This window comes from Lampetra planeri, chromosome 8, assembly GCF_965212315.1.
Source record: "Lampetra planeri chromosome 8, kcLamPlan1.2.h2, whole genome shotgun sequence".
NCBI classification, from domain to species: Eukaryota; Metazoa; Chordata; class Hyperoartia; order Petromyzontiformes; family Petromyzontidae; genus Lampetra; species Lampetra planeri.
The window spans coordinates 12209419-12353597 of record NC_136114.1 but is presented as its reverse complement, the minus strand read 5'-3'; the positions used below and the strand labels follow the sequence as shown (position 1 = coordinate 12353597).

The window sequence follows — 144179 nt, the reverse complement described above, 5'->3', positions numbered from 1 at the left end:
CTCCCCAGTGCCGATGTTAACACACCGCGCGCCAGGTACTCATTTGAGGCTGAGTCCACCTAGGGGAGGCCCGGGGACCGGTTCAGAAAATCGTCACCGGTGTTGGTGGCCGTGAACGTTGGGCCACCGCTCCAGTCAATTGACAGTCGGCAATGGGGAGATTATAACGCCACCCACCATCATCACCAAAGACAAAGATCCCCCCTATAGCCTGTAACAGACTGTAGGGGCAAGTGCATTTAGCGAGCACCTATGAAGGCCGGCACAGCACACGAGGGGGTGGGTGGCCAACACCACGCCCGGCCGCCTTTGTCTCCCCAGTGGCGATGTTTACACATCGCACCAGGTACTCATTTGAGGCTGAGTCGACCTAGGGGAGGCCCAGGACCGGTTCAGACAATCGTCACTGGTGCGCTGTGTAAACATCGCCTCTAGGGCACAAAAGTGCTCGCTAACTGCACTTGTACCAACAGTCTATCAAGGCTCCCCGGGTATCTGTGTCTTTGTATGCGAGTCTATGGGTTTCCGCGTCAGTAATTAGCAGAGGTGTGGACTCGAGTCATGTGACTTGGACTCGAGTCAGACTCGAGTCATGAATTTGATGACTTGCGACTCGACTTGGACTTGCATAACAATGACTTTGTCCCACCTCTGGTAATTAGTGACCTGGCTGAGGCCATCACTTCGCTACATTCGAGGGACACGGATTAATCACGGGCCGCTCAAAACCACGATTCCCAACTCTCATTGTGGCAGCAAATTGTCTCCGACGTGGCCACGATGATCATCCAGAGTGATCCAACAAACAGCGTAAAAGGTTATCCGAACGCATCGAATGTCGGTGGCCGTTAAGTCGAGAATTTGACTTAACCTCCAGGGGGCAGCATCGGACCGGCTGAGAAAGAACATGCATATTGTTGGGTCTTGGCGCGGTGAATAAACCAGACAAGCAAAATTGGACGATGACTTTGAAGACCACAAATAGGAACGGCGAGACGGGGCAAGCGGTTTGGAGGTCGAAGATCACCATCACCACCACCACCACCACCGCGTCCCATGGGGCAGATGGCCGCGCAGGTGTCCGCTGCACACTCAGTCACGTGTTTCCACGCTCCTCCGTCTTGTTTCCAAAATTCTCCAGCGGCACAAAATCTCTTATATCGGCAAGCCGCACGCGGCCGGTCGAATACTCGAACGGTTGAAGTCGCGGTTCCCGCAAACTCCAATCCCTCTCGACCCAACACCAACACTTGGCGCGTCCCCTCGGCGATGACCAATCGACTGCCCCCCGTTTCAGTTTTCATCACACGTCGGGGCCTTTCGCGCACCAAATATTATCCACAATTCTTCTTGGTTCTATCGGTAAAATCACGTAGAAGGGAAATAATAAAATAATAAAAATAAAACATAATAAAATAATTCTCACGACGTTTCGGCCACAACGTCGTGAGAATTATTTTATTATGTTTTATTTTTATTATTTTATTATTTCCCTTCTACGTGACTTTACCGAAAGAACCAAGAAGATGAATCCCTGCAGTCACGAAAGCTTTAAATCAAATATTATCCACAATATTGTCAATGTTGTGGGTTTGCTCTCCAACGCACCGGTGTGCTGAAGAAGTAACTAATTGGTTTTGTTCTTTTACGTGACAATCGTCCGCGTTGGGTGGTGGCGGCTATGACGACACATTCATATTTCGTTCCCATTCAAATACGATTTTTTTTGTCCACCTTTAATTAACCGGGTGAAAACAAACCTTGAGGTTTAAAACCTCTTTTGCGAGGGGGGGGGGGGGGGGAGGCTGGCAAGAAGTCAGCAAAAAAGAAATCACCACGCACACACACAGACACAATACGACATCGTACCACACGACACATTTAAAGACAAACAATAAAAATGGGCAATGACATTTTCTTCTATCGGAGCTTTGAAATCAGACGGCGATACACTCTTCTCCAGCTTTAAAAAAATATATTTTAATTCTAAATCTCGTGATTCATTCCAGGACCGAGCAGCATGGCGCCACCACGATTGCTAAACGCGGCACAGCAACATCTGTGGCAGAGGTCGCAACCGGGTACTCGATACCCGTACCCTACCCGATACCCGGCTACCCGTACCCGGCCGGGTACGGGTAGCCGTTTGCGACCCTGGTGCGGCCGGGTACGGGTAAGGAATCAAAACCCGTTTGCGACCTCTGATCTGTGGGGAGGAGAACAACACAGAGAGAGAGAGAGGGGGGCGTTGAGCTGCACATGTTATCGGATTCCTCCAGTCTCAATAAAGATCCCGATTCTGTATTCGGGAAAGACTTTTGACTTTTAAACAACTTTTATTGCCGCCAGCAGCAACAGCACTGGAGGTGATTCCGCTATGAAATACACAAAGTCACCAGCAACGCAAATGAAACAAACGCGATAAATCCACGCGCTGTGGCGCTAAATGCACCGCTCACAACACGAAAGGGGGAGGTAGGGGGAGGGGGGCGGAAAAACTGTAGGTAATCGGAGTGATACGTATTGGACGGGACATCCGTAGCAAGGGGTTAATGCCACCCGCTCGATGGGTGGGGGGCCGGGCCGCCTGAAAATCCCCGTGAAAGACAAAGCGAGTCAGGGGGCTGCTGAACGCCGCTTCATCTGGGTACACCTCTAATATGCCACATCCACGCTCTCTCGCTCTTCTCTGTATCCAACTACTGACAGCCCCCCCCCCCCCCTTGATATTACCACTAACTCGCCCTGCCCCTCCCCCTTTATCCCCCCACCGGCCCCCTAATTTAATTTATTTAATTTTTCACACATTTACCTAATCCCCCCCGCACCCCACCACGCTGCACGTGTTTCTGTAAAGATGATTATGAAGTCAGGTGGCTCACGCAGTAGCGAGGTTGGGGGGTGGAGGGCAAGAGGGGGGTGTGGGTGGAGGGGGGAAGAGGAGGAGGAGGGGCGGGGCTGTCTATTTTACACATTAAAAAAAGAAAGGACGAAGAGGTTAATTAAACGCATCGCGTAAATTAATTTCAATGCGCACGCGGCTAATTTTCATACCGTGACATTCACGAAATTATGTAACGCTCCTTGTTGGGATTTTTTCTTTTTCATATAAAAGTCCGAGTCATTTTTTTTGTGTGGATGTGTGTGTGTTCCCCACGTTCCAACAACATGAATTCTTATTAATAGTAATTATTCAAAAAATCGTTTGTACTGTTTGTTGTTGTTGTTGTTGTTTGTGCGGTGGGTATTAAATCTGACATTCCTCTCTGGCCAATTCGTGGCTGTTTTAATTTCCCTAATTAAGCCATTCAGACCGTGGGCCCTGAAGAGAAACGTTAGACGGGCGCGCGTTTGGCTTGAATCTTATCAACCGAGCGACAGATGGAAGTGTTTTGGAATTATCTCTTTATGTTGTGGAGTTTTTTTTTTACATAAGCTACTTGATAATATGTTAGACGCGGTGTTTTTTTTGTAACACAGAACAAAAATATATAAATGTTCAATGAGACGCGTTGTTCTGTACAAAAGTGTTGCTGGATGTTTTTTTCTTTTCTTATTATGATTATTATTGGATCGTTCTGTAAGTAAAAATGTTCCCACAAATCACGCTTTTGCATAAAGCACTCGGGCAGTTTGCGAATACCTGCTGTTATAACGCGTCGGGGTTCCTCTCCACGTAAAAATGTTACAGCAATTACCCCGGTTTACGTCAGGGGATGCGTTCCCAAAAGGCGCGATGACAGGATATCGAAACGACGTTAAATCGAAGCGATTTGCCAGGTTAGGCGGCGATGGCGGCGGCGGTGGTGACGGCGGTGGTGACGGTGGTGGTGGCGGTGGTGGTGGTGAAGGCGACGGTGGTGGTTGCGGTGGTGGTGGTGGTGGCGGCGGTGGTGGTGGTGGCGGTGGTGGTGGCAGCGGTGGTGGTGGTGAAGGCGACGGTGGTGGTGAAGGCGACGGTGGTGGTGGCGGTGGTGGTGGCGGTGGTGGTGGCAGTGGTGGTGGCGGTGGTGGTTGCGGTGGCAGTGGTGGTGGTGGCGGCGGTGGTGGCGGCGGTGGTGGTGGTGGCGGTGGTGGTGGCGGTGACGGTGGCGGTGGTGGTGGTGGAGGCGAATGCCGAGACGCGACGGATAACGACAAGGGACGGGCGGCGCTGTCAGCGACGTCCGTGTGGGGTCGGGGCGACGCAAATCGGGTCGCGGCATAAATAACGAGCTCTGATTGCTCTGGGAGTGGCATTGCCCTTGTGCTGTTCGCCTTTTGGGCGTTCTATGCTCTGACACTGGTGGCGAGACGAGGCCCTAAAAGAAGGCTGTATCTGGTGTAGGCCAATCAGTTTCAAAGACAATGCCGTGGATAATGATCAGAGCCACGTGTTGCGTTTGCATGTTCACGACAAGCACCGTGAGTGGTTAATGCAGTCACTCGATTCCATTGCAAAAGGTTTCTATTCGGTGTTGGAACATCTGACCACAACTCCTGCTTCATTGCCAGGAAGGGTTAAAACCGATTCTTAATTTTTCATGGTTTTAATAAAGTGACGACGGATTGGCGAAACGACTCAAAGGGGAGACACGTCAATCGGGGTATCACCGTATGCGTCTATACGCATGTGCGTTGAACTTCTTTCGCACCGTCCGTGGGCAACCGCGCCAAATCGGAGGTGCTGGATCGCGTGCGCAGGTGCATCGTGGAACCCTGGAGGGGTCCATGCGACAGCCTGGAGGGGGAGGCCTTCATCGAGCAGTGGACTGAGCATGGCTGCTGATGATGGTGGTGTTGGTTGTGGAACAACGAGCGGAGCGCCGGGCGTCTAGAATGCAGCGAGGTGGCACAGGTGGGGGGGGGTGCAGCTGGTGGTGCATCTACCGGTCATCTCAGTCAGCCAACTCACGGCACCTGCTGGGTCTATCCCGAGACCTCCTCCTGCACCTAGCCTGGCACAGTAAGGGGTACAGCTGGTGATGCATCTACCGGTCATCTCAGTCAGCCAACCCATGGCACCTGCTGAGTCTGTTCGGAGACCTCCTATTGGCGGGATTGACGGTACTGGTGGTGGTGGTGAGCGTCGTGGATACAATTCAGGGTTGACGTTTTGCCGCAGCAATGGTGATTGCAACACAGCAGGGAGGAAACTTCAAGCGGGGCCATCACGGGACGACTCCGTCCTTCGGGGGTGTTTCGTGAGCGATGAAACAGAGTCACGTCCCAAACCGCGCTCGCTCGCGCGTGACGCGACGCGTAATTTCACAAAATAACAAAAAACGTCTCGGCGCTGGCCGGCAAGGCCGAATGTCAACACTTTTAGCTCTTGTTTTGTATCGCCAAGTCTATTGGGCGGACCCCCCCCCCCCACCACCCCCTTGATATAAATCGAGCCGATCATTTGTATGTGTATCGATATCTGTCGAGGGTAAAGTCCCGAAATGACAAAGCAGCGGTTTACTAAAATATGACAATCTTTTTGGTTCTTTCGGTAAAGTCACGTAGGTATAAAATAAAATTAATCACCTGATGACGGACGCTTGTGTTGCGCCCGAAACGTCGTGATTTATTTTATTTTCTACCTACGTGACTTTACCGAAAGAACCAAAGAGTGTGGATTCCTGCAGTCACGAAAACTTCAAATCAAGATTGAATACGACAATCGTCTTTCATGGATAATGGATCATATTAACGAAAGTTGACGTGCTACCCCCCCCCCCCCCACTATCCCCCCACTACCCCCCCCCCCCCAATACCCCCCCCCACCACTATCCTTCTCCCCCACTACAGACAGCTCTAACGCAACGGCGCTTTCAACCCCGTTTAGAAAGCGGTAATTGGCCGTGTAACGGATCAACCGAGAACAAAGACAATATTTTAACACGGAACGAGGCTGTCATTTTACCGCAAAAAAAAAATAAAGTTCCAAGGCTTCTCCTCGTCTCTTTCTTTCTTACTCATTAATCCACGCGGGGCTTGTTGGTTTCAAATGCCTCTTGGCACAGCAACAACAACAACAAACAAACAACAACATCATCATCATAATCGCAGACAAAACTAAAAAAAAATTAGACACGCAAGCAGGCAGGCGGGCACATAAAAATTACCCTAATTGCCTATTGAAGCGTCTCTTTTCTTTTAAATCCCTATTCTTATATGTTTTTTTTTTTAAAGCGAGACAAATCACAAAAAACGGGAGGTCCCATATTAGCGGTGCAAACCGTTGATAGCTACGCGCTATGCAAATGCCCCTTAATCCGATTGCCAGTGGCTTTGTGTGGTGCCGAGCGGCTCCTCCGCTGTTGAGGACAGTCGCAGTTAGCGAGGGAATCGTGGCGTGTACCCAGGAGACTTGTGTCCTCAATGCTTGCTTTCCCAGAGGGCCCTGCTACAATCGGCGTGCACGTGCGGTATGTTGAACCTCTTCTGCACCGTACGTAGCCTAACCGTCGCCAATCGGAGTTGCCGGAGGGAAGGATAGCAAACCCAACACAAAAGTCAGTTCTAAAAGAAAAGTGTGTTCTTCAATAAGGATTATTTTAAAGTGAGCAGCTCCCAGTAGCTTCCCTAATATCGGCAGGAAGAGCGTTCCAGACGGCCGCAGGAGCGCATTTGGAAGCGCCGCGCGATGCGGTGAGCGTCGTTGTTCGACGGCAAGATCAGGAAAAGTTTGTAAGAAGTAAAAGTTATAAACACAACTTTTAACTTTAATCTTTATTAAGCAAACACGCGTTGTTGTTGTTTAGTCTATATATAAGGGAAATTTGTGATTATGTGTGTCTGTTCAAAATATTTAGCGTACTTCCCGACATGCAACAAACTTGAAATTTGCCATGTGAGTACTTTCCAGACTGTACACCATGCAAAAATTATAAAAAAAAATACACTTTTGCATTTGTGTGGGGGGGGGGGGGGCTCAATAATGCGTATTTTTTTGCACGGCAAGTGAGCTGTGACGTCACATCTGTCATGTGACCCGCGCATGTGGAAGCCTAACGCATTGTAGTGTAGCGGTTAGCGCGCTGCGCTACGAATCCGGCGACCCGAGTTCGATTCCCGCTCACGGCCACCACCGGTGACGATTATTTTAACCGCTCCTGGGCCTTCCCCTAGGTCGACTCAGCCTCAAACGAGTAACTGGTGTGGTGTGTGAACATCGCCACTGGGGGGATAAAGGCGGCCGGGCGTGGTGAATCCAAGTCCCGGGTAGTAAAGCTAGTGTGTAATATTAGATTCCAATTGTAGCAATGATGATGACGCCAATGTTTGCCAAAGAAAGCTTCGCGAAATCTCGCTTTCAGAAGGGGTGACGCGTCGGGGATGTTTGACACAATTCCCCCTCACTGTTCTCGAATGAGTGTTTTGCATTCTGTGCGATAGAGGAACCAGGAGAACCCGGAAGTAAACCCACTTTCATCTGCACTCTCATTGATGCACCACCGTGCAGGCCCAGCGGCAGTGCCGCCCTTCGAACAAATTGTTCACACATCTCGACATGTATCCACCAACCCTCACTTCCAAAGCGCTCGACACACGCGACGCGACGCGACACGCACCACCCGTTCCCTGCGCGCGTTTCGCCGTCAACTCCATCGGGTTGTGAACGTCACATTCACGTGCAGGGTTCGGCTGACTCCTATGAACAAGCCGCTTTGTCGGCGCAAAAACGAACCGCGATATTCCTCGCCGATGATCTCGTCAAGGAGCGTAAAACCATCAATCACGACATCTCCGGTCATGCTCCCAGCAGCGGCAGGTTCTGGCTCGGCCGTCGAAACAAAGACGGCGGTCACCGCATCGCGAGGCGCTTTCAGATGCGCTTCTGCGGCCGTCTGGAACGTTCTTTCATACGAAATTTGGAAGCCACTGGAGCTATGCACTTTTAAATGAACTGTAGTTGAAAGCTAATTTCTTTCGAACTGCTTTTTGTGTTTAGTTTGTTGTTTTTCTCCGGCACCTCCGATTAGCACGGTGGGCTACGTACGGTGTGAAAAAAGTTCAACATACATAATACTTTTGATTTAAAGCTTTCGTGACTGCAGGGATTCATATTCTTGGTTCTTTCGGTAAAGTCACGTAGAAGAGAAATAATAAAATAATATAAAAAATATATATTTATATTATAGTAGAAGGAAAATAATACAATAATATAAATATAAAACAATATTTATATAATTTTATTATTTCATATTATTTCATATAAATATAATAATATAAATATTGTTTTATATTTATATTATTTTATTATTTCCCTTCTACGTGACTTTACCGAAAGAACCAACAATATACATAATACTGCAAACAACTTGTTCGTCCGCTTGCAACGATTCTCATCGAAAAGTCCCCCCTAACTCTCTCGTTCATCAGTCCAAGAAGGAAGAGCTATCGCCCAAAACGTCGGACACTTATATATTTACGTACCTAATAGGGCAGTGTCATTGATGAACGTGTTACATTTCTGCCGCAAGTTTCGTAACTTCACACTCAGCGCCCTCCCACCCCAATGCCTCCCCCCCCCCCCCCCGGCATACCCGCCCACCGGGACCCACCCCCCCCAACTCTCCTCCCACGCGGCCTCTTGTCGGGAGGAGAGACAAAGAGGGACGCGAGCCGCGCATTGACATGCGCGGCTTAAGTCCGAGCAGAGAGCGCTGTTGGCACAGCTTCCCCAAACAGAGCCCGCGCCATGTTCGCTGAGGCACAATGTCCTTTATTTAACCAGGTGAGGGCCCATTGTCATGCACTGGCATCTCCAGCAAAAGGAGACCTGGGATATGTGGTCTTTTTTTCCCCCCGTGGTTATATTAAAGGCACGATTGCACTCTGTGGGGTTTGGTTGTTATTGGTTTTTTTTAGCTGTTTGGGTTTTTTTTTCTCGTTAACAAAATAGAGTCTCGGTGTTTTATGGGGTTTGCATTTTTGAACGGTTTTGGAACTTCATGGCTGCGTCGGACGAAACATTCGAGGCCGTCGTTTTCATCGCAATCGTCATTACCCACTGTCATCAACCGCTCAATGAAGACGTCATCGTAATATGCCGCTGACCAAGCGACCGAGTTCGCGCCTCCATCGCCGTCAGATCTCGGAAGCTAAGCAGGCGTTGAGCCTGGATAAGTGGTGCTTGGATGGGCGAGCACAGCCACGTACTAGCGGGTGGCTACGGGGGCAAGCCCTGCGGTACGCGGCGGTGGGCAGCGCTGGGCAGCAGTGGGCAGCAGAGGGCAGCACGGCAGACATGCGTTGTTGGCGTCGATGACGTAGATCTCTGCGTTTGCAGTTCACGCTCTTCCTCTTTCACCAACCCGCACGGACCAAGCGTGGTGAAGTATGGTTCAAATAACAACCCCCCCCCCCACAAACCTACACGGTATTATGTGGAGGCCCTCATGCAACAGTGGATCGGTGCACACGGTGACTGTACGTGCAAGGCATTGTGTATAGCCACCGCTATCAGTGACGACGCAATTTCAGCAAGCTATTTGGTTTCTCGACACAGTAAAAACAAACACACTCTGTGCCGCTATTCTCACTTGCAGCGTCTCATGCGCAACATGTCAGAGTCGCCTGCAACTACTCTGCTGGTGGACGATGAAGACGACACAAACTCAGCTGGATCGTCGCTTGCGGAGGAACTATATTTAAAACGAATTCCTTTAGAACTGCCTGTTGCTGTTGTGTGTTAAGTTTGTTGCGTACGCGCAACGCAGACGTAGAGGCGGCGTCTATATCCGCTGCGGAAACAATCGTCGAACTCGTCGTCATCCTCATCATCCAACGACAATTCGACGTTTCAGTCCACGAGCCCAGGGGAGACGCGGCCCCGCGTCTGCACCGCCAGAGGTTGGCGTCACGACGTCGGCGCCTCCAATGTCTGCACGTGGCCAATAAGCGGCGACTTTCGAAAACGAGTTGGGGCTGTGTCATCGATTCACTCTCAATAGCCGTGGGAATGCATCGGTACGATCGAGGAGGTTTTTGCTCTAAAGGAACCAACAACGTCAGTGGTCTTCTTGGTTCTTTCGGTAAAGTCACGTAGAATGGAAATAATAAAATAATAAAAATAAAACATAATAAAATAATTCTCACGACGTTTAGGCCACAACGCAAGCAGCCGTCCTCAGGTGAAGAACAGGACTGTCGAGAAGACTTTGTCGTTGTGGCCGAAACGTCGTGAGAATGATTTTATTATGTTTTATTTTTATTATTTTATTATTTCCATTCGACGTGACTTTACCGAAAGAACCAAGAAGATGAATCCCTGCAGTCACGAAAGCTTTAAATCGAAACGTCAGTGGTGTTGGCCAACAACATCCAACATTGTAGCAGGACCCTCCTGAAAATGAGCCTTGGGACTCGTCAGTGTGTCTTTCCTGGTTGAAATTAGGCAATCATCACGACAGGGAGAGAATCGAGAGAGAGAGAGAGAGAGCGAGCGACTGAACGAGACACCAATAAATGTATGGCTGGGTTTGGAAAAAGTTCGCCTTTTCACAGCCGCTCGGGCTCCCCACCGCCCCTACCCCGCCCCTTCGCGGGACGTGGGGGGAGGGGGGGGTGATGGGGGTGGTCGGATCGCGGGAGGATGGGGGGGGGGGGGAGCGGTGGTGTAGCGGTTAGCGCGCTGCGCTACGAACCCCGGCGACCCTGGTTCGATTGCCGCTCACCGCCAATACCAGCGAGGATTATTTGAACCGGTCCTGGGCCTCCCATAGGTCGACTCAGCCTCAAATTTGTACCTGGTGCGCTGTGTAAAACATCGCCACTAGGGAGACAAAGGCGGCCGGGCGTGGTGTTGGCCACCCACCTCCTCGTGTGCCGTGCCGGCCCTTCATAGCTGCTCGCTAACAGCACTTGCCCCTACAGTGTGCTACAGGCTATACGGGGGATCTTTGTCTTTGGTGGTGGAGGGAGGTGGAAGGGGGGCGTGGAGAGATGATGGGGAGGGTGCAAGGATAGGGGGGGGAGGAAGGAGGAAGAAGAGGGGGGGAGGGAAGGAGGAGGGGGGGGTTCGGGAGGAGTTGGATGAGGAGTTAATTCGTGAATTCCTCCACGTGGTCCCACGAACGCCTTGCGGTGTACAAGTGGGGGGGTGGGGGGGGCTCCACAGCACTGTACGGAGTTGCCAGAGGTAGACTTTTATCGCGGCGAGCATTGGTGACGGCGCTCTAACTGACGAGTCCCAACGAAGACGAAACAGCCCGACGGTTGTCCATCTCCGTGTCTCGCCGCTTGCTGCTGCTGCCAGTCGGTCACGGGGTGCGCCAAGCGCACTGTGATGGTGACCTCGGACGAGGGGAAGCGCAGCTGTAGTTCCACGGCGACCGGGCGAAGTTTCGCAGAATGCACGAAGGCAGAGAGAGAGCGAGAGCTTGTTTTTAAAATTGGTCCGCGTTTTGTGTTGCGTCGTTGTAGGCTCATTGTGACGACAACGATGACGACGAAGATGATGATGACGACGATGACGATGACGAATATGATGACGACGACGAAGATGATGACGACGACGAAGATGATGACGAAGATGACGACGACGACGATGACGAAGATGATGACGACGATGACGACGAAGATGATGACGACGACGATGACGAAGATGACGACGACAATGACGAAGATGATGACGAAGCTGTTGCGCATGATAATGGTGGTGGTGACGATGACGACGACGCTTGGTGGAATGGTTGATGCTGCCGATGCGATGACGATGTTGCGCCCTAACGATCGTGACGATGACAGCGGTCATGGCGATAGTCACCCGACTAGAACAACAACAACAACAATCAGGGGTTTTTGTTCCGACTTTGCTTTTTGTCACTCACGTGACCGAGGTCACTCTTGTACGTGACGCTCCGGGGTCCCGTGAGGTGAATGTGTTAACGAACGTTGGACTTCTTTCGCGCCGTACGTAGCCCACCGTGCTCATCGGAGGTGCGGCGGCAGGACAACAAGCTGAACACACGACGACAACAACAACAGGCAGTTGTAAAGGAAAGAGTTTAACACGTAGGCTTTCGCGACCAATATTATTCATAATCAACGTATTTGGGTTTAGATCGCGTTATTTATAAATGTGTCGTAACCCTCCACCACCCGCCACGGCCAATCAGTAAAAAAGTGTCACGTTGACAAAAGACAAATAGTTCACTGCTTTAGCCCACCGGTGTGTTGAAGCGTGAAACCACAACATTTACAATTTGAGTACGACGTTTCGCTGGTTATTGCATCCAGCATCATCGGGCAATTCGCCGGTGGGCTAAAGCAGTGAACTATTTGTCTTTTGTCAACGTGACACTTTTTTACTGATTTGCCGTGTCGGGTGTTGGAGGGTTACGACACATTTATAAATAACGCGATCTAAACCCAAAAACGTTGATTATGAAAGGAATGAGTGTTACATCTCGTTCCTCGGCAGCGACGAGACGGCTGAGTTGGTGTTGTCACGACGGCCCGTGATCCACACACACCGGGCACTCCGCCAGCAGTAGTGCTCGGTGCCGGATTAAGCGAGTGCGGGGCCTGTAGAAAATCTTATAAAGGGGCCCTAAAATATATTTAAAAAACACCTAAATATTAAAACACCATTTTTTTTACTTGCAGAGTAAAGTAATTGTATTTTTTCGTTTGCTATACAGGCAGATAATACGACAAATCGCTAACCTTAAACACTCAGGACTTCGTAAAAGCTGAAGGCGGTATAGTACTATAGTAATAGAGCAAGTGCAGAATCACTGAACCGGAATTGGTAACTTGAAAGCATTTAGCGCGGGGCCTTGAAAGTACACATGTAGTAGCTACTACATATGTAGTAGCTACTACATATGTAGTAGCTACTACATATGTAGTAGCTACAACACGTGTAGTATCTACTACAGATGTAGTAGCTACAACACGTGTAGTATCTACTACATGTGTAGTAGCTACTACATTATCCTAGTAGCTACACATGTAGCTACTAGGACAATCCGGCACTGGTCGTGCTGGCTATTGCGGATGAGACACCGCATGTCGAAGTAGCGGCCCAGAGTGGGGTTTTTTGTGCTTGTGTCGAGAAACCAAATCGCTGCTGAAAATTGTGCACTCCCAGAAAGGCCGTTGTGACGACGTTGTTACAAATGTATGCCCGGACTTGCTGAGAGAACAGGACAAGTCATTCATAGGTGGGGGGCCGTGTTGCCCCCCCCCCTACCCGACACCTCCAAACTAAACCAGAAGTATCACATCTGACACCGTCAAGTCGAAGGCCGCCCCCCCCCCAAGCGCGGGGTCCGGGGCGGTCTCCCCGGATTCGCCGTGCACCCCAGGGACGGCTCTGCTGACGGAAGTGGAGGGAAAGCAGGCGGCAATGGTCCGCTCGCTTGCGTTGTTACTCGGATTTCACGAGACGCGTCTGGGAAGAGCTGTACTGACGATAAGCGCACGGCGGGAAAGGCGTCTCCTCCCAAACTCGCGGGGCTACGCAGGCGTTAAACGTGCGCAGGGGAATCGGGACGTCGACAACATCGGCCGATACCTACGTAGTCAAACAAATCAGCAGCAGCAGCAAGCAGGAACACGTTGATCTGATCGAGGGGAGATCAGAGAGCCGCTTTCATTAATTCAGCTCCTGCGCGGGGAAGCTTCCCAGCACGTGGAACGAAACGTCGAACGTACAATTTGCTCACGAAGCGCGCTGCAACCCGGACAGAGGCCGACAACCCTGCAGCACCTGCCACCAACACCGACGTAGCACCGAAGATCGAGCTACGTCGCGCCGTGCACAGCCAATCGCGCGAATCGGAGGTGCATCCATCGCACCGCGTGAGTGTCTTGACCGGTGCTGCTGGAATGAACTCGGGCGGGTAGCTTGAGAGACTTTTGACTTTTAAAACAACTTGTATTGCCGCCAGCAGCAAAAGCACTGGAGGCGATTTCAATATGAAATACACAAAGTCACCAGCAAACAAAAGAAAACAAACGTTACAAATCCACGCGCTGTGGCGCTGAAAGCACCGCGCACAATACAAAAGAAAAGTCACGTGGTTGTGGTGTCATCGCGCACGCCACGGTGACGAGCGAGCGCTTCAGAAGGTGAACACGAGGGTGCCGTCCACACGCTGGTACAGAGAGGGCCTTTCCGGCTCCCCAGCGTTCGAAGAAGACGTGCACATCACCAACATGTGTGTGGTATGCGTGCTCCAGCCGGAGCCGCGCCTTAAGCAGGCCTCTGAACACTGGAAGCACAGCGCAGTAGCTTGAGAGAGAGAGAGAGGAGAGAACCTCCCCACGCACACGAGGGGACAGATCAAACTCACTGCCACGCTAGGCGCCTCCACGAAGCCCCCCCCCCCCCCCACTTTCCTGTGCTGACTGCTACCGAACGGGGGCCCCAACCGCCTCGTAGCGGCGAATCGGGGGGGGTGGGGGTTGGGGAAGATGGACAAATCTCCAGGGACACTTTGCCTCTTATAATCCATCAATCCATGCTACCGCTTACTCAGCTGCGGGTTCCTCGAATGAACGGCGTGCGTTCGCCTTCAACTCATATGCAGACATGGCCATCACAAGGGAGTGTACGCGGTGCCGGATGATCTTAGTAGCACAAGTAGCTTCATATGTAGTAGCTACATATGTAGTAACTACTAATGTAGTAGCTTCATATGTAGTAGCTACATATGTAGTAGCTACTAATGTAGTAGCTTCATATATAGTAGCTACGGGCCCCGCACTTTCAAGGGCACCCGCGCTAAATGCTTTCGAGCTGTCAATTCCGATTCGGCGATTCTGCACTTGCTCTATTACTAGAGTACTAGACTGCCTTTAACTTTTACGAACGACCGGGTGTTTAAGGTTAGCGATTTGTCGTTTTATCTGGCTGCATAGCGAATGAAAAATTCAATAACTTTACTATGCAAGTTACAAATGTATGTGTTTTAATATTTACGGGGTTTTATTTTATTAAAGGCCCTTTATAACATATACTACAGGCCCCGCACTAGCTTAATCCGGCACTGAGTGTACACGTGTCGCTTGTTCCTCACCGCCACCGACTCAAGTCTCGATCTCCCTCCTGGGATCGCGCCCGCTGATGCTGCCGCCGCCGCCGCTGCTGCTGTCACCGTCCTAGAATCTCACCCAGATCCCGACCGAGCGCTACTTGGTGGAACGGAGCGGAACAAAAAACGCGGACGTCCAGAATGGACGCCTCAATTCCAGGACGGCGAACATCATCGCACAACTCCTTCCCGGATTTGAAGTCCTTCCTCCTCGACAACACGGGGCGCAAACCACGGACCGCGTGAGAAAATCAACAGGCGGATGCGCAGATCCATCCCCGGCGTCGATGTCAAAAAATTTAAATTAAAGGACAGAGCCACAGAGTCGCACGATAGTGGCCACACAACCCCACAACTCTGGGCCACACGGTAACCGCTGCGGCCTTCGCCTCTTCGACAAAGCAACACAACAACTACGCGGACTCTCTCTCCCTCTCATGGCCAGCAGACATCCTCGACATTGCCATTTAGCGCCTGAACCGCATCACCATCGAACGCAAGACGAGATCAGAATTCCAGTGAAGAGGCAAACGAACCCCGAAAAAATGCCACGCAAATTTGCGCACTTTGCGCACCTTACCTGGCGCGTCGTCCGCAGCTCCGGTGCCAGGTGTGAATGCGACATCACCTGTCCGCTCACCTGCGAGACTTCGTGGAGTGCGGTGACGTCGGCGCAATGAGACCCCTCCCCCCTCCCTCGCTCGTTCACACCCCCCCACCCAACCCCAACTCCCCCCCGTGGAGCCACCACCACAACTTTCACACCGCGCTCACTCTCAACGGGACTCTCAAACTTTCTACTCCGCGTGATCCCCAGACGCGGGCACAACGAAGGCGAGTGGGTGTTTTTGTTTGTTAGAAATAGACGCGGTCATTGATTTTGGGGGGTTGTTTTTTGTTGTGGACGGCAGTGTCGCACAGTGCTAACACTCGCATCGAGACGCGTCCGCAGGGTTCGATTCCCAACTCGGGTTTGTATGTTCACCCACTATTCTGTACGGGTTTCCTTTGATATCTGTGTATTCTACTATAGATCTGTGGACCAGAGATGTATATTTTGATTTAAAGCTTTCGTGACTGCAGGGATTCATCTTCTTGGTTCTTTCTTTTACGTGACTTTACCGAAAGAACCAAGAAGACAGAGATGCATAGTTAATCGGATTCCTCCATTGTTAATAAAGACTATGATCCTGATCCCGATTCCTCCTGTAGTTAAAACAAACACACACACAAATGTCACCTGTAATCAATCGAAATCCCGATGTTGAAAAAAAATACCTGCAATTATTCAACTGGAATTACACGAATAAACCTACTACTGCACGAACTTAGCAGGACCCTCCTGAAAACGAGTCTTGATACTCGGTGAGGATATTCCTGGGTATAATTAAAGAAGGGAAAATAACGTGTAGTCGTTTTAACAATTTAAATTACGAGTGCCTGTTGCGTCTACACATGCTGATGATATTTGGTTACACCCGGCACTGATTTAAGACTGCGTCGATCTAGAGGATACCAGGACGGGTTCGGGTATCACTCGTTACGTATGTGAGCCGTGGTCGGAAATCGAATTTTCATCTAGCAGTGCGCTAACCACTTTGCCACCACTCACTACATATAAACACAAACAGACCAGACAAACACACGGTACGTATCAAAGACAAAGATTCCCCGTATAGCTTTAAACAGACTGTTGGGGCAAGTGCTGTTAGTGAGCCCCTACGAAGGGCGGCACGGCATACGAGGGGGGTGGGTGGCCAGCACCACGCCCGGCCGCCTTTGTCTCCCCAGTGGCGACGTTTGCACACCACCCCCAGTAACTTATTTAAGGCTGAGTCGACCACGTTGGAGGCCCTGGTCCGGTTTAGAACTTCGCCACCACTGTAGGTGATGGTTGGGAATCGAACTCGGGTCGCAGGATTAGTGGAGTCGTGAAGAGTACGAACGACTGCACTCGTCGACAAGAGTTATAAGACGTTTCTTGAGTTGAACCAGGTTATGAGAACCTGGGAAGAAAGATGGTTGGGAGGACATTCCAAAGTGGAGCGGAGCGAAAGAAGAAGTCGAATGGGAAGCGCTGTGGCCTGCAAAGTGGTGAGTGGGTGGGTGAGTCTGTGAGTGAATGAGTGAGTGGGTGAGTGGGTAGGTGAGTGAGTGGGTGAGTGAGTGGGTGGGTGAATGAGTGAGTGGGTGAGTGGGTTGGTGAGTGTTGCTGTGGCCTGCAGTGTGGTGAGTGGGTGAGTCAGTCGGTGAGTGAGTGGGTGGGTGAGTGGGTGGGTGGGTGAGTGAATGGGTGAGTGAGTGGGTGGGATGGTGGCTAGGGTGAGTGAGTGGGTGAGTGAGTGAATGAGTGAGTGGGTGGGTGGGTGAGTGAGTGAGTGGGTGAGTGAGTGGGTGAGTGAATGAGTGAGTGGGTGAGTGGGTGGGTGAGTGAGTGAGTGAGTAAGTGAGTGAGTAAATGGGTGGGTGGGTGGGTGAGTGAGTGAGTGGGTGGGTGAGTGAATGGGTGGGTGAGCGGGTTGGTGAATGTTGCTGTGACCAGCAGTGTGGTGGCGTTAGTTGAACACCGTGTGGGTGAGACGAAAGAGTCACTCTGGTCGACCGAGTCCTCAACGCGGGGTGGAGGAATCAAGTGAATCAATCAATCAATCAATGGTCAGTCAGTGACACCTTCGTCGTCAGGGAAAGCATTTTGGGGAACCACCTTCGATGAGCGGCGTGCATCTCTCGGAATCTCGCTCCGTCTCCTGGCGGTGGCGAAACCTCTGCTCCATCCTCGCGACCCAATCGCCCATCGGGAGAGAAAGCGCATCGGAGGCTATTAGAGCCATTTAGGAGGGGAGCACGCATTCAGTCCCTTGAGCCAATTTCATTAAGGTCTCATAATGAGCCGTCCGCGGAGGGTTTAAATAAGAAAGCGTTTATAATGTGCGCGCGGAGGGGGTTGGCGGTGGAGAGAGGGGGCGGTGGTGGTGGCGGTGGTTGTGGTGTTTGGTGGTGGTGGTGGTGGTGGGGAGAGGAGGAGGAGGAGGCGTTGGGCTTCGTGTTCATATCAAAGCTTCTCTCGCCTTTTCTTATTCAAAGTAGGCGGCTCAATAAGACGACGTGCTGAGCTAGCCACATCAACATATGAGTTGGGGTCATTCATCACGGGGCGAAAGAAGTGGGGGGGGGGGGGGTGTAGAAGGATGGGGATGGGGTAGGGGTGGTTTGGGGGGTTGGTGGGTGGTGGTGTTGAGGGATGGGGGGGTGAGTGGTTGGGGGTTGGTGGGTGGTAGTGTAGAGGGGTGGGGGGTGAGTGGTTGGGGGGTGGTGGTGGTGGTGGTTGTTGAGGGGTGGGGGGCATCATTGGGAGAAGGGAAGAGAAATGGTGGGGGGGGGGGGGGGAAGAGAGGGAAAACGAGAGGGAGGGAGAGAGAGAGAGTGGTTCACACACAAGCCCCCACGCACACCCCGACGAATCCCGGACTCAATCTTAAAAACTCCTCTGTTTAACCGCAGGGAACTTCTTATAAGAGCCCGATGAACAGTCACTTGGGCGCCGCATCTTTTCTAGGTTTTGCTTCTCGAGCCGTCTAATTCATGACGACTATTATTGTTTCCGCTATTATTACCACGACGACGACGACGACGACTGCTGCTACTACTGCTGCAGCTGCAGCTATCGCACAATTGCCGTGAATGCAACCGCTGCAGCCATTGCGAGCGTTGACACGGCCCATCGAGAGTGGCGACGCTGCGTTGCCGGAGCTGTCGCCGTCTGTTGCGTCGGCGAAAAATGAGTGAACGCCTCCTCCGCTTGTTGTGAGCACGATCTCGTCCAGCTCCCGCTGCTGCTGCTGCTCCTGCTGCTGCTGTTTCACCCAGAAGAGGAGATTTCAACCGGGGGAAAATTTAATTTTTTTGCAACCGCGAATAAATTAGCGAGAGAAGGAGGCAGAAATCGACGCAGCTTTTCAGTAGTTTTGGGGATATAGGGGGCGCGGGCGAGGGGGGGGGCGGTGGAAATAAAAAAAAATTGGGGGGGGGGGTGGTCACTCAAGCAAAATTAGTTGGTTCAGAACCCTTACGGCGCGTCTCTCCGTGCAAGTCCTGCAAACGACAACAGAAACAGAGCCATTGGCCATCTCGGGAAATGCAACGGGATGGACGGTTAAACAAAAAATAAAGCAAGTTCAGCCGTCCAAAGGCAAATCCGGTCCAGCCACAAACTTTTCGACAAATCCAGCAAATTCTCTACCAATCCAGCTTTTTTGTCTCTCTCTCGCCAGAAATTTCAGCAATCGCTTATTTACAAATCCAGCCACGTCGGCGGCAATCCGTCCAGCGTCGTTTTACCGACGAACCAAGATCGCCGAAAGAAGCAGGCAAACGTCTCCGTCGATCCAGCCATCGTTACTCCCCCAACCAACCCCGGCCATCTCTCCTGTAAACTCGTCAAACAAATCTCTCGCGACCTTATCCAGCCACCGTCCTACCGACCCACCCAGCCCATCCAGCAATCGTTCTACCAAACCCATCCAGCCATCTCTCAAGCGAGCAAGCGAGCCGTCCCATACGTCCAGCGTTTCAAGCAATTCTCTCCACCACCAACCCCATCGATTGAGAAATCTTTCGACGCGATCTACCAAAAAGGCGTGCGGCCACCTCTCCAAACGGCGCATCTACCCACCCTCATAAAGCCAGCTCATTGTTCCCGGCCATCCTCAGCCAGTCTTCTGCTGCCATCCAGGATTTTTGTCCCCTTCTGCTTCTGGCGACGGAGGAGGCGGCCGGGATTGAGGGGCCGTGGCGGGAGGGCCGGCAGCCGCGGCTACGAGCATGCACTGCAGTCTTCTGGACGCGGACATGGACTCAACAGGTGGTTATCGAAGCCGCGGGCAACTTTCGCGTTGTCCCTCACACCGCGGTCGCTTTGAGTCGCCTCCTCGAGTCGTCGTGGAGTTTGAGCTCGAATTCATATTTTTGTTGTTGTTGTTGTTGTTGTTGCTGCGTCGAGGTTTGAGTGAGTCGGGGGAGTTTAGTTGCGTTGCGTCGAGTTTAAGGAGTTGACTTCGAGTTGAGTTGCTTCCAGCTGAGTTGTCTCGAGCCGCCTCGGATCGAGCTTTAGAGTGGGGCGCGCGCTGGTTGCATCGTTCAGTGAAAAGTTGATGATGCCGCTGACGATGATGTGCTTACATCTTCGGCATCATCAGAATTCGCGTTGGCATAATAACAGTAACAATAATAACTCGTTTCAACTTTGCTATCATCAATAGTCGGTGTCATCTTCATCGTCGTCATCGTCAGCGTCATTTGTTTTACTCTGTAGATCAGTGTCGGGACGCGGTTGGAGATGAGTTGGAAGTATTCGTCATCGTAACTTTATTAGATGTGTGTGTGCGCGCGTGTGCGTCTTATTGTGGGTAGCGGTAGTGTAGCGGTTAGCGCGCTGCGCTATGAACCTGGCGACCCGGGTTCGATTCCTGCTCACGGTCAACACCCAGTGACGATTATCTGAGCCGGTCCTGGGCCTCCCCTAGGTCGACTCAGCCTCCAATGAGTACCTAGCGCTGTGCGTAAAAAACATCGCCACTGGGGAGACAAAGGCGGCCGGGCGTGGTGCTGGCCACCCACCCCCTCGTGTGCCGTTCTGGGCTTCATAGGTGCTCGCTAACAGCACTTGCCCCAACAGTCTGTTAAGGCTATACAGGCGGATCTTTGTATATATACAGTATTATTATACATATATGGTTTTACTTTATGCATCAGTACCATAAGACGTTTTGTAAATTAGTTGGAAGTAAGTGATCAAATGTGCGTATGTGTTTGTATCTGCGTGTACAGTATGCGTATTTGTGTGTGTGTATATATAAGCAGGGAACGGTAGTTTAGCGGTTAGCGCACTGCGCTACGAACCCGGCGTCCCGAGTTCAATTCCACTGATGAGTAATACCTGAACCGGTAATGGCACTTACAATGATGTCTACTCAGTATTGCATGTGTATACCTACCTGGTGCGGTGTGCGAACATCAACGCTGGAGAGACAAAGGCGCCCGGTCGTGGGGCACCTTAATAGGTGCTCGATTACAGCACTTACCCCTACAGCCTGTTGACGTTACCATGCATACACATGTATCTGTGCATGCATTCGTATATGATCGTTTGAATAGCTCAAACTAGTAGATGATACATAGCGTTGGATCTCAAGTTTAAACAAGATGCATCCGTTCACTCACACTGTGTGCCCCCCCCCTTCTATCTATCTTCCGACAGCAGTAAAACAATCTTCTCCACACTCTAAAACGAATATCTACACTGCCCTTCGTTTAAAGATAGAACGTTGGCTTAACAAATCACTTTGTCGCAAAGTGCACGTACATCTTTGACTTTTGAGAGGCGTCGCATGTTCGTTCGATGGAGCCCTTGGCAATCGCGGCACCGTCTGCTGAACACGTGGAGAGTCAATTCAGTCCTATCGATCCTTATTTTATGCCCTGGAGAAGGGTCGTTGCCCGAAACGTCAATTTTGAAGCCAAACGCTGCGCGCTCTTATATAATGTACGTACATATGTAATTTCGTAAGGCATTGCTCAGTTCAGTATATTAAAACACACGTGATTAATTAATACCCTGTTTACATTTAGAGGTAAGGTTTTTATTTTATTTTACAAAATGTACCCAAGACGGGGGATCAGCGAGACGGAGAGACAGACATTACTTAAACGTTATTTAAACGCTATTTATTCGTGATCTGCTTGGGGTGATAGGGGAATAATTCCCCCTTGCAGTTTTTCATATCGAGATGATGCGGACCGATGTGAAATTATAATGATGTCAGAGATGGGCTGGACACATCTGATACATAGCAACGATAGTTCCCTATGTGAATTAGAACGATGTTCTAGATGGGCTAGACACGTCTGATGCATAGCGATGATGGTAACTGACGTGAATTATAACGATGTTATAGAATGATTGGAAATTTGACACGTAGTTGGGTAAATGCGTACAGCAGAAACGATCTATAACCTCAATTATCAGGCTCGGGCGCGGCAAACATGAGGATCTGCGTTGCGTTAAGTCTGCCACTAAACACGTACAACCATACGACATCCACCACCAGCAGTGAACCGAGCAATTCACCTCCTGTAGATGATTGCAGCCACCGAAACCGGGTTACATTAGCATGGTTGGCTACGTAGGGTACGAAATAAGTTCAACGTACACACAGACGTCGATGGGTAATCAGTGTATTGGTGGATGAAACAGATCTAAACACAAACAGTGAGTCACGAGCGAGTGAACCGAGTGGTGTGAATTATCGGGGAGTCTTCGAGCAGGAATAAGAAACTTACACCCGGCACCGTTTATATGCGTGAACTTCTTTCACACCGTACGTAGCCAACCGTACTAATCGGGGGTGCCGGGAAAGACGACACTAAACACACACACAACAGAGTCTGTGCCTACAACGAGAAACATCCAGAAATTTAAAGTTTATCATTTAAGCTTCCAAAAACTATTGGCCTCTACAATTTTGGAACAAATATAATGTGTTTTTTTTACATGTATATATATGCGCCTAAGCCAAAGCAAGTCTGTACCTGGAAGTTTTTAATCGTGCCGAATCCAAAGAACAACACAATGACAACAATCTATTTGTATTATTCGAGTAACCTTATCGCCTGTGGGTAGTGAAGCGGGTGGAGACGGCTGTCGGTATACGTGCCATGAAGATGGTTCGTTGCCCCAATCGTCAGCTGATAATTATAAGGCCACGGTGTTATTGACGAATATGTTGAGATGTGCTTGGTATTGGTGCACGAACACATATGAATAATATAACGTTCCGAATTGATAGTACTGTGCAACAATTGACTTATTTTCGAAGTCCTGTCGAGTAAATCATTACATTTGTAATAAATGTATCTCTCACGATCAAACTCTTGATCGTTTTCCATCGCAGCTTTGATAGTTTTATTTTATTTTAATTAATCAATTAATGTATTCAGATTTGATTGCGAGACTCAAGATTCGTTTGCAAGTGGGTCCAGCGCACGAAAGGCTTGGCAATATTGTTATATATATGTGTGTGTGTGTTTGTATAACCGGAGTAGCTGCAGGAAACCCATCCGAATGAAGGGAGCACACGGGTTTCGATATTTTGAACGATTGGCTTGAGCAACATACTTGTGTACCATTGTCTCGAGGTCCACTAAGAAGTTCATACACTTTGTGCTCTGTGACTTTTAAAGTTTTAGGATCGGCCTCGCTGTGCGTGTGGTCGTACGCTTGCGTTCACTGTCCTGTAAATGTCTCGATGTTTAAGTGAATCTTAATTAACGGCGATTTAATATCGTACACATTCTAAGTTGTTCCGTTCACCGGCCAACAACCTGCACTGGCCCCGTGCCCCTACTGGACATGTGTGGACAAAAAACGCTTTATAGCTCATCGGATTCCCCCTCCAGTAATACATAGACACTCGGATTTTCAAGTATGGTAGACGCAAGCGTGATATGCAGGCCCTCAGAAGGGGATGTACATTGTGTTTTAAAACGTTCTGCTGCTGTAGAGACCTTACAGACTGTTGGGGCAAGTGCTGTTAGCGAGCACCTATGAAGGCCGACACGGCAACACGATGGGGTGGGTAGCCAACACCACGCCCGGCCGTCTTTGTCTCCCCCAGTGGCGATGTTTACTACACACCGCACCAGGTACTCATTTAGGGCTGAGTCTACCTAGGGGAGGCCCAGGACCGGTTCAGACAATCGTCACCGGTGTTGGCCGTGAGCCGGCAATCGAACTCGGGTCGCCGCGTTCGTAGCGCAGCGCTCACCACCTCGGTTTGTCGACCTTACCCCGCACCTCCGATTAGCGCGGTTGGCCACGTACGGTGTGAAAGAAGTTCAACATACTTACACTATACACTACCGCTCCCCATACACACATATACACATGCACGCTATTATCGTCGTCACCATCCTTAATTGCCGAGTACACCAGTTGCCGCAGAGACACAGAGGGAGGTGGGAGTGACGTCGCGTCTTGGATTTGTGTGCGTTCGTTTGCTGTCCTTCGCCCGCACCTACGATTAGCGCGCTTGGCTGCGTACGGTGCGAAAGAAGTCCAACGTAATAATAAGTCCAACATACATACGTAGATACATATTGTGTTGGGTTAGATCGCGTAAATATGTAAATGTGTCGTTAAACCCGCCACCACCCGACGCAGCCAATTTAGTAAGGGTTGTCACGTAAACAGAACGTGGCCAATTCGTCACTAGTACAGCACTAGTGTATAGTAGTGTAGTGTATAGTGTAGTGTATAGTTGTGTAGTGTATTGCATTGTGTATAGTAGTATAGTGTAGTATACTAGTACAGCACTACACCGGTGTGTTGGAGAGCCAAGCCACAACATTTACAATCTGAGTACGACGTTTCGCCAGTGATTACAACTAGCTTCATCGGGCGACAGCCAGATTCATTATGGATGATATTGGTGGCGAACGCGCACGTGTTAAACATCCACACGTAGAGTGATGATTACAATCACCCCACGTGTTCAACATCCACACGTAGAGTGATGATTTCAATCACCCCACGTGTTCAACATCCACACGTAGAGTGATGATTACAATCACCCCACGTGTTCAACATCCACACGTAGAGTGATGATTTCAATCACCCCACGTGTTCAACATCCACACGTAGAGTGATGATTACAATCACCCCACGTGTTCAACATCCACACGTAGAGTGATGATTACAATCACCCCACGTGTTCAACATCCACACGTAGAGTGATGATTACAATCACCCCACGTGTTCAACATCCACACGTAGAGTGATGATTACAATCATCCCACGTGTTCAAACATACATACGTAGAGTGATGATTACAATCATCCCACTTGTTCAACATCCACACGTAGAGTGATGATTACAATCATCCCACGTGTTCAAACATACATACGTAGAGTGATGATTACAATCATCCCACTTGTTCAACATCCACACGTAGAGTGATGATTACAATCACCCCACGTGTTCAACATCCACACGTAGAGTGATGATTACAATCACCCCACGTGTTCAACATCCACACGTAGAGTGATGATTACAATCACCCCACGTGATCAAACATCCATACGTCGAGTGATGATTACAATCATCCCACGTGATCAACATCCACACGTAGTGTGATGATGATAATCATCAACTCCCGCGGCCACGTCCGTCACTTCGGGCAGCTACGTGGTGACGCTGGCACCGCGCTAAACTTGTCCCGTGCAGACATGGCAGTTTCCATGGACAAGTAGCCGAGTTAACCAGTCAACAACGTCTCGCATCCTGTGTACAACATTTACGCGATTACACCGTGTCAATTCTGCCGAACAGTAAATGCCTGCCCACGCTGCTCCAACATTTTAGGCGATTGCTTGTCCATTCTTCAGAGCGCTGGTGTCAATACCAGGTTAGTGAAGGTGGTGGTGGTGTCCAGGACACTTCACGTGGCCTTAACGTGCACACAGCCTGGCCACAAGCGTCGTGGTAACGTCACCGCCACTTAGTGACGAACAGCGGTTGCTGTTGTTGTTGTTGGTGTAAACTGCGCTAGCTGCCCTCCACATATAACGTATTCTATTAAGATACATAGCGATGATGTATATGCAATGAACATACATAATGTATTACACACTTTCTGCAGTCGTCATTGTTTGTGTTACTCACAAAAGTCACCTTGCTTGTGTGAGCACCTTATTGAAGAACGATTATTACATAAGATTGCTGTTGTTATTGTTGATGCGGAGCATCTTGATCGATACAGCGAAGTGGGAGAGGCACTAATCTCCAGATTCGCGTGGCGTCTCTCTCACCTCGCAGGGCACGGGGCGGGGTGGTGGTCAGACAGGCCTCGTACGAGCACCCCCCACCCCCACACATCCCCACCATCAGTGAACCGAGTAATTCGCCTCCCGCGGAGTGTGACGCTAAAGCCGATGGAAAGCCAGCGAAGCAGCCCTCCCCACCTTCCCCCCACCCATAACTCGTACTAATACGTAAAAAGAGAACAGATGAAGTCCCGACAAAGATTAAAGTCTCACGTCACGTTTTAGTTCGACTCGTTTGCATTGTGTACGGGAGGAGCGGTGGCGCGGTGGTTAGCGCACCTGCGTTATTATGAATCTGGAGAGTTGGTGCAGTATGGTCAAACTACCCCCGATGATCGATACGGCGTGCGGAGGCTTTCATCTACAGACGTAATATTCGTTATGAATTGTATTATCTTCAATTGTACATGCGTTAAGTTTTCTCGCTCATTGTTTAATTTTAATTGAAGTGTCCCTCGCAACATAATCGCTCAACGCTGATGTAAGCCGTGGCTTGGAGTCGAACTCAGGTGCGCTGGGATCATAGCAGCAGTGTGCTGCTATGATCGACCAGTTAGTTGTAAGACTTGTTGCAAGTTCGAAGTGAAAGTTGTTGTTGTTGTTGTTTAACGAGGTGACGTTTCGGCTAAACTAACGCTTGCGAAAGTCACCTGGGTCAGCCGAGATAACGAGAGCTCGACACATCAAGCAAAGCACCGTAGGTCTATTTGACTGTCAGAATTCCGAATATTTCTGCTGGAGGAATCCGACGAGCTATAAAGCTCTTTAACGCGGATGTCCAGCAGGGGCACGGGGTCAGAATGTTACAGCAACAATTCATAATACACACACGCGAAAGGAGTGCAACGTATAGGAGAGGCTAAGAAATCACTTAAAATATACAAATAAAATTAAACTAGTTTTTATCTTTTGATTTAAAGCTTTCGTGACTGCAGGGATTCATATTCTTAGGTTCTTTCGGTAAAGTCACGTAGGTAAAAAAAGAAAATTAATAAAAGTAAAAAAAAGCAATCGTGCTGTGACGGTTCCACCTGAAGACGGAAGCTTGTGTTGCCTCCAAAACGTCGTGATTTTTTTTACTTTTATTAATTTTAGTTTTTATCTTTTGATTTAAAGTTTTTGTGACTGCAGGGATTCATATTCTTGGTTCTTTCGGTAAAGTCACGTAGAAGGGAATTAATAAAATAATAAAAATATAAAACAATAAAAATTCTCACGACGTTTCGACTGCAACACAAGCAATCGTCATCAGGTGTGAAATCCACAACAAGAAAATTTGAAAAAAAAATGAGAAAATGTATTGCTGTGGATTTCACACCTGATGACGATTGCTTGTGTTGCAATCGAAACGTCGTGAGAATTTTTATTGTTTTATATTTTTATTATTTCCCTTCTACGTGACTTTACCGAAAAAACAATAATACAGTTTTTATCTTACCAGGTAAAGCCCACTGAGCTAATACCTGATTCTTTGGAAGCGACCTGGCCACAAATGATAGCTCAACAAAGTGGCTTATCACGTGACAATGTTTAGCAGCAACCTAAACGCATGTTTATATCGCCCGCTTACAACATTCCTTTCATGTTACTTATTCATTTTAAGAACATTTTCACCTGGATTATCGCCTGTGAGGACGTGTCCAGGGGGTCGGGTGACACGTATGGAGCAATAAAACACAATGACACGTTTTTTTTATATTCACAACACTTTAGCGACTAAAAGTTTATACATTTTATTTAATAGCGACACGAACAAAGACAAACTAAGCTAAGACAGCTCGCACGAACATCACACACTGCAATCAAACACAGTCAACACAGGAGAAGGGATCACCGCAAACATCACTGCCATCGTCATCTTCACGTCACCAACATTACCACCATCGTCATCTTCATGTCACCAACATTACCACCACCACCACCATCTTCATGTCACCAACATTACCACCACCGCCATCTTCACGTCACCAACATTACCACCACCGTCATCTTCATGTCACCAACATTACCAACGTAGAGAGACACACACACACACACGTAGAGACACACACACACGTAGAGACACACTCACACGTAGACACACACACACACGTAGAGACACACACACGTAGAGACACACTCACACGTAGAGACACACACACTCACGTAGAGTGACACACACACACGTAGAGCGACATACACACGTAGAGACACACACTCACACGTAAAGACTCACACGTAGAGACACACTCACACGTAGACACTCACACGTAGAGACACACACACGTGCACATCATCCCAGAGCTCAATTCGTGGGGTCATTTACAAAGCGTGAGATGGGAGGGGCGGAAGGGGGGGGGGAGTCGGGTGGGCGGGGCGGGTCTCAGTGGGGGGTGGGGGGTGGGGGCCGCAGGTGTCCTCAGCACAACCTGTGACTGGCTGAGTTGGCTGTGTGTGTCTCAATGAAGTCTGGGTGTGAGTCTGCGTTTGGGGGTCATCCATTGAGTGGGTACCCCAAAATCTGTCAAAACGTGAGCCCTCCCATCCCTCCCTGTACACACGCGGACTTTCTACCCAATCCCTCACCTGCGTACGTTCGCCTGACGCACCCACCCCCCTCCCGAATCGTATAGAACGGCCGATATTTAATCCACGCAGAAACGATCAAGGATTCATAATGTTCACGTATTTAAGCAAACAGATAGTTCACACCGCCGGACTATCTAACTCACTTGAAGGCTAAAGTAGACAAATTATTATCGAGGCTCCCCACCCCCCCCCGTTTCCTATGCGTAGTACATTGTCAGTAGACCCCCCCCCCATACGCACGCGTACGCATTTGGGTTAACCCCCCCTCTCCTCCCTCCATGCGTACGAACTAATTTGATGGCCCCTCGGGTCTGCGTGAGTTTGCGCGGAGGGAGCGGTGGTGCAAGCGGATAGCGCTCAGGAACCCGCCGGGCCGAGTTCCATTCCCGCTGACGATTGTCTGAACCGGTCCTGGGCCACACCTAGGTCGACTCAGCCTCAAAGTAGTACCTGGTGCCGGGTGTGAACATCGTCACTGGGAAGACAAAGGCGGCAGGGTGTGGTGCTGGCCCATCCACCACCCTTTACGCGCAGTATCGGCTTTCATAGTTGCTGGCGGACAGCACTTGCACCCACAGTCTGTTAAGGCTATACGGGGGACCTTTGTCTTTTGTCAGTGTCAGAATGTCGTCAGTGTGTGAGTGAGTGAATGAGCGTGTCGATGTGTGAATGGGTCAGTGTGAGAGTGAGTGGGCGTCAGACTTTGAGTCCGTGCGGGTGTTGCTTCTGTCTTCGAGTCGGTCCGTGCACATGCCATTGTGCGCGCCCGCGTGAGCGTCTTCTGTGCGCTGGCCTTCTTTCGCACCGTACTTTGGCCGACCGTGCTCATCGGAGGCGCCTCGTGTCCGCGCGGACGCGTGCGTATGTTTGTCTGCGTGAATGAGTCTGGGGGTGTCCGTGTGCCTCTGCGTGTTGTGTTCCGTGCGGTGGTGCGGCGGTTAGCGCTACGCTGCGCTACGAACCCGATGACCCGGGTTCGATTCCCGCTCACGGTCAGCACCGGTGAAGATTATCTGAACCGGTGCTGGGCCTCCCCTAGGTCGACTCAGCCTCAAATAAGTACCTGGTGCGGTGTGTAAACATCGCCACTGGGGGAGACAAAGGCGTTCGTGCGTGGTCCTGGCCACCCGCCCCCTCGTGTGTCGTGCCGGCCTTCGTAGGTGCTGGCTAACAGCACTTGCTCCTACAGTCTGTTAAGGCTATACGGGGGATCTTTGTCTTTTGTGCTACAGCGTGGGGAGATTAGCAGCTGCCTAAGTCAGAGCTCGTACAGAGTGAGCCTCAACCCAGACGCAAATTGATCAAAGCAATCGGCATGCGACCCACCGGACATATGTGGGGGGGGGGGGGAAATAACTTTTATAGCGAGTCGGATTTCCTCCAGTAATAATGAAACATTCCGATTGATTCTGATTCGTCAGAGCTGGAAAGTTAAGCAGGTGTTGAGCCTGGTAAGTGCTGCGTATCGACGGAGCAACTTCATCGGCGGCAAAGGAGTGCAGTGTAACAAACCCTGCTGATGAACCGCCCCAACGCCTCACTGTCGACGGCTTTCCCGTCTTCGCCAACCCGCGCTAACGAGAGTGGAGCGGACAGGTCAAATATCGCCCACGACCCGCACGCCACGGGGGCTTTCACTCATCCAGCAGTGGATTGACCTCTTTTGTTATTTTCTTTCTTTTTGGCCGTGGAACTGAGTTGCCCTGAGAAAAACGCCCGCACTTATACCCGGGTGACATATCCCGTGCAATTTTGTCAGTGTATCCTACAACGGATGTGCTCATCTCAGTCCTTCACACACGTGTGTCTCGTGCGCTTCTTGTTGCCTCCACGATCAATGCGTGCTCCACCAACCCCCCCCCCACTCCCCGGGGCCGAGGAGAGAGACAGAACGAGAAAGTGGTGGTCGGAGGGAGAGAGAGAGAGGGAGGGAGAGAGAGAGAGGGAGGGAGAGAGAGGGAGGGGGAGACGCGCCTGGATGCGGCGAGGTTTAGTTGAGTTCAATCCTTCAGCCCCCCCCCGCCCCCCATCGCTGCCAGTTGCCCCGCTGAGAGAGGAGGGGGGGATACAAAGGCGGTGGGGGTGGAGGCGATGACGGCGGCGGTAGCTGTGGTGGTGAAATGGGGCGTGGAGACGAATGATCGAGACGATGGTGATGGGGACGTTGGGATGAGAGCTGGGGATTTGGCGAACATCGTCGTGACCATGATGACGACGTAGGAAGTCATGGAACGGCCGGTGTGCTCGCTAACAGCACTTGCTGCTGCAGTCCGTCGGGGTTATATGGGGGATCTTTGTCTTTGTGGTGGACGCGGGTGGCGGTTGAACGCGTGGCTGTGTTGGTTGCGGTGGCAGAGACGGTGGTGGTGTCTTTTGATGTTGTTGGTGTTTAATCGTGAGATGCGCCATCACTGTCTTCACTTCTCATTAGTTTATATTCTTTGGGTCTTTCGGTAAAGTGACGTAGATAGGTTCAAAGAAAATAACCAAAAACTACGACGTTTCGATCGCAACACAGGCGGTCGTCATCAGGAAGGGTGACGAACGCTTGTTAGTTACCGGGTTTGGTCAAAACTAAACTTTACACACACGGACGCAACAACTTTTATGGGGTTTTTTTTCAATGAAAGCGTTGGTGCATTATAAGCCGGACACGTGACCTCATCATGACCACCACCCGCCCCCCCCCTCATCCAACCCCTCCCACAAGGGTCACCGAAGCTCAGTTTCACTCATTGGCGACCGAATCGCTTTGAAAACTTGTCCCGAGCAGTGGGTCGTGACGAACGTGAGGCTCACAACCACCGGGGTGCCATACTCTTAGGTTTTTTCGGTAAAGCCACGTAGGTAAAAATAAATAATAAAAATATAAATAATAGAAACAAATTATAAACCACGACGTTTCGGAGGCAACACACAAGTCTCCGTCATCAGGTGGGACCGTCACAGCTAGATTTACTAGTTTCACCTTCCTGACTTTACCGAAATAACCTAAGAGTATATGAATCCTTGCAGTCACGAAAGCTTCAAACCGGGGTGCGAGTTCGTCAGAGGTCGACTGAGATCTACGCGGTCATCTTTTCGTCGATGATGATCGTCATCATCAATTGAACAATCGTCATTTTTAAATCGGTCATTATCCACCCGTAATAATCATCGTCAGCAGCAGCAGCAATCAATCATTGTCACCATCACTCCACGACTACATTTGTTTTTGTGGAAACTCAAGAGCTTTTGTCTTGAGGATGAACTTACTCCCGTCAAAGAACTGCGGAGTTTTCACCAGTAATAGTATTTCTAATTAGTGAAAAGCAGCAAACACAAACAGAACCAGGCAAGCGACCAAACTCAAGAGGGAAGGCCACTTTAAAGAGATGGGGTTTCAAATCAGACTTTCATATATCTACAGCCTGAGTTACATTTACAGCGGTGTCAAGGCCTGTGCACTGCTAGATGAAGACTTTTCCCCTGTCCTGTCGATCATGGGGGGGGAGGGGTCGTTTGACCATACTTCACCACGCCGGTCATTGTGGGTTGGTGATTCTGATATCGCTCAGCCACTGATGGTAGCCGTGCTCGGGAGTAACACTGAGTGCAGTGCGCTAACCACTGCGCCACCGCTCAACCCCGTTGCATTCATTGAGACCCACAAAAGACAAAGATCCCTCGTATAGCCTCAACGGACTGCAGGGGCAAGTGCTGTTTGCGAGCACCTATGAAGGTGCCGAACGGTACACGAGGGGGTGGGTGGCCAGCACAACGCCCGACCGCCTTTGTCTCCTCAGTGGCGATGTTTACACACCACACCGGGTACTCATTTGAGGCTGAGTCGACCTAGGGGAGGCCCACGACCGGTTCAGATAATCATCACCGGTGTTGGCCGTGAGCGGGAATCGACCCCGGCTCGCCGGGGTTCACAGCGCATCGTAGCGCTAACCGCTCCACCACCGCTCCCCACACACACAACACGCGCACGGACAAACCAAACATCGCCTCCGGCAGGAGAACTTAGCAGTGTGCGAATGATTGGGGGTGAATGAGTCGAAGGAGTAGGAAGAGGGGGGTTAAGTACACGTGTTTATTGAACACGTTAGTCTCGGGGGTCTAATAAGGCTGAGTTACAACTCGCCCCGAGGCAGTGGCGTGGCGTGGTTGGCATGGACCCCGATGCAAGGAATGAAATGGCCCCATCAACCCCCTCGATGCAACGTGCCCACACCCCCCCCCCCCCTGTTTGTCCTCCGGGCCCGTGGTCCCCGGCGCGCACGTGCACCGCATGCACACCCGATAGCTACCGCCACTGCCCTGCGAAGTTTTTGCTCGTCTGTGTGTGTGTCTGTGTGTGTGTCTGTGTGTGTGTCTGTGTGTGTGTCTGTGTGTGTGTGTGTCTGTGTGTCTGTGTGTGTGTCTGTGTCGGCCTTATTGGGGGAGCGGGTCAGCGCTACGCTGCGCTACGAACCCGGCGACCCGAGTTCGATTGCCCGCTCACGGCCAACACCGGTGACGATTATTTGAACCGGTCATAGTACCTCCCCTAGGTCGACCTGGTGCGGTGTGTAAACATCGCCACTGGGGGAGACAAAAGCGGCCGCGCGTGGTGCTGGCCACCCACCCCCCTCGTGTGCCGTGCCGGCCTTCGTAGGTGCTCGCTAACAGCACTTGCCCCAACAGTCTGTTAAATGCTATACTGTATAGGGGGAGATTTTTGTCTGAATTCGTGTGTGGGCATTGGTGAGTGCTAATGTTCTAATTCATTATTGCTCATTTCAAATGAAGATCTTTGCGAGTAACTTTTGAAATGTTGGCCAATTTGCACCGTGACGCCGGCACGCAATTGTCCTGACGCTTGCGGATTACGTCAGGGGGGTCTTTAACGTCCTCTGTGACGCAGCAAACGACGCATAATGTTTACGATTGATACACTCGCGACAATAAAAGTTATTTTACCAGGTAAGGTCCACTGAGCTACGTAGAGCTCTTTGTCGCAAGCGACCAGGCCACAAATGGCAGCTCAACGAAGTGGCTCATCGCGTGGACATTAACAGCAACCAATCACTCTAAACGCGTGATGTCGGTTCTAAACGTGGAGGGGGGAAATACCGGAGGACCCGGAGAAAAATCCACGCGACCACGGGGAGAGAGAGAGAGAGAGACACGCAAACCCCAAATATACAGGCGTCGGGATCGAACCCACGACCTCCTGTGTACCAGGCGAGGTAGTCAACATCTCCTAGCCACCGTGGCGCCGTCGCTAGCAACGAGGGCTGACGCTGGAATTCGAACCGCGAACTTCTGCACCATCGACGAACGCGCCACCGCTAGACGACAGATCACCCCCCTCCTTCCAGGTCGTATGACAGTATGCACGCTTGGCTACGTACGGTGCGAAAGAAGTTCTACATACAACGCATGGGCCTGGCGTCGTGGCGTCGTGGCGCCGTGGTCGTCACTTCGTGGCGAACTCCGGTTGTGTCGGTATCGGTGCGAGCGCATTGATTTGTGTGGGGAGCGGTGGTGCAGCGGTTAGCGCGCAGCGCCACAAACCCGGCTACCCGAGTTCGATTCCCGCTCACGGCCACCAACACCGGTGACGATTTTCTGATTCGGGTCCTGGGCCTCCTCCTAGATCGACTCAGCCTCAAATGAGTAGCTGTGTGCGTGGTGTAGGTTGCTACTCGCTGACGGCACTTGCGCCAACAGTCTGGTTAGGCTATACCGGGGGATTGTTGTCGTGTGTGTGGTGTGTATGTGTTGTGTGTGTGTTGTGTGTGTGTGTGTTGTGTGTGTTGTGTTGGTGTGTTGGTGTGTGTGGTGTGTGTGTGTGTGTGTTGTCTTGGTGTTGGTGTGTAGGTGTGTCTGTGTTGTGTGTGTGTGTGGTTGGTGTGTTGTTTGTGTGTTGTTTGTGTTGTGTGTGTGTTGTGGGCGTGTGTTGTGTGCGTGTGTTGTGTGCGTTCATTTGTGTGCACTGATGTGTCGGAGTTTGTTTGTACGTGTGCAAGACAAGTTTGTGTATGGGGAGAGCAGTTTGCACACTGCAACTACGCGTTTTATTCCCGCTCGTGGGCCTCCCCTAGGTAAACTCCGCCTTAAATGAGTACGTACCTGGTACGGTATGTAAGCGACGACACGAGGGAGACAAAGGTGGCCGGGCATGGTTCTTGCCACCAAATTCGTCGTTGCTCACAGCACTTTCCCCGCCAGTCTGTGAAGGCTATACGGGGGATCTTTGTATTGTTTTGTCCTTGAGTTTACGTGACTTGCGTGAGCTGTTGTACGCACACGAGTTCTGAAAGAGCTTCTTGTCGCTTTGAGTTTCCGTGAGTGCATGACCCTGTGCGAGGTTTGTGTGTGTACGAGTCTGTGTGTGCGCGTCAGTGTGTGGCGACCAGAGTTCGATTACCGCTCACGGCCAACACCAGTGGCGAATATTTAAACTGATCCTCCCCTAGGTCGACTCAGCCTCAAACGAGTACCTGGTGCGGTGTGTAAACATCGCCGCCGGGGAGACAAAGGCGGCCGGGCGTGGTTCCGGCCACCCACACCCCTCGCGTGCCGTGCCGGCCTTCATAGGGTGCTCGCTAACAGCACTTGCCCCACCAGTCGGTTAAGGCTATACGGGGGATCTTTGTCTTTGGTGTCTGCGTGTGTTGTTGGGAGAGGTTTGGCCGCGAACGCGGCTGCTCACAAAAGGGGCGACCTTTTCTCAACAATGAACACTCCCCTCCGTCTTACGCCCGAGAGGGCTGTTGACGGTGGAGGGGGTGGCAGTGAGGGGCATGGGGAGGTGGTGGGGGGGTTGAGAGGAGGGGGCGGGCGAGGAGAGGCGAAGGAAAAAGGGAGAGGGTGCTGGAAGATTGAGGCACTTTACGCACGTTGGAACCACTTTGGAACCACGTTAGAACCACGTTGGAACCACGTTGGAACCACGTGTCACGGGCCCCCACCACCACTTTGTATCAGCTATGGCGTAACACTGGCGGGGCTCGTATGCGTGCAAGCGTTGAGCGCGAGACTTAGTACGACTTTCGGCTGAGTCTGCCTGATAAGTTGGATCAAGCAACGCACGCGCCCTGCAGGTTTTTTTAGTTCGATGTTCGTTTTCTGAGTTTTGTATTTATAAGCTGTCCGTGCCAAATTTCAGCTTTCTAGCCCTTCTAGAATATCATTAGAATTCACATCACTAAGTTGTGATTATCGAGGTTCGATGTGGCTAGTCCTCCTAAAACGTGAGTAGAATTTATATCAGCCTTCCAGTCATAATCGTCTATATGTAAGATAGTCGTCGACTTACGAATATTTTGACTTACGAATGGGGTTAGGGAACCGAACCCATTCGTAAGTCGAGGACTGTTCGTACAACAATAGGAACACTCCATAAACGATCCGGGCAATTGACCTGAAAACCCTGAAACGCTTCAGTCAACGAAGAGACATCTCAAATTCGAGAGTAAAAACCTGAAATGTTCATGCTTGAAAAATTGAGACGATTGCCAGATGCGTTGTATTCAGGGTTTTTTTTACCGAAAAAGTTCGAGCAATTAACAGAAATGTCAGACCAACAGCGTCGTTAAACCAGTATGGTTATCAGTCCTCAACATCCCAATGATTTCTTCGTGGTAATTCCACTGCCCCAAGGAGGTTGCACGTGTATTCTAAGTTTTTAAATCGATTAGAAAAAAAGGTAAACATATGTTAATATTTATTCATTTTAATTGTAGTTTCTCCATGTCTTTCCTCAAAGCAATAACCTCGAGTTTACTTTCAATATTATGCTGCTTAACTGTTTTCTTACAATTAGAAGTGACAAAATATATGGCAATCAGAAATCATATCTGCGGTACTGTTTTCAATAATTAGCACTATGCTTCATGGCATGTAACTTGAGGTTGAGTCATACATACACACAAGTAAAACATTTGCAGCCGACATAAAAAAAAACATCCAATGCATTCTTACGAGGAGTTTCCACGTGGCAGTTATCCTCAATAGGTTGCTGGATTTTTATAACTTTCTAGATCTTGCATATGAGACCTCTAAATGTGGCTCTTAATCTGCAATCTCACATATACTGTACAGAGGTGCGTGCGGTACCTACGATGAATCTGAATTTTCATCTCAGACTCCATGTAGGAAGAGCGCTATTCGCTCACCTGCCTTTGCTAAGCACGGATATGTTTTCTTGGGGTTAATGGACATGCTTCTTGGGTTGAACCGTGGCCTGATTAAGTATATGATACACTGGCATCATTAAATGGCAAATGAATTGCCTCGTTCATAATATGCCAACATGTGAAATCGAATTGCCTAATGTATGTGTCGTATTATGATCTGATGCGTTATCTACATCTGTTATATTTCAACTGATTTCACCTACCAATTACAACATTAAAAAAAGAACATTCCCCGAGATGTAAAATGCTTCACTCAAATAGCTTCTTAAATAACTTCACATTCCACCACATGGACCTTTAATACGTGCAATACCTAGGCAAATTGTCAACTTAGCAATTATTGTCTCTTACTATTTATTAATGTATTTGCCTAACGTGCAAAATGTTATCATGCCTTTTACCTGCCTTGGGTCTCATAATTGTGATACAGCCAATTTTATTATTTATATTTTTCAACATCGATCCTATTTTCAAAGAATTATTTTAAAATCTTTCTTGATTTGAAGCTTTTGTGACTGCAGGAATCCACGCTCTTTGGTTCTTTCGGTAAAGTCACGAATAAAATAACATTTTATTTTAAAATCTTTCTCAAGAGTTGCTTCTCCGTCTACCTCTTGGGCAGTGCAGTGAACCCACCGTTCCACAATTCAATATGCTCTATTCATAGTTTTAATTAAGCAGTTTATTTTATTTTTTTAAGTAAACATACCTTTAAAAAATATAGTGCAAACCTCTAAACTCACACCATTTCAAACCCAAATCACCCGTCTCAGTAACTGGTAGACACACAAACAAAAAAAATACCAACAACGTTAAAGGTCAGATGAAACACTGACACAAGGCTAGAACAAAACCGGCTTAAACATTTTTCGTTACACTTAAATGTGTTTATTTCGGCAAAAGTTCGAGCTTTTTAATACTTCTGGAAGTGCCTCAGAATTAGCCTCGGTCTGCTCGATGATACGGTAACTAAATCTAAAATATTTAAATATAACACACAATAAACACAAAGTAACTATAGGTATCTACTTAACCGACTCATAGTTTGAATACGTCATGAGTAAAAACAAAAGAATGCGATTAAATGTTACCACGACAAACGCTCGCCTCGTAATGGCCGCCGTACACACCGGCCGCGGCCGTTTAAGCGGGCGGAAGTGACGTCACAATCGTTGGGGATATCCTTGCCAAAAAGTGACGTCATCACATTCACCTGATGAATCAAAAACTATGAATCTATTTTTTTTTTACCAGCTAAGGCCCACTACTGAGCTAAATAGCTCTTTTTCAGTAGCGACCTGGTCGCAAATGATAGCTCAACGGAGTAGCTTACCACGTGGAAATGTATCCCCGCCAAATACTCTAAACGCATGTTGAGTCTAAATGTGGTGGGGATATAACACTGTGGCCTTACAATTAAAATAAAATACACAAAAGACGACCTTTCAGTCAAATACCGTGCTTCATAACACGTAAAAAAAATCGACGAAGAGCCATTGGCTGAAACGTTTCCTATTGGATAAAAGCGATGATGAAGGACCATCACCAAAATGTCACCTAGGTATTTTTTTCCATTCTGAAGCCACACACAGTGAGCATTATTGACGAACGCGTTACAGTTTTTGTTGTTGTTAAATTGTACTTGTCCACCGCTGCCAACGCAAAATCATCACCAAATGCATTCCTTCAAATTGTTAATCGTCGTGTTTATTCATCGTCTGGATCGTTTTCTTTCTCCCGTCTCACGTGTGCACTCGTTGTTTACAATAGCCACCGTGTGACGTCAGCCAGATCATTGCTATAATTATCATGTAATTATCATTACGAGATTATTGTTCGAGGTGTCCGTTGTGTACAAGTAAGCGTATTCATAATGCAATGTTGTAGTGCAATATTAATGATCAGTTTAAATACCAAAATATGTATTAATTAATGCTATTTTTTTCTACAAAAAAAACCTGTAAAATGGTGTACGTGAGCTCGTTACAGACAGCATACGTGAATTTTACAAAGTCTACTGTTTTACATATCTCAAAATAATCATTAGCGTCCTTGCCGAGTATATAAATAACGTTACCATTTTACTATTGTATTACATTATGTAGTGTATAATTTTGCGTCGAAATGGGATCTCTATCGTAGAAAAAAACATTCATCAGTTCACCAGAATTGATTCCAACAATCCTGACACTGCTGATGAGACACTTAATGTCGAAACCAGTCCAGAGTTTTGCTTTGCACTGAGCCAATGCTGCTGATATTACGCACTCCCAGAAGACAGTACATTTAGATTATTTCGCTGCTATAAATGTCCACGTGATACGCCACTTCATTGAGCTATCATTTGTGGCCAGGTCGCTTCTGAAAAAGAAACGTTTAGCTCAGTGGGCTCTACCTGATGAGATAAACATTGTTTAGTTTTATTTGTATATTTAAAAGTGATCTGTTTACCTTTTCTATACTTTCCACTGCTCTCGTGTTTTTGGATTGTTTGCTGTTGCAACTTTCTGACCCGTTCCAATGGACATCTGTGAAAAAGAGTTTGAAAGCTTATCGGATTCCTCCAGTATAATTATTCTGCTTTTGAATTAATACCAGTATATGTTTTATGTGGAGAGATAGATACGTGAGACATAATGTCTGCTTATTATTTTCGACTTTTTTTGACTCGCTCGTTTCGACCCTTAAGTATTCGAATATTAATCATCGAGCGGTGAAAAGTCACGGGGTGCGATACGCGTCACCATCGCCAGCGTTAAACACGACGAGTGCTTTGACTGATGCTACACGACCCATGGTGCTACAGAAAGTCTAGAACGCTGACTATATCGTCTCAGATCTAGTCACTGGCGTGTACACTCATGACGAGACGCATTCTGAAAGGGGCCTTTTCGAATTCTGGGCCGTCAATATGACGGCGCTGACGTCCATTGGTGGCAGTCACGTGGGCAGGAGCCCAGCCTCAAGTGTCACGTGGTTTTGAGCCTGTGGACCGAGTAATTCGCCTCGCGCGGAGTGTGACGCAAAAGTCGATAGAAAGCGACCCAAGCCCCGTACTTTATATGAAGTTTATATTTGATATTAAATGTTATTGTTCTCACTTGTTTTTAATTCGTTGCTATTTGTTTCGGAGAGGCGCGAGTTCAAATTTCGATGAGGTGGTCAATTCGCTTATCATCTACCCGGGGTAGTTAAAATCAGTACTATTTTGGAAGGAGGTCCATTCTGGTTATCCTACGAAATGTACCGGCCCCCTGCCATAGGAATTAATACAATTGTTCTCCCATCGCTTGAGTGTTTCCCACCGAGATGTGTTCCATCCCACGCTTACCACCGCATAGAGGCACTCTGTCTGCGACATTCGCAGTAAGCAGTGTACCACCTGGAGGCAGAGAACGGCTCCGGGTTGACGACGTTACGAAACTAAATCTTAAGTTCCCTTTTCGGGGGATTTAAAAAAGAAAATTGACTCCAGGGGGCTTCATTTCTCACTGAATATTTTACGAGTCGTTGGTAGACTTAAATGTGTGGCACACGAAGAGAAAGAGTCACAGTGGCGTGTAGGCTGGATGTGGTGCGTCGGTGGCGGAAATGTAGGCACGCTTCCGCGGCCATTTATATATATAATAAGTATAACCCGTAAAAACTAAGTTTTTCACTATAAATCCTTTATATGCGTGGCGGCTAGAGTCCTCTCGTCCTCTGGCTTGAGATGGCTGCCACCTAATGGGTCAGATGATTGCATTGCACCATTAAGCAATTTGTAATTAAAAATAATATTTTTGTCCTAAAAAGTGTAAAATTTTTGAAAAAAAATTTCACGAACATTAATTGTCACGCACAACGAGTCTGTGTGGAAAATGTCAGCTCGATTGGATCACGGGAAGTGGGTTAAAAAACGACCGAAAGATTTGCACGGTCCTAAGCAAGCAAGCGAACTTAATATAAAGGATTTAAAAAGGGAAATTTGTCAATATGTGTGTGTCTGTTCGAAGTGTTTAGCATACTTCCCAATATGCAACAAACTTACTTCAAATAGTCAAAAAGTCTCCACTTGTTCGCCATCATTGTCAACGCGTGCCTGGAATCTTCTCCAGGTGGTCAACAGAGCCCGGAGGCACGACACTTCTTGTGTTTATTGTTGCAAATTCTCCGAAGTGTTAACATGTTTTTGAAGCACCCTGTATTATTGCAGCATTGTTCATATGGAGGGACATTTATAGGAAGGAGGCACAATCGCCTGCTTATTTATTGTATTTTAAGTCCTTTGGACGTAACTGACCTGTCCGTCCCTCCCTCCAGCCAGACAGCCAGCCAGTAAAACTTGTTCTGATCACGTGCGACATTTCCTACCTTGCAAAGAGTGTTCCACTTGAGTTGATTGTGCCCTGTCCAGTCTCTCTCTCTCTCTGTCGGTGTCTCTCTCTGTCTGTCTCTCTGTCTGTCTCTCTGTCTGTCTGTCTCTCTGTCTCTCTGTCTGTCTCTCTGTCTGTTTCTCTGTCTGTCTGTCTCTCTGTCTGTCTGTCTCTCTGTCTGTGTCTGTCTCTCTCTGTCTGTCTCTCTGTCTGCCTGTCTCTCTGTCTGTCTCTCTGTCTGTCTGTCTGTCTCTCTCTCTGTCTGTGTCTCTGTCTGTCTCTCTGTCTGTCTCTCTGTCTGTGTCTGTCTCTCTCTGTCTGTTTCTCTGTCTCTCTGTCTGTCTGTCTCTCTGTCTGTCTCTCTGTCTCTCTCTCTCTTTGTCTGTCTGTCTCTCTCTGTCTGTCTCTATGTCTCTCTGTCTGTCTCCCTGTCTCTCTGTCTCTCTCTCTCTGTCTCTCTCTCTCTGTCTCTGTCTGTCTCTCTGTCTGTCTCCCTGTCTCTCTGTCTGTCTCCCTGTCTCTCTGTCTCTCTCTGTCTGTCTCTCTCCGTCTGTCTCCCTGTCTCTCTGTCTCTCTCTGTCTGTCTCTCTCTGTCTGTCTCCCTGTCTCTCTGTCTCTCTCTGTCTCTCTCTCTGTCTCTCTCTGTCTGTCTCCTTGTCTCTCTGTTTCTCTGTCTGTCTCTCTGCCCCTCTCTCTGCCCCTCTCCCTCTGTCTGTCTCTCTGTCTGTCTCTCTGTCTCTCTCCCTGTCTCTCTGTCTGTCTCTCTGTCTCTCTGACTCTCTGTGTCTCTGTCTCTGCACGCGCCAGAGAGCTGGATCGAGCGGTGTCTGAGCGAGAGCGAGGGCAAGGGGAGGTACCCCCCCGAGCACAGCCCCCTCGGGTCCCTCTCCAACGAGGAGGAGCGTGAGTGCGCGCACAAACAACAACAACAACAAACAAACAAACAACCGCCACTAAGTGGCGTTGACGTCACCGCGTCGTTTGTGCCAGGCTATGTGCACTTTAAGACCACGTGAAGTGTCGAACGCCCGCTGGCAGAAGGTGTCACCGGACAGACTCAGGTGCCATGGGTTGACTGACTGAGATGGCTGTCAGATGCACCACACGTACATACGCACACACGCACACGACCATTGTTTGACCATACTTCATGACGCTGGTCAGTGCGGGTTTATACGCAAGCAAAGTTCAACACAACAACAACAACAACCGCCATTCGCCACGAAGTGGCGGTGACGACGCCACCACGGCGCTTGTGCCAGGCTAGGTGCACGTTGAGGACACGTGAAGTGTCGAACGCCCGCCGGCAGGAGGAGGTCACGGGGCAGACCCAGCAGGTGCCACGGGTCGACTGACTGAGATGACTGGCCCCATGCACCACCTGTGCCCCCCTACTGCGCCAACTTCACCACAGGTCAACTACGTACAGACACACGAACGACACGCAGTGTAAAACACGTGACCGGGTTGGAACTCGGGCGACTGGGTTTGTAGAAACATCGCGCAAAACCACAGCGCCACCGCTCCCCTTGAAGTGCAAACAAAGATAAAGACGTATCTGAATGTGTCTACGTCTGAGTGGACATTCGGTAGGAGGCCCTGGACTGGTTTCAGATATTCGCCTCCTTCACATAAAGACAAAGATCCCCCGTATAGCCTGGACAGACTGCTGAGGCAAGTGCTGTAAGCGAGCACCTCCGAAGGTCGGGACGGTGTGAGTGTCCAGGAGCACGCCCGGCCGCCTTTATCTCCCCAGGTACTAATTTTAGGCTGAGTCAACCTAGGGAAGGCCCCGTTCAGATAATCGTCACTGGTGTTGACCGTGAGCGGGAATCGAACCCGGGTCGCCGGGTTCGTCACGCAGCGCGCTAACCACTACACCACCGCTCCCCATATACACACGCACGTACACACGCACTCAGTAACACACACACGAACTCAGTAACACACGCACATGAACTCACTAACACACACACTAATCACTAACACACACACACTAACTCACTAACACACACACTCACTAACATACACTAATCACTAAAACACACACACACACTCACTAAAAACACACACACGCACTCAGTAACACACACACACGCGAACTCAGTAACAGACACTCACTAACACACAGTAACACACACACACTAACTCACTAACACACACACACGAACTCGCTAACACACACACACACGAACTCAATAACACACACACAGTAACACACACACATGAACTCACTAACACACACACACACACTCACTAACACACACACAGTAACACACACACAGTAACACACACACACGAACTCACTAACACACACACTAACTCACTAACACACACACACACACACAGTAACACACACACACATGAACTCACTAACACACACACACGAACTCACTAACACACACTCACTAACTCACTAACACACACATGAACTCACTAACACACACACACAGTAACACACACACACATGAACTCACTAACACACACAAACACACGAGAACTCACTAACACACACGCACACGCCACCCACAAAGTCGCTCACACGAACGCCACCCAGGCCACTACACACACAATGATTAGCGCCTGAGCACCCTCACTCAGTGTGACTGTAGACCTCTACGCTGATTCGTGTGTGTGTCTTTGTGTTTGTCTATGTATACTTATGTATATGTCCCTGTGTGTCTATGCACATGCGCAACTTTGTGTCTGGCTGTCTCTCTCTGTATGTGTGTGTCTGTGTGTCTCGCAGTCTGTCTCTGTGTCGGTGTGTCTTTGTGGGTCTGCATGCCTCCATCTCTCCATGTCTATCCGCATCTCTGTCGGTGAGTGTGTGTCCCTCCCCGTTGTTGTGTGTGTGTCTGTGTCTTTGTGTGTGACCCTGTCTCTCCGTGTTTTGCCTCGTCCTCTACGTGTGTTCGCCTCTCTCTCTCGACGTCCCGTTTTTTTTAAATGTTGATGTCCATCTCCGTGATGACTGCGCGTGTGTCACAATCTCCCCCCCCCCCCGTCTTTGTCTCGCCACCGTCTCTCAGATGACGAGAAGGACAACAGCCGCGCCTCCAAGCCGCACTCCACTCCCGCTACCCTGCAGTGGTGAGTACCTCCGAATTTAAATAAAAACCCCCACAAATACTAAACGGGACGGGGAAAGAACAGGGACAATGGAGATCACAAATAGTGACAGCCACCCCCCCTCCCACCGCGAATTCGGATCGATTCATCGCACCGAGAAGGCGCGATCCTGACAGCGTTGGTGGCCACAAGTCCACTCAGTTTCGATTTAAAGCTTCTTTCGTGACTGCAGGGATTCATCTTCTTGGTTCTTTCGGTAAAGTCACGTAGAAGGGAAATAATAAAATAATAAAAATAAAACATAATAAGATAAAATTCTCACGACGTTTCGGCCACAACGCAAGCAGCCGTCCTCAGGTGAAGAAACAGTGCTGCCATTGGGACGCTGTCTTTCCGACAGCTCTGTTTCTTCACCTGAGGACGGCTGCTTGTGTTGTGGCCGAAACGTTGTGAGAATTTTATTTTATTATGTTTTATTTTTATTATTTTATTATTTCCCTTCGACGTGACTTTACCGAAAGAACCAAGAATGTGAAGTCCACCCAGCTTCACATGCGCCCGAACCGCATCAGCTCCATCTCTTCCCACAGCCCGTGCCGCGCCCGTTCATCCCCCTCGTGTCAGGCCATGCGGTGGCTGGACCAGCCAACGCAGCCCACACTACGAAGACAAATACAAAGACTCCCCCACCCCCAACCCCGTATCGCCTTAACGGACTGTCGGGGCAAGTGCTGTTAGCGAGCGCTCTGCAGGAAGAAAAAAACACAAAGTAACCGGCGAACCCAGGTGGGTAGAAATAGGCAAAGCGATTGGCCCTGTTCAGAAGAAGTCAATTGATGGGATGGGTATCGGCAGCGGGCAGGAGGGGTCACGGTGGGCGACTTGGGAATGAACGCGGGCGTTCGGATGAGCAGTAGGGGGGGGGGGGAGCTAGGTGACGAGTCAGTAGGAAGAGGTGAGAAAGTCGGACTGTAGAAGAGAGAGAGAGAGGGGGGGAGGGGTGAGGAATCATTGAACCGGTCCGGGTTTCCCTCTGTCTCGTCTCGCCTCCCTCCCGCAGCAACAGCAGACGAGATTGCACCTCGCCATCAAATTAGCGCCTCTCGCCAGCCGACCCGACTTCCGAAGGGGAGATCGATGCATGGTGGCTGGCAGGTGGCTTGCCTCAAGGAGTTAAGAGGGCCCAGACGGGAGTAAGGGGACTAGGAGTAGGAGGATGATGGAGGGAGGACGGAGGGAGATGGAGCCACTTGGCCTATTGCGAAGGGGCGATTGTTTTGCCGCGGTCTCTCATTTGTCGCGGCGGGGTGAATGTTGAGGACTCTCAGAGCCACAGCGGCGTTTTAGTGTCAGGAATGAAGCCCCCCCACCCCTACCACCACCACCAGGCACCCCACCCCAACTCCGACGGCGGCGTCGTGGTGTTGTCCCCTGGAAGCACGCGCCGCTCGTGGCCGCTTCGCCAAAACCCAAAACCGCTCCCTCCGCTCCCTCCCCACCCCCCACCCCGCACAGGTCTCATATCTCTCATTCTAGATTTGAAGCTTTCGTGACTGCAAGGATTCATACTCTTAGTTCTTTCGGTAAAGTCACGTAGGTAAAAAATGAAATTAAAATTCATAAAAATAAAAGGTAAAAAAATTAAAAATCACGACGTTTCGGAGGCAACACAAGTTTCCGTCTTCAGGTGAAACTGTCACTTGATACAGATATTTTGCTGTGACAGTTTCACCTGAAGACGGAAGCTTGTGTTGCCTCCGAAACGTCGTGATTTGATTATTTTTTATTTTTTTAATTAATTTAAATTTCATTTTTTACCTACGTGACTTTACCGAAAGAACTAAGAGTACTCATATCTCTCGTCTGTGTGTGCGCTTTGTCGCTCGCTCGGTTTCAAAAACAAAAAAGATCCCTGCGTGCCTGGTGATGAGGTTTGTCCTAGTTTTTTTTATTTTGGTAGGGCAGGTCATTGTTGTCGTTATTGTTTGTTTGTTGTTGTTGTTTAGGGTAGGGGTAATGATGGTCGATTAATGTATCGGGTGTTGGCGATCGTGGAGAGCGGTAGTGTAGCGGTCAGCGAATCCGGCGACCCGAGTTCGATTCCCGCTCCCGGCCAACACCAACGACGATTATCTGAACCGGTCATGGGGTCTCTCCGAGGTCGGCAGCCCCACTGGGGAGACAAAGGCGGCCGGGCGTGGTGCTGGCCACCCACCCTCTCGTGTGCCGTTCCGGCCTTCATAGGTGCTACTCGCTGACAGCACTTGCCCCAGCAGTCTGCGCACGAGGGGATGGGTTTGGCGGTGGTGGACCGTGGTCGTGGTGGTGGCGGTGGCGGTGGTGTTGTGAAAGTGAATCGCAAAGTGCACCTAGCCTGGAACAAGAGTGCCCATACGGGACACGAGGGGGTGGGGGGGTAGTCAACATTACACCTGGCCGGCTTTCACTCCTCAGTCCCGATGTTTACTACACACCGCACCAGGCACTCATTTGAGGCCGAGTCGACCTCGGGGAGGGCCCAGGACAGGGTTCAGATCATCGTCAGCGGTGTTGGCCGTGAGCGGGGTGGCCGAGTTCGTACGGGGTGTCCTTCTATGTGCTCCCCACATAGAAGGACACCCCGTATGGCCTCAACAGACTGCTGTTGGGCAAGTGCTGTTAGCGAGCAGCACCTATGAAGGCCGGTACGGCACACAACGGGATGGGTGGCCAATACACATTTGAGGCTGAGTCGACCTAGGGGATGCCCAGGAATCGAACTTGGGACGCCGCAATAACGCTACCGCTCCCCACACCACGCACAAAGACAAATATCCCCCGTATAGCCTCAACAGACCGTTGGGGCAAGTGCTGTTTGCGAGCAGCACCTGTGAAGGCCGGAACAGCACACGAGAGGGAGCACGGCTTGTCAACACCACGCACACACAGAGACACACAGAAACACACAGAGATAACAAAGATAACAAAGATAACAAAGATAACAAAGATAACAAAGATCTCCCGTATAGTCTTAACAGACTGTAGAGGCAAGTGCTGTTAGCGAGCACCTATGAAGGCCGGAACGGTACACGAGGGGTGGGTGGCCAGCACCACGATCGACCGCCTTTGTCTCCCTAGTGGCGATATTTACACACCGCACCAGGTAATCATTTGAGGCTCAGTCGACCTACGGGAGGCCCGGGACCGGTTCAGATAATCGTCACTGGTGTTGGCCGTGAGCGGGAACCGAACCCGTGTCGCCGAGTTCGGAGCGCAGCGCGCTAACCGCTACACTACCGCTCCCCACCCACACACACACGCACACAGACAGACAGACACACACACGTCGAGACGGAGACACGCGCACACACACAATGACGTGGCGTGAATGAATGGGTGGCTGTTGATGAGGACCGGTGGCCGCCTGCATCGTTCGCATAGCTTTCTGCGCTCCTCTTCCACCGCGCAGATGACGAACGCGCCCCCCCCAACCCCCCTGCGCCTCGTCCCCTTCCTTCGTGGCCCTTTTGTCGTGAGCACGTAACGAGCTTAATTGGAGGATGCCAATTAAATGAGGGTGGCGGGCTCTTTATTTCTTAACCCCCCTCCAACCCAGGGGGGTCACGTGACTCACCGAGGGTGCACCCCCCCCGACTCGGGCGAAACTCGCATCGCACGGCGGCTGCGTTCATAGGTGCGCGCCGAGAGCACCTGCCCTAACAGTCTGTCAAGAGGCTATACGGGGCATCTTTGTCTTTATATATGTGCGTGTGTGTGTATCTGTGTGGGAGTTGGCACAGTAGCGGGCACATCTGGTGGTGCATCTACTGGTCATCTCAGTCAGCCGACCCATGGCACCTGCTGGGTCTGTCCCGAGACCTCCTCCTGCACCTAGCCTGGCACAGTAGCGGGCACAGCTGGTGGTGCATCTACCGGTCATCTCAGTCAGCAGACCCGTGGCACCTGCTGGGTCTGTCCCGAGACCTCCTCCTGCACCTAGCCTGGCACAGTAGGGGGGTACAAGCTGGTGGTGCATCTACCGGTCATCTCAGTCAGCCAACCCACGGCACCTGCTGGATCTGTCCCGTGACATCCTCCTGCACCTAGCCTGGCACAGTAGGGGGTACAGCTGGTGGTGCAACTACCGGTCATCTCAGATGGCCAACCCGTGGCACCTGCTGGGTCTGTCCCGAGACCTCCTCCTGCACCTAGCCTGGCACAGTAGGGGGTACAGCTGGTGGTGCATCTACCGGTCATCTCAGTCAGCAGACCCGTGGCACCTGCTGGGTCTGTCCCGAGACCTCCTCCTGCACCTAGCCTGGCACAATATGGGGGTACAGCTGGTGGTGCATCTACCGGTCATCTCAGTCAGCCAACCCGTGGCACCTGCTGGGTCTGTCCCGAGACCTCCTATCAGCAGCGGAGCCTTGGACACTTCAAGCGGCCTCAAAGTGCACCTAGCCTGGCACAGGCGCCGCGGTGACGTCACCGTCACTTAGTCGCGAACGGCGGCTATTGGATTTGTATTGGGAAGTGATCGTGGTGTGGTGCTTAGCGCAATGCGCAACGCAACCTGCGCGTCCACCTGTGGATTCGATCGCCGGTCACGGCTAACATCAGTAGCGAGAGCGCTGTGCGTATCTGTAGCTTTGCGCGGTAGGTGAGTGCCACGTTACCGGGGAGACAACGGCGGTGGTGCGTGCCACACTGCCTCCTCGCACGCCATTCGGAGTTGCTCGATATTTGCGAATACTGACCAGGGTGGTGAAGTATAGTCAAACACCCCCCCCCCCACCCCACCCGCCATGACCGACACGGCATCGTGAGGTTTTCATCCAGCAGTGGATTGGCAAAGGGCTGCAAGTTAGACAGGCGCAGCCCTGCAATTTTGTTGCTCACGACCCCGCTGGCGGATGGGCCTCCACGACAGAGGGAGCTCGAGAGAGCGACCGTCTAAGGAGGGTGTTTTGGCCTATTCTTCCACTGCCGGTCAGACGTCTCGGAAGAAATGAGGGTAGCCACATGCTACCCCGGCCCCAGGCAAGCCTGCCGATTGACTAACTGGCTCACGAAAAGGGGCTGGCAATTATTTTCCTTTTTGCGTAATTGTTATGAATATTCATCATGAAGGTTTTTTTGGGTTAAGTATAAATGTGCCGTAACCCTCCACCACCCGACACGGCCGGCAAGGGTTGTCACGTAAACAACGCGCGCCAATTAGTGACAGCTTCAGCCCACCGGTGTGTTGCAGAGTGGATTCACTCTGGGAGTTGGAACAGCAGGGAGTAGATTTACTCTCAAACACACCGGTGGTCAGATATCCCTTTTAAAAATGACGTTGGGGTGTTGTTATCGCCACACGTATCGACCGCTGAACTCTCTCCCCACGAACCCTCCTGCAGGGAAATGTTCGTCTCTTTAATTCTCAAAATTGCAATTTTGCCTAAAACATAATATTATTTAGACCGTAAAACTCACAGCAAATGAGAATCAGGTTTAATCTCCAATGAGTCTATGCAAGACGTCTATCTATTTGTAACAATAGGGGTTTCTACGATGGCATTGTTGGCGACCGGGCTGATACCATCAACTCTCTGCACTTGAGAACCCCGACTCATCACCGCGGTTGAGCCGCCGCAGCGAAGATTCGAACCCAGGCTCCCAGCGGCGCCGACTCTGCGTTTATCTGACCCTGGGGACCCACCTGGCCACTTCAGAGCAAAGGGGGTGTTGTGTGTGTGCACTTGAGCCCACCCATCGTTTACACCCCCCCCCCACGTCGCTCCCTTCGCATCCCCCCACGAATTAATTCTCGTAAGAAGGCTACGCTGTCTGGCCACTCACCATCACGCCACGTGTTTATCCCTTTACAATTCGCTGTTTGCAATTAGCCAACGGGCATGGCGCGATTCATTGATGTATCAATTTGTGCATCTCGTGAACATAAGCAAGCATATAGGGGTGGTTTTGATTTAGATGGTTTTTTTTCCCTAAACAAAGTTGCTGAGCAAAGGCCCCTGAATGGAAAGCGACCAGCAACAAGCGGCCCTACCAATGTGAACACGTGTTTTTTTATTTTATATTAATGAACATGGTTATTATACGAGCTTGGGAAAAGAGAGGAAACCAGGGAATTACAACGTGGATGTGTTTCTGTGTGGTGTGGTTATGCGTCTGTGTGGTTGTTTCTGTTTGACGGTGTGGATATGCGTCTGTGTGGTTGTTTCTGTTTGACGGTGTGGATATGCGTCTGTGTGGTTGCATATCTGTGCGCTGCGCTACAAACCTGACGACCCGAGTTCGATTCCCGCTCACGGCCAACACCGGTGACAATTATCCGAACTGGTCCTGGGACTCCCCTAGGGCGACTCAGCCTTTAAAACGTACTTGGTGCGATGTGTAAACATCATCCAATGGGCAAAGCCGGGCAGGGGTGGTGCTGGCCACCCACCCCCCTCTTCGTGTGCCGTTCCCACCCTCATAGGTACTACTCGCAAAAACAGCTCTTGCCCCAACAGTCTATTGAGGCTATACGGTGCGGGGGGGGTCTTTGTCTTTGTGCTGTGCCAGGCTGGAGGACAACTATGAGATCGCCGAGGGAGTGTGCATCCCACGCAGCGCGCTCTACATGCACTACCTCGACTTCTGCGAGAAGAACGACACGCAGCCCGTCAACGCCGCCAGTTTCGGCAAGGTGGACACATCAGCGTCGTCGACATTGTCGTTGTAATTGTGGCCGTCGTCGTCGTCATCGTCACCGTCACCGTTGTAATTGTGGCCGTCATTATCATCATCGTCATCATCGTCGTCATCGTCATCGTCGTCATCATCGTCATCATCACTGTCATCATGGTAATTGTGGCCGTCAACACCATCGTCATCGTCATCATCACGGTCATCGTTGTAATTGTCGCCGTCATCACCATCATCATCGTCATCATCGTCGTCATCATCACGGTCATCGTTGTAATTGTGGCCGTCATCATCGTCATCGTCATCGTCACCGTCATCGTTGTAATTGTGGCCACCATCATCATCATCATCGTCGTCGTCATCGTCACCGTCATCGTTGTAATTGTGGCCGTCATCACCATCGTCATCATCGTCGTCATCATCACGGTCATCGTTGTAATTGTGGCCGTCATCACCATCATCATCATCGTCATCGTCGTCGTCATCGTCACCGTCATCGTTGTAATTGTGGCCGTCATCATCATCGTCATCATCGTCATCGTCACCGTCATCGTTGTAATTGTGGCCATCGTCGTCGTCGTCGTCATCAACGTCATCATCGTTGTCATCAACAATATAGTCATCATCCTAATTAACCACGATCTTTTCATTATCCACCAACTCTGATGTTTACATGATCCGCCAAACCTCGACCACTTCCTAATCCACCCATTCTGATGTTTCCCATGATGCACCAAATCTCATCTCTCCATGATCTGCCCACCCCAATTTCTTCACCATCCACCAGCTCTCATCTTTCCATGATCTAATTCTACATGTGAAGTTTTCGTGACTGCAAGGATTCATACTCTTTGTTTTTTTCGGTAAAGCCACGTAGGTAAAAAAATTAAAATAAATTAAATCACGACGTTTCGAGCGAAACACAAGCGCCCTTCTTCAGGTGGGGACAACTTAGCGAAAGCACAACCGCTTAAGAGTGTCCATGATCTGCCCACCTCAATCTCTTCACCATCCATCAACTCTCATCTCTCCATGGTCGGCCAACCCTCAATCCCCTGCTGATTCACAAACTCCGATCCCTGTACGTTCCACGAAAAGAAAAAACAAACAAACAAAAAACACCCCCACGATCTCTTCGTGCGTTCCACCAACCCCGGTCTCAGAGCGCCCGGCTGATCGTGAGCACGTTGCGTGTTCCCTTCACTCCGCAGATCATTCGCCAGCAGTTCCCACAGCTCACCACTCGACGGCTGGGCACGCGGGGACAGTCAAAGTGAGTCGTCGCCTCGACTATAACCCCTCGCGTTCTCCTCCTCCTTCGTCCTCCTCTTCTCTTACGGCGTCGTCGTCAAAGGGAACGTCCATAAATGACGTCACGCACCTGGGGGGGGGGGGGGTCAGACATTTGTGACGATGTGTGACGAGGGGGGGGGGGGGTTTGAGAAATGTGACGTCGCATCAAAATGCGCAACTTTAAATAAATATAGACAACGCGTTCTACTTAATTAAATAGACGTTTAATAAATGTTACCTCCTACAACATCAGAGTGCAGCGCCACATTAAATACGCACTTCAATGACAATAGTTTAAAGCGATTTGAAGCATGTTTTATTTTTTCTTGGGGGGGGGGGGGGGCAGAGCTTTGTGACGTCATATTTGAGGGGGGGGGTCTGATGTTGTCACGTAAAACAAAACGTGTCAATTTAGCGACCGCTTCGGCACACCGGTGTGCCGGAGAGAGTAAATCCGCAACATTTACAATTTGAGAACGTCAAGATAACCAGCGAAACATCTGGCGACGACTTATAAGCGTGCAGTGTTGTTTTCCTCCTCCATTTCTCACGTTGACACGGGAAGTTGTTTTTGTATTTTTTTTTGCACCGACTTCTGCTCGCTTCATCGCTGTGCTTGATGTTTATTTGTTTCTGGCGACCCGTGTGTCACTCACTCTCGCACGTGAGACTCTGCCATCTCGAGTTCTCACCTTGATTACACAGAATCGACTTGGAACTCAGAAAGCCCCCCCCCCCCCCAACTAAAATATTTGAATCGGAAAGCTCACACCAGGTAATGATTTTAGGCTGAGTCGACCCAGGGGAGGCCCAGCACCGGGTCAGATAATCGTCACTGGGTTGGCAGGTTCGTAGCGCAGTGTACTAACCGCTACACTACCGCTCCCCACTCACGCACACATTCACACACGGACTCACTCGCTCACGCACACTCACTCACGCGCACACTCACTCACACTTACGTGCACGCACACACTCGTGCATTCACGTACACACACACGCACACACACTCACGCACACACACGCAATCACTCACGCGCGCACTCACGCACTCACGCCGCAGGTACCACTACTACGGGATCGCCGTGAAGGAGTCTTCGGCCTACTACGACGTCATGTACTCGAAGAAGGGCGCCGCGGGGCTGGGCGACACGGCCAAGAAGGAGGCGCCCAAGCAGGCGGTCGCCTACTCGCCGCGCTCCAAGCTCGGCACCCTCCTGCCCGACTTCCCCAGCGTCAAAGAGCTCACGCTGCCGACTGGCATCCCCGCAGAGAAGGTGCGCGCGCGTGTTGCACCTGGGCGTGTGCACGTGGTGCACGTGTACGTACGTGTGTGCGCACGCGTGTTGCACGCGTGATGCACGTGTGTGTGTGCGCGTGGTGCGCGCGTGTGTGTGCGCGCGCGCGTGTGTGTGGGTACGCGCGTGTGCACGTGTGGTGCACGTGTGTGTGCGCGTGTTGCACGCGTGATGCACGTGGGTGTGTGCACGTGGTGCACGTGTGTGTGCGCGCGTGTGTGTGTTGCACGTGTGTGTGTGCGCGCGCGTGTGTGTGGGTAGGCGCGTGTGCACGTGTGTGCGCGCGCGTGTGTATGCGCTTCCACGTGTGTGTGTGCGCGCGCGTGTGTGTGGGTACGCGCGCGCACACGCGTGGTGCACGTGTGTGTGTGTGCACGTGTTGCACGTGTGTGTGCGCGCGCGTGTGTGTGGATACGCGCACGTGTACACGCGCGTGTGCACATGTGTGGGTAACGCGCGTGTGCACGTGTGTATGGGTACGCGCGTGTGCACGTGTGTGTGCGCGCGTGTGTGTGTGTAGCGGTTAGCGCGCAGCACTACGAAGCCGGCGTCCCGAGTTCGATTCCCGCTCACGACCAACACCAGTTGACGATTATCTGAACCGGTCCCGGGCTTCCCATATGTCGGCTGAACCTGAAATGAGTACCTGGTTCGGTGTGTGAACATCACCGCCCCCTCGTGTACCGTGCCGGCCTTCATGGGTGTTCCTTAACAGAAATCGCCACAACAGTCTGTCCAGAACATGCGGGGGAGCTTTGTCTTTGTGCGTGTGGGAGTGTTTGGATCAATGTTACATCGCGGGAAGGATTGGGGAGTTGAATGAGCGAGCGGGCGAGCGGGTGAGTGGATTGGATGAGCAGCAGTTTCAGTAACGGCATCAGCAGTAGCAGCATCAGCAGCTGTAGCAGCATCAGTAGCAGCATCAGTAGCAGCAGCTATAGCAGCATCAGTAGCTACATCATTAGCAGCTGTTGCAGCATCAGAAGCAGCATCAGGAGCAGCTGTAGCAGCATCAGTAGCAGCTGTTGCAGCATCAGAAGCAGCATCAGGAGTAGCAGCTGTAGCAGCATCAGGAGCAGCTGTTGCAGCATCAGAAGCAGCATTAGCTGTTCCAGCATCAGGAGCAGCTGTTCCAGCATCAGTAGCAGCTGTTGCAGCATCAGAAGCAGCTGTAGCAGCATCAGTAGCAGCTGTAGCAGGATGCGTGCGTAAGCACCGAGCCGGGCCTCCAATGATCCGTGTGGGGCATCCCGTCCCCGCGTCGGGCAGGTGTCCACCTTCATCATGATGTACCGCACGCACTGCCAGAGGATACTCGACACCGTGATCCGGGCCAACTTCGACGAGGTGAGAGCACGGACTCTTCCTCCTCCTCTTCATTTCCGTCGTCTCCTCCACGGTCCGCCTTCCGACGTCTGCCCCGGCCTTCTTGCGCGCCGCGGTGTGCGCGCGATTCCTCCGGCCGTGGCGCTGCGGCTGCTGCCGAGCGAGGCCTTCGCTCCTCGTGACTCTGCTTGTTCGGATCACAACCGACCGGCCTCGTGGACCTCTCACAGTCCCATCGCGCGCGGATGATGATTCGTGGCTGATGATGATGACGACGACGAGAACGCTGGTGGATTGCTGCTGGTGGATTGATGGTGGTGGATTGATGGTGGTGGATTGATGGTGGTGGATTGATGATGATGTTGACGATGATGGTGGATTAATGATGATGATGATGATGGCAGGTTGATGAAGATAATAGCGGTTGTATTGTAACAGTTGACGGCGGATTGATGACAGACTGATGTTGGCAGATTGATGACGGTGGTTTGATGATCGTGGATTGATGACGACGACGATGGCAGTACGATGATGGAGTGAAGACGGCCTTCGCGCAGCAGTGGCCAAGATCGCGCCAACGACGACGACGAGAATGACGTCGACGAAGAGCCACGACCTTCCCCCTGACGGCGATGACCTCGCGTGACCCCACTGCCCCCCCCCCCAGGTGCAGAGCTTCCTGCTGCACTTCTGGCAGGGCATGCCCCCCCACATGCTGCCCGTGCTCGGCTCCCCGGCCGTGGCAAACATCGTGGGGGTGTGTGACTCGATCCTCTACAAGGCCATCTCGGGCGTGCTCATGCCCACGGTGCTACAAGCTCTTCCAGACAGGTAGGGGGGGGGGCGGTGGGGGAGCAGTGGAGGTGAAAGAGAGGGAGTTTATTGGTTGATTGGCGGGGGGGGGCGGTGGGGGGAGCAGTGGAGGTGAAAGGGAGGGAGTTGATTGGTTGATTGGCGGGGGGGGGGGGTGTACCACAAAAGAAAGGATCATGGGGAATGATTGAAGTGGAAAGTCGCGTGTCTCCTCGTGCGCCGTGCCGGCCTTCGTCGGTGCTGCTCGCTAACGGCACTTGCCCCCAACGATCTTGTTTAAGGCTAACACGGGGGACCTTTGTTTTCGTGTGTACGTGTGCGCGTGTGTGTTTGTATGCGTGTGTGTGTGCGCGTGTGTGTACGTGTGTGTACGTGTGTGCGTACGGTGCTCGCTAACAGCACTTGCCCCTACAGTCTGTTAAGGCTATACGGGGGATCTTTGTCTTTATCTTTGTGTATGTGTGTACGCGTGTGTGTGTATACGTGTGTGTGTGTACGCGTGTGTGTACGCGTGTGTGTGTGTGTACGCGTGTGTGTGTGTACGCGTGTGTGTGTGTATGTGTGTGTGTACGTGTGTGTGTGTGTGTACGCGTGTGTGTGTATACGTGCGTGTGTGTACGCGTGTGTGTACGCGTGTGTGTGTGTGTACGCGTGTGTGTGTGTACGCGTGTGTGTGTACGCGTGTGTGTACGCGTGTGTGTGTGTGTACGCGTGTGTGTGTGTACGCGTGTGTGTGTATGTGTGTGTGTACGTGTGTGTGTACGTGTGTGTGTGTGTGAATGCACGAGCGTGCGTGTGCCCAGTCTCACCCAGGTGATCCGCAAGTTCGCGAAGCAGCTGGACGAGTGGCTCCGCGTGGCGCTGGACGACCTGCCGGAGAACCTGTGCGTCGTCAAGTTCGAACGTGCGTCCGACTCGGGGGCGGCGGCCACGATGACGATGATGACGACGACGATTATGACGACGATGACAATGATGACGACGACGATGATAACAACGATGACGATTATGACGACAATGATAGTGATGATGACAATAACGACGACGATGATAAAGACGATGATGACGACGACGATGATAATGACGACGATAATGACGACGATGACAATGATGACGACGATAACAACGATGACGATTATGACGACAATGATAGTGACGATGACAATAACGACGACGACGATAAAGACGATGATGACGACGACGATGATAATGACGACGATAATGACAACGATGACAATGATGACGACGATAACAACGATGACGATTATGACGACAATGATAGTGACGATGACAATAACGACGACGACGATAAAGACGATGATGACGACGACGATGATGACGACGATAATGACGACGATGACAATGATGATGAAGGTGCCGATGTTCGGGTGATCGAGGCGGGCGGTGCGCGCCGCTGCTGGACCATGAGGGACCTTGAGGGATCTTGAGGGACCTTGAGGGACCTTGAGGGACCTTGAGGCCTTCCCGTCCGATGCCATCGGCGGTGTCGGCTGCGATGGCCTCTGCACTGCGGTGACACAATAACTAATGGGCGGACGATACGTCTCCTCCGCGTGCCTGTCTGGCCCCGTTAATCAACGATACAAGTTTATACATCTATATTTTTTTTATACATCCCGTCAGCCACACGGACTTTCTGGATATGACAAATTAAACATTTCAGCAGAGTTAGTTTGACACAAGCACACTCTGGATCCGGTGTGCCAAAAAGGCGGCCGGGCGTGGTGCTGTCCACCCATCCCCTCGTATGCAGTGCCGGCCTTCGTAGGTGCTCGCTAACAGCACTTCAGAATCTGAATATTTATTTACGCTCGAGGAATCCGATGAGCCACAAAGCTCGTTTTCACTTGCCCCAAAAATCTATTGAAGGCTATACTGGGGGGGGGGGTGGGGGGGGGGGTCTTTGTCCGTGTCTAACGTGTGGCCCCACAGCTAGCCGAGGGTCCAATTCAGGCACCTCAATCAGGGGGATGTACTCCGCGCTTCGGGCTCAAAGCGTCACTCCGTTCCACCGCCGTCACGCGCCGCGCCAGTTGTCTCCCCGCGTGGCGCCGTGAAGCCGAGAGGAGCCTCACCTTGGATGTGAATCCTTTCCCTTGCAGTGGCCCGGAGGTTTTCTCAGATCCTGCGGAGGCAGACTTCTCTCAACCACCTGTGCCAGGTGGGTCAGGTGACAGGTGTGTGTTTACCTGGCTTCTGAGTTCACATGTACTAACGAAACCAAACTAAGTATGTTTTTTTTATTTTAACTAGGTAAGACCCCACTGAGCTGTATAGGTCTTTTTTCAGAAGCGATCTGGCCACAAGTAATAGCTTAACGAAGTGCCTTGGCATGAGGAAATCCAGAGCAGCCAAGCACTCTAAACGCGTGTTGAGTTCTAAATGCGAAGGGAAAAACCGGCGGACCCGGAGAAACATCCACACGACCACGTGGAGAGAGACTCGAAACACTACACATGTACAGCAGCAGGCGTCAGGGTCAGGATCGAACCCACGTCCTCCTGCATACCAGGCGAGGTAGTTAACATCTCCTAGCCACCGTGATGATGAGATAGAGAGAGACGCAAACTACAAATGTATACAGCAGGGATCAGGATCAGGATCGGGATCGAACCCGCGAACCTCCTGTATACCAGGCGAGGCAGTGAACATCTCCTAGCCACCTCTTATATTCATAAAAACGGTTGACCTTTACCGAGGAAAGCTTCATCGAGTCTCATGACACTTTCACCGAGGGTCCTGAATGGGGTTATTCCGCCCATTCCGTGAACGTGCGTTTGATTGGCATCCTTGTGGGAGGAAGCCGGAGAAAACCCCCCAAGCATCAACCTGGGCACACTCAGCACCGCCATCTCCTTGACCGCACCCCCGCAGCGCCACGCCTACAACACCTGGCAAGCCCTGGTAGTAGTAGTGGTGGTGGTGGTCACCCATCCTCGCACTAAACAGGCTCAGCCCCCCCCGCTTAGCTTGAGAGAACCAATGAGATTAAATGTTGATTTGAAACTTTCGTGACTGCAGGAATCAATACTCTTTGGTTGTTTCGGTAAAGTCGCGTAGGTATAAAATAAAATAAATCACGACGTTTTCGGGCGCAACACACAAGCGTCCGTCATCAGGTTCCTGTCCGTTATAACGTGGAACGTGCACCCCGTTTCAACGCGGAACGCGCACCCCGATATATCACGGAACGCGCACCCCGTTCGACGACGGATTACTTGCTTGAGCTGCACGGCTGAGCGATACGGTACACGGAATGATACGGTAACGCGACTGCGTACCCCCAGTTACTGGTCCCGCCGTCTCACCGCACGCGGTGTGCGTAGTCCATCGTCTCTCACCAAACTCGATCGTCATGACATTATTAGCGAGGAAACTGTTTTCACTTTCCAGGTTTATCGCTTGACGCGTCACTTTTCAGGAACGCATCTACTTAACGAGGACTTAGCGTGTAAGCGTATAAATGTGTATGCCATCAACAGTGACGATTACCTAAGCCGGTTCTGGGCCTCCCCTAGGTCGACTCGACCTCAATTGAGCACCTATTGCGATGTGTAAAAACATCGCAACGAGGGAGACAAAGGCGGAGGGGCTTGACGACGGCCATCCCAAACCCCTCTTGCGCCGTTCCGGCCTTCATAGGTGTTCGCTAACAGCACTTGGCCCAACAGTCTGTTAAGGCTACACGGGCGGTCTTTGTGTGTGTGTGTGGCAGCTAGACCAAGCGCCAACAATTGCCCAAGCTCTGTGGCCCTATAATTATCGGGAACGTTATAGATACAGGGTGCTTCCAAACAAATGTTCACGCTTCTGAGAATTTGCAACAATAAACACAAGAGATGTCGTGCCTCCAAGCTCTGGAGACCACCTGGAGAAGATTCCAGGCACGCGTTGACAATGATGGCGAACAAGTGGTGACTCTTTGACTTTGTGAAGCTATTAACATTACATTTGGTATGGCGTTACAGTTATTTTCCATTAAAAAACGATAGTCGCGCGTAAGTGTTAAACATTGTTTTGAAGCTCCCTGTATGTACACGTGCGTTTGCAAAGTGTTTTTAATGGTAATTTGGCCAAGATTGTTGCGTGCCCCTAAACCAGGCAAATGAAACTGCGAATCATATCATTGTGGATCCCTAGCATTATATATTTTAATGATTACTGTGTAACAAAAAAACTTGTTCCTGGGTAGTAAGTGTTATTTGCCAATTGCTTATGCCTCAAAAGTACAGAAATGGGTATTATTCCCCACAAACTTAGCTTTTGTGATATTTCGAAATTTACCTATTGTCAATGAAAAAAACGTGGTGTGCATTTGTGTCATTCCTTCACGTTAAGTCCTGGTCACAAAAGCAAAGTTTGTGGGGAACAATACCCATTTCTGTACTTTTGGAGGCATAAGCAATTATAAAATAACACTTACTACCCAGGAACAAAAATCGTGTTACATAGTGGATCATTATTAGAATTTCGGCCGTGCATGCCCCCCTCCCCCGGGGAAGCTGCTTGACGCAAGCTCTTAATCGGGGGGGCAGGGGGGGCAGGGGGGGCAGGGGGGCATAGCACGCGTCCCACTGCAGCTAAAATAGTTCCCGAAGGCTAAAGCCGTCCTTCGATGAGCGTCGTGCGGCACAGAGGCGCCACCTTCAAACGAAAATTTACCCTAGATTTGAAGCTTTCGTGACTGCAAGGATTTATATTCTTAGGTTTTTTTCGGTAAAGTCACATAGGTAAAAAATAAAAATTAATAAAAGTAAAATAAAAAATAAAAATCACGACGTTTCGGAGGCAACACAATCTTCCGTCTTCAGGTGGAACCGTCACAGCACGATAGCCGCATCACTTGATATTTTATTTTTATTTTTTATTTTACTTTTATTTACTTAAATATTTTACCTACGTGACTTTACCGAAAAAACCTAAGAAAATGAAAATACACCCCCCCCCAACCCAACGAACTGATTACGAATCGCTACCCCCTCCTCTCCACCACCCCCACGTGTTCGACTCCCGTCCCTTCCAGGCGTCGCGCACGGTCATCCACAGCGCCGACATCGCCTCGCAGATGCTGGAGGACTGGCGCAGCGTGGACCTGGGCAGCATCAGCAAGCAGACGCTCTACACCGTCGACGAGTGGCGGGAGGAGCACCGTGCACTCACCGAGACGCGTCAGTGGCACCCCCCCCACCCCACACCCCCCGCCCGCCCGTACGTCTGGTCTCATCTCTCGCTTGTATTTGATTGTGTGTGTGTCTAGAAGATTCTGTGTGTATCTACAAAGTTGTGTGTATCTCGAAGATTCTGTGTGTATCTCGAAGATTCTGTGTGCATCTACAAAGTTGTGTGTGTGTCTATAATGTTGTGTGTCTAGAAGATTCTGTGTGTATCTACAAAATTGTGTGTGTGTCTAGCACGTTGTGTGTGTATCTACAAAGTTGTGTGTATCTCAAAGATTCTGTGTGTATCTCGAAGATGCTGTGTGTATCTAGCACGTTGTGTGTGTATTTAGAAGGTTGTGTGTATCTAGGACTTTGTGTGTGTATCTAGGACGTTGTGTGTGTATCTACGAGTTGTGTGTGTATCTAGACGATTATGTGTGTATCTAGAAGATTATGTGTGTATCTACAAAGTTGTGTGTGTATCTACAACGTGCTGTGTGTATCTAGGACTTTGTGTGTGTATCTAGGGCATTGTGTGTGTATCTACAACGTGTTGTGTGTGTATCTAGTAGATTCTGTGTGTATCTCGAAGGTTGTGTGTATATCTACAACGTGCTGTGTGTATCTAGGACTTTGTGTGTATATCTAACACGTTGTGTGTATCTAGAAGATTCTGTGTGTATCTAGCATGTTGTGTGTGTATCTAGGACGTTGTGTGTATATCTAACACGTTGTGTGTATCTAGAAGATTATGTGTGTATCTCGAAGGTTGTGTGTGTATCTAGAACGTTTGTTAAATCACAAGATACACTCGACAAAAAAAGCCTCTCTCGCTGTGCGCACGCGCGCCCCCCCCGCCCTCTACCTCCCCCCTTCCACCCTCCCCGCCACCCCACCCACCGCCTGTCGCCTGATGAAGCTGGTTGTAATTACTGGCGAAACGTCGTACTCCAATTGTCTAACGTTGTGGGTTTCACTCTCCAACATATCCGGCGTGCTGTACTCGTAACGAATTGCCACGTTTTGTTGACGTGACAAACATTACTAATGGACTGTGTCGGGTGGTGGCGGGTTTCACGACGCATTTATATATTTACGCGATCTAACCCAACAAAAAATTTAACCCGTAAAAACAAAGTTTTTCACTATAAATCCTTTATATGCGTGGCGGCTAGAGTCCTCTCGTCCTCTGGCTTGAGATGGCTGCCACCTATGGGTCAGATGATTGTCTGGCAGCATTAAGCAATTGGTAAATAAATATTTATTTATTTTCCCCTAAACAGTGGAAAATTTTGGAAAAAATGTCACGAAAATTAATTGTCACGCACAACGAGTCTGTGTGCAAAATGTCAGCTCGATTGGATCACGGGAAGTGGGTTAAAAAACGACCGAAATATTTGCACGGTCGTAAGCAAGCAAGCACGCAAGCACGCAAGCCAGCAAGCAAGCGAACTTAATATAAAGGATTTAATAAAAACTCTATTATGGACGGAGGAGAGACATCGCGGCGATTCGCACCGCATGCTCCTGACGTGGTTGTCTGCCGGCTTGCCCATCTGAATGTGATGTCGCGGTTATCGCTCTCCACCTACAATCGTCAGCAGCCGTACGGCAGAAGAAAGGTGCTCGCTCGCAGTACTCGCCCCAAACAACTTGAGAGGCCTTCACGTGCTGTTTGTGTTTAGTTTGTTGTCCTTCCCCCGCATCTACGATTAGCACGGTTGGCTACGTACGGTGCGAAAGAAGTTCAACATACGTGCATCTGTGTGCGTTTGACAGATGTCACATTGCACTCACGCCTGCTCCCTCCCTGCCTCATCCACCAACTCCCCTCTCCCACCCGCACCTTCTTTTCCACTCCGTTTGCTCCGCTTCCCAAGGAGAGCGAGCTTGAGAGAGAGAGAGAGCGAGACTCTGCTGATGAACCTCGGGAGGTCACTGAGAGGCACGGGGTTCCGGCTACGATAATTATTCCGGCACATCAAGGGGTCAAGGGTCGCCCGCAGTGGTCTATATGCAAATCCGGAGTAACCTTCCCGATGGTGTGGGTGCCCAGAAACCCCCCCTGCGATTAACACCACAACCACCACCACCACAACCACCACCACTTACCCCTCCCTCCCACTCCACCTGTCTGCACCGTACCCCTGAATTCCTGAGTCGAAACAGAATCAACAGGCATCCACCGAACCACTCACTGACCTACCAACTCACCCACCCACTCACTAACCTACCCACTCACCTACATATCCATCCACCAACTCCTTCACCTATTCACCCACCCACTCGCTAACCTACCCACTGACTCACCTACCCACATACTGTATCCCCCATTCACTTGGCCACTCGTACACTCATTCACACACCTATCCAATCACTCATACACTTATCCACCCACTAACTTACACACTCACCCATCCACCTACCCACCCACTCTGTCTCTTATACGCTCACTCACCCCAACCACTCACTCACCCCACCCATTCCTTTACCCACCCACCCCAGTCAACACCCACTCACCCATTTAGCTCTCCACCCTCCCAGCCCAAGCGGCTACCCCCTCCCAGACACCATCAATAACCTCCGGACCTCCTGCCCGCCTCTAATTTCATTTAATGCTTGACATTTCGCGGTGATGGGCCCCGGTCAGGTTTCTGCTTTTGTTATAAATCATTAACTTACATTCATCTTCTTATGCACATTAGGGTTATGGGGGGAGGGGAGGATTGATTTTTTATTATTAATCAGCCGTGGTCTATCCACTGCTGAATGAGGGCCTCCTCACACTGTCGCCATCTCCTTCTCGATACGGTGCATGAGCAGATGTTGTCACTATTTCTGGCCGTCATTTTACTTGGGGAATTTCCTTCAGCTGCCGTATCATCATCCCAGTGTCGTCCAACTGCCGTCATTATCACGGGTTCTGGGCCTCCCCGAGGTCGACTCAGCCTTAAATGAGTACTTGTTGTGGTGTGTAAACATAACCGATGCGGAGACAAAGGCGGCCAGACGTTGTGTTGGCCAATCACCCCCTCGTGTGCCGTTTCCGGCCTTCATAGGTGCTCGCTAACAGCGCTTGCCCTAACAGTCTTACAAGCCATATCGGGGTGCGGCTAGGTCGACTCAGCCATGAATATGCATCAGTTGTGGTGTAAAACGCTCAGCGCTGGGGAGACAAACGTCACCCGCATCTACTCGCCAACAAGCGCTTTCTCCGACGGTCTCTTGAGGCTATCCGGGGGGGGGGGGATCTTTGTCGGGGCGTCTCTGTGCGTGTGCAGTCTACCAGGAGTTTGAGCAGCTGCTGGAGGAGCAGTCGCCCATGGAGTCGTACATCGAGTGGCTCGATTCGATGGTGGAGAGATGCGTCGTGAAGGTAGATGCAGCCCGATCCCCTAAACCATAACCCCTGCACCCATCATCATCATCATCATCAACCGTAATCGATCTATCGCTGGATGGAGGCTCTCCCCCCAAGCCGTTGCCATCATCTTCACGGTCTCGTGACGCGACGTTCCGCACCAAGCACCCTGCGCAAGACCTCGTTTCACCGTCGCGGCAAACGCGCTTCCCTGTCCGGGGCCACGTTCTCTCCTTTTGTCTGCCACTCCTCGCGGTTGCTCTCAGTTGTCGTTCATCGTGGCCGTCGCTGCCCGCGGTTGTTGTTGCTCATTCTCTCTCTCTCCCCCCCCCCAGCCTGCGACCAGGAGGCCCGGCACCCTGAAGCAAGTGGCCCGCCAGTTCCTGCTGATGTGGTCGTGTTTCGGCACCCGCATCATTCGCGACATGACGCTCCACAGCGCGCCCAGCTTCGGTGAGAACCTGCCAGCGTAGCCGCACATCAGAAGAGTCGTGGGGGAGGAGGGGGGGGGCTGCTCAAGCCGTTTTATCTTTTTAAATCCTTTATATTAAGTTCACTTGCTTGCTTGCTTGCGTGCTTACAACCGTGCAAATTTTTCGGTCGTTTTTTAACCCACTTCCCGTGATCCAATCGAGCTAACATTTTGCACACAGACAATTTATTTTCGTGAAATTTTTTTTCTCCAAAATTTTACACTTTTTAGGAAAAAATAAATTATAATTAATTACCAATTGCTTAATGGTGGCAGGCAATCACCTGACCCATAGGTGGCAGCCATCTCAAGCCAGAGGACGAGAGGACTCTAGCCGCCACGCATATAAAGGATTTATAGTGAAAAACTTTGTTTTTACGGGTTAATTTTTTACGTCCCGCTTCGAGGGCGCGAGCACAAAGTGAGAAACGTAGCGAACCGGGTGACGCCGTGAAGATGGTCGATGGGTTGCGCCAAACCACGGCGGTGCTTTGCGAGCGCGCGGAATGGCGGGGGCCGAAGGCGACCTGACGCCTCCAGTTCCAGGTGGCGCCGCTCCGTGTCGCGAGGTCGACGTTGGGCGAGTAGCGATTGGGGCGCACGCCAGCGGTTGTAGGGGTTCGGCGTAGGAGCAGTGAATTCACTCGTCCATGGCGAGTTGAATTTTGCAAATGGTTTTGGCGCCCGTTGGGTGATCGTTGTGCGTTTAGTTTGTTGTCCTTTACCTTGTATCCCCGGTGAGTACGGTGCGAAATAAAATTCAGCGTACAAACAAACAAATGATGTTGACGGAATGAACGCAGAGACAAACAGGATTCAGGGACTTTGCGTTTGTCACAAGCGAGGAGGAAATGCCGGGTACGCAGGGACCAGACGTCTATCCCCCTCCCGCCCTGTCCAGGGGTAGGGTCATGTGATGGTTCTTCACAGGGGTCCAGAGGGGGCGGTGAGGGAGCCTGCGGTTGGGGGCTACGATCGGGGTTGCCAGGGGTGGGGGGGGGGGGTCCCGGCGGGAGGGGAGAAAGTTGATGGGGGGAGAAGGTGGTGGGTGGGGGGGTGTCGTCTTTAGTACTTCGAGTGATTTTAGTGCTCAAGAGCTGCGCCACGGTGAGGGATGAGCAATTCGCCCAACAAACGCCGGCGATGGTAAAACGTTGACAGCGGCGTTAAACGTTAACTTTAAACGTTAAACGTCACCACCATCACCACCACCGCGTGTTTCCTCTGCGAGCCGCACGCCGTGCCGCGCTTGATAACGGCCGGAGCCGGGAGGCGGACGGAGCGATCGCGCGGGACAGCGCCGCCGCCCGGCGCCGCGGCCGCACCGAGAGCCAAATCTCATGGCGTGCAAACTGCGTGCGTGCGAGTGCGTGGTGGTGGTGGGACGCGCGCGTTTGTGCGAGTGGGGAGCGTTGGTGCAGCGGCGGGCGCGCGCGGCGACCCGAGTTCGATTCCCGCTCACGACCAATAACAAGTGGTGAATATTTGGACCGGTCCTGGGCCTCCCCTAGGTCGACTCAGCCTCAAATGAGTAGCCTGGTGCGGTGTGTAAATATCGCAACTTGGCTTGGTGACGGCCACTCACCCCCTAAGCTTTCGCGACCAGTATTATAGATCGTTATTATAATAATTAGTTATTATTATTAATAATTAGTTATTATTATAATAACGTTATTATAATAATTAGTATTATAATAATTAGTATTATAATAACGCGATCTAACCCAAACGCCTTTATTATGGACTCACCCCCTTGTGTGCCGTGCCAGCCTTCATAGGTGCTCGCTAAGGGCACTTGCCCCAACAGTCTGTGAAAGGCTACACGTGGGATCTTGATCATTGTGTACATTAATGCGTGCGTGTGAGTGTGCATGTGTGGGTGTCTCACTGTCACGCCAAGATTCCTGTACACGCGTGTGCTCTCCGTGAATCATCCAGTGTCTCTCTCTCTCTGTGCGTCTGTTGACTCGCCTTTGTTACTATTTATTTATCTCGCCTCTCTGTGGATCTGGTCCTGTCCGTCTCCCCGTCTGTTCACCTATTTGTCCATCTGCCTGTCTCCGTGCTCTGTCTCTTTAAATGAACTGTCTACATTTTGCTGTATCTCTCTGTCCCCCTGAGTCTATGTTTAATCATGCCTCTCTGTAACTTTCTCTCTACTCTTTGTTTTTTTCGGTAAAGTCACGTAGGTAAAACATTAAAATAAATTAAATCACGACGTTTCGGAGGCAACACAAGCTTCCGTCTTCAGGTGGAGCCGTCACAGTCGTGATTTAATGTATTTTAAAAAATTTCACCGACGTGACTTTACCGAAAAAAAAAAGAGTTTGAATTCTTGCAGTCACAAAAACTTCAAATCTAGAACTTTCTCTCTCTCTCTCTCTTCATCTCCTAGTCTCTCTTTAAATTAATGTTCTGTCCATGTCTCTCTGCATCTTTGTCTCTCCGTCTCCGCGTCTCGCCCCCCTTGGTCTCACCCCCACCAACACCCAGCGGCCCCCCTCCCTCCCGTCCCTACCCCCCCCCCATCCCCCGCGAGCTCACAAACTCTCAGATTCCCAATTCTCCGCGCCTCCCTGAGCCCCATTCATGTGCTAATGCGGCGGAGTCACTCGCTTCCTCTCGAAATCATTCGCGGTCGCAGCGAAGCCCTCCCCCCCCCCAAAAAAAAAAAACCACCGCATGCCGACTACCGATGATAATTCATCATCGTCATCGGGCACGGTCAATCCACTGCTGGATGAAGGCATTCCCAGGGCTGCCGCCGCCGCCTCTCGCGGTCGTGCGATCTAAGAAAACAAACCGAGGTGCTATCCACCGTCGCTTCTTACACCCCCACCCCACCACCACCCCCACCCCTCTCGCACGTGACCCCCTCCTTGGCTCCCGCTACTTTATTATTATTATTGCTGACCAGCGCGCCACCGTCGTCCCTGCTGGCCGTGACGCCGCGTCCTGCCCTAGCCCCGCTCGACTTTGCTCCGCGGTGTGGAGCGATGACATTCTTCACCTGGATGACGTCATTCTTCACCTGGATGACGTCATTCACCTGGATGATGTCATTCGCCTGGATGATGTCATTCACCTGGATGATGTCATTCTTCACCTGGATTTCATTCTTCACCTGGATGATTTCATTCTTCACCTGGATGACGTCATTCACCTGGATGCCGTCATTCACCTGGATGACGTCATTCATCTGGGTGACGTCATTCACCTGGATGACGTCACTTACCTGGATTACATCATTCACCTAAATTATGTAATTCACCTGGATGACGGCATTCACCCGCGTAAAGTCCCTCTCTCGTCCACGTGCCCCTCTTTCTGCCTGGCGGTGTCGTTCCAAGCACGCTGCTTTGCCCACTCCTCAGTTGTTGTTCTATGTACTCTACGCTCGTGGCCACAGTGTTTGCGACCCGTGTGTCACAGATGGGCAAGTTTGTGTGTATGTTGAACTTCTTTCGCCCCGTACGTAGCCAACCGTGCTAAACGGAGTGCGTGCCGAACACGAACTTCCATCTTTGGCCACGTGTTTTGGGTTAGATCGCGTAATTACAAATGTGTCGTTGAACTCTCGACCACCCTACACAGCCACTTGGTGAGATTTGTCACGTCAACAAAACGTGCCAGTTATTTACTACTTCAGCACGCCGCTTGTGTGTTGGAGAGTAAACGCACAAAATTGTCAATTCGAGTACCACGTTTCAGTGGTGATTACAACCAGCTTGACCGGGCGATTAGCCAGACATTTCACGAACGCACACACGTTCACGTGATCTAACCCAAAATAGCCCCTTTATTATGGATAATATCGGTCGAGAAAGCCTCCGTGTTAAAACTGATGCTGTGTACTACTCGACATAAAATAATGTGTTGACTCAGCAAAAAGCCTCACCGAGTCTCGAGATTCGCAGGCAGGAGGGTCCCTGCTGCCCTGCGATGTTTGGCCAAATTACGCTGAGGTTTTTTGTTAGAAGTTTTAGCTTTCACTCCGTGTGGAAGGAACACCCAACGTGTACGGGGGCAGACACCATGCGAAACGTCACCGAAGAGAGGTGAATTTTGGCCGCATATCACCCACGCCCGGCACACAACGTCCATTGTACCTCTCGGCTTAGGGCTGTGGATACGACTCTCGGCACGGGGCCTACGCCGGCCTGCCAGTGCCCGGGAAAATATGCACGATGACATAAATTATTCGGAAGTGATACGTACGTATCTGTCTTTGTACGTGAGCAATCAACTTTTTTTTAACATCTCCCCATTATATTTCAATCGCACAATCGGTATCGCGAGACGAACACTTTCACATTGGGGGGTGGGGTGGGGGCCTCTTGTACCACCTCGTGTCTGCGTTGTCCTTTCCCCGCATCTTCCGATAAAGCACAGCTGGCCACGTACGGTGGTGCGAAAGAAGTTCAACGCACACACATACACACACACACACATACACACATACATACACACATACACACACACATACACAAAGATCCCACGTATAGCCTTAACAGACTGTAGGGGCAAGTGCTGTTAGCGAGCACCTATGAAGGCCGGCACAGCACACGAGGGGGTGGGTGGCCAACACCACGCCCGACCGCCTTTGTCTCCCCAGTGGCGATGTTTACACACCGCACCAGGTACTCATTTGAGGCTGAGTCGACCTAGGGGAGGCCCAGGACAGGTTCAGATAATCGTCACTGTTGTTGGCCGTGAGCGGGAATCGAACCCGGGTCGCCAGGTTCGTAGCGCAGCGCGCTGACCGCTACACCACCACTCCTGTGACATCGGTCTCATCCGTCTTTGTCTTCCCGCGCAGGTTCCTTCCACCTCATCCACCTGATGTTCGACGACTACGTCCTCTACCTGCTCGAGTCGCTGCACTGCCAGGAGCGAGCGGCCGAGCTGCTCCGAGCCATGCGGGGCGAGGGGCCCGTCGGTACGACGACGGCGGCGGCGGTGGGGCGCGAGGGTTGCAGGGAAAGGGCGACCCGGGTTCCATTCCCGCTCGCGGCCAACGCCGGTGACGATTTTATGAACCGGTCCTGGGCCTCCCCTAGGTCTACTCGGCCTCACATGGTGCGGCGTGTAGTAAACATCGCTACCGGGGAGACAAAGGCGGCCGGGCGTGGCGCTGGCCACCCACTCGTGTGCCGTTCCGGCCCTAATCGGTGCTGCTCGCTAACAGCACTTGCCCCTGCAGCCTGTCAAGGCTACACGGGAGGAGGGGATCGTTGTCTTCTGAGCGTGCCACCATCCTTCCCTCTTGCCATCAGGCGCCGCCGATGAAGCCGCCTTGCCCAACCCTCGTCTGCCCTCGCCCACAACCACAACCACCTCCACCGCCGCCTTCCACCCGCAAGAGTCGACCATCGGCATGGAGACGCAGTCCGTGGTCTCCTCCCTCAGCGCACACTCGCCCGGGCCCAGCGGCGTCACCTCCCCCACCGGTGGGTCCCCTCTCCTCTTGTCAGCGGGTCCTCCCAGGGGGCCATGCTAGCGGGATGTTAACTACCTCGCCGGGTGTGCGTGAGGTCGTGGGTCCGATCCCGACCCTGACGCCTGCTGCTGTATATTTGGAGTTTGAGTCTCTCTCTCTCTTCACGGTGGCTCGGAGATGTTAACTACCTCGCCTGGCATACAGGAGGTCGTGGGTTCGATCCCGACCCTGACGCCTGCTGCTGTATATTTGGAGTTTGAGTGTCTCTCATCATCATCATCTCGGTGGCTAGGAGATTGTAACTACCTCGCCTGGCATACAGGAGGTCGTGGGTTCGATCCCGACGCCTGTATATTTGAAGTTTGCGTGTCTCTCTCTCCCCGTGGGCGCGTAGATTTTTCTCCGAGTTTTTGGCTGCAATACATATCCACATTGACAAGCCACTTCGTGGAGCTCTGATTTGTGTCTAGGTCGCTTCTGAAAAAATATCTATACAGCTCACCTGGTAAAATAAAAAAATAGTTAATAGTTTAGTTTTTTAATGTCAGTGTTGGTGGGTCCCCTACTTCAGTTGCTGCTGCTGCTACCGGTATTACTCTTGATGCTGCCGATGACGACGTTGCTGCTGCTGCTGCTGCTGCTACCGGTATTACTCTTGATGCTGCCGATGACGACGTTGCTGCTGCTGCTGCTACCGGTATTACTCTTGATGCTTCCAATGACGACGTTGCTGCTGCTGCTGCTACCGGTATTACTCTTGATGCTGCCAATGACGACGTTGCTGCTGCTGCTGCTGGCTGCAGGCAGCAATCGCTCCTTCCCCAGGTCGCCGGTCGCTCCATTCCAGTCCGTGGCGGCGGTGGCGGCGCCCGGCTCGGTGCCCCAGGGAGATCTGAGCCCCCAGGCCACGCTGCCGTACGCCCGCGCCTTCCCGTCACCGCACTCGCCGCTGGGGCACACGCCACACCGCTCCGCGCCGGCCTTCCCTCAGCACGAGCAGCATGGGTGAGCGAGCGGCGGCCGGCGCTGGCTGGCTGGGAAATAACAACAATAGGAATCGAGATAAATGACCGGCCACTGGCCAAGCGCTTTGCTCCCACGTCGCTCCGAGCGGAGTGGGGCCTCGGAAGGGAATCATCGATACGGCTCTCAGTTTTAAAGGATGTCATCTCAGCGCGTCGTTCTCTTGATTGAGTTTTTTGTGCCACGTTTGAGGTTATGAAAATCGTTGTTTGAGCGATAAGTCGCAACCTCCAATAAGCACGGTTGGCTATGTACGGTGCGAAAGAAGTTCAACGTGTACTTACATGGAGTGTCTAAGTCTGTGCTCTCCACTCGCATGGATGCAATTGCAGGTTGCGTCCACCCGTGGTTAAACAGGCTTCTCAAAGGGAGCGAGTTGGTGATCTCAGCCCTGGTCAGATTATAATAAAAATAACGATACAAATTGACATTTCATCACCTCGGAATTCCCCACTGATTTTAAATACTTTTTTTTTCAGGAGCATTCCCCATTTGGGATGTTTGGCCAAGTCCAGTAATGATTGTTCGTTTTTGCGGAAGCAAACTGGAGAACCCGCATTTGCGAGGTGATAATGCTGAAAACGAGACCTCAACAATGAACCTCGCCACCACCGACCCAAATCCCGATCCCCCTTTCTGGGATCGTGTCCCGCAGCCGCCGCTGCAGCTGCAGCTGCTGCTGCTGCTGTCACCATCCTAGAATCCCACCCAGATCCCGAAGAGCGCTGCTGGTGAACGGAGTGGAAAAACGCGGACGTCCAGAATGGACGCCTCAATTCCAGACCCAAACGCCATCGCGCACTACCTGGCTTGGACATTCCTCAACCAAGGCCGTATTTATAATATATTTTCCAGCTCGGAGGGCTACGAATTGTACGCACGTTGAACTTCTTTCGCGCCGTACGTAGCCAAGCGTGCTCATCGGAGGCGCGCGGGCGGAGGGGGAAGCACAATCTACTGAACGCAACGACAGGCAGTTTTAAAGACGCGAGTTTTCGGTCTACATTTCAGAGTGCACAGCTCCCAGCGGCTTTCCGATATCGGAAGGGAAGGCCGCGCCAACCGGCCGTAGAAGCGCATCCACCAGCACGCGATGCGGTGATGCGCCGTCTTGTTTTGTTTGTTTCGACGGCGAGCCAAAAGCCGCCGTGTGAAGAGCGCTCTCCTCCTCGGTGTAGCGGGGGGTTCCGCCTTGTCGCCGGCATTTGCCGGAGAAGTTTTGTACGCGTGTGTGTGTCTCTCTGTGTGTGCGTGTTGAGTGGGGAGCGGTAGTGTAGCGGTCAGCGCGCTGCGCTACGGACCCGGCGACCCGGGTTCGTATTCCCGCTCACGGCCAACACCGGTGACGATTATCTGAACCGGTCCTGGGCCTCCATCCCAATGTGAACGTGTTTGTCTCGTGATACCGATCGCGCAGTGTGTTAACCGTGTTATCGCTCTCTGTCTCTCTGTGTGTATCTTTCTCTGTCTCTGTTTGCCTCTCGCTCTCTCTCTCGCTGTCTTTCCATGTTTCTTTCTCCCCACGTCTCTCTAAATCTCCCCTCATTCTCTGTTTTCTTCCTCATCTCTCTCCCCGTGTCTCTCTCCCCGTGTCTCTCTCCGTGTCTTTCTTCATGTCTCTCCCCGTGTCTCTCTCTCCCCGTGTCTCTCTCCCCGTGTCTCTCTCCACGTCTCTCTCCCCGTGTCTCTCTCCCCGTGTCTCTCTCCATGTCTCTCTCCGTGTCTCTCCCCGTGCCTCTCTCTCCGTGTCTCTCCTCGTGTCTCTCCCCGTGTCTCTCTCCCCGTGTCTCTCTCCCCGTGCATCTCTCTCCGTGTCTCTCCCCCCGTGCCTCTCTCTCCGTGTTTCTCTCCCCGTGCCTCTCTCTCCGTGTCTCTCTCCCCGTGCCTCTCTCCCCGTGTCTCTCCCCGTGTCTCTCCCCGTGTCTCTCCCCGTGTCTCTCTCCATGTGTCTCTCTCCCCGTGTCTCTCTCCATGTCTCTCCCCGTGTCTCTCTCCCCGTGTCTCTCCCCGTGTCTCTCCCCGTGTCTCTCTCCATGTCTCTCCCCGTGTCTCTCTCCCCGTGTCTCTCCCCGTGTCTCTCTCCGTGTCTCTCCCCGTGCCTCTCTCTCCGTGTCTCTCCTCGTGTCTCTCCCCGTGTCTCTCTCCCCGTGTCTCTCTCCCCGTGCATCTCTCTCCGTGTCTCTCCCTCCGTGCCTCTCTCTCCGTGTTTCTCTCCCCGTGCCTCTCTCCGTGTCTCTCTCCCCGTGCCTCTCTCCCCGTGTCTCTCCCCGTGTCTCTCTCCGCATCTCCCCATCCCTCCACGTGTCTCTCTCCACCCTCCCCGCCGCTCATCACCCGAACAGCAGCTACACTGGCAGCTACAACTACACGAGCTACGCGCCGGCGGTCCCCGCTCAGCACCCTCACGCTCACCACCCCCACGCTCACCCTCACCCGGCAGCCCCCCACCACGGCTCCGCCGGGCCCGCCGTGACCTCCTACCACGCTGTGTCGCACGAGCAGCCCGTGCTGGCGCAGCTGCACTACCCGACGGCCGCCTACCACCACCACCACCGCCGCTCAGCGCCGCAGGTGATGCACACCAACAACCGCCATTCGCCACTAAGTGGCGGTGACTTCACCACGACGCTTGTGCCAGGCCATGTGCACCTTGAGGCCACGTGAAGTGTCGAACGCCTGCTGGCAGGAGGTCACGGGGCAGACCCAGCAGGTGCCACGGGTCGACTGACTGAGATGACACACACGCGCGCACTCACACAGGGGCCGTCCATTAATGACGTCACGCACCTGGGGAAGGGGGGGGGTCAGACATTTGTGATGATGTGTGACGAGGGGGGGGGTGGTATTTGAGAAATGTGACGTCACATCAAAATGCGCAACTTTAAATAACTATAGACAACACGTTTTACGTCGAAGCGCGGGGACCCCCAAAGCGCGGGGCCCGGGGCAGTCGCCCCCGATTGGCACATTACCCCCAGGGGCCGGCTCCGACTTCGGCGTGGCGAGTGTCTCCGCGTGGAGGTGGCCGGGCGGCCCAGCGGTCACTTTGCCGAGAGCCCGCTGGGATTATTCGTGAGTTCGAACCCGGCCGGCAGCCCGTGACTCAACCGGGCTCTCGAGGTGTCCGCCCGGTTGGTGAACCCGGCGAACTGGTCGTGAGATTACGGCGGGAAGCCCAGTGACGTGAAATTTGGCTCCGTGCTCAAATTTGTTCCGAATTAATTATCGTAAAATGTGAATACAAATTCGCCGCCGACTCTCACGAGGCGGGCGTTACTCTCCGTGGCGTCTTCCGTGATGGACAAGAGGTGGTTTTCCACAGCCAAAAAAAAAAGTTCTTGCTGTGATTTTCCCCACCTGATGACGATTGCTTGTGTTGCAATCGAAACGTCGTGATTTAATTTATTTTATTTTCTACTTACGCGACTTTACCGAAAGAACCAAAGAGTATGGATCCCTGCAGTCACGAAAACTTCAAATCCAGATTGGACAAGAGTCACTTTAAATTTCGATTTAAAGCTTTCGTGACTGCAGGGATTCATCTTCTTGGCTATTTCGGTAAAGTCACGTAGAATGGAAATAAAAAAAATAATAAAAATAAAACAATAACGTCGTGAGAATTATTTTATTATGTTTTATTTTTTTTATTTTATTATTTCCATTCTACGTAACTTTACCGAAAGAACCGAGAAGAAGAGGTCACTTTAAGAAAGGGCCTCGCGCGGTAGCTCTGTGATGTCCGCTTCCGCGGGCCGTTCTCCGACACGCGTAGGTTTGCACTGCAGTACGTGGCTACGCCATCTCGCGCCACGACGCAGTGAGCACAACCCGGATGGCGTTGGGAAACGGCGTTTTGAAAGGAGCTGTCTTTATAGTGAGGCTGTGTATGGTGAGTGTCTGGATAGTGAGTGTCAATATAGTGTATAGTGTCTGTATGGTTTCTGCAGAGTGAGGATCTAGAAAGTGTATAGCATCTGCAGAGTGCGTATCTGTATAGAGAGAATCTGTATCGTCAGTGTATCGTAGCTGGATCGAGTATAAGGTTTATCCCGTCTGTCTGTATAGTGTGTATCTGTGAAGTGTATCTGTATGACTAGTGGTGCATCTGTATAACTAGTGGTGTATCTGTATAACTAGTGCATCAGTGTGACTAGTGTATTTGTATGACTAGTGGTGTATCTGTATGGCACGCACACAGTCTGCGCTTTCTCTCCGACTTCCCGTGCGAGGCAAAATGTTTTCCCAGCTGAAACAGGGGGCGCGTTTTTATCGCACTTTTTTTTGTGCCCCCCCCCCCCCGCTGCGAGCAGCCAAGATCGCTGAATGGCGACATTGTAAGTGAGAATTACAGCAGTAAATAAGGGACCCCCCCCCCTCTCCTCCTCCTTCCTCCTCCCATGCCATCCTCCTTCCCTCCTCCTCATTCCTTCCCCTGCTTCTATCCCCTCCCTCTCTCCCACCTCATTGACACAGGCCCCACGAGTGACTGACAGCGGCTGAAAGCTTCGCTTGCGAAGTGACGCAGAATAGGCAGCAGCAGCAGCAAGCACCACGTGCTTACGCTGAACTTCTTTGCCACCGTACTTAGCCAACCCGTGCTCATCGGAGATGCGGGTGGGGGGACAACAAACTTAACACAAAACGCAGTTCCAAAGAAACGAGATTTCATTCCAGATTTAAAAGTGCAGAGCTCCCCATTGGCTTCCTAACATCGGGAGAGCGTTCCAGACGGTCGCAGAAGCGCTTCTGAAAGCGCGCGACGCGGTGACCGCCTTCATTCGATGGCCCAGACAAACGCCGCTGCTGTTGAGGGATGATCCGAGATCGCCCCTTGGTGAAATCGTCAAGGTGGATATCTGTGGTTCGTCATCGACATCCTCCTTCTTCTCCGCCTGGCAAGCGTTTTTCTTCCCCATCTCTCATCCTCCCCTTCCTCTCCTCTCCTCTCTCCCCTCTCCTCCTGTTCCTCTCCTCTTTCAACCCGCCGGTCCTCTTCCACGTTTCTCATCCGCTCCTCGAAACCGAACACCACCACCATCATCATCCTCCTCCTGCTCCTCCTCCTCCTCGTCGTCGTCGTTGTTGTTGTTTGTAGTTCCACTCCTGCCCACGGCGATCTGCCCCACAACTCATCTCCCCATTGCGCTGTCCACTGCCCGAGGGTGTCAAGGGTGGTGGAGGAAGGAGGTGGGGGGTGGTGTGGTGGGGTGAGAGTGGTGTGGTGAGAGTGGTGTGGTGGGTGGGATATGGTGGGGTGAGAGTGGTGTGGTGGGGTGGGTAGGGTGTGGTGGGGTGGGGTGTGGTGGGGTGAGAGTGGTGTGGTGAGAGTGGTGTGGTGGGGTGGGGTGAGAGTGGTGTGGTGGGGTGAGAGTGGTGTGGTGGGGTGTGGTGGGGTGAGAGTGGTGGGGGGAGAGTGGTGTGGTGGGGTGGGTGGGGTGAGAGTGGTGGGGTGAGAGTGGTGTGGTGAGAGTGGTGTGGTGGGGTGTGGTGGGGTGAGAGTGGTGGGGGGAGAGTGGTGTGGTGGGGTGGGTGGGGTGAGAGTGGTGGGGTGAGAGTGGTGGGGTGAGAGTGGTGTGGTGAGAGTGGTGTGGTGGGGTGTGGTGGGGTGAGAGTGGTGGGGTGAGAGTGGTGTGGTGGGATGTGGTGGGAGTGGTGGGGTGAGAGTGGTGGGGTGGGTGGGGTGTGGTGTGATGAGAGTGGTGTGGTGGGGTGAGAGTGGTGTGGTGAGAGTGGTGTGGTGGGATGTGGTGGGAGTGGTGGGGTGAGAGTGGTGTGGTGGGGTGGGTGGGGTGTGGTGGGGTGAGAGTGGTGTGGTGGGGTGGGTGGGGTGTGGTGGGGTGAGAGTGGTGTGGTGGGGTGGGTGGGGTGTGGTGGGGTGAGAGTGGTGTGGTGGGATGTGGTGGGAGTGGTGGGGTGAGAGTGGTGTGGTGGGGTGGGTGGGGTGTGGTGGGGTGAGAGTGGTGTGGTGGGGTGGGTGGGGTGTGGTGGGGTGAGAGTGGTGTGGTGGGATGTGGTGGGAGTGGTGGGGTGAGAGTGGTGTAGTGGGGTGTGTGGGTGGGGTGTGGTGGGGTGTGTGGGGTGTGGTGGGGTGAGATTGGTGGGGTGAGAATGGTGGGGTGAGAGTGGTTGGGTGAGAATGGTGTGGTGGGGTGGGTGGGGTGAGAGTGGTGGTGGGGGGGTTCCTTGGCTGTGGCTGAAAGGGCAGAATTCACCGTGCGTGGCGATGCCCCCCCCCCATCCTCCCCCTCCCCCCGTGGGGGGCACGGAGGGTCGCGGCCCTCGCGACGTGAAGACGGCGGCGCTCTTTGTGAGGCCGCGCGGCCGCGTCGCGCCGGGCCGCCCGCCTCTGCAACGCTGTCTCTTGTCTCACGGCCGCTCGGGGCTTTTCCACCTTGAGGTTAATTTCATTTGTGCTGGAGCGTCGGCTTGTGTTGGTTTTTGTGGTGGTGGTGGTGGTGATGATGGCTCTGGTGGTAGTCATGGTGGTGGTGGTAGGAGTAGTAGGGGTGGTGGTGGTGGTAGGAGTAGTAGGGGTGGTGGTGGTGGTAGGAGTAGTAGGGGTGGTGGTGGTGGTAGTTAGAGTAGTAGGAGTGGTTGGTGGTGGTGGTGGTGGTGGTAGGAGTAGTAGGGGTGGTGGTGGTGGTAGGAGTAGTAGGAGTGGTGGTGGTGGTGGTAGGAGTAGTAGGGGTAGTGGTGGTGATGGTAGGAGTAGTAGGAGTGGTGGTAGGAGTAGTAGGGGTGGTGGTGGTGGTAGGAGTAGTAGGAGTGGTGGTGGTGGTAGGAGTAGTAGGGGTGGTGGTGGTGGTAGGAGTAGTAGGAGTGGTGGTGGTGGTGGTAGGAGTAGTAGGGGTAGTGGTGGTGATGGTAGGAGTAGTAGGAGTGGTGGTAGGAGTAGTAGGGGTGGTGGTGGTGGTAGGAGTAGTAGGAGTGGTGGTGGTGGTAGGAGTAGTAGGGGTGGTGGTGGTGGTAGGAGTAGTAGGGGTGGTGGTGGTGGTAGTTAGAGTAGTAGGAGTGGTTGGTGGTGGTGGTGGTGGTGGTGGTAGGAGTAGTAGGGGTGGTGGTGGTGGTAGGAGTAGTAGGAGTGGTGGTGGTGGTGGTAGGAGTAGTAGGGGTGGTGGTGGTGATGGTAGGAGTAGTAGGAGTGGTGGTAGGAGTAGTAGGGGTGGTGGTGGTGGTAGGAGTAGTAGGAGTGGTGGTGGTGGTAGGAGTAGTAGGGGTGGTGGTGGTGATGGTAGGAGTAGTAGGAGTGGTCGTAGGAGTAGTAGGGGTGGTGGTGGTGGTGGTAGGAGTGGTGGTGGTGGTAGGAGTAGTAGGGGTGGTGGTGGTGGTAGGAGTAGTAGGAGTGGTGGTGGTGGTAGGAGTAGTAGGGGTGGTGGTGGTGGTAGGAGTAGTAGGGGTGGTGGTGGTGGTGGTAGGAGTAGTAGGGGTGGTGCTGATTGTGGTTTATGCGGTGGAACCTGCCATTGCTGGTTCTAAAAATTATGAAACTTACGCTGATGATGATGATGTTGGTATCTGGTGACTGTCGTGATGGTTTATGGAGCGCAACCTGCTCCTGCTAATGATGCTGATGCTGGTGATGACATTGCTGGCTTCCTGTTGCTACTTCTGATGTCGATGATGATGATGATGCAAATGATAATGGTGCTGCTGATGATGATGCAGTTGCCGCTGCTGCTGCTGTTGATGCAACTGAAAATTCTGATGATGACGATGGTGAGGGCTTCATCATTTATCAAGCCACGTTGTGGACCACTTTGAATCGCCGCGTATCTTTCGGCTCGATGCCTCGATACGGAATCGACCAAAACGACGAGCGACATTTCCCACGATGTTTGGGCCCCATTCTTTGACAACACGGGTGGGTGGAAGTGACACTCGACTATTGCCCTCTAACATTTAATTCCCACCAAACAAAAAATTGTACTCATCCCACCCCCGTATCAACAAGGACATGAAAAAAATTGTATCTTGCATTATTTCCCACCATCGTTCTCTCGGAACAAATAAGAAAGACCACGGCATTATTTGACAATTTAAAACACGACCACCCCCCCCCCTCTTCTAAATGAAGCCATCGCATTATCTAGCGCCAAAAAAAGAATATCGAAAAAAAAAATTCGCTGCGGCCAGCGTCAAGTGGTGGAACATCGGCAGCGGTGAGCATCGGTGGCGAGCGCCGTCTCCGGAAACTGGACCCCTCTCTCTCTTCTCTCCGCTCCGCACAAGGGCGGCTCTGAGGCGCGCACAGCTGCGCTCGGGGTCACGGTGGACGCAGGGACGGACGGACGGACGGAGGCGGCGCCGGCGGTGCCGATGACACTGGCGGCCTGTGCCTCGGGCAGCATGGGGGCCCACGCTATCCGGGTGGAGGGAAAAAAAAGAAATACAGCCGTCCCCTTCTACTTAGTGCAGAAAATAGCGCAGGGGAAGCGGCGTGCCCTCTGACTCTCCGTGACATGGGACGCATCTTATTTTGTTTCGCCGTTATAGATATTTTTTTGCTTAGGGAGTTTTGTCGAATTTGTATTCTTCCTCCTCCTCTCTCTCTCTCTCTCGCTCGCTCGCTTTCTCCCCGCCGAGTCGGTGGGATGACTCGGGGCGAGCGAGCGCAGTAGACGCCGCGCACTGCGGCTCCTTCCTTTGTGAGAAGCCGCGGGGCGCCGCTCTTTGCGATTTAACTCCGCATCTCTCAAAAGCGAAACTTGGCTCCCGCGGTTCGCGGGTATACTGCTATCATTATTATTGTTCTTACCATTTTTGTTTTAAACCCGAGCTGCGTGTGCGCGACTATCAAGTAGGTTCTTCGTGGTTGTGCCGCACGGCTCTCTGGTGTGTATCCGGATCGCGCCGCGCGTCGTTGGGCGCGACGTCCGACGTTTCAGGGCGCCGGGGCGGCGAGATGTTCAGTACCTCGCCTGGTATACAGAAGGTCGTGGGTTCGATCCAGACCCTGATCCCTGTATATTTGGAGTTTGCGTGTCTCTCTCCCCGTGGTCGCGTGGATTTTTCGCAGGGTCCTCCGGGTTTCCCCTCCATATTTAGAAACGTGCGTTTGTGAGTATTCGGCTGCTGTAAATCTCCACGTGATAAGCCACTTTTTGTTGGGCGATCATCTGTGGCCAGCTCACTTCTGAAAAAGAACTACACAGCTCAGCGGGCCTTACCTGGGAAAATAAAAAGTTAGTTTTAGTTTAGTTTTGCTGGCCATCCCCCACCACCACCAAGGCCATCTTCACGATACCGCCAACATTTCAACACGACACCCCGCCCTCCACCTCCCCCCTACAGCATTATCGAGGCTCCAATGCCATAGCGGTGACGTCACTAAAGGTGCAATCACGACAACGCGTCACCGCGTCTCTCTTCCCATCGACGAAGCTGCTTTGCCCTCGTGCCGAACGGCCCAGGACGCAGCCCGGGCGCGTGGCTACAAGGCAAGGAGCTGCTTTCACGGCTCGCCAAACGCATGCAGCCCGAGTGGAACACGGCGGGCGGGCGAGCGGGCGAGCAGTGAGCGATAGTGGACGAGCAGCGGTAGCCACAGGCTCTCTCTGCTGTATCCCCTCGGTGCCCCCCCCCCCACCACCCCCGTGCCCCCCCCCCCATGTCCCCCGTGTGTATAAATAGCGCCGCTCGCTCAGTAAAAGCCGCTTTGTCTCTGGGACACCACCACGGGGACAAACGCTTGGGGGGGGGGGGGGTCCCCCGCGATACATCGAGTCCACAGCTGGGCTCGCCGAGTGGCGGGCCACACCAAAGACAAAGATCCCCCGTATAGCCTCAAGGGGCTCTTGGGGCACGTGTGCTGTTAGCGAGTAGCACCGATGAAAGCTGAAGTGGTACACGGGGGGGTGTGGGTGGTCAGGACCACGCCTGACCATCTTCGTCTCCCCAGTGGGGTTCTTTACACACGGCACCGGGTGCTCATTTGAGGCCGAGTCGACTTAGGTGAGGCCCAGGACCGGTTAAGATGATCGTCACCGGTGTCGGTGACCCGTGAACGGGATTGAACTCTGGTGTGGCCAGGCTCGAAGGTGCATCACGCAAACCGCTGTACCACCGCTACCCACGAACACTCGCCGTCAAAAAACAATCATTCACTCACTCACTCATCCACTCACTCACTCATCCACTCACTCATCCACTCACTCATCCACTCACTCACTCGTCCACTCACTCACTCATCCACTCACTCACTCATCCACTCACTCACTCATCCACTCGCTCATCCACTCACTCACTCACTCGTCCACTCACTCACTCATCCACTGACTCACTCATCCAGTCACTCATCTACTCACTCACTCATCCACTCACTCATCCACTCACTCACTCATCCACTCACTCACTCACTCATCCACTGAATCACTCATCCACTCACTCATCCACTCACTCATCCACTCACTCATCTACTCACTCACTCATCCACTCACTCACTCATCCACTCACTCACTCATCCACTCACTCACTCATCCACTCACTCACTCACTCATCCACTGAATCACTCATCCACTCACTCACTCATCCACTCACTCACTCATCCACTCACTCACTCACTCATCCACTGAATCACTCATCTACTCACTCACTCATCCACTCACTCACTCATCCACTCACTCACTCATCCACTCACTCACTCATCCACTCACTCACTCACTCATCCACTCACTCACTCATCCACTCACTCACTCATCCACTCACTCACTCACTCATCCACTGAATCACTCATCCACTCACTCATCCACTAACTCATCCACTCACTCATCCACTCACTCATCCACTCACTCACTCATCCACACTCATTCACTGCCAGCTCATCCTCCGCTCGCCACTCTCGCACGACACGGCGTGACCTGTGTGTACAGAGCTGGGGTAACCATCGTGCGCTGAAATATAATTCGATTTTTTTTAGTTGCTTCTGAGATCACTGCAGGAATTTGTGGGAACCGTACGATATTTTTTTAAAGGCAGAAGCCAAGTATTGTTCTCCGCTTATTAAAATTGTCACTGGTGTGCGTGCGCGCGGGGGTGTGTGTGGGGGTGTGTGTGTGCGTGTGTGTGGGGTTGTGTGTGTGTGTGGGGGTGTGTGTGTGCGTGTGTGTAAGTGTGTGTGTGTGCGTGTGTGTGTGTGGGGTTGTGTGTGCGTGTGGGGGTGTGTGTGTGCGTGTGTGTGGGGTTGTGTGTGTGTGCGTGCGCGCGGGTGTGTGGGTGTGTGTGTGTGGGGGTGTGTGAGTGTGTGCGGGTGTGTGGGGGTGTGTGTGTGTGTGCGAGTATGGTGAGTGGTGGCACAGCGGTTAACACGCTCGGCTACGAACCCAGCGACCCGAGTTCGATTTGCGCTCACGGCCAATGCAAATGATGATTATCTGAACCGGCCCTGGGGCTCCCCTATGTCGACTCAGCCTCAAATGATTACCTGATGCGGTGTGTAAACATCGCCACTGGTGAGACAAAGGCGGCCGGGCGTGGCGCTGACCACCCACCCCCTCTTGTGCCGTGCCGGCCTTCATAGGTGCTCGCTAACAGCACTTGCCCGGATAGCCTGGTAAAGGCTACACGGGGGATCTTTCTCTGCGTGTATCATCCGTATGATGATGCCCTTGCCATTGTTTGACTGTGGGCGTGGGGGTGGGGTGCTCGGCATCCTCCACCGAGGACCACATTGAAACCCCCGCATATCCAGCCAGGCCTGAGCTAGCTGAAGGATGTTGCAAGCAAGAATGTGATCGTCGCTTGCAGCCGGACATGGCATCCATCTCCCCTGGTTCTGACAGCGAGGGGGGCAACGCTGCGGTTCAGGCCTGCGTTTCGTGCAGCTGCAAACGGCTGCACTGGGCGCCAAGTTGAGACCAACGCAGGCACCTTGACGAGGTGCTCCATCTGGTTGAGATCAGAGGTCGCAAACGGGTTTTGATTCCTTACCCGTACCTGTACCCGGCCGCACCAGGGTCGCAAACGGGTACCCGTACCCGGCCGGGTACGGGTACCCGTTCCCTACCCATACCCTACCCGAAATGAGTGACAAACGGTGACTCACCAGTCACTCACGGCCTACCCGTACCCGTACCCGGCCGCACCAGGGTCGCAAACGGCTACCCGTACCCGTACCCGGCCGGGTACGGGTATCTGTAGAAGGATGGAGCAATGCAGAGCAGCAATACAGAGCCTGAGGCCAGGTAAAGTGCCAGGAAGGGATTTTCCTTCCTAGCGAAACGCTGACGCGAGCGTAGCAAAACCTGGGCCGGGCCCCCGCACTGCGTGACCATCATATCAACTGCCGCGAGACGAAGCATGGCTTCTGCTGGATTGGAAAGGTGTCCTATTGATCATCCCCCCTTCTAAAGCTCTTTAAGAAGGGGCCGGGGGTGGAGGGCGCACTGATTGTAACAAATATGTACGTTGAACTTCTTTCGCACCGTACGTAGCCAACCGTGTACGCTGACGAGGGGAAATCTCCCTCATCAGCGTGCCAGGAATAGTCCTGGCAAGGATTATTCAACATCATCATCATCATGCCAGGCACACTGAGAAACTCGCAGACGCCCATTGTAGTTTCAGGCCGGGGCTCTGCACAGATGCGATATTCTCCGTCCGTCTGCTACAGCAGAGCCGTATGGAATATCAACAGGACCTACATCTCAGCTTTATTGCCCTGATCAAGGCCTAAAACACCATTAAGAGGCCAGGGCTGTGGGGGGGGGGGGGTTGTGGTTTTCTCCTCTGGCCCATGGAATGCGTTCGTGTCTCTACTATTCGGAGGATCTTTGTGTCTCTGTGCATGTGCGCGTGACCCCACGCGCATCCGTTTCTGAAAGTCTCAACGTGAATCAGCCTCATCTCTGTCGATGCGTAAACCAAGTTGGTTTGTATTTACGTCCGTTGAATGTCTTTCGCACCGTACGTAACCCAACCGTACTAATCCGAGGTGGACCGTCGCTCTTCCCCTCTCTCCTACCGCAGTACCCATTCAGCCGGCAGTCCGGCCGTCTCGAGCCGTGCCTCCTGGGCCCCTCCGCCGGCACCGGCTCCGTGGCCCCGCGCTGGGGCGACGGCACGGGGGGCGGCGGGGGCAGCGGCGGCCACGCTCTGGTCGGCGGCGCCTGCTACGGGAGTCCCGCCTCGTCCGTGTCTCCCTCCTCCGTCTCCCCTTCGTCGTCCTCCGCAGCCGCGCACCACCACCACCACCACAATCACCACAACCACGGACACCACCACCACCACGCGCACGTCCAGCGTTACAGCGCCAGCGGTGCGGTGGCCCCGCTGCCCGCGCCGCCGACCTCGGACATGTTCGCGCCGCTCGGCATGGCTCGACGCGCCTCCGACTACGACCCCGGGCAGCACTTCCCGGGATTCGCCTACATCAGCGGCGAGGCGGCCGCCGCCGCGAGTGCCTGGTCCAAGTGACGATCGCGGGCGAAGACGACGACGACGAACGAAGATGGGGCACGGCGAGGGATGCGTTCGGTCTGGAGCCACCGATGGAACGACCGCACGCATGCACGGCTTTGCCAGGAATGGCGCGCGGTTCGACGGCCACAATGATTTTGGCGAGTCCGAGCGGCGGGGACGGGTCAGCGTCCCCCCGTCGCTCTCTGCGCACTTACAGACGAGCGCTTCGTGCCTCCGAAGCAAAGTTGAGATGCGAGGCAACTTACGAGAGACGCTGCACTCGCAAGACATCTTGTGGGGGGGGGGGGGGGAGGTGGTGTTGGTGGTGGTGTGATGGCGGAGGAGGGTCTCTCAACGCCACGATTGGCGGGGCGCGACACGCGCGCCACCGAGGGACATCACTCGCAAGTGGCTGCAGGCCCCGGCCGCTGCGCTGCCCCCCCACCCCGATCCCACAGCACAAACCTCGGAGCGACGCGCTTACGCCGCTAGGTAAAGTGCATCGCTGTCGAGTAGCTCCACTAGCCAAGTACGGAGGAAGCTGTTACTTTTGTGGTGAAGAAAAAATAACGAAAGTTTTTCAAGTGGAAGAGACGGTTTTCTTTCACACCTCCCCCCACTCACCCATGAAGACTCTTGCACCTTTTGCCCTAATCTGTAGCAATGCTTGACTACACGAAGCCCGCATTCGCAAGATCAACTTAACTGTGACCGAAAGATCTTCGCAACAGACACCACTTTAAAAAAAGAAAACGTCCAGTACTGCAATTAGAAAGAAAAAAAAGATATATATAACAAAACCAAGCACGTGTTTTGTGCAAAAGCAGATTATCGTAGCCAAGATGTATATTTAAACTGCAATATTAATGTATTGTGTACATACGTTACGAATTTTGAAATAAAAAAAATTCTCAAAGCATCTCTCAAAGGGCCCCGCGTCGCGCCTTCCTTATTGCCCTCGGGAATAAATTAAAGTCGTCTGGAATGCGGGGCCCTGGCCACGCACTGAGACTCATAATCTCCATTTCGTCCGCCTTTATTTCCTTGTCCCACCAGCTCACGTCTTATTTATACCCCTTTGATGTAAGCAAGCCTAACCTTTGACCGACGGCTCTTTATACGAGGCGGTGGCTTTGTTTGGTGGAGGGGTGTGCAAAAAAAAAAAACCCACTACCACCACCACCACCATCATCACGTTTAAACCGAGAAGAGAGAGGCCAGCTCAACTGTTACCTTCCACGCACATTAATCCGCGCATGTCCAGTCCCACGCGCGGTACCCGACGTCGTAGCCCTTTCACATTTCATCCGCTCCATGCCGCATTGTTCAGTGCCGGGTTCGTAATCCCCCAAACTCTTTAACCGCGGCTTGCTGCCCCGCGGGCCACGTGCGAACGGTCCGGTGCCGGCGACGGACACACACCGGCGCCGAAACGGAGAAAATACTTGCGCACTTGAGAAAAGTTCCACGTTGGAAGTGGTCCCAACAATTAAATTACCGTATGCGCTGTCACCGTCACCGCCACCACCGATGCCGACAGGGGTGGAGAAGTGGCGCTGTGCTTGTCCGACTGCGCTATGAAACCAACAACTTCAGTTTGATTCCGAGCGACGGCTCGCATCGGTGGATGGGGTGTTACCTTAACTGGTATTGTAACACGGCCGATCGGAAAAGCCGCACTGACCAGCGTGGTGAAGAATGGTCAAATCACCTCCAATACTGACACTGCATGGGGAGGGGGCTTCATACAGCCGTGGATTCACAAAGGGTGGTAATGTGCAGTCAAAACGTACGAAACTGAATGAAAGAGATGGAATCGTAACCCCAATTTGTGACGAATCATTGAATTCCTGGGGCAGGGAGCCGGGGTGGGGTCGAGGTGAATCATTACACACATCGACCATTCACATGTTTGTGGAGGGCCATTTAAGCCTGGAAGACTTTTGTATGGGCTGGGTTAATGGAAACATTTCTTTGTCACCTAAATGCAATATTTGACGACAAGGCAATCTATAAACAATAGCTGCAATACAAATGAATTTATTTCACTTTCAGTCATAAGGAAATGACAAAAAAAAACCCCACCAGCAACAGTATAGAACACACCACCATAATTTTTCAAACACCTAAAATCCATTCGATGTGCAACAGATTGACTTCATATGAACTCGTCACACTAACAATGAAGCTCGAGGCAACCAGCCTCTTTTGTTTAATCGGCAAGACATTTCGAGCAAAGAAAAAAAACCAAGTTCGCCCATCACGTTGTTGTAGTATTAGAACCACGATGACGCAGTACACTACGAAATCCTTACTGCAGTCAAAAGTCTTGCGCGCGATTTTTTTTTGGTCTCTTCCCAGTTTTATTTCAAGTGTGACAACGGCGTCACGTCGGCAGAGGTGGAGTCCATTGGCAACTCTTGGAAAAGCTGCGCATCGCCCAATGTTAAATGTCAAAGTTGACGTCGTAGGACCACTTCTGAAATAATTTAGTCATTTTTTTTATCTGCACACCAGGGGGAGCACTTTACCACAAGCCCCGCTGCACAGAAATGTCTGGCGCGCGGAAAATTAAGCCGATACATTTTTGTTAATTCTCAACAGCTACAAATTTGATGAATTAAATGAAAACCAAAACATTTCATGTGATGGGGGGTTTATTTTTGAGTGCAGTCATTCGTGATCGAGCCGAGACCATCAACTCATTGCGCTTAAGTATCCGGTTTAATCACGGGCGGCTGACACCGTGATTTGAATCGAGGATCGCACGGCGGGGGGTCGGCTTAGTGCTTTGACCTCCGAGCCACCCGGCCACCTAAAGCATCTCACTTGTTAAATTAAAAGGTTGGTGCGTGTAGCGTGGCTGGGGATACGAGCGCGCAGATTCCCATCCACCCCTACACACACACTCGCCCAATGACCGTGCGTCACAAACTCCGCCTGGGTAAAGATGTGCGACAGCTAAAATCATTTTGGTCAAAACTCCCGATACTTGAACTAATCCACCCAGGGACTGCAAGTGCAAAAGGAAAAAAATATACCCTATTGTTTTGATAGACATACAATGCGATGAAAACCACGCCCCAAGACTGTAAAGTGCATGTGATTAGATTTGGACACAAGAAAGTCACAAAGTGTAACAACCATCCAACCCCCCAAATATACATTTACCCACAAAAATCATTCACGCAAAAAAACTTGACATTTTACTCGATAACCCAGCAGGTCAAACATTCGGTAAGACTTGTGAGAGGTGTCACAGCAAGGGGTGGAGAAGCCATGGCCCACGAGTGGAATGTGGCCCACAACTTCATTTCATGCGGCCCGCGTCCAAAGGGGAGGCCGCCTCTCCACTTTTAAACGGCCCACAAAGAACGTCAGTCACTTACAGGCAACTTAGCCACCGCACTAATCGGACACTGGCGGTGAATATTTTCGACTGGATATGACTGTGTTTCTAAGTTCAGCGTGGTCAATCATTCCTGCCAAAGGAAGCATCGCAGCCACGTTAACTGGGAACTGGAGGGGAATATTTGGGACCTGGCGATACTGTGTTTCGAAATTTGAGTGTGCCCGTTCACGTATCACCGCAAGTACCTTAGCTGCTGGGACGTATTTGACCATAAAACACTTTTTTTTTTATTTCAGCACACTTAATCAATTTTGAAAAAAAAAAAACTTCCTGCAGTTACAAAAGTGGCCGAGGGGCGTTATCGTAAATACGCGTGAGACGCGTCAACGGTTACCGAGAGTGCAACTCAGTCCTCGTGTCAGGGAAAGGTTCCCCCTCCAACCCGTGCATTCGATTTTTCGAGTAAAATTTGGAAATTCTTTTGCGTCAGTGGGCAGCTGTGCGTCCAAAGGGAGGAGGTCGCTCCACGGGCGGCGGCGGCGGCGATGAACGAGATCACGTGCGGACGCGCCAGACCAGGTAGTAGAGGACGAGGAAGGAGAGCACGAGCCCCGCGACGAGGTAGCACATAAGGCGGCGGTTGTCGCGGCCGGAGCGCACCATGGACGAGAAGCGCTTCACGCTGCCCGACAGCAGCCCCGTGACGCTCATGAACTCGCTGTCCTGGGGCAGGCACGAGGCACGTCGCGGTGCGTCAATCGAGCAAAGTCAGGCTAGTCCGAATCACGCTTTTATTCCACAAGGTGGCATTTCAGAATCAGAATATTTATCCGGGAGAAATCCGATGAGCTATGAAGCTCTTTTTACACAGATGTCCAGATTTTTAACTGATTAAAGCACGGACGCTGCCGCGGTGCAACGGTTCGCACACTGGACTTGCAACTGAGAGGTTGCCCGTTGGAACTAATAAAACGAATACGTGCCGGTTGGCCACATGACGCCATGTGTCACGGGATGTCTAAAGTGATTTTAAGACATTCCAATTAAGATACGCGCGAGTTATTTTAAAACATATATGTGGGTTATCACATTTTCCAGTATGAGAAAATGAAGCAAACAATAAGAGCTTAATAAAAAGTCCTTGTATTGAGAGTCAGGAATGACGGGCACACGCCAGTGACCTTGCGCTATGGACGAAAGGACTGATGGATCACAAACAGGTCCATAAAACGCTCAAACGTGCTAAACTTGAAAAAAAAAACACAAGCAGAGCTTTCAGGAGACCGACCTTGGCACGTTTGTCACACGACAGACCCCGTCCCAATCGCAGCGATCCCCCCCCCCGCGACCTCCGTGTCGTGGATGAAATGTGACCCCGTACTCACGGGGTCACGACCCCGCATCAACCCTCGCACTCACTCGCCCTGCCGCCCGACCCTGAGCCTCACACGCCTACTCACCACATACCTCTCCAGCAGGGGGCTTCTCATAAAGCCAGTTAAATTATTACGAAAGGCAACAAGCCAGCACGCTTAGGTTTGCTCCGAGTTGAGGTTTTTTTTCTTTCACCCTCCATTGAAAACATTCATCATCGACATCATCAGCCATGATTAATCAACTGCTAGATGAAGGCCTTCTCAAAGCCATCGCCATCTTGTTAATAAATCGAACTGTGAAGCCACAGCTATCGTGCTGTGACGGTTCCACCTGAAGAGGGAAGCTTGTGTTGCCTCCGAAACGTCGTGATTTTTATATTTTTTTATTTTACTTTTATTAATTTTAATTTTTTACCTACGTGACTTTACCGAAAAAACCTAAGAATATGAATGTGAAGCCACAATTCACGTGGCACCTGCACGTAAGATGATCGCTTCACTCCATCTCCTATTTTTACAACCCTGGATTACATTAATGGTGAGAAAGCAATGATGGCAATTACTATTCCATGGACAATAGTGAACTCATTTAAACTCACCATTCCATCCAGGTACTGATTGTGCTCCTCTGTTTCTTTGTCAATTTCCAAAGCAAACTGCACAACACAAGACCAGTTCAAAGACAAACACACACACAAAAGCAGTTCCACGAATTAAGATAACATCAGTCAAAATGTTCAAAGCATCCAAATAATGCATACGGGGGTGTCACCTTGAAGATAATCGTTTTATAAATTGTGGGTTATTTATGGGATAAATTATTTGACACACAGAATAACTGAATGATCCATACCATCCATCCAAGTGGGGATAAAAAAAAGTCAATTCATCCATGTATGTCCATACACCACAGTATTATGAAAGGTGAACACAGCGCATTCATTCTGAAATTGACAGTCCTTATTGGTCGGCACATGATGAAGCTTATCCACACATTTAAAGTGTGTGCAATGCACCTCCAAATTATAGAACCATCCAGCGGTCATTTGTTGCAGTCAAGTGAAAGCAGCATTTTTATGTGAACCCAAACGTTAATACTTTTCACAATACCAACCTTATATTGCATGTACACACTCAACATAATTAGCCATGACCAGGCCACATTTGGGCGAATTCCTCCCCACGTCGTCACAATCCCTGCAGTCTTGCGATGCCCTAATCCATGTTGTCGAGCTAGGATATGTGATTATATAAATAATCGATTGCTCAAGTAATCCAACTGCACAAAACAGTTGCAAAACGGTAAGTTTTTTTCCCACGTGGTGCTGGCCGTAAGATGATCAACAAAGCTCGTTGACGTCTTCGGCATAATCTGCCACGTCACGCCGAGATCGGCTTGTAGGAGGGTTCACTGCCTTCGGAAGGCAGTAAAGCCGGAGCAGATACCATTTTTTCAAGGGGGCTGTGAAATCGACCACAAAAATTCAGCCGATTATATTTTCTTGTTTATCAATCGACTTCATGGGCCAATCGTCCCAGTTTTAATCCTAAAAAAACCTAATAGCTCAGTGTGCTTTACCTGATAAGATAAAAAAAAGTTGTATTTGTATATATTTTTTAGTAATTTGTTTACCTTCCATATGCTTTGCAACCATATTGTTTTTTCCATTGTTTGTCGTGATAAAGTTCTGACCCCATGCCCCTACCCTGACATCTGTGAAAAAGAGCTTTTATGGCTCATCGGATTCCTCCAGTATCACTAAATATTCTGAATCTGAACTCAATCAGCTGTGATGGGGCACCGCGTACCGACTTGAGGCGAGACACTTTGCTGGAGAGGACTTCTGTTGCACGCTGGTTCTCCGTGTCCAGCATCTGCTCCACGCCTCCCGTGACGCCTTGAAAGGAGTGCCACACACGCAATGGGAACGTTACTCCTCCGGTCGAAGCTCAAAGCCACGTGGAGCGAAACGTCGGGCATCACGGTGAACGGTGCGAGTGTTTGGTCACACCTGAGCTTACCCATATTATCGGAGTACACCGTGTTTTTTTTTCTGGCTGTCGCCTGATGAAGCTGGTTGCGATTACTGACGAGACGTCGTACTCAGATTGTAAATGCTGTGGCTTGGCTCTCCAACACACCGGTGGTAGTGCCGTACTAGTGACGAATTGGTACGTTCTGTTTACGTGACAACCCTTACTAAATTGGCCGTGTCGGGTGGTGGCGGGTTTAACGACACATTTATTTATTTACGCGATCTAACCCAACAACAGAAACCTGTATTATGTACACTGCGTGTGTGTGATCATTCACAGGCAGTGGTCGATGAAGGCCGGCCTCCCGCACGCTTGTGTGATCACGTGTGGACAGTGAAGTGTGGACGGTAACGTGTGGATGGTCACGTGTGGGTGGTCACGTGTGGATGGTGAAGTGTGGATGGTGAAGTGTGGATGTTGAAGTGTGGCTGAAGTGTGGATGGTCACGTGTGGGTGGTCACGTGTGGATGCAGTGTGGATGGTAACGTGTGGGTGGTCACGTGTTCGTGTGGACGGTGAAGTGTGGATGGTCACGTGTTGATGATGGTCACGTGTGTGGTCACGTGTGGATGGTGCACGAGGGGTAAATTCGCAGTGTGCGCTACGAAACTCGTCGACGTTTCACGCCACACAGCAAATTGTCAAGTAAACTCCCATAGCCGTCTGTCTGTGAACTCGCACAACTCGTACACACAAACTCAACGCACTGCCTGAAAATAAATAGATTTTACTAGGCGACGTTTCAAGGCAATGGCCCCTCTTCAACTATTAAAATAATGAACGTGGCTTAGGTGCTGTGACCGAAGAGAGTTATTTAAGTGTTGGCCGCCTGCCCTCATTCACGAAATAACTTGTTCACAATGATAGGAGGGACTGTCATTAAACAGAACCACTTAAAACTGCTTAATGTCACTTTTGACACCACGCTTTAATCTAAACGTTATCAAAACATTAACGCGAGCCCGTTTCATCTCAACTCGTCACAGCTACACCACATCAAAAGATAACCAAAAGTCGTCAAGATATTTCAAGTAGCCCTTTAACTCCAACCAAAGGCGGCTAAATTTCGATTTAAAGCTTCTTTCGTGACTGCAGGGATTCATCTTCTTGGTTCTTTCGGTAAAGTCACGTAGAAGGGAAATAATAAAATAATGAAAATAAAACATATTAAAATAAAATTCTCACGACGTTTCGGCCACAACGCAAGCAGCCCTCCTCAGGTGAAGAAACAGAGCTGTCATTGGGACGCTGTCTTTCCGACAGCTCTCTTTGTGTTGTGGCCGAAACGTCGTGAGAATTATTTTATTATGTTTTATTTATTATTTTATCATTTCCATTCTACGTGACTTTACCGAAAGAACCAAGAAGACAAAGGCGGCGAGTTTGTGGATGAGGAGACACCCAAAGCGGTGGAGTCGGGGTGGGGGAGGCTTCGCTGCCACCGACGCGCAACCGGGACGAGGCGCAGCTTGCCCGGTCTAAATCCAGGCCGAGGGCTAGGCGCCGACTGCGGCCTACTTAAACCCCGGCCTCGATATTTAAAAAAAAAACACATTTTAACGCAGAGACAACGGCCGTGAAACGCACCCAGGACGACTCCGTCGACACACGCGGACAACCGCGAGCGAGGAACAAATGTAATGTTTGTCGGTGCTGTTCGCGAGATAACCGATCCATCACCAAACATCACGAACCTTTGCCCCGCTCCGTCATGTCTCGCTGTGTGCTGGAAGGGGCGTGGTCAGTAGAGAGGGGGCGTGGTTAGCGAAGAGGGGGAGGGCCCCCGGAACGTGGATAGCGGGCGATGAGATTTTCACACGCGGTGATGGCCAACACTGCTCACTTGCAACAATTCACAAACTTTTAATTTTATTTTTCGATTTAAAGCTTTCGTGACTGCAGGGATTCATCTTCTTGGTTCGTTCGGTAAAGTCACGTAGAAGGGAAATAAAATAAGTGAGAATTGTATTTTATTATGTTTTATTTGTATTATTTTATTATTATCTTTGAAATAAGAAATTGGCTTCTTTTTACCCTTTCTGGCAATATAACAGCTGTGTTAAGATGTTAAAACACCAAACAGAACCCCTTTTGCAAGGAATCATGTCTGCATTAAGCACATATACTTGTGGTGAACATGCGAACAAAAATCACATGGGGCCGTCCATAAATGACGTCACGCACCTAGGGGGGGGGAGGGGGGGTTAGACATTTGTGACGATGTGTGACGAGGGGAGGGGGGTGAGAAATGTGACGTCACATCAAAATGCGCAACTTTAAATAAATATAGACAACATCAGAGTGCAGCGCCACATTAAATACGCACTACAATGACAATAGTTTAAAGCGATTTGAAGCATGTTTTTATTGGGGGGGGGGGGGGTCGGCAGAGCTTTGTGACGTCATATTTTAGGGGGGTCTGACTTTTTGTGACGCCGTGTGACGATGGGGGGGGGTCAAAAATCGTCCAAAATCGCGTGACGTCATTTATGGACGGCCCCCATGCTTTGACAGTATATGATGATGCATTGTATTTGAAACTGATTGGTCCACACCAGAGACAGCTTTCTTTCGAGGCTAGTCTCAAACAGTGTTAGATCAGAGGACGCCGAAAGGCGAACAGCACAATGACAATGCCACGATCAGGACCTTGAGAGCTCGGGATGAGAAGCTACGTCACGTGACCTCCCTTGCCAGTATACCAAAATGTCAGAATAGGTTTAACCCTTTCTGGCAATAAAACAGTTGTGTTAAGATGTTAAAACATCAAACAGAAACCTTGTGTACGGAATAGTGTCTGCATTAACCGCATATATTTGTCCTGATAGTGCATCGTCTGCGTGGTCTAACACTGTTTGAGACTCGCCTCGAAAGAAAGCCGTCTCTGCTGTGGACTAATCAGTTAAAAAAAAAATGCATCAAATACTATCAGAGCATGTTATTTCTATTCGCATGTTCACAAGTATATGTGCTTAATGCAGTAACACGATTCCTTGCAAAAGGTTTCTGTTTGGTGTTAACAGCTTAACACAGCTGTTTTATTATTTTATTTTCTACCTACGTGACTTTACCGAAAGAACCAAAGAGTATGGATTCCTGCAGTCACGAAAGCTTCAAATCAAGATAGAAAGGGTAAAACCATATTCTTAATTTGTTATACTTTTATAATGGCAAAACAGGTCCCATTGAGTTCATAGCTGTCAACCCATACGGTTTACCCCGTATTCTTGTAAAGGAACATTAGTTTATTCGGTCCACACGGCGTACAGCCCTTTAAATTCGGGTAAAAAATGTGTTTAATTGTTTGTGGAAATCTCTTGTGATGGGACATTGTACTACGAACGTTGAGATAAGGACACGGGTGACCAATAATGTCTGAATTGGTCTGTAATGAGGTAGGCACTGATAATGGGTTGACAGGTATGCGAGCTCGTTACGATCCTGTAAATCGAGCAGGGGTAGTGAAGGTTTTAGCGACGTTTCCTGTCCACATGGCCTTGGGTTCCAATCCCCTGCTTTTAGTGAAGAGCGCGTGACCATAACTCATGAACAAACAGCTTCCGATCACGATCGAATCGTACCGTCATAATCGATAACCTGTTGCGAGTTCATGGGTGTATTTGTTTGCCAAGGATAATAGCAGCAAAACAAGAATAACAATCCTGCAGTGGATGGAGTATTGTGCAGCGACCACCTTGGTTCCTGCATGCAGACCTTCATCCAGCAGTGAATCGATCAAGGCCGGTCCCGACGAAGACGACGGAGTGCGTCTTGTTCGACACGTAGCCGCCCTGACCGCTGTGAATCAGCTGTCGGGGCAGCCGCGCACACGTGGACAAGTGCCACGTGGCTTCGTTGCTGCTTGTTGTTGTGGCGGCTCCCAACGCAAATCAAAACAGACCAGGATCGGGGCTGTTTCTGCCTCATCACCCCCCCCCCTACACACACACAGCTTATCCACAAAGCAAACCCGGACACGTTTCTAAAGTCGGCCAAGGGGACAGCATTCGTTCTAGATTTGAAGCTTTCGTGACTGCATGGATTCACACTCTTCGGTTTATTATTTATTTTTTATTTTTACCTACGCGACTTTACCGAAAAACCCTTAGAGTATGACCGCATTCGTCTTCATTGCAAGCCCCGCGGGAGTCACTGGAGGCCCCTGACAAAACGCAAATGTGACCCCCCCCCCACCCTATCGTGCTGTCAAACTCCCAATGGTTTTACATGTGTGGCTGTCCTCGCACGCTTATCTAATCGGCGAAAGTGCCGAAAATTAGTGGCGGAAAATCCACGATTCCAGAGTTTTAGCTCACATGGCAATTCGAATTAAAAACTTCAAAACTGCTCAATAGCCGGGGGATATGTTTTTTTTCCCCAAAGCATCCATAAAGTGGTAACCCGTGTTATCAACCTTTAAAAAAAACACGGATGTTGACAACGGCTATTCCAGCCCTAAAAAGTTAGGTTAGATTAACTTTTCGTGGGACGTGTTCGAGATGTAAATGTAGAACTTATCGCACGTAGCCACCCGTGCCAATTGAAGTTGCGGGTGACTGACAAGACAGAGTGTGGATAAAAGAGAACTCAAACTCTCAAAGCATCCAATTACTGTTCCGCTGTCCGTCACACTGGGAATCCCCGAAACTGAAAAGCGACGATTCGATTAATTTCAATTCTGAGATCTCATTCCACGGGGCTGTTTTCGTCAATGGTTGGATGCACGTCTCTTGGGAGAATTCTGCATAGGACTTGAATCATGACATCCCCCCCCCCCCCCAGCGTTGGAATAAAATTAGGCAAAAGGACAAAAATTATTAAGTTAAAAGATTTCCTGTCGGAGGTTCATTTTCCTCTCGGATGTTTTCCGGAACGCCGTTCGACTGGCTTGGCAGTAGAGATTCAAATCTGCACAGAAACTCTGAGTGCAAAAGTACACCACACATTCCGACAATCGCAGGACAAAATAATGCAAGAGGACGCATGTGTCGCCGCCAATGTAGAGGTCAGAACAGCCTTCCCAGCTCCAGTTCAAGCAACAGGGACACACGGGACTACGAGGGCAGTGTGCGTTTTATTGAATTTGAGTCGCGTGTGTGTGTGTGGTGGGGATGAGGCACACACGCCGGTGGTCTGGGTTTCCAAAACCTCCCTAGAGGGTGAAATGATCAAGTGCCGAGCCATCCGATGATCTCCGTCCCGGCCACTCCGCGCGGTGGAGTCGCTGGCGACACGCGGAGATCGAGAAGGCGATGCCGCAGAAGAGCGCCGTGCCGAGCGCCAGCGCCGAGAGGGCTGTCGGCACGACGGGAGGGAGCGAGTCGCTCCACAGCGAAGCCGCTGCGCCTCTCGCACGAACGCACAAAAACCACGCGCACCACACACCCAGCCGAAATTCGCTACCAAGAGACAATGTTGTCACCGCAGTATTTGCCGTGCCAGGCGAGGTGTGTGAACATTGAGGTCACGTTAAGTGTCAAAAGTGAGAGACTTTTGACTGGAAGATGCACCCATCCCATGGGCAGCCTACTGCACCAGCTTGCTGCGTTTTAGTCGCTAGGCACTGTCTTTGATGGAGGGAGATTGCCTCTAATTACACACATCACCACCACCCTATATAGTCCGCAGACTTTTAGGGCAAGTGTTGTTAGAGAGCACCTATTAAAAAACACACCAGTAGGTTGGCAGTGGTAAAACCTGTGCCCACATCAAGCTTGATGGTCGTGTAGGCCCCTGGATTAGATTTCCACTCGGGCATCATGTGGAGTTCTGAAGGTCTCTCCCCCCCTCCCCTTTGGATTCCTCGGTTCCCTTCCATAGCATAAAACAAAACCACACACACGAGTGCAGCCGGTATTGGGGCCAAAACATCCCAATGACGACAGATTCTGCACATTACTTAGAGATCACACATGGCAATATCACTCCCCGCCCCCCAACTGCAACAAACTCAGTAAGGGGCCCCCCCCTCTTAAAAACACAAAATTGTCTTTTAGACGACTATGGTGGGTGAAAGACGCGACGATGCCGAAGCAGCAGCACAGTCCTCACCGCGGGCCTCTCTCAACTGCATCGGCAGCTCGCGCGGCACCTCCAGGAGCCGCAAGGGGCCCACAGACGCAAAGCCCCGGGGTAGATCTGCGTCCCAGTCATGGGGACTCGGGTCCGACACTCTCCCTGCGAAGGATGGAGGGGTGACAGACGGGAATGGTGGGATGGTATATATATATACAAAAACAAAGATTCCCCCCCCCCCCCCCCTGTATAACCTTAACAGAATATCGGGGCAAGTGCTGTTAGAGAGGACCCATCTATACCCATTTACGATGCAAGCTGGGTATCTGCTCTTATTAGGATCACTCCTTGATTTGAATTAAGTTGTCTTAAATATAATGCAATTGTTTATTGCTTTCAGATTAGATATTGCTCGGGGTTCTCATTGCTTTTCACTTTGAAAAAACTAAAGTCTTGTACATCAATTACACATCCTAAAAAGTGTACGTTCATGTGAACTGCATACACTGCAAAGCGGACTGGAGACGCCTATGAGAATTGCGCCATCCACCAATAACACAACCATTTAATTAGAAGTCTACATTTAAATTAATTTCTTTAAAACTGCTTCTTGTGTACTCTTAGGTTTTTTCGGTAAAGTCACGTAGGTAAAAATAAATAATAAAAATAAATTTCATAATAGAAATAAAATAATAAATCACGACGTTTCGGGCGCAACACAAGCGTCCATCATCAGGTGGGAAAACCACAGCAAGAAACAAATGCTGTGTGTTATAGTTTGTTGTCCTTCCCCCGTACCTCCGATTAGCACGGTTAGCTACGTACGGTGCGAAAGAAGTTCAACATAAAAGGTCACGGAGCGAGTCGCTAGCAGCACAAGGCAGACACGCGGGGGGCAAACTCTCCCAGTCTCACGCTAAATCTCTGCCACACAGGAGGCCTTCACAGCCATCTATTGGGGACTACCCTCACAGTCGACCCGCTTGGGCAGGAGGCCACAGGTGTGGCGAGTGGACACCACACCCGCACACGTACTCTGGCGGCGCGCCACGCACGCAGGAGGGACGCAGTTGGCGTCTCCGTCGCGACAAACGACGGCGCTGCAGTGGAAGAACACCTAGCGGGGGCAGGGGGAGATGTTAGGAGCAAAGATCAGCGACAAATACCGTCACAGCCATTGAGGCTTCAACCGTGGAGATCGTCAAATCGTTACCACCACACGTACCATCACTAAGGGTTGCAACATTTTTATATAAAGCTTTCGTGACTGCAGGGATTCATATTCTTGGTTCTTTCGGTAAAGTCACTTAGAATGGAAATAATAAAATAATATAAATATATTTATATTATTTTACAACTTCACTTGTCATTGGCATGGCAGTTTAAAAAATCGCACCGAACGATTGCTCGGCAGAAGCGGTGGTCACTTTTGAAATCCTTTATATTAAGTTTACTTGCGCGCTTGCTTGCGACCGTGCAAATCTTTCGGTCGTTTTTTAACCCACTTCCCGTGATCCAATCGAGCTGACATTTTGCACACAGACTCGTTGTGCGTGACAATTTATTTTCGTGAAAAATTTTTTCCAAAATTTTCCACTTTTTAGGAAAAAAAAAATCCATATATAATTTAAAATACCAATGTGATAAAAATGAAACTCTTACTCAAGAAAAACAGAAATGAATAATAAAATTAAACCGATGCCACGCATATAAAGGATTTATAGTGAAAAACTTTGTTTTTACGGGTTAATTTTTTACAGTATCGAATCTCCATTGCTGATGGTCTCTTCTCAGTATAGAATCGGCCTTGCTGCTGATCACTTATCACAGTATCGAATTGTCCCATGCTGGTGGTCGGTACCCAGTGCGCCGATCGGCGAGTGTAAGTAACGGAGACGTGCAGGGGGAGAGGTGGGGGGGAGCTCACCCGGTCATAGATGGCGTTCGGGCTTGCGCCCACGACAAACACAAACGTCTTCACTTCGAACCGCTTGTAAAGTCCGGGCAGGGGAACCTCCGGCGTCTCCTCGACGCCAAGGACCACAGTCTTGTAGTTGTCTCCGTCGAAAGGGCAGCTGGGCAAGGACACGGAGGGCATTGTTAGGACTCGACTCGATTCGCAAAACGGCCGTAATATCGGCAGCCACCAACGGGAAGGTTTCGGACACCAGAAGCTGCCGGTCACAAAAAACGTGCAACACTTCAGAGTTCCCAAAGTGTCCGATTTTCACCGAAGAAATCGGACCCACAAAAACACAATTGACATGTTTGCCGGTGATGAACACATACCTGCAAAGCTGTTGGCCAAAATTTGACAAAATAACTTTATCCAACATGTAAAAATGGGAATTTCATGTGCAAGTTGGGTAAAGTGCGTCTGTATTTCCCCATCATTATGTACATTAGTCCGCAATTTACTTATCGATCCATCCATCTGCTGCTTTCTAGTCGGTCCCACTATGGCCAAACCTGCCATTGCACCCTGCTGCTGAAATCAAACATTGTTAGGAAGTTCTCGAACCGAGAGATGGAAATCCCACATTCCTATGGCGGGGACTAAAATAAACACCAATAGAAAATGAATGGTTACGATTGATCAAAATCACTGCCGTTGAGATTCTAGGGGGTGCACGGGACCGCGAGGATAAAAAAAAAACACTTATACATCCGTTATCTTTCGACATGTACAGACAAATCCTCAGTTTACACGCTTGTGGTAAACCATTTTGGAAAGCGCGCTTGTTTATCGAGACCTTTTATTGACATACGCGGTTATTTTCGGAACAACGTCACCCGCAACGCAAGGCAAGCCACCCCCCTAGCCTGGCACAAACGGCGTTGCCAGCAGCCAGTGCGGTACGATAACTCGCGTGAAGAGATAACCAAGAACACGGGTGGCCGGATGCCTAACATCCGGAGGGGAAGGGGCACAAGGTGGTGAAGGGATAATTAATGAGAAGGTAGTGAAGCAAGAGAACACAGGTTGGTTAAGAATTAAAAGGACAGAGTATTATTTTGCGTACATGTATTGTGTTGATATAGGCTAGGATTTAATTTTCGATTTAAAGCTTTCGTGACTGCAGGGATTCATCTTCTTGGTTCTTTCGGTAAAGTCACGTAGAAGGAAAATAATGAAATAATAAAAAGGAAAACATAATAAAATAATTCTCACGACGTTTCGGCCACAACGCAAGCAGCCGTCTTCAGGTGGAGAACAGGTCTGTCGAGAAGGCAGAGGCTAGGATAATAAGCGATTATGTGTGCGAGTGAAATCCCCGAACCTCCTTTACCATTATTTGTCTCATGGGAAACTTTGCATTTTGACGCAAGCGATTTTGAGATACGCGCGCTTTACCCCCCGGAACGCATCTTTCGCGTATGGCCAAGGAGTGGCTGCACGAGTAATTCTCAACCCCTACGCTCGCTGACCCGTCCTGCAGGATTGGCCACAGGATGGGGCCGACACGGTCGGGGCCCGGAGTGGCCCAGCACGTGGGGAGGAGGAGGAGGAGGCGCGGGTCGGCGTGGTCGAGGAGCCGAACCTCCAGGAAGATGGGGTCACGGAGGAACTTGATGACGGGGAAGACCGAATAGTAGGCGGAGTACGACTCGTCTGGGGAGCGGAGCGGAGCAGCGAGATCGCGCAGTCGACAACGTGCACAAACAGAATGGAGACAAAGATCAAACATCACCCCCCCCCCATAATTCCCGATAGCATGTAGTTGGAGATGTGCTTAGATTTTTTTTGATTGTTGTGAAAAAACTTAACTTTGAAAACAGTCACTTAATTTTTTCCGTCAATAAATCATCATTCATACGGTTTATTCATTCACGACTGAATTGCTCAATTCTATCAGTTGTTCCCCCCCCAACCCCTCAGTTAATTCAGCTTCTTTCCATCATTCATCTCACTTTTTAAAAAAATCACCTCGTTTCATCAACAAAATAATTACTTCACTCATTCATCAATTCGCTCATTCGACCCCCTCCCCCGCCACCTGTAGCGAGGCGCATCTCCACGCCGAGGTCCCCCCTCTCGTGGGCGGGGAGCGGAGGGGTCGGCGTGGGCACGGCCAACTGCATCGTCCCCTCCACCACCCCCACGTAGCGGCACCGCAGGGTGAAGCTGCAGCATTCAGCATTCAGAGAACACGAATCGCAATGATCAATCCACTGCTAACGCCGCCCCCCCCCCCCATCTCTGAACAGGCTGGTCACACAATTTTAAAAAATCGATGGATAAAATCGGTTTTCATGCTCGCGATACGGACACAATTGCATGCAATGACTTTCAATAATCTGTACGTTCTGCGCAACCGTTGTTTCATTTATCAAATGTATTCTTCAAAACAAAATACACTCGCATCCTCTTCCCATTCATCCATTTAATTAGGTCGATCCTCGAGTACCTGCAAAGCATTGCTGCTCCGAGGCATTGTGCTCCATCGCATCTTTCCAGCTTTGTCCGTCAATACAAATTGGTCGTGCCACCGATTTACCAATGTGCCCAAAGGGGAACGTTTTCAATCCGTTCGATATCAGCTGAGCCTCCCCCCCCCAAACTTCCAGTTAAGAAGCCCCATCACCACCGTTCACCACCACCACGTATGCAGAACTTTTCACACCACCACCCCTTGTGGTGTCGAGCAGCGATTGCGATGCCGTGACGGTGGTGGCAGCGCGCCCGCCGTGGACTCGAACCTGTAGGTGCCGGACCTGGTGACCTTGACGTCGTCCTGCGTGCACACGTCCCGCTCGGCCGCCACCGTCGCCTCGTACATCACGCCGCCACCGCCCTCCTCCACCTGGGCACGGAGTTGGGGGACAAATTAAAAAAGGTTCGCGTTCACTCCGGACAGCCACAGCAGAGTCCCCACACCCCCCCCCCCCCCCCCCATCGACTCGTCTTCAGGAGGAGGATTCCAGTCCTGTTGCTACAAATTGGGGGGGGGGGGGGGGGGGGGGGGGGGGGGGAGAAGTATTACGTAGAAGGAAATCGGAGCAGAGAAAACATGAACAGATTATTTATACTAGGAACCTGATGAGATGTAATGCTCGTTTAAACAGATGCCCGGCAGCACGCATACGGGCAAGGGAGCACCGCTCTATCCCCTGTACAGCTGGCGATTAAGCCCACTTGCTGTACTGCTTTCCCCCGACGCTTCAGGCCATAGCACCTCTACACCCAGTTAATGTTGCATGAAGAGCGGAGGGGGAATTGTTTCTACAATGCACGGGGGGGGGGGGGGGGGGCTGCAGGAACTGGAGATGCCTGCGAAGATAAAGACCTCCTGTATAGCCTGAACAGACTGTTTGGGCAAAAGCTGTTACAAAGCAGCACCTATGAAGGCCAGCCCTGTGGCACAACGATGGGGTGCGTGGCCAGCACCACGCCCGGCCGCCTTTGCCTTCCGAGTGGCGATGTTTACACAACGCACCCAGTAACTCGTCGAGGCCAAGTAGACCCAGACGCGCCGGCACTAACACGCTCGTCGCCAGGAGGCCACGGTGCCGAGATGTTAACTACCTCGCCTGGAAGAAGAGGAGATTGTGGGTTCGATACAGACGCGTGTATATTTGGATATTCTTTGGGTCTTTTGGTAAAGTCACGTAGATAGGGTCAAAGAAAATAAGAAAAATTAACTACGTCGTTTCGATCGCAACACAAGCGATTGTCATCAGGAAGAAAAATAACGATCTCTTTTGTTGGTGGAAACGTCGTAGTTTTGTTATTTTCTTTGAACACATCTACGTGACTTTACCAAAAGACCCAAAGAATATGAATTCCTGCAGTCACGAAAGCTTTAAGTCAAGATGTATATTTGGAGTTCGCATGAATTTTTCTCCGGGTCCTCTAGTTTTCCCCTCCACGATTCGGAAACAGGCGTTTTAGAGAATGTGGTCGCGATACATTTCCAAGTGAAAAAAGCACACTTCATTCGGCGATCATTTGTGGCCAGGTCTCTTCTGAAAAAGAGCGACATAGCTCAGTGGGGCCTCGCCTGTTAAAAGAGAAAACAGTTTTTAGTTTATCAAACAATAGAGTTTGAGACTGCATGCCCAGAATACATCAACTGTGGCCCCCGTACTCTTGTTAAGCCGCCACCCCCGGATCAGAGGTTGCAATCGGGTACCCGATATCCGTACCCTACCTGATACCCGGCTACCCGTACCCGGCCGGGTACAGGTACGGGTAGCCGTTTGCGACCCTGGTGCGGCCGGGTACGGGTAAGGAATCAAAACCCGTTTGCGACCTCTGCCCCACATACACCCCCCACACCCCCACCCTCCCCCCGCCCCCCACCCCCCACGTCCCGTACCTTCCACACGGCCCCGCACTCCGCGACACCGAAGCGGAACACCGCAAAGTCGTCGTCCACGTGGACGAGGCCGCAGGCGCGCGACTCGGAGCCCTGCACCCTCACGGAGCTCAGGTTGAGGCCGCTGGCCGGACCGCTGGGCACCACGATGACGAAGTGGCCGTCCCGCGTGCACACTGCGGGCAGCAGAGGGAGGGGGGGGGGGGGGGAGGGAGATGAGCGAGCGAGCGACGCCGGCAAAGAGATTTCCTCGTGGTGGCACGAGGCTGGGTGTTGGTGGTAGCAGGGTGGGCAGTAAAGATCCCGTAAGTCAGTGTTCGTCGCTACAAGGCCCGCGGGCTACTGGCGGTCCCTGGTGCCCTCCCCCCCCACTGCCTACCCCCGTGATTTCAAACCCCAATGGTTTCACATGTGTGGCGACACATCACACCGATGTCTTACCAGCGAAAGTGTCCCCCCACCCCCCCTCCCCCTCTGAAAATGCGTGAACCACTGCCGTGGGTTATAGCTTGGATCGGTGGATCCAAGCGTTCGTATCGCAGGGCGCGAGTTTTGGCTTTTGGTGGTGGCGCGAGGTTAATGTTGCGAGCCAAGATTGGAGACTGTGGCGATATTCATAGACCGTTGGTGCGAGGCATGGGATTGTCCAGTGGTGGAGCGAGGGTGACGGGGACAAGGTATCATTGGTGGCAGTCCTCATGAGCCCTGCAATCCACCATCTGGCTCATCGTTCAAGGTGAGATGGTTGGCAGAGGGCACGAGATCTTCATGGTGGCGGGAGGCTGGTGGTGGCAGATAAGGCAAGCAGGGCGGGCATCCCTCCAAGTCTGAAGGTTCTCTTTGTTCAACCAGGAGAGAACGCAAAAGACCAGGATAGAATCTCATTGGCAATCGTGACCTGGGACATTATGTCCACTAGTCGGGGGGGGGGGCAATGTTTGCTTCCCGTGTGGACAATCCAAATAAGGTCATTTGTGGTGTAACTTTCGAAATTGGCAAATGTATACCCCGGCAAAGGGACAAAGGCCTAAACTCCCACGAATCAGGAGATTTATTCATGCAGAGCTCTGCATCTTGATGTTCCGGCTAACTAAATTATACAATTAGCGTGTGCAGGCCGGCCAGTCACGTGACCATGCTGGTCAGTCTCAGCGGGAGCTTTTGTGGGTCACCGGGTTCATAGCGCATCAACGCCGTCTACCCACGACGAGAGAGAGGCCCCCCCGCTCCACGCGTCCCTGTCAAATCGCGATCCGCGCTCGTGCAGTTACCAGAATTCCCATAGACGCACGTCGACCGGTCACCGCCGCCACCGGCATCTTCATAGCAGCAGCCCTTGGCGAGACACGAGTCCAGGCCGGCAGACGGAGAGTCGCAAAGCGGCCGAGAGGACAGGGACACGGGGCAGTCCGAGTCACCTGGATCACATGGGTGGTGCAGTTGGGAGGGGGGGGGGATGGCAGCAAGGTGGACATCACTGGTCAAACATCATCAGTCAAGCCTGCCACAACTCAAATTATCAGAGGTTGTTTGTGTGCACTGCACATAGCCAACTGCGCCAATGGGTTGGCTACTTACGGGGGTGTAGGGCCAGTTATAGTCCTGCACACGGCTACTCGTGGCCAGTAGGATGATCAGAAGTTGACATCCTGACATCATGCAACAAGCTGGCACAGGGAGATGTTCACCAGTTGCCAGATGGTTGAGAAGAATGGTGTAGCCTTTAGCGATAATCCATCGTTACGTCCCGTGAGGCTCATTGTCATCTTAGATTCATCACAACCATCTCGATCCCTCCTCCACTGTCAGCCACAATCTCCATAGTCAACCCGTCGATCACTACCATCACCACCACGTGACATTGACGAAGGTGGAGATCACCGTTGAGTGGAGAGGCCCACGAGACTCAATTACACTATTAGGGGGCAGACAAATGTTTTACTACGGTAGAGGTCACAATGAAGCCCGAGGTCAAACGGATGACGGGGGCAGAGGTCACAATGATAAGTCAATCATTGAGGTAAGGGCAAGGTGCAGCTCCAGAGCCGCATGCAGCTCATCTAACAACTGCGTCATGATCTTATTAAGGATCGTCTCGTATTCACGTGCACTGCGGCTCTTGAAAGTTTTTTTTTTATTTGCCGAATTGGAAGGGGAAAAAAAAATGGCTATTGTTATATTGGTTGACGACCCCTGGATTGGGGGGGTGGGGGTCACGATGTGCATCGTCTCCGCTTACCGACCACGAGCGAGCGAGGCCCCAGGACACAGGAGACGGAGAAGGTTGAGCGAGAGGTGATTCGGTACGCCGTGGTCTCCATCACAAACACCATGCGCCTGCTCGAGCCCTGCGGAGGAAATCGTCAGGAGGGCCAGAGCGCTGCAGCTTGGTAGAGTCGGCGGCGGGGGAAGAGCCGCCGCCCCCCCCCCCCCCCGCCATTAACAGATTGTAACCGTGACCAGGGATCAACCCTCGGTGGTCAATGGGTTTGTAGCGCATCACTCAAATCACTGCGCCACTGCCTCCCCAAACAGTTGGTCCCGGAAGTTGCAAATAATTAAAAGGATTTTTTTCATATGCAGGGTGCTTAAAAAATGTTAACACTTATATGGAACTACCGTTTTTAAAGGGAAAAATAACGGATAATAACATGGAAACAAGATAACAAATGTGATGTTAATAGCTTCAAAAAGTCAAAGAGTTTCCACTTGTTGACCATCATCGCCAACGCGTGCCCGGAATCTTCTCCAGGTGATCTCCAGAGCCCCCCACGGGGGAGGCGAAACATTTCTTGCGGCATTGTTGCAAATTCTCAGGAGCGTTAACATTTCTTTGAAGCACCCGGCATATACACAAGCGGAAGAGTTGCTGGGAGACGATTGTGGGTGAAGTGCTTGCCCAGTAGCTGCGGCGGGGGTGGCAATGGGCGCGTTGATCGATTTAAAGCTTTCGTGACTGCAGGGATTCATCTTCTTGGTTCTTTCGGTAAAGTCACGTAGAAGGGAAATAATAAAATAATAAAAAGAAAACATAATAAAATAATTCTCACGACGTTTCGGTTACAACGCAAGCAGCCGTCCTCAGGTGAAGACCAGGTCTGTCGTGGTGGTGTTTCATTCAGACGCTGTCTCCCCGACAGACCTGGTCTTCACCGGAGGACGGCTGCTTGCGTTGTGGCCGAAACGTCGTGAGAATGATTTTATTATGTTTTATTTTTTATTATTTTATTACTTCCCTTCTACGTGACTTTACCGAAAGAACCAAGAAGACGCCAGCAATGGGCAAGGGGTTGATCCCTCTCACCGCGGTCAACTTACCAACGCGGTCGCGTAACAGCCGTCGTTGGGAGCCGAAAACTCGAGGCTGCCGTCCGCCGGCCTCTCCAGCCGGAACTTGCAGCCACTGGGAGCGGAGTTCACGTTCACCAGAATCCCCGCGGCATCTGGGGGCACCATCAACAACTCTTAACTACAGCGGAGCCGGTCCCCCCCACCCCAGCAAAGCCATTTGAAAGTTGTATTAACTGCAAATTAAGCCAACGAGGTTCTGGCCTGACAAAAATTCATCTTCGTCCTTGGTTCCAGATTTGTGAAGATTACCGATGAATGCGTTTAAAGCAAAGAGGAGGTGCGGCGCATCGTTTTGACGGGTGGGTCACGTGGCCTTCAGGTAGGCGGCCGAGAACGTTACGAAATGTTTAGTTCGTTCACTGCATTTCCACTTCAAATGGGCCACCCCCCTCAGGTGACGCGACTACATTGTCAGCTCAGGAGGTGCGGCAACGAGCGAGGTTTGTCTCGCGCAGAAGCACCTCGCGGCTGTTAGAAAGCGCGTGTCTCCTTTTGCCCAATCACATCATTAAGCTCACGGCCTCGAACATTTAACGCTATAGGGGTGTTCCGTCTAAGCAAAATGCAGCCACGACAGCGCCGCAGTACCGCTTGCAATATAATCATTGACGTGCATCTAATCAAATAAAGATCCCAGAAACAGAGTTTTATTTTCATAATAAAGGTTTTTGGGTTAAATTGTGCAAGTATAAATGTGTCGTAACCCTCCACCACCCGACAAAGCCTACGTGTTAAAGAGTTCTACGTGAAAGCATTTTCATATCAATTAACTTAAACCGCGTTATAAACAAGTTATTTACTACTTTTATAAGACATCATGCTGCTTGTCAAGGCCCCCCCCTTCCTCGTGGCTTTGGCCACCAGGAAGGAGGGGCCAATGCACCCCCAGCCTGCCCCACACGCTAGTTCATGTCACCGGCCACAGTGGGCAGCAATGATCTTTTACGTACCAGCCCTTCGCAAAAACCACTGCCGGACGAAAGCCCCCCCCCGGCCTCTCTACCCCCCCCTCTCCTCTCTTACCCCCCCCCTCTCCTCTCTTACCCCCCCCCCCCCTCTCCTCACGAATGCCGTCTCAGTCGTGCGTGTTGTTTAAACCGATCTGCACCACGCCGGTCACTGCGGGTTGGTGAAGGCGTGGCCGAGGAATGGTTTAAGCAAAATCTCTCACAACTAATGTTAGCCATGGCCAGGAATCGAACTCGCGTCAGTGGGTTCGTGGCGCAGGGCGCTAATCGCCGTCTAAGTAACAATTAGGTGTTACGCACAACGTAAACATCGTTACTCAGGACAGGCTCACCCGACTCTGAGCACTTTCAGGCGGGTCAAGCATTGGGTTTGTGACGTCTGACCGAGCAGATATCCGGAGTTACTCCCTTCAGTTCCACAACGAAGAGAGTGGCCCCGTTATTCGACTGGATGTCGTCATCATCATCCCAGGTTACAATAACATTGATCTACAGCTGTATTATTTATGTATTTAGATCAGAAGTGCCGAAGCGACAGCCAATGCCAATTTGCAGCAACGACTGCTGCAGTAAAAAACTTTACCCTCGCGAACAGTTCGAGTTGATCGGAGGGGATGACGGGGGGGGGGGGGGGGACAACGGGGGGGGGGGGGCATCGCCAAGGCACCGCCGCTCACCTCTCGCGCTCAGCAACACAAGGCCCCAGCCCAGCGCTTCCCTGGGCATCACGAAGCCGATTGTGTCGACCCCACAGCGCACCAGGGACTCTGGGGGGGGGGGGGGGACATCCAAAAAGCGCGATACAACAATAACGAAACACTTAAAATCGTGAATCACATTGCACGTCGCAGTGCAAAATGCTAAATGCTGCACCTTTTCGTGTGGCTCCTGGTGTCGTTGCAGAGCAACAGCTCACAATTTCACATGCAGGTGGGCCAAGCGCACATAACAGCGTTATCAGCAGCAGCGGAGTGCATCGTCGCTGCGATGTCGCCTTCGTATTTGAGGATCGGGGCATTGCGTTGTTACACGGTCCCGTTCTGGATGATCACAGTCGCACCACTACTACTGGAGAGGTTTTTTTTTTTAGTGTCCATTTGTGCATCAGGTATCCGCATCTGCCGTGGTTTGTGCGGTGGATGAGATTTAGGGTGGAGCACGAGTTTTGTGGAAGATCAAACCCAGGGTTCTTCTGCATTGGGTCTTTCACAAGGTGTTGGTTTGCGAGTTCTGTACCAATGGGTTGTGACGAGAAGAGCTTCGAAAGATGGATTAATTTTTTTGGAGAACGGTAAGAAAATCACGGCTGGAATATTACGGGCAAAGAGGCAACATGGGATGAAGAGTACGGTAGAAGCAGTGGCAGAGCTATCGAGTGTACAGGCTGTGCAACTACAGAGCCCACGTGCAGTAGGGGCCTAGACACTTGGGTGACATGGGGGGGGGGGGGGGTTGCACAGACGTCTCCAACGAGTACACTGGAGTAGGAACCGCGACTACGAGCCACTGGCTTGAGACTGTAGAGCAGGGAGTGGGGAACGTCCGGCCCGCAAGGCCGTATGAGGCCCGCGAAATCATTTAGGTCTGGCCCTGCCAAGGCAACCGCAGGCGGGACTCGAAATTCGATAAATCTTGGAGCAAACCTGGAAAAGCAGTTGCGAGTAGCAACATCATCAATAGCCAGCTAACATCACACGCCTCGCCAAAGAGAAGCAGTTCCAGCCATCACATTAGGGGTGAGTTCATTAAATGGTTGACCAAATATAAGACAAATTTTTAAGTTGATGATTTTGTATGGCCCACGAATGATGTTATAAATATCTAAATGCCCCTTGGCATAAAAAAGGTTCCCCACCCCAGCTGTAGAGACTTGATGTGGTGTGCCGGGTGCAGAACCATTTCAAGGGTTGTGGGGACCCAGATAGCCCTGCCTGAAATGAGGCCCCGTGGTGTTTGTATCGTTACCTGCTAGAGGCGGTGGGTCCACTTGGCCACGTGCGCTGCTGACGATTAGTGCCACCACGAGAACACTGAGAAAAGGGGGTCAAAATGTACAAAAGTCAGACACGACTTAACCAGGTCCCCCCCTACCCCATGTAGCCTTATCAGACTGTCGCATCAAATTGTTGTTAGCGAGCGCCTATTAAAGGGCAGAACGGGGCACACCGAAGTCGTGGGGGGGGGGGGGTCAGAAAACACGCACGGCCGTCGTTTGACTGTCGTGCGGATGTTCACGCAATGAAAGCGGTTATTCATTTAAAGGGCGAGACAATTCGTTCATATTGCACACACACACACACCACACCCTGCACACAGCCCACACGGTTTCTTCATGTTAGCGAGCACCTATGAAGGCCGGCACGGCGCGAGACGGGGTGGGGCGGCCAGCACCACGTTGGAGCGCCTCCATGCTGATGTTTGCACACACCGCACCAGAGATAATCATTTTAAAAGACGACCGAGTCGACCTAGGTGAGCGACTCGAATTTGATCATAGGGAGGTAGGCAAGACGTGTCGCTGCAATGGAGCATGCCAACGCAGCGCGCCTACCAAAAACAACAAGCCACCTCCATCGGCCAAATCAGAATCGCAATCAAATCACCACATTTGGGAGACCAGTTCATCACCACAAACTCTCACATTAAATCAGCACCACTACTACAGCATCAGCACAGATCAGCGACCAGTGCAAGCGTCAACGTAACACAGACGACGCTCCACAGCCAATAGACTCTCCACTGCCATCACCACCCCGATACGATACCGTGGAACGCCACGACCACCACCATCACACCCCGCTCAAACATCTCCCAACGCCACTTAACACGCAACTCAACTCGCACTCGTCACCAACACGGCCTTAAAAAGAACAAAACAAAAGTGGAGAGAGAGATCACAATACCAGCCAATGTTCCGGGGGGGGGGGGGGGGGGGGCATGTACGTATCGTGCAGGTGCGCCTTATACCTGCAAGGTGCACCTTTATACCTGCATACGCACGGCAGCATCTTTCCCCTCGCGTTTCACTCCCAGGGAACAGAGCGAGGAGGTAGCCGGCGACTTCGGAACGAGGCAGCGAGTCGCCCCGTACACGCAGCCGAGGACTGCTTTGCCGTGCCGCTTAGAGGACTTGTACACGGTGGGACTTGCTTGGCCTGTATCGTAAGTGGCGTTGTGTGTTGGTGGGTGGGGTGGGAGGGGGAGCGCACATGCGAGTGATTTTTTTTATATAATGCAATGCACCATGCTCACCTGTTGTGAAGCCAATCACATCACTAATTATCGGTTATTGATTCATTGGTGGGCGCGCACAAAGACAAAGATCCCCCCCCCCCCCCCCCCGTGTAGCATGAACAGAGTTGTTGATGCTCATCTGCGCAGAAGCACGAACACTACCGGCTCGGTCCGTGAATTGAGTCTCCGTCTTGTTGGGGAAATTCCGTAAATGTGCAATTGTTCACCCTGTGCTGTATAGTACAGCGTGGTCCAGATGTATTGTGACCCCCTCCCCCCCCACCCCAATTTAACGCACGTTAACCACCACTTTAAATTCAATCCGCTGGCTGGGCTGTCAATTAATATCCGATGGGCGCGCGTGTGTGCGGCCAGATTTGTTTACCAAACGCGCCAGGAGTCCCGGCGATCCGTGTTCGAGTCTCGCTCGTGACCAATAACAGTGACGAATATCTGAACCGGTCCTGGGTCTCCCCCCCCCCCCCCTTAGGGTCAACTCGGCCTTAAATGAGTAACCTGGCACGGCGGTGACGCTTGCCACAGTCACCCCCCCCCCCCTCTCGTGTGCTTTTAAGCAGTGCTCGCTACAAGCACTTGCCCCTACTACCCGTGTGGCCTATAACGGGAGGGGGGGATCTTTGTCTTTCACCAGAATGGTATCACATTGACACCGGGGGCGCCAGTCTGGAGTGCGTTTTCTTATTATCTGCAGCGTCTTGTAATCCGGAGGCTGTCACAAAGTCAATGGCACGCGGGTGGTTGGGAGGAGTTTGCTTGTGTCGTATGGCAAGGGGACATTTGCAACGTTATTTGTGTGCGTGTGTGTGTATACATCGGGGTTGTTCAGCGGTTTTCAGTTGCCTCGGTGGAGGCTTCGTGGTGGGATGTCGGTGATATTGAATGGGGCTGGGCAGGCATACGGTGTTGTATGATGTGTCCACAATAGAGGTTTTTGGGTGAGATCGCGTAAATATAAATGTGGCGTTAAACCCGCCACCACCCGGTAATATTGGTAGCCAACGCCTACGTGTTAAATTGTATTATATAGTTCGGAGTTTACGGCGCACAGAAGACATGGTTAGTACCCGAGGCTCGGAGAACCCAGACCATGGCACCTTCAGGATTCCTAAAAGTCGGTCTTAAATTCCCGATACCCATTTAACCAGAGAGACTGAGGTCACATTAAATCTTTGGATTCAATCTTTAATATCCGGCGGGTGGTGAATGCGGTTTGACGGCAAACATCAACATAAGTAGAAGTCAACAAAAGTGTCTGAACGTGCACATTTTTTTAATGCGCTGTGCTTGCCAGCTCGTTAATAGTATTACTCGTGCACTCGAGGACCTGATTAGTGTTGCGAGAATGCTCGCAGCGACGGAGAGTTCTCGTTTGCGGACCGCTTGGGAACGGACGACAGACAATGACGGCCTCGTGTGGACGCGGCTCGTAAGAAATGAAATCGCGGAATTCGTGCGGCCCGCTGAAAGTAGAATCCCCACCCCTTGCTTTAAAGCCCCCCGTGCCCCCCCCCCACTCCCTCACCTCCCCCCCTCTTCTCGGTTTAAGTGCGACCCCTAATCCGTTAAGATAATTATTGCAATGAGGCTGGGTGAGAGAGGCCTCGCCTGTGATCGCTCAACCGAGTCGCGTCTCCTCCCCCCACCCACCTCCCTCCCTCCCGTGGCCTCGCGTGATGCCTGGCGTGCAGGCAAACTGCATTTATCCTCATCGATATCACCACCCCACCAACCTCCTCCAATAACACTTTAAAGAGGTGCCCTCCTTGATATTTCTCTGCCTGATGTAGAGCATAGTTAGACAAACGCCCACTTTGTCCACGGCGTGGGAGGGACCTTCATCCAGCAGTGGAGTGACACAGGTCTCTGAAAGTATTATTGTATACATATCAAGGCAGAGACACCTCTCCATTCACGCAAGAGGCTATCATTATGCGGGCATCGTGAGGATGAAGACTCCCAATCAACGAATCGATGCGTTGCTGCACCCCGTACACCCGAATGTAAAGGTGCAGCCCTGCAATGTCATGCTCACGCCTATGCTGATTGCAAAGGGCCTCGAGCGAGCAATTTATTTGGGCCGACTCTCCCACGCTGCCCAGACCCCACCCCACAAGACGAGCTGCCGATCAATGAACTGTGTGGTGTGCCCAGTTATACTTCTGAAAGGACAGCGGTGGAGGAGGTTGGCGGGTGTGGGGGCATTGAAGAAACTTGCAACATTGTTTCAGCTGCCGCGCCGGGAAATCAAACGGGGCGACATTTGGATTGCAAGTCCAGCGCGCTAACCGTTACCCACACGGCAGCGTCCATCGCAGGCGTCTGCTTCATTTAGCCCAACGTCAAGGCCCATTGACACGAACATCTCGACATGTAACCACCATTCAACCTCCTCCTTCAGACGATTCGAGTAATCGTCATGATTCGGGGTTTGTCGATTGAACTCGGGCAATCAAGAGTCGGTAGATGTATTTAAGTCTGCTTTGAAAACCCCGTCTCTTTGAAGTTGCCTTCCCTCTCGAGTTTAGTCGCTTGGCCCCCTGGTTCTGTTTTTGTTTCCTGCTTTTCATGCATCGGACATTGGGATCCGAGGATAGAATGCGCATTGTACATTTTAATTGTTATATTGTCTGTATCGCCACGCCAGCATTGCCCCGTGTGGTCTGACCATCTCACTTTGTAACGCTCTGTTCGGTCAAAAAAGAACACGAGCGCTAACATTAGCAGACACAGTGTGGCAATTTCATACGTTAGCTTACATTGATTAAAATCAATTCTTACACGCAGGGTCGTATGCATGTACGGCGAGCAGAAAGGATTAGATTTTAAACGGTTATTACGCGGACATCTCCTCCTTGGCAGTAATGACTGGGGGCAGCCGTGTTAAGAGTAATTACACGAATTTGTATAATTTAGTTTGCGAGAAATGTTAACCAGACCAGCGTAACGCCACCTGATCCTGTGCCACTAAATGTAACAGTAGCACATTAACCACAATCACCATCAGCGTCCACTACCACCAGCACCACCACCAACTCACCTTAGCCCACCACCATCACAACCACTTCTTCTTTCGTATGGCTGATGCAGATGAAGAGCAAAAAACAACACTGTCACATTCTGGTGGTCACGCCAGACAATCGCGTCGGCAGTAGCGGAGTGTATCGCTGTGATGTCTCCTTCGTATTTGTGGATCGGGCATTGCGTCGTTATACGTTGTACGGTCTGTTCTGGATGACCACAGTCGCACCACTACTGGAGACATTTCAATTGTCCATTTGTGCATCAGGTATCCGCATCTGCCAAGGTTTGTGCGGATGCGATTGAGGGTGGACCATGAGCTTCGTGGCAGATCAAACCAAAGGATCTTCTGCGTTGGGTCTTTCACGATATGCTGATAATGTATGCACTTTCCTTGAAGTTGATTGGTCCACACCAGAGACAGCTTTCCTTAGAGCCTAGTCTCACATGGTGTTGGACCAGATGACGCCAAAAGGCGCATACATTATCAGAGTTATGTTTTTTGTTTGCATTATGACTGCAGGTATTGTGGTCTATGCAAACATGACTCCTTGTAAAAAAAAGGTGTCAGTTTTGTTGCCAGATAAAAGGGTAAAAAAACAATTATCATATTTTTTACTGGCTCATGAGGTTCCAATGGTGTGATATGCTTGGATGTGAGTTCTTTTGAACTCCTTTCGGCTCTCCAAGCTTCGTCGGGGTTGAACCCACCACTGGTAACCAAGAGAATCAACCACCTCACCCTGGAGGTAACTGATACAGCAGCCTCGTTTGTATTGGTCTGTCAGGAAGGGGCGACGATTGCTGTTAAGTGTAATCCAAACGGAGTAATTTGCGGGTAATTTTCGAATTTGGTCAAATTGGACCCTCACACAGTGTCCTCTTAAATATGAGATCACAGGATAGTTGGGGTCCACTGTGAATCACACGTAGTGTATGATTGTGGGCATTTACACAGCGCAGTAATAATAACACTGGTCAACACACTTTTTCTGGCATAAGGTATTCCAACGGTTTTAAGGTAATTTTGGGGTGCTGATTCTAAATCTGGCATCAGTTTTTTGTCTATCACATCAGGTTTTTGAGATATCAAATATTGCATTTTCAATAAAAACTGCAGAAGAAAAATATTAAATAAATGTGGATATCTACATAAAATGATATTATAAACACACTATCCTAAAAATACAGCACCATATTTTAACACTAAAGCAGTCACTGACTCGCAACAACTTGCAATCATAAGTGACAGAGTTAATTTCGGGTAAAATCAATGAAAATGGGGTATGCCTATAGCATAAATATGAGATGTGATAGAGCAAATCTGAGATCAGATTTGGAATCAGTACCATAAAATTAGTCTAAAACAGCTGCAAAAGTCCAGGCCAGAAAATAATGTTTGTTTTTTGTTGACCAGTGTAATAGAATCAGCAGCACCTACAACATCATCACGACCACCACCGCTCACCACTGCCACCACCACCGACAACCACCACCAACAACACAATAATCACCACCAGAGATAATCTCATCATTACAAGCACTATCAGCACCATCACCACTGCCATCAACCACCAACAAGGCGCCTCTGTTTTTTGTTTCCCCCGATAGACAGCTGTTTATCGAACACCTATCGTGGCAAACACGGCGCACGCGGCGGTGGTATGGTCTGCACCACGTTCATGCCCGCTTTTGTCTCCCCAGCACCGAAGTTTGCATGCGCTCCACCCACCAGGTACTCATTTGAGGCCGAGTTGACATAGGAGCGGCCCAGAACAAGTCCTGATACCACTTCCCAATGGTGTTATCCGAGGCTGGGAATTCAGTGCAGTTCACTGGGTACAGCGTAGTCCACGGACAAATGCGCAGCGTCGCCTCCACGAACACTATCACCACCAGTAAACACCACCGTCAAATACACCACCACCAGCTGCACCACAACCACCACCACCGCAGGCACTATCATTAGCAGGGAGAGATGTAACAGCATCACTCCCCACCAAACATCACCATCAAGTACAACACGACCATCACCATCAACTGCACCAAAGACAAAGACCCTCCGTATAGCCTTAACAGACTGTAGGGGCAAGTGCTGTTAGCGAGCACGTAATGAAGGACGGAACGGTACACGAGGGGGTGGGTGGCCAGCATCACGCCCGACCGCCTTTTTCTCCCCAGTGGCGATGTTTACTACACACCGCACCAGGTACTTATTTGAGCCTGAGTTGACCTATAGGAGGCCCAGGACCGGTTCAAATAATCGTCACCGGTGTTGGCCGTGAGCGGGGATCGAACCTGGGTCGCCGGGTTCGTAGCGCAGCGTGGCGCTAACCGCTGCGCCACCGCTCCCCGCCATCACAGGCATCACCAAAGACGGAGTTTGACTTCTATATTTGGGGGGCGGAGGGGGGGTTCGCTTTGTCCCTCACATTGGGCATCGCGGGTGCATATAATTAATCTATTTATAATCTTTATTGCAAACTACTGATAATAAATTAATAAAGGTGTCCAGTTCGGGAGGGGAATTGCCCTCCCCCCGCTCACGGCCATCACCAACAGCACCACTCCCACCACAGGCAGCACCAACAGCACCACTCCCACCACAGGCATCACCAACAGCACCAACAGCACCACTCCCACCACAGGCATCACCAACAGCACCAACAGCACCACTCCCACCACAGGCATCACCAACAGCACCAACAGCACCACTCCCACCACAGGAATCACCAACAGCACCAACAGCACCACTCCCACCACTCCCACCACAGGCATCACCAACAGCACCAACAGCACCACTCCCACCACGGACATCACCAACAGCACCAACAGCACCACTCCCACCACTCCCACCACAGGCATCACCAACAGCACCAACAGCACCACTCCCACCACAGGCATCACCAACAGCACCAACAGCACCACTCCCACCACGGACATCACCAACAGCACCAACAGCACCACTCCCACCACTCCCACCACAGGCATCACCAACAGCACCAACAGCACCACTCCCACCACGGACATCACCAACAGCACCAACAGCACCACTCCCACCACTCCCACCACAGGCATCACCAACAGCACCAACAGCACCACTCCCACCACAGGCATCACCAACAGCACCAACAGCACCACTCCCACCACGGACATCACCAACAAGCACCAACAGCACCATTCCCACCACAGGCATCACCAACAGCACCAACAGCACCACTCCCACCACAGGCATCACCAACAGCACCAACAGCACCACTCCCACCACAGGCATCACCAACAGCACCAACAGCACCACTCCCACCACTCCCACCACAGGCATCACCAACAGCACCAACAGCACCACTCCCACCACGGACATCACCAACAAGCACCAACAGCACCATTCCCACCACAGGAATCACCAACAGCACCAACAGCACCACTCCCACCACAGGCATCACCAACAGCACCAACAGCACCACTCCCACCACAGGCATCACCAACAGCACCAACAGCACCACTCCCACCACAGGCATCACCAACAGCACCAACAGCACCACTCCCACCACAGGCATCACCAACAGCACCAACAGCACCACTCCCACCACAGGCATCACCAACAGCACCAACAGCACCACTCCCACCACAGGCATCACCAACAGCACCAACAGCACCACTCCCACCACAGGCATCACCAACAGCACCAACAGCACCACTCCCACCACTCCCACCACAGGCATCACCAACAGCACCAACAGCACCACTCCCACCACGGACATCACCAACAAGCACCAACAGCACCATTTCCACCACAGGAATCACCAGCAGCACCACTCCCACCACGGACATCACCAACAGCACCAACAGCACCATCATCACCACAGGAATCACCAACAGCACCAACAGCACCATCCTCACCAACAGCACCAACAGCACCACTCCCACCACGGACATCACCAACAGCACCATCCCCACCACAGCCACAAACCATTAGCGGCCAGAGCAAGCGGCACCACTACCATCAAGTGCAAAACCACCATCAACCACCACCACCACCACCGCCCGTCCCACCATAGCCACCAAGCACGGCTCGGAACCTGTAGCCATAGCAGCGGCCGGGAGACGCGGGCGGCTCGATGGGGAATGCGCGCCGCTGACGGCTTAATTGGAGCGCGGGTCTCCCTTTATTTGGCCACGGATCACAAAGAAAAGAGGCAATTAGGTTTTGGGCTGTTTAGCCGAGGGGCCCGCGTCTCGTTATTCTAGCATATTCCGCCTTGTGCGCGCTGCGTTGTCATGGCTATCCGCAGAGGCAGCGAGCGGGTCGCGTTGTAAAGTATATCAGGAAAGAATCGCGGTTTCTTTTCTATGGTGGTAGGAAAGGGCTGGGGGTAGGTTGTGGCCGATTGGGGCTGGCTGGCTGGCTGGTTGGCCCGGCTGGTGGTTGGACGGGTGGATGGGTTTGTCGGTGCATCTCGAGCGAGGGTATAAATAATTACAAGCGTCGAAAACGACGAATCCGATCATCGGCGGCGCGCACGCTTGCGGCGTGGAATGTGCGTGGAGGCAAGCGAGGAAACTCGCGCTCCTGAATTGACCACAAACGAAAGCAGCATTATAGATGCTAATAATTAAGGTCAGTCTTTTACGGTTGATTAGTTCTGAGAATGTTTTTCGGCAACTGTTAACAGATTGTGGGTATTGATTTATAACATACATGGTGTATGTATGTTGGGCATTTTTCGCACCGCATATGATGATGGTTGTGATGTTATGTATGTATCCAAGGCAGCGGCACCGAAGCTCAAGACTTTATCAGGAGGGTCCTACACCTTGATGGGAATGTTTGGGGAATTGCCTTTTAAATTTGAAGGCGCTGTTCTGCTTTGTGTGTGTGGATAAAAACACCCAGATTAAAACCGACCACACATGCAAGACGAAATATACTGCAAGGTTCGCCGAACAGACGAGCTCATGACTCCACTCAATGTCCTGCCATCTCCTGACTCCCATCACAGCCCAGTGGATTTGGGAGCCACTTGCACCACCAACACCACCAGACCTCACCCCTACATAACCCCACCTCATAAAACAACAAAACAATCCAATGTCACTAATCTACGTGATCCACCAACGAGTGCCGCCAACGTGGTGGATTGCCAGGGACCCACGCCACCGCCCGGCTCAACCCTTCACGACGCACTTCGCTTTGTCATTTCAGAATTAGGGGCAAGCCACCCACTCGCCGGCAATTCAACTACACCCGGTTTGTTTTGATGGCTTTTTTATGTTGGGGTGGGTGGTGGTGGGGCGTGCGTGGGTGGGTTGGGGGGGGGGCGCACCGAAAACTTGGGGCAATAGCGACGACGGCGAGTACACGCGCCCGCCTCCACCCCATCCCCTGCCATATGAGCCGTCCCAACCCGGGGGCATCGGCCTCTTGAGCTGTGAAGGGGACATGCGAGATGGAGGGGAGGGGGTGAAGACACTTAAACGGCGGATGACCGGTTTAAGGGACAGCCCGAAAATCCCTTTTAATGAGTGTTTGCCGCTCTCCCCATTGAGCCTCGGGCGGTCTCGGGGCCCGTCGCGAGAGTCAAAACACGTCACCGCTAACGGCTCCTGAAAAGGGGAAGGAATCAATTATATTCTAACGGAGCAGCACAAAGCCAGCGCACCGCCCGGGGTTAAAGCGGGGGGGGGGGGGGGTGCCAGGGCCTTGCCGTCGCTGCTTAACACAATGAAGAGCTTCTCTTTGTTACAGGCAAAGGTAATTTAATAAAAAAAAACTCGCTATAATTGGATTTAGAACTGTATTGTGTACGCGGCCATTTGGAAAAAATATATATTGCTTTATTTGCACGACGCAGCACAATGGATTTACAATCGTGTTACCGGAATAAAATAAGTTTTATTGTTATTATCACTTTCAAAATGAATCCCAGGTTGTATGTTTTGAATACTGCCATGTATACGGAGAGCATAATATAATGCGTAATAAACCAATATGATAAAACTCATCATTTATGTGTAATACTGTTCTAAAAATATTTTTGTTCTTTTTTACATTTTATACACCCAACGATGAAACCGCAATGACTTCAACAGAGTCTACCCTTACCGCACCAGCTGGCAATGTGCCTGCTGTCGTTCAACCAAGAGTTCCGACGTAAGTTCGTGGCTTTATAAAAAGTGGCATAGCCCACAAGGTAAACAAGTCAAACACCCTCGCCCTGAAACAAATTTGTTTTAATGTCGATATAGCCTGGCGAGTGGATAACACCAGTTGCCAGTTTTTTGCCTTGACAAACTCCCCTGAGTTCACTCCGTGGCTTGGGAAGTGCGCAACGATATCCTTTGTGCGATGCTCGTATCCTGGAACGAACGTGATCAGGGCGTCTTGCCAGAATCAACAGCAGCAGCAGCTGAAGCAGCAGCACTGCCATGTGTGAATTCAAATCTGCCAAGCAGTGCTCGCGATTCAATGAGGCGCTCGCGCACAAGTCAGAGACCTGCGGAGAACGGGCAGGGCCGTGCACACACCCGTCATGCTGACAAGGTAAACCGTCGCGTGAACATCGTGTGATGGCATTCGAAAAAGAACTAAAGTTAAACTATAAACTAGTTCAAACTTGATTTGAAGCTTTCGTGACTGCAGGAGTTACTCTTTGCTTCTTTCGGTAAAGTCACGTAGAAAGAAAATAAATTAAATAATGGAGTACGACGTTTCGATTGAAACACAAGCAACCGTCATTGGGTATCAACTAGTTTCTAAACTAGTTTTTAAACTGGTTTTTAATTTACCAGGTAAGGCCTGCTGAGCTATAATAACTTTTTGTCAGAAGTGACCTGGCCACAAATGATAACTCGATCAAGTGGCTTATCGATTGGAAATTTATAGCTGCCCAAATACTCTGAACGCATGTTTCTAAATGTGGAGGGAAAAACCAGAGGTCCGCGAGAAAAATCCACATGACTATGGGGAGAACATGCAAGCTCCAAATATACAGGCATCAGGGTCGGGATCAAACCCATCGACCTCCTGTATATCAGGCGAGGTAAGTTAACATCTCACCACCATGGCGCCCCTGTTACGCGAGCCAAGCAAAATCGAAATTAAGATACGGTGGTGCGATTCCGATGGGCATCTGCTTGGTAAAGATTATTATTACTGTCATAATAAAAATAAATCTTCAAGTTGTTTTTCAAGACTTGTCCTAAAACTCCATTCACTGTGGTAATCCACAAATGTCATGCTATACATTTTGCATAAGCGAATTTGTACAGTGCAGAACTCTATCGAAATTTAAATTCACAGCAACGTTAAAGTTAAAAAAATTACCTATCTATTATTCCAATTTGCTATTTTCATAATTTTCACATTTGCTTAAACCGTCATTGATTGCATAAAATTGCTGCTGCAGCAGCAACAACCTTAATAATGGCACAACTGTGCTTTTAAATAGATACGTGCAATGTTTCACAAATCAGTGCCCCACAATAAAGCAGTTCTAATTGTGAGAAATTCATCACAGAGAAAAGTACACGAAGGCTGGAAAACAAGCATGAGCAACATTAATGCAAACGCTAGATGATTTCTCGACACCAAGTGGCACCCAATCTTTGTCACCCTTTCTTTGGCGAGTACCCGGTAGTGCTTCAGCGATGGTTATTTGTTGTTGGTGGGGGGGAGGGCCATGCCACTTCAAATTAAATCGGATCGCGTCCACCATTCAGAGACTGGCTCCGGACGACGAATCAGAAGAGGCGTCGTCGCCGCTGCTATCGCTGTCGCTCTCCGAAGACGCCGCGTCGATGGCGCGAGGCGGCGCGATCTGCCGGCGCGCGTTTGCGCGCGCCACCATCACGCCAGCCCACGGTTTCGCCGACGCCGCGGCTGCGGGGGCCACGCGGCTCGCCGTGTGGAGGCCCCTTCTGCCCGCCGAGCCGTCGCCGGAGGGCTTCTTGCCGGGCCCGTTCTTGGTGCCCGCTTTCCCGCTGTCGGCTGGACCGTCGTTCTCCTTGGCCAGCTCCTTGTCCAACTTGGGAGATAAAACACAAGCGTGAGGATTGGCGTGAATCAATGACATTTTGTCCCACGTGGCGCAGAGGTTGGCAACACGTGGCTCACGAAAGCAAGAAAGTTGGGGTCAACTCACGCCCCTTCAATTCTGCGGAGCTGATCGTATCACTTCTTCAAGTACACGTACAGCCCTTTGTCAATCCATTGCTGGATAAAGCACCCCCCCCACCCGCCCATGCTGTGTGGGTCATGGGGGGGGGGGGTCAAATTTAACCATTCTTCACCACGCTGGTCGGTGCGTGTTGATGAAGGCAGGGCACCATTGATGGTGACAGACAGTATAGATCTTCTTGGTTCTTTCGGTAAAGTCACGTAGAAGGGAAATAATAAAATAATAATAAAACATAATAAAATAATTCTCACGACGTTTCGGCCACAACGCAAGCAGCCATCCTCAGGTGAAGAACAGGTCTGTCGGGAAGACAGCGTCTGAATGTTTTATTTTTATTTTATTATTTCCCTTCTACGTGACTTTACCAAAAGAACCAAGAAGATTAATCCCTGCAGTCTCGAAAGCTTTAAATCGAAAAGACAGTATAGAAGCAAATATAGCAATGCATTTGGTGCACTGCCCTCTGCTGCCCGCATTGTAGCAAAATCCCGCAGATGCCGTTGTTGACAACCTGGCATGCATGGTGGTTGCCCATCCAAGCTCAACCCATGCTCAATTGTCGAGATCTGATGATTTGGTCATCGGATTGGGGTATGCAATTAATATAAATTAAAAACACAGCGCTTACCTGGCCAACTCAATGCGCGTACCTTAAGTTCAACAATCGACGGATTGTCGCACGTCGAGCTTTCATCAAGGCGAGCATTGTTATTATGTTTTACAGCGAACGATCATGTCAGATAATTGACGATACTAATGAAACAACGGCGTTGCATTTCAAACTAGCAAAGACAAAGATCCTCCGTATAGCCTGACCAGATTGTTGGGGCAAGTGCTGTTAGCGAACACCTATGAAGACCGGCACGGCACATGAGGGGGTGGGTGGCCAACACCACGCCCGGCTGCCTTTGTCTCCCTAGTGGTGGTTTACACACCGCACCAGGTACTCATTTGAAGTTGAGTCGACCTAGGGGAGGCCCCATGACCAGGTTCAGATAATCATCACCGGTGTTGGCCGTGAGCGGCAATCGAACTTGAGTCACCAGGTTCATAGCGCAGCGCACTGACCACTACACCACCGCTCCCCACCACTTCAAAGACACACACGCGCGCACACACACTTGCACGGGAAATATATTTTAAGCATCTTTGATAAGCCTCGCCGTGCTTGCGCACAGAAAACCCCACGCGTTTCAGTGTCATCCGAGCGGACGGCCTGCAGAGAGACGCTGTATGCGGCCGTTGCTCCACTGCAGAAACATAAAGGGAGCTGAATAAAGGGCTCAGAGGATGGATGATTTTTGCGGGAGCACCGACTGCGAAAGGGGTTTTTGGAGAATTCCATCCGTATGGAAAGACGTTGGTATGTATGCACGTTGAACTTCTTTCACACCGGACATTGCCAACCGCGCTAATCGGAGGTGCGTTTGTGCTCTCGCTTTGTCCGTGTGTAACCTGCGGGAGGGCAACGGTAACTTAGAACTTTTCTTTTACAGATTTTGGGCCAAGTACAAGATGAAATAGGTCAGAGACGGCCCATGGGTCTTGGAGTATAAACCTTGTGGCTACTGTTAAATCCCGAAAGACCCATTCGACCACAATGGCATCGACGACAAATCTCGCGCATGTTAGCTGCCCATGGTGGCATACCACTGTGAACCATCACTTTGGAGGCAAGGGTTGGCGGATCACAGATTTGCGATACTTCAAAATTCTGCTAATGTTTCACGCGAGGTGGCCATTGCAGTACAGCAAGTGGGTTCATGAACGTGTCTATGTGGACCTTTGAGTGTTATGCCCACGTATGCTCTGTTGGCTTATCTGGGTTCTAAGGTTTCATTCTGAACAAAGCAAAACACTCATTCAAAGCCAATTGGCCAAAACACTATAATTGTATAGGACGTTCCTGAAAGTGAGTCTGGGAATGTGTGGCTATCTTAAAAGAGTAGGCTTAACTAACCTTTTTTTTATTTAAAGCTTTCGTGACTGCAGGGATTCATATTCTTGGCTCTTTTGGTAAAGTCACGTAGAAGGGAAATATTGTTTATTTTTTTATTTTTTTTATTTTTTATTTCCCTTCTACGTGACTTTACCGAAAGAACCAATAATATATGAACTAACCTTATCAAGGGGCTCTGCAGAGATCTCCCTGTCGTGGAGACTTTTCTGCCGGCAGTGGCCATGAGCAACAAACTGCATTGCTGCGCATTCACCTTCAACCACGACATCATCATTGCTGTTGCCGTCGTTGTAAACTCACACGTTTGCTCTCGGTGGCGATGAGACGATCCAGCTCGGCGTCCCAGCCCAGGAGGTTTGTGAGTCGCCGCACGCCAGCCACCACGTCGTCCAAGTGCGCCACGTCCGTCGGGGAAGAGGCGGCGCGGCGGAAGAGGCCCACCGCCTCGCGGTTCAGCAGCAGCCGCGGCACACCGGGCCGCACCGCGCTGACCAGACCCGCGAACGGCATCACCTGCGCACGCCGCAAGGCAAAGATCCCCCCCCGTGTAGCCTGAACGGACGGTTGGGGCCAGTGCTGTTAGCGGGTGCCTACGAAGGCCGGAATGGCACACGAGGGGGTGGGTTGCCAGCACCACGCCTGGCCGCTTTGTCACCCTAGTGGCAAAGTTTATACGCATCGCACTGGGTACTCAATTTAGGCTGAGTCGACCTAGGGGAGGCCCTGGACTGCTTCAGATATTCGTCACTGGTGTTGGCCATGAGCGGCAATCGAACTCGGGTTGCCAGGTTCGTAGCGCAATGAGCGAAACGCTGACACTACCACTACCACCAACAGGAAGTCAGGCGAGGAGCAGCACACACCAAGATGGCACATAGCAGCGTTGCACCCCTTTGCTGCCAACTCCCTGGGGGTCTTCTCCTGACCCCCATTCCCCCCCCCATGTGAGCTCACTTCCTAAAGGGTGCCTCCTGGCAGCACCCTAAAGCAAAATCCTTTCCCCTTCCCAAGTCCCGACAGCCAAACTCAACGACCCCGCCGCGTAAAGCCCCTCAAACGAAGCTCTTTTACCAGAGGTCTCTCTCTCTCATCCATGTGTTCTTCTTCCTACCTCTTGGTGGAATTCTTAGCACGCACCTCGCCTTGCTCATTTGCACAATGACAAGTTTGCAAAGTGAGCAATGGCCCTCCCAAATCGTATAGCCCACATCTGATGAGCACGGTTGGCTACGTACGTCACAGGGTCCCCTCCTCTCTCCCGAGTTTGCTGCATGACAAATGGCTCACTTTGGTGACGCTGCGCCGACAGTGCCGTGCAAGCGTGAAGTAATTCGCGAGCGACACGGCGACTCGGCGGGATCGGTGCGAAGCGGGCCAACGACCGCGACCGCCGAAGACGACGACTTCACCTCCAGCGAGGTGCCGATGACGATGAGCAGGTCGGCCATGGAGAAGTCCTGGTCGTAGGCGTAGAAGCGCCTGGGAAGGTCCTCGCCAAAAAACACGATGTCGGGCTTGACGACGGCGGAACACGCGCCGCAGTGGGGGATCTTGCCGCTCATGACGGTGCGCTGGGAGAGAAGTAAAAAAATATACAGAAGTGAAATAATATCGTGTAGATGCACGGTCAAACGTAAGCAATGCACATCAAAGAAAAATGTATAAACTAAACTACATCTTTATTTGATCAAATAAGGCCCGCTGAGCTATGCAGCTCTTTTCAGAAGCAACCTAGCCATAAATGATAGCTCATCATGTGGAAATTTATACAGGTAGGAACAACAGTTCCACACTGCCCACCAAGGATTATTTGTCTTTCTGTCTGTCGTGCATAGCCACGCCCTCGATTTGTATTTTATAGAGCGCTTCGGGCAGGCTCAGCACCACGTGACGCGCCGCCCCAAGCAGCTTGCGCCGCGTGACACAGATCGCACGAATGCGCTGCAGCGCTGTCCAACCAAGTTCCTACCTGCCTACTCCGAAGGAACGTGTTAGAAGCCAAATACTCTAAAAGCATGTTTCTAAACGTGGAGGAAAAACCGGAGGACCCGGGGACAAATCCACGGGACCACGGGGAGACATGCAAACTCCAAATATACAGGCGTCAAGGTCGAGATTGAACCCACGACCTCCTGTACATCAAGCGAGCGAGTTAAGATCTGGGCAATTTTTTTGTATGTACACAGCCTTCGTCAATCCGCTGGTGGATGAAAGCCTCCCCATGCCATGTGGGTCGTGGGATTGTTTCGTCCATACTTCACCACGCTGGTGAAGGTGATGCCCCAGGACTGGTTCGGGTATCGCTTGCCACTGTTTTTAGCCATGGCCGAGAATCAAAGACGGTTTGCGGAGTCCACAAGCGCAGTGCGCTCCCCAATGCCTCACCACTCCAAACGAGACCACCTGCTCCTGTCTTGCACCGGCTTCAAGGCTCTCTTTACTTGTGCCGCTATTTGTTCAAGATGATAATAAGAACGCCATCTATTGAGCAGTGAATTAGAGCAGCACAGCCTTGCGATCGTAGACCTGCTTGCTACTCGGCATGTTACGAGTCACCCTCTCGGCGATATCGATTAATTCTAGATTTGAAGTTTGCGTGAGTGCAAGGGTCCATACTCTTTGGTTTTTTCGGTAAAGTCACGTGGGGTAAGAAAAGGAAAATAAATTAAATCACGACGTTTCAGAGGCAACACAAGCCTCCGTCTTCAGGTGGAACCGTCACAACAAAATTACCTTGATACAGTGATTTAATTTATTTTCCTTTTCTTACCTACATGACTTTACCGAAAAAACCAAAGATATCGATTAATATCGCTTGTTCGGGGTCACAATTCAATTCATTTCTCGCCGTCTCTTTTCCCATTTATGTTGTTGTTGCCTTGTTTTATGAAGTACTGCTAGGCATACGATTTGTATGTCTGTCTGTATGCTGAACTTCTTTCGCACCGTACGTAGCCAACCATGCTAACCGTAGGTGCGGTTTGCATACGATTTGCATATATTAAGAATTAACCGATTCTTATATGCACAATTTGATCATCCATGTACACGATCCAATTGCAGTAAAAGCAATTTGTAGGATTATCCCGTAGAACACGTCGACTTGGGAAGATTTTTTTTAGACCGCTTGTTGTGCAATTACAATTACGTTACGGAAACATCAAACTCAAATAAGGTGCCTATTTCCCTTGTACGTAAACGGACGAGGACACACGTCGGAGGCGATGACAGCGGTTGGAGTTCCTACCCGCACTTGGTCTCCCGGCTGCGGCTTGCGGCACTGCGTGCAGGTGGCGCTGGCGAACGTCCCGTGCGCCTCCACCAGCATGTCCGGCGGCAGTCCCGCCACTATCGCACCGCAGCACACGTGTGTGTGTGTGTACGTTGAACTTCTTTCGAACCTTACGCATGTATGTTAAACTTCTTTCTCGCCTCCGATTAGCATGGTTGGCTACGTACGGTGCAAACGTACGTAGCCAACTGTGCTAATCGGAGGAGGACGACAAACAAAACATGAAAAGCAGTTCTAAAGAAATTAATTTTCAATCTAGATTTAAAAGTACATAGGTCCAGTGGCTTGCTAATGTCGGAAGGTAGAGTCTTCCAGATGACCGCAGAAGCGCATCTGAAAGCACGTGATGCGGTGACTGTCTTTATTCGATGGCCTAGCCAAAAGCTGCTGTGAGGACGAAAGGAGTTTGCGTGGAAATACAGAGAGATGCCGTCATTATCGTCGGCCATGGTCTTATCCACTGCGGCATGAAGACCTTGCCACAAATCGCTGCCGTCCCTCACTGTCTCGCGACGCAGCGATCGATCTAGCAGTGCACACGAGCTGAATTCATCGCTCAATCTCCACAGTTGACGTGCTGGCAGGCGCATTCCCTCATTTTAGAGGCCGCTATCACCAGTATCGACCTTCGGCCAACGTGCCTTCTTGCGAATTGTTCTACCCAAGCCCACTGGGTTTTCTTAACAGTTGCCAAGATGACAGGACATGCCAACCTCTGGCACAATCGGGATATCGGGGCGATCAGACCTAAAAATCAACGCATAGTTGCACGCCCATCGAGCACCCCCCAATGAAACCGCGGCTCCCTCACGTCTCTCCAGGCCGTCGATGTTCTGCGTGTAGAGGCGCAGGAGCAGCCGGCGCTCGTGCAACAGGCGCGCAAAGTAGTGCGCCTCGTTGGGGCGGCAGTTGCCGGGGTACAGCTCCTGCGCCAGAGTGAAGAAGGGCTTCGGGTCGACGGCAAAGAAGTCGAGGTCGAACACGGCCTCAGGGAAGGGCAGCTGGTAGCGCTGCAGGTTGTCGTAGAGCCCCGTGCCTGGCGTCCTACGCACAGACGGGCGGCGGGATGTTAATTACCTCGCCTGGTATTCAGGAGGTCGTGGGTTCGATCCCGACCCTGACGCTTGTTTATTTGGAGTTTTGCATGTTCTCCCCGTAGTCACGTGGATTTTTCTCCGTGCCCTCCAGTTTTTCCCGCCACATTTAGAAACGTGTGTTTTCGAGTATTTAGCTGCGATACATCTCCTCTTGATAAGCCACTTCGTTGAGCTATCATATGTGGCCAGGTTGCTTCTGAAAAAGAGCTACATAGGTGAGTGGGCCTTACCTGGCAAAATAAAAAGTTTTAATAGACGCGGGAAGAGAGAGGGGGGGGAATAGCATTGTTTTCTACTATTATTCTTCTCGTTCATTTTGTTTACAAGGAAAAGCTTCACCAAGTCTCGAGAAATATTTTCATAAGGGCCCCCCCCCCTGCCAAGTCGCTGTAGTGGGGGGAGGAAGGGGTGATGTTGCTGTTACGTGTCATCCCAACTGAGTGCTGTGCAGGTCATTTTCCAGCATTGGCATATTGTGGCAATACCAGTTACATTTGTTTAACACGTAGGCTTTCGCGATCAATATTATCCATAAGAGGGGTTTTATTTTGGGTTAGATCACGTAAATATAAATTGGACTGTCGCCTGATGATGCTGGTTGTAATTACTGGCGAAATGTCGTACTCGAATTGTAAATGTTGTGGGTTTACTCTCCAACACACCGGTGTGCTGTACTAGTAACAAATTGGCTTATTCTGTTTACGTAACAAACCTTACTAATTGGCCGTGTCGGGTGTTGGCGGGTTTAACGACACATTTATATTTACACGATCTAACCCAAAAAAAATCCTCTTATGGACCAGTTACAATGTAAGTTGTCTGTGTTTGTGTAGGGCATAGACGATCGGCAAATTGCCACTTTGTATGAGAAGTGGACTGTGAGGTGGCCAAGAAATGGCAGTGCAGCCATGAAGTTCAGTCCACAGATAATTCAATGTGCTGGTTCCATCTGTGGATTGAACTTATCTGTGCGGAGGCGCGAGCGTTTTCCTCGCATACACATGGGCTTTTATTCTGCGTTCTCCAGGTTGCTTCCCCACATGCCAAACATATCCCATTGGCCAAATATCCCGCTGCAGGATCCTCTTGCAAGTAAAAAAAAAAACCTCAAGGCTTTCCTGGATCGGGCATTATTAATAAGTGTGGGTTTTGCCCCGATTACATACTACTTCATTAACCAACAAGGCCGTACATCTCAACATAGGAACATCCTGAATAAAACTACTGAGACTTATGAGAACGTTTCTTGGATTGTATAATTATAATTTAACTAAACCGTGATGTAGCACCTATTAAATGCAAACTCAAATGATGTAAAAACTAAGTGACTGCGGCTGGGTCGCTGAAAAAGTGGCACACGTCACATTGTAACACGGCCACTTATCATCTGGCCCCTTCGCGAGCCTTTAAGTTGGTGAGGACCTGTCCAAGGAGATGGGAGTTCATGAGTGGGGGGGGGGGGCAGCGGGGGGGGGGGCAGTGGGGGGTGGGGAGGGCAGAGGAGGGGTTGCTTAAATATTTTAAGCCACCGCAAATGTATCCGTCTCGAGATTCACACGACCACGCAAAAGCGCGCACGCACGCACAAACGAAAATTACTGCTCACTTAACAGGACCCCCACGCACACACACGGCCGGCTCCATCGCTCGTTGGATACTCTGTCGCGAAGCTGTTGCTATTTGCCCAAGCCGCGACGGGCCGCGTACTCTCCCTTAGAGTCGGAGCGAGCGAGCAAAAAAAAAGCGACCCAAAGAAAAGGCGGCACACGGGAGGAGTGGGGGGGGGGGCGGTGTGTGCAAGGGAAAAGTGAAAGGGGGTGCCCAGGCACCAACCCCGATCCTCGCTCTACCCCCCCCCCCAACACGACGGCCCCCGGTGAACCCCTTTTGCAGCAGCCCAATGACAAACGGCACCAGCGCAAACACTCCGGTAATAAACACCCTCGCTGCCTGCCCCCGCCGGGCCTTTGTGCAACGCCCGGCTATTTAGACACCGGCCCAAAAATCCCCTGCGTTTGGGGCCTAATTAAATAATCCGTTAAACGGCTTGCCCTGGTGCATTTTGCATTCAGAACGGTGGGCGAGCTGCATCTGCATATGAAGGGACGAGAAGGAGCGATGTGTGTGCGGTGGTTGGGGGCGGGGGTGGTGGTTAAAGGGAGAAACGGTGGAAGGCTAAATAATAAAATGAAAAACTTTCCCCGTCATGGCCGGTGATTGCGGCTAAGCCAGGAGAAGTGTAAAGCCAGTGTTGCGCGTGGCGTGGCGAGGTGAATAGCCTCTGTCCGGGCACTGTACACGTGGGATTTAGTGGAGAGTAAGCGCGCGGCGAATAACACGACCAATTGTGTTTGGCCAAAACACACGATTAACACAAAGTTATGCATGTAAAGCTATTCTTTCAATGAAGTAGCATTGAATATAAGAACAAAAAAAAAATTTGAAAACGAATTTTAATTGCTTTTTTACACTCAAGGAAACATGTACCTAATCGTGGTTTTCAGAATTGCTTATTCAGAATGTAACTCGTACGCTAATCTTACCGTAAAGCTAACGCAATAAAAAAAATCCGTACAAACAATGCAAGATAAAAATCAATCGCGAAATAAGCATACGGTCAACTAAATCGGACGAACCGATACTCAAAAATCATTTCCCCCATCCAGAAGCGTCACGATTCATGAAAAAAACCGCGACGAGCCAAAACGACGATCCTTCCCCGCGCACCGGAAGTCGGGGATTCCGCTGGCGGTGCTCAAGCCGGCGCCAGCCATGAGCACGATGTTCTTGCAGTGCCCGTCTCGGATGAGGCGCGCCACGTCCTCCAGCGTCTCGATCTTCCCGCCGCCACCCCCGCCGCCCCCCGCGGCACCGTCGCGCCGATGCGACGACGTGGAGAAGGGCCTGGTGCTGCTGACGGCCACATGGCGATCACAGTACAGTTCACCAGGCAGTGGGTCACGGCTCTAAGCGGCACGGTCAGTGGGTCAGGTGAAATAGCTCGTTAGGTAAAAAAAAAGTTATTTGACTGAGCAAATGTATGTTAGAGTAAATTTGATTGAATTTAACATTGTTGTATGTATGTTGAACTTCTTTCGCACCGTACGTAGTAAACTGTGCTAATTGGAGGTTTGGGGGAAGGACAACAAACTAAACATTAAAAAGAGTTCTAAAGGAATTCGTTTTGAATCTAGATGTAAAAGTGCATAGCTCCAGCGGCTTCCTAATATCGGAAGGAAGAGCGTTCCAGACGGCCGCAGAAGCGCATTTTGAAAGCGCGCGATGCAGTGACCGTCTTTGTTGTATATTGTGCATTATTCTTTTAATTCAATTATTACTGTTGTTATAAAAGTAATTTGTTAAATTTTTTATCAAGTGTTTAGTTTCATACTTTTAAATATCCATTTTATTTTAGGAAGTTACCGATGTACAAGGCATGGAATGACGAAATTATTGCACCTATTAAAATGTTTTTTATGCACTGACGCCTACCTCGGTTTGTAACTGTGTGTGTGAATCGATGATGCAATCGAGTCGTGTGAGAACCTATCACTTGTGATTCATGCAAACTGTATGCAAAACAGTCCACCAAATGTTACACTTAGAACAAAACTGCACAACACGAGGCAGAACAAAACAAGAAGCAACGCCAACGCATGGCACGGAGAGGCCTCCCGAAGTGCTGTGAAGAAGGGCTCACTGCCCAAAACCTCTGCAATAATATACTTTTAAGACAGTTTTATTTGACTCGTGTTAAGTTATATTATTTGCGCTTGTGCACCACTGCCAAACGCAGCTGCAGGTTCACCAAAAACAATATTGGTAAGATATTAATTTTTTTTTCGAATCGTGATTCCCGAATCATAAAAAAATTCGTCAGGTCACTGGGGGCAGGATACCGTTAAAGAGAGTAAAATCATTATTCTGCACCGCAAGGGAAAACCTTCAGTCGCGGTCGGTGCGCGACGACAAAACAATGAGCGCATGAAGATGCCACAGTTGCAGGACTTTCTGCTGGCATCTCGACATGATGTTCATCAAGCATCCACCCCCCTCTTCTTTATCCCCCCCTCCCCACTCCCCACCTCTCCCACCACCTCCACAGCTCCCACAGCACAGATTTTCTACAGTGGCCTAACAATGCCTTGGCTCCTCCACCCCCCCCCCCCCCCGTGCGGCTCACACACCCCCCCCCCCCGGCTCCTCCCCGATATATCTTCACATTCATCCCTACACTGTCGCAGGCTGACAGGGCTTCTGTAAGTAATCCATTCATCAGGCACCACAACAATGCCTCGGTTTATTAAACTGACCACCGGGGAGGCCAGACACTAGGAAATGAGGAATTCTACCTCCCCTTTTTCTTGCGCGCACACACACACACACTCTTGCTCTCACTCTCCCTCTCACGCACAAAGACAAAGATCCTCCATACAGTCTCAACGGACTGTTGGGGCAAGTGCAGGCCACAGGATGGGGTGGGTTGCCAGCACCACGTCCGGCCGCCTTTGTCTCCCCTGTGGCGATGTTTACACACTGCACCAGGTACTCATTTTAGGCTGAGGCGACCTAGGGGAGGCCCAGGACCGTTTCTGAGAATCGTCACTGGTGTTGGCCGTGAGCGGGAATGGAACTCGGGTCGCCGGGTTCGAAGTGCGGCACGCTAACCGCCACCACACTTCCATTCCCCACTCTCACGCACTCACTCACACACACACACGCGCGCATTTGCGGTAAACGCTCTGCGCGTCGCACACTAAACTACGACTACCGCTGGACGAAGTGGGCAGCGCCCAGAAATCGGAGCAAAAGATTTAGAGCTGGCACCGAAATAATCGACTGTAAAAAGTGCATCTGAAAGAGTTACCACTGGAATACTAAATCGCTTTTAGGAGGAGGATTTTAAATGATTTTTTTTATAGGCAGGTCTGCACACACGGCACTTCCGTTACTTGCTCACACTTATAGGTGACTTAAACTCAAGTTTACCAAACTGGCCGGTCAGAGGTATTAAAATAGTCCATGGCGTGTGCATGCTGGCCAGAGGGCGCTGTGGTTGAGCGACATACTCGAAACCTAAAGGTCAGGAGTTCAAATCCCTGTTGGGAGGGTGGCCTAGCTCATAATCTATCCAGGATCAACAAAACGAGTGCCATTTTGTGGTGAGTTGACTTACCTACAGATTGCCATCCCAGTGCCATGGGGAATGTGGAATTTCCCATGACGACCTCAGGATCGCAAACAGAGGTGAGCGCTGCCCAATGGCTTGTGTTGAGTTACGGAGATGACGAAAATGTGGGTTGGATTCATACCTCGAGTTCACAATCGAACCAGCGTGCTGCGGTGAATTGCCACATTTGCTGGTGATGGAGACATGGGCACATCTTTACCAAAAGTGAACTTTCACCGACATCTGAATCGGGGAACTACGTGCCAAAAGTCATCCAGCAGAACTTACATGGAGATCCCTCATGTGTCTGCTATACAGGACGTGGGGGATGTTTGACCATACTGCACTACACTGGTCATGTGTGTATGCACGTTGAACTTCATTCGCACCACACAGAGCAAACCGCGGTAATTAGAGGCGCGGGACCAATGCGGGTCGGTGAATGGCGGGCGAGCCCTGGACTGGTTCAGATACCGTTCGACACCGGCATTAGCCGTGGCCGGAAATCATACCGCGTCGCCTGCGTGGTCTTGGTGATGGCAAGTCGGCCCAGCGTACGGGTCAGCGAGCTCTCGGAGCGCGTACCCGCCGTGCCACCAGCGGGCCGGGGGCCGCTCCTGACCTCCGTCCTCGCCGGCGCCGATACCTTCGCCGCCGCCACTGTCGCAGCCGCCGCCGCCACCGCCGCCGCGTTCCTCTCGGGCAACGCTTGCGGCTTCTTCATGGGGTTCGGCTGCTCTGCCTTGCCAAGCGTGGGCCGCGCGGACAGCTTGCGCGTGGCCTGGCGCACCGCCACACCACCTGCATGGACACATGGTGTGCGCACATACACGGCACCTCCGATTAGCACGGTTGGCTACGTACGGTGCGACAGAAGTTCGACATACATACACACGCACAGTCAGCGCCGGTGAGACCTGTACAATGCTTACGATGGTACATTTATTTTAGGTGGCTTAAAAAATTAAGGGAAAAAAAATCTGCGCTCCCAAAAGTTCAAAAATGTCTCAGTGTGCAAAGTAATGGCAATGCGGACTTGTTGTTAGCGGTGTCTCCAAGCTGCACAAAAACGTCCCCCGAATGGCAGTCCTAGTTTAGTACTGTACTATACGGCAACTAATGCTGGATTGTGCATTCAATAATTGGCTTGCGATTTTCGGTGGTGTCAGTGCAGTGTTTTGGTCCCTTTATGATTTAAAGTGTTCATAACATAACAAGCAATCCACGTAACATTTCAACTTGCAAATGCACTGCAATTGGTCTTCATTGCAATAATGCGGTCTTGGTATGTAACTAGTTATGTTGTCAACAGAGGGCAGTGCAGCCAAATCCATTGCTCGCTGTACGCACTTCTATGCTCTAATGTTTATGATCCCCACCTTCCCCAGCCCACACTAACCAGAGTGGTGAAGTAAGGTTAAATTAGCCCCATGATCCCTCATCCAGCAGTGGCTTTAAAGAAGGGCTCCAGGTGTACACTTAACTGGAGCTAGTGTGACAACTTCTTCATGCTATTTTGGGAAGAGTGAACCTCCATAGGACTCCCAATTTGTCTGCTAAAGTTTCCTTTGTTAAGCGCAAATAATGAGACTTACAAATAAACTCAACTATGAAGCTAAACTATTTTTATTTTACCAGGTAAGGCCCACTCGGCTATATAGCTCTTTTTCAGAAGTGACCTGGCCACAAATGATCACTCAACAAAGTGGCTTATCAAGTAGGAATATATTGTAGCCAAATACTCGAAATGCATGTTTCTAAATGTGGAGGAAAAACCGGACGACCCGGAGATGAATCCACGCGACTACGGGGAGACACGCAAACTCCAAATATACAGGCGTCAGGGTCGGGATCGAACCCACGACCTCCTGCACAACAGGCGAGGTAGTTAACATCTCGCCACCGTGGCACCCCAAAAAAGGTTGCATCACAGGACGGCGACAGAAGGCAATTCCTTGGCGAGACCTTTATTCAGCAGCAGATTTATCATGGTTTATGAAACCAAAAATAACTCATCAACGCCCACATTAACACTGCTGTATAACAGAAACCATACAGTAGGCAAACAAGTTGGACAACACTTCTTCCAATAAAAAAAAAGATGTTAACGACAGCTGTGGTGAGGTGTACTGGGTCTTTTTTTGTGCCAACATGGCGCTTACGTTTAACTTGAGTGAGATTGACGATGCTGCGGCACAGAGCGTTTCTTGAATTGAATTTCAAAGCGAAACTTAAACACAATTTTGGGCCCACCACCTGCAGTTAAGGTTGGTGTGCCACGAAAAAGTGCAGCGAAGCCGGAATAAATTCAATCGCTCTTCGTGAGAAACCCGATTTCATCAGCACGCAATGTAATTTGAAAATAGCGTGGAAACATGGGAACATCAATTCTCCTTACGTTCAGCTACTCACAAACAACAAAGCTCCAGAGAAGGGCGGCTGTGCGCATATATTGAGATAGCGCCGATGTTTATAACAGAACGCGACAAGCATCCACGAAAAATACCACGGCCACAACATTTAAAAGTGAATGAATATTCCCACACAAAAGGCTTTCAGAATAAGTCAGGAGGATACGCACCACCAATCGCAAAATCAGATGTGCTTCTTCAAAGATGGCAAATTCTTTGGACAAATGCCTTTCAAACCCTTTTTGCTGTCCATGGGTACGAGGAAGGGGTGGGCGGGTGGGTGGGTCAGTCGGTCGATGCGTGTGTGGGTGGGTGGATGGGTGGGTCAGTCGGTCGATGGGTCGGGCTGGGTGGGTGTGTAGATGTTGTGGGGGGTGGGGGGTGGCGTGCGAGGGGGTAAATGTTTGAAGTTCAAATGCCGCTCAACTCATTGTCTCCACGACCCCGGCTTTCTTTTTATTTATTCCCAGAGCCGCTGTTTGACACTCGGAGCATCAATCAAGGACACGAGGACAACGGGCGGCGGCAGGAGCTGTGGATGTGCCCGGCATGTAATGGGGGACGCGATCGGCTCTGCCCTTCCCCCAATCTGGCCGTCGCTACACGGTTGTGGATCTCTCACGAGTCGCACCTTGGTCAGCTCGAGCAAAACGACCAACGAACCAACCCGGCAAATCGCCTTATCGTGCACCTACGACGGTGACGGGGTCTCAGCTGGGCTAAATGACGGAGCTTAAAACTTGGGCCCGCGTTGTGGGTTGTTGACTAAGATGGTGATGGCACGTCAACTCGCGGTTGACAATGTGAGGAAAGTTAATTGCGCAATTCCCACAACTGGTGCGACTTTAGAAGGCAGGACCGGCGCAGTGTAGCACCTGGATGATTAATGGTTATTAAGCAATAAACTTAGTCACTGATTATTAAGGCTAAGTCTCACAATGGGTGACTGCTTTATTGAATCGTGAGTTTAGAGCATTGCACATTGCGTCGACGTGTAACTTCAAATAGTTCATCGAAGGGCCAAATAAAATGTTTCCTGGGTGATATTTCATCAAATTTAGATGAGGACATAGATCACCAATTGGTTACCTTATACCATCAAAGTTATGATAAAGTTTGCCAACGTAGCTTGCAATGGTACTTTCACACACGAAAACACCTAATAACAACACTTACCACATACGTCAAAGTTTTTGTTTGATATTTGCAATTGGGCACCACTGCAAATTGGCAGAATCACCAGATATGATCTAGTAACAATAACAGTTCGCAACCAAAGTGCACTAAAGTTCGACAGTAAACAATTGCACGCATGCTGCCGCTGCAGCATCCGTCAAACAACATTTCTCGCAAGACACAAAAGCAATTCTTTTTTTTTCAAGGAGTTCATCTAGATCCCAACCAGAGTGATAAAACTGCACTGCCTAGCCAAGGGGTGTGGGGTGTGTGGGGTGTGTGGGGTGGCAGAAACGTCACAGGATGAAACCACAAGGTCGTAAGGTCAGAGTTCAACCCCCACAATCCCTTGCCCGGGCTGCCCGGTTGCCACGGCGGCAGCGTTGGGCCGCCGGCTGCCATGGCGACGCACGAGGCGTGGCGGCGGACAATGGTGGCGGGTGCGTGGAAGCGGCGGCGAATGGAGTTGCGCATAATCGACAAATCGTTCGGAACAAGTTTTCGCAGCGTGCTCAACAAGTTGGTTTGTCCAGCTAACAACGTTGCCGGGCAACCGACCACTTCCACATACAAACACACACAAGTATATGCACGCGCACACACTCACTCACTGGCACGAATTCGTGCACACAAACCCACATATGACCCGAAGTTTGCGGCAAGAAAAACCCCTTCGAGCTCCCAAAGTTTGTACTAATTAAATATTCATTTCTGATTTACAATCCCAAGTACAAAACTTTGGCTCGATGCACAACGGAGTCGGCTTAAGATGCGTTAAATGAATTAAGCCTCGATATTTAATCTCGTTTTTGCAAAACACTTTCGAATTTTAGTTTTCGCCAAACGAACAAATAAAAATGACAATCCGTGGCACAGCTACACCGCCGAAACGTGGTGGCAAAATTCCTTTAGTTTTCTGATGAAACCACCACCACCCCCAACACCACCGCCAAAACCCCCCCTCCCCCCCCCCAATAACCTCAGATTATGGTAATGGCCGGATGTGAAGGCTTTCAACTCTTTATTCGAAAGCCCCCCCGAGACCCCCCATGGAGCTAATGCCGAATCAAAACAGTCCCCCAGAGACTGCCCCTCTCACAGCTGTGCATTACCCCCACGACGCTCTCCCTCCTCCACCCTAAGGCCCTGCCATGCACTGCCATTGCACCTGTGCCTGCATCAGAGGTCGCAAACGGGTTTTGATTCCTTACCCGTACCCGGCCGCACCAGGGTCGCAAACGGGTACCCGTTCCCGGCCGTACCCGTACCGTACCCGGCCGGGTATGGGTATCGGGTACCTGATTGCGACCTCTGGGATGAAGCCATGTTGCAGGCGCGGGTGGGTTGATTCTAGGAACTTGAATTGTGAGAAGAGACAAGACGTTGGGAAATGAGTGACAAACAGTTACTCACCAGTGACTCACGGTCTACCCGTACCCGGCCGCACCAGGGTCGCAAATGGGTACCCGTATCAGGCCGGGTACGGGTAGCCGGGTATCGGGTAGGGTACGGTTATCGGGTACCCGGTTGCGACCTCTGGCCTGCATCCTTATCGTCGTTATCTTCATCTGCATCATTTGCATAATCAACACTATCAGAGTTTGCATCATCACCATCGGCAAAAAAACAGTTTACATCAGAATCAAAATTGTTTACATCCATCACAACCCAGCATCACCAAATTCATTTGCGTCATCATTTACAACCGCGCCACCAACCATCATCAAACCGAACAATTTCAAACATCAACATCATGGTTTGCAACATCACCATAATTTGCAACATCGCCGTCATAATCATCGTCATTGACATTAAGGCCTTCATCGTCATGAAGCTGTGTGCCGATGTAAGGCGAAGTTGCCGGGAGGCGTTTTAATTGTAATAGCTGTTTGTAAATGAATGCATTCACTCCTCCGTTCATTTCATTCAAAGTCGTGTATCGTGCGCAAGGCACATTGCCCGCTAACTTTTCTTAATTGTTAGATGCCATATGCCTCAGATGGTTATCTCGGTGTGTTAATGTTTCCGTCCCCGTAATGTAATTCAAAGCATGAATCTCTCCACACACCCACTCCTTTGTGCACTTTCCAGCTTTTGTTGTTGTTTTCTTTAAGAAAATAATGTTTCTAAAATGTAACCACAATCGCTGGGAGACACTATTTTAATTGCACTTCTATTGACCCAAAATGTTGGGGATATGATTTGAACGATCGGTGTTTTCAAGTTTCGGGAACACAGACTGCCAAGAGGAAGCGCCCCCCTGGACATGGAGCAATGAAATCAACTCAAGTGATGGCCCTGCATGCAGGCCGGTTGCATCGCAAAGACCACGAGAGATGGCAACAGCTTGGGAAGACTTTCATCCACATCCAGAAGTGGAATGATCACGGCTTATGATGACGATTGTGATTGAAACGCCACGGAATCATATTTTTAGTTGTGCGCAATTGCGGCCACTAAGATCTATCTTGTCAAAATGTAAATGCTGTTAATGCTTCTGGTTTCTGAAAGCAAAGTTCACGAATGACCTCGACCTTAGCGTGTCCTCTTAAGAGTTGCAGTCGGGTGGTACAGTTTCTGAGACTCGCTACCAGCATTTGACAGTGCAGCCTTCCAAACACGGTCCCACCCGTCCAGTCGATCTTACAGGTGGTCACAACCTTCATTTGACTCTTTGACGACAAAGTTACGTGGGCGACTTGCGGCCCTGGTCACAATACGGGGACCCGCAACGACAGACCCGGAGCAGGGCAGTTTTACAGATGAGGCAAACCTCAAAGCACGCCGGTCTATGGTACAATTTTACCACCGCTAACCATAATACTTTTGGAATACATACGCGGGATTGTTAAGAACAGTTGTGTTTTAGTGTCTTTTTGCATGGATCGCATGGTTTAATAGTGGCCCTTTACTGCGCGTGGGCCTTTGGCTAAAGCACCAGCGATTGATTCTCCTCGTTTTACCGATTGCTATTTAGAATGACAACCTAAGTCAACGTTTCACACATGGCGTTTCCTATAGAGTGTGCGATTTATTTGTGTTCGTCACGACTAAGGTACTTCACGTGCAAGCAGGTTCATAAACGCGCTTTCACGCCAGTTATTGCTGTAGCAACGTGGCCTGATTAAACAATGTTATCATCTCTTTGAATTGTCATGGTTTATAAGTTGCTATATCTATTCAAGATTTGAAGCTTTCGTGACTGCAAGCATTCATACGTTTAGGTTTTTTCGGTAAAGTCACGTAGGTAAAAAATAATAAAATAAAAATACATGAAAATAAATCAATTAAATCACGACGTTTCGGAGGCAACACAAGTCTCCGTCTTCAGGTGGGACCGTCACAGCTAAATTGATACAGTAAAATTTTACCGAAAAAACCTTGGTGTATATAATTATTGTAGTAACGTATACTAAGCATGCATAAGCATTCTGTAAGCAGGTTTAATAAACGTTGTGTTTGTGGTCTACGGGGGTTTGAGGTTTGTGTTCGTTGTTGTAGCTTTTTTTTGTCTTTGTAACTTTCTGACCCGCTCCTCCCTAGACATCTGTGGGGAAAAAAGAGCTTCACAGCTCATCGGATTTCTCCAGGATAGAGATTCTGATTCTGGTTCATTGCCCCCATGAACCCAGCGACCTTAGTTTAATATTCCGCACTGACCAGCGTGGTGAAGTATGGTCAAACAACAACCCGTGTCCGATACAGCATCCTATTGTTTTTTTAGGTGGCCTAAACATATGGGGGCACTGTGCGAAATCTGCATCTGACACCGACACGATGCTTGGGAGAGCCTCCACGCTGCATTGGGTTTAAGTGGCGTAAGTCGAGTAGGATGCATATCGTGTCGACCCACACGGTTTAACCCCGTTATTCTCGTGCACGGAAATTGAGTTTTCAGGTCCATACGGCGTACAGCCGTTTCAATACGGGCAACATTTGTACGCCTTTTGGCGTCAACTGGTCCAACACCATGTGAGACTAGGCTCTAATAAAAGCTGTCTCGGGTGTGGACCAATCAATTACAAGGACAGTGCATACATTATCAGAGTTTTGATTTTTTGTTTGCATTCTGACTGCAGGTATTGTGGTCTATGCAAACATGACTCCTTGTAAAAAAGGTGTCAGTTTTGTTGCCAGATAAAAGGGTACAAACCCAATTATCAACATTTGTGTTGTCTATTTGTTTGTGTTTCTCCCTTGTGATGGGACTTCGTATGATGAACGTTGTGATTTTAAAGGGGCACGGGGTGAACCAATACGGTCTGAAGTGGTCTGTAAAAATGTTTAAGGCAGCACTGATAAGGGATTGACAGGTATGACGATGGTGATGTAGGTTTACCGCCACGCTGAATAGCTCGTACGCTCGTAGGTGGACATACCGTGGTTGTACGGTCATATATATGTGTTTAAAGTGAAGGTTTATCATCTCGTCAGTAACTTTTGAGACGCAATTCCACACACACCCGATAGATATCCTCCTCCTCCTTCTCCTGGACTACTACCGCCACCTCGTGGGCCCGCTTGACACATCCCACTGCTGATCGAGAGCCGGCGAGGCACACAATCACACATCCTTTGACCAACGGGGCTCGCGACGGAACAAATATTAAACTATATTCTTGGTTATTTCGGTAAAGTCACGTTGAAGGGAGATAATAAAATAATACAAATATAAAACAATAAAAAAAAATTCTCACGACGTTTCGACTGCAACACAAGCAATCATCATCAGGTGTGAAATCCACAACTTTGTTAAAATTTTCTTGCTGTGCATTTCACACCTGATGATGATTGCTTGTGTTGCAGTCGAAACGTCGTGAGAATATTTGTTTTTTATTGTTTTATATTTATATTATTGTATTATTTCCCTTCTACGTGACTTTACCGAAAGAACCAATAATATGAATCCCTGCAGTCATGAAAGCTTTAAATTAAAATATTAAACTCTGAAGTGTTCGTGACTGCAGGAATCCATACTCTTTGGTTCTTTCGGTAAAGTCACGTGGGTAGAAAATAAAATAATTCACGACGTTTCGGGCGCGACACAAGCGTCCATCATCAGGTGGGAAAAGGGGTTGACAGGTATGGAAAAGCCCACCTGATGATGGACGCTTGTGTCACGCCCGAAACGTCGTGATTTATTTTCTACCTACGTGACTTTACCGAAAGATTAAAATCTTGCTCTTTCGCACACGAAGCCCATCAACATCCCCTTCGTTTGCTCCATCTCCACGGGTCGACGTCCTCTTGGGTGCGTTCCCTCCCCCCTCCCCCTCCTTTGGCTCCCACTCCGCTGTTAGCCTCGCCCATAGACCATCAAAAGCCCTTCAGGCGACAGTGTCCGCACCAAACCTATATGCTTCGCCTGCGCAGGTAAATCAAAGGCACGCGTTGCCTTCTCGAAGTCTAACTACACCTGCCACCTGGCGTTACATCTACATGTTTAATGTAACACACTGCACGCCGACTTAATGACGCGTGATTTAAGCGCACAGTTGGACAATCGACGCATACGCTGCAAATTTGAGGATCACATTGATTATATTGGTAAAAAGATAAAAATAAAAATAGGTTTTCTGTATCGACACAAGCGCTGCTTCCGTTTGGAATTGATAAAAGCTACCACACTGCCTCTACTTGATTACTGTGACATCGTGTATACATCAGCCTCAAGTACTGCACTGAAGAAGCTTGACTCAATGTATCACTCGGCCTTAAGATTTGCATTGAACTGCCCATATAGGACCCACCCCACTGTGATCTCTACATTGGGTCAAACTTAACATCTCTTAATGTTCGCCGGCTTCCATTGACATGTTTAATGTAACACGCTGCACGCCGACTTAATGACGCGTGATTTAAGCGCACAGTGGGACAATCGACGCAGACGCTGCATGAAGAAATTGATTGATCATCGTGATTGACGCTGATGATGATGGAGGTGTCAAGGTTAAAGTACGCTCCCGCCATCGGAATGTGGAATTTCACAACGATTGACCGACGCACTGTAAAATACAACAGCTTCGTAACCACGCGCTCGCTGCGATTACTTAAAACGCGCATTCAAATGATCGGAGACAGACGACTGATTATTTTAAAACAAGAACAACAAACAACAATGATACTGTGATTATGATGACGATGTTGATGTTGTTGTTGACTCAGCCGTACCGTGTTGGCGAAACGAAGACATGAGCGCTAATGCAAAGACCTTCATCGGCGGCTGTGAAGGTGCGACGGATGTATTAATTAAACTTTAAAGACGCTAAAAGGTTTGAGTTTAAAGTGTTAAAGGCAACGAGAGTAAGAGTTGTGGGCACCGTCAACCCCCCGTCACCAACACAAGCGGGCAGCACTTGCCCCTGGCACTAACAACATCAATGCACCGCGCGGATCTCCCCACTCTACCGCCACCGGAAGATGGGGGGACAGGAGGGGGGGTTTATGAACGCCAAGGAAGACAGCTTCTGGAAGATCTCTTCTGGAAGATAACTTCTGGAAGTTTCTTCTGGAAGATGTCTTCTGGAAGATGGCTTCTGGAAGATTCTTCTGGAAGCCAACGCCTGGGAAAAAAAAAATTCTTCGGGAAGATAACTTCTAGAAGATTACTTCTGGAAGATTTTTTCTGGAAGATTACTTCTGGGAGATTACTTCTGGAAGATTACTTCTGGAAGATTACTTCTGGAGGATTACTTCTGGAATATTACTTCTGGAATATTACTTCTGGAATATTACTTCTGGAATATTACTTCTGGAAGATTACTTCTGGAAGATTACTTCTGGGGAAAAAAACATCTTCTGGAAGATATCTGCTGGAAGATAACTTCTGGATGACATATTCTGGATGACTTCTTCTGGAAGATAACTTCT

General features: G+C 50.8%; 4 protein-coding genes across 8 annotated transcripts; 1 reads left to right on the top strand and 3 right to left on the bottom strand.

Annotated features, from left to right (window-relative positions):
* The first annotated feature begins 39545 nt into the window (after window positions 1–39545).
* LOC144720459 (transcription factor RFX4-like) lies at window positions 39546–84625 on the top strand. Its single transcript, XM_078597261.1, has 18 exons — window positions 39546–39567; window positions 41797–41892; window positions 44022–44082; window positions 50611–50734; window positions 51945–52006; window positions 53090–53303; window positions 54594–54671; window positions 55318–55481; window positions 56267–56367; window positions 57587–57645; window positions 60508–60652; window positions 63925–64019; window positions 64340–64457; window positions 69296–69415; window positions 69753–69926; window positions 70720–70921; window positions 73282–73510; window positions 83903–84625. Exons 1-18 carry the CDS (start codon window positions 39546–39548, stop codon window positions 84347–84349), a joined length of 2511 nt encoding a protein of 836 aa, XP_078453387.1. The 3' UTR covers window positions 84350–84625.
* Window positions 84626–86358: 1733 nt separating this feature from the next.
* On the bottom strand, window positions 86359–92879 carry BET1L (Bet1 golgi vesicular membrane trafficking protein like). Of its 2 annotated transcripts, none has more exons than XM_078597066.1 (4): window positions 92794–92879; window positions 90872–90960; window positions 89662–89718; window positions 86359–88409 (listed from the first exon to the last, which is right to left on the bottom strand). In XM_078597066.1, exons 1-4 carry the CDS (start codon window positions 92810–92812, stop codon window positions 88242–88244), a joined length of 333 nt encoding a protein of 110 aa, XP_078453192.1. In that variant the 5' UTR covers window positions 92813–92879; the 3' UTR covers window positions 86359–88241. The 2 variants fall into 2 exon arrangements, with proteins under 2 accessions (XP_078453192.1, XP_078453191.1); XM_078597065.1 differs by having other exon boundaries at window positions 92687–92811.
* A 3275-nt stretch (window positions 92880–96154) lies between these two features.
* LOC144720353 (zona pellucida sperm-binding protein 4-like) lies at window positions 96155–110966 on the bottom strand. 3 transcript variants are annotated; one of them, XM_078597062.1, is made up of 14 exons: window positions 110721–110966; window positions 109719–109783; window positions 108431–108520; window positions 106753–106877; window positions 105674–105782; window positions 104706–104852; window positions 103435–103610; window positions 101816–101919; window positions 101113–101240; window positions 100544–100727; window positions 99042–99189; window positions 98150–98231; window positions 97151–97276; window positions 96155–96445 (listed from the first exon to the last, which is right to left on the bottom strand). In XM_078597062.1, exons 1-14 carry the CDS (start codon window positions 110759–110761, stop codon window positions 96252–96254), a joined length of 1719 nt encoding a protein of 572 aa, XP_078453188.1. In that variant the 5' UTR covers window positions 110762–110966; the 3' UTR covers window positions 96155–96251. The 3 variants fall into 3 exon arrangements, with proteins under 3 accessions (XP_078453188.1, XP_078453189.1, XP_078453190.1); XM_078597063.1 differs by having other exon boundaries at window positions 96155–96439; XM_078597064.1 differs by having other exon boundaries at window positions 110742–110966.
* An 8876-nt stretch (window positions 110967–119842) lies between these two features.
* Window positions 119843–143705, bottom strand: SIRT3 (sirtuin 3). 2 transcript variants are annotated; one of them, XM_078597060.1, is made up of 8 exons: window positions 143481–143705; window positions 134235–134523; window positions 131280–131465; window positions 128267–128499; window positions 127411–127511; window positions 125573–125734; window positions 124464–124676; window positions 119843–122050 (listed from the first exon to the last, which is right to left on the bottom strand). In XM_078597060.1, the coding sequence occupies exons 1-8, from the start codon at window positions 143524–143526 to the stop codon at window positions 121742–121744; spliced, it is 1539 nt and encodes a 512-aa protein (XP_078453186.1). In that variant the 5' UTR covers window positions 143527–143705; the 3' UTR covers window positions 119843–121741. The 2 variants fall into 2 exon arrangements, with proteins under 2 accessions (XP_078453186.1, XP_078453187.1); XM_078597061.1 differs by having other exon boundaries at window positions 131280–131462.
* Window positions 143706–144179: the final 474 nt, after the last annotated feature.

Bases quoted from the DNA above. Each gene is read 5' to 3' on its own strand.
- BET1L (XM_078597065.1), bottom strand. From the start codon at position 92,786: ATGTTTGGTGATGGATCGGTTATCTCGCGAACAGCACCGACAAACATT. The intron at 89,719-90,871 runs GTACGCGGTGCC...TGTGTTGTGCAG, and splicing joins AAGTGTCTCGCCTCAAGTCG to TTTGCTTTGGAAATTGACAA. The intron at 88,410-89,661 runs GTGAGTTTAAAT...TGCCTGCCCCAG, and splicing joins ATCAGTACCTGGATGGAATG to GACAGCGAGTTCATGAGCGT.
- LOC144720353 (XM_078597062.1), bottom strand. From the start codon at position 110,761: ATGCTGCCGTGCGTATGCAGGTATAAAGGTGCACCTTGCAG. The intron at 108,521-109,718 runs GTAACGATACAA...CCCCCCCCCCAG, and splicing joins GGACCCACCGCCTCTAGCAG to AGTCCCTGGTGCGCTGTGGG. The intron at 101,241-101,815 runs GTTCGAGTCCAC...TGAATGCTGCAG, and splicing joins ACCAGGTCCGGCACCTACAG to CTTCACCCTGCGGTGCCGCT.
- SIRT3 (XM_078597060.1), bottom strand. From the start codon at position 143,526: ATGAAGGTCTTTGCATTAGCGCTCATGTCTTCGTTTCGCCAACACG. The intron at 127,512-128,266 runs GTGAGGGAGCCG...GCGGTGCGATAG, and splicing joins CATCGACGGCCTGGAGAGAC to TGGCGGGACTGCCGCCGGAC. The intron at 125,735-127,410 runs GTAGGAACTCCA...CTTCTCTCCCAG, and splicing joins AGCCGGGAGACCAAGTGCGG to CGCACCGTCATGAGCGGCAA.
- LOC144720459 (XM_078597261.1), top strand. From the start codon at position 39,546: ATGACGGCGCTGACGTCCATTG. The intron at 39,568-41,796 runs GTGGCAGTCACG...TGCACGCGCCAG, and splicing joins GACGGCGCTGACGTCCATTG to AGAGCTGGATCGAGCGGTGT. The intron at 56,368-57,586 runs GTGCGTCCGACT...TTTCCCTTGCAG, and splicing joins GTGCGTCGTCAAGTTCGAAC to TGGCCCGGAGGTTTTCTCAG.